General features: G+C 40.3%; 3 protein-coding genes and 4 long non-coding RNA genes across 7 annotated transcripts; 4 read left to right on the plus strand and 3 right to left on the minus strand.

Moving 5' to 3' along the window:
• Positions 1-2,121: 2,121 nt before the first annotated feature.
• LOC148656794 (uncharacterized) lies at positions 2,122-15,447 on the minus strand. Its single transcript, XR_015940822.1, has 3 exons — positions 15,296-15,447; positions 3,233-3,294; positions 2,122-2,872 (listed from the first exon to the last, which is right to left on the minus strand). It is a non-coding gene; the product is annotated as an uncharacterized LOC148656794 (long non-coding RNA).
• Positions 8,140-16,536, plus strand: LOC148656795 (uncharacterized). The gene is made up of 3 exons (XR_015940821.1): positions 8,140-8,535; positions 13,015-13,088; positions 16,359-16,536. It is a non-coding gene; the product is annotated as an uncharacterized LOC148656795 (long non-coding RNA).
• Positions 8,727-12,104, minus strand: LOC148656796 (uncharacterized). The gene is made up of 3 exons (XR_015940823.1): positions 12,018-12,104; positions 11,525-11,646; positions 8,727-9,477 (listed from the first exon to the last, which is right to left on the minus strand). It is a non-coding gene; the product is annotated as an uncharacterized LOC148656796 (long non-coding RNA).
• A 6,405-nt stretch (positions 16,537-22,941) lies between the features above and the next one.
• LOC148656797 (desmoglein-2.1-like) lies at positions 22,942-46,308 on the plus strand. The gene is made up of 14 exons (XM_088642655.1): positions 22,942-23,097; positions 28,460-28,585; positions 31,242-31,397; positions 31,532-31,673; positions 33,804-33,970; positions 34,330-34,464; positions 35,084-35,269; positions 35,675-36,060; positions 37,571-37,713; positions 38,148-38,369; positions 39,257-39,490; positions 41,252-41,388; positions 41,935-42,231; positions 43,383-46,308. Exons 1-14 carry the CDS (start codon positions 23,050-23,052, stop codon positions 44,856-44,858), a joined length of 3,855 nt encoding a protein of 1,284 aa, XP_088498781.1. The 5' UTR covers positions 22,942-23,049; the 3' UTR covers positions 44,859-46,308.
• LOC148656798 (uncharacterized) lies at positions 45,864-47,838 on the minus strand. Its single transcript, XR_015940824.1, has 2 exons — positions 47,445-47,838; positions 45,864-47,112 (listed from the first exon to the last, which is right to left on the minus strand). It is a non-coding gene; the product is annotated as an uncharacterized LOC148656798 (long non-coding RNA).
• LOC148656799 (desmoglein-2-like protein) lies at positions 46,728-73,421 on the plus strand. The gene is made up of 14 exons (XM_088642656.1): positions 46,728-46,988; positions 53,249-53,374; positions 57,151-57,309; positions 57,569-57,710; positions 58,517-58,683; positions 59,421-59,555; positions 60,642-60,827; positions 61,621-61,895; positions 64,114-64,256; positions 64,800-65,021; positions 65,916-66,149; positions 66,940-67,076; positions 68,234-68,605; positions 69,389-73,421. Exons 1-14 carry the CDS (start codon positions 46,935-46,937, stop codon positions 70,571-70,573), a joined length of 3,537 nt encoding a protein of 1,178 aa, XP_088498782.1. The 5' UTR covers positions 46,728-46,934; the 3' UTR covers positions 70,574-73,421.
• Positions 73,422-86,832: 13,411 nt separating this feature from the next.
• Positions 86,833-113,110, plus strand: LOC148656800 (desmoglein-2.1-like). Its single transcript, XM_088642657.1, has 14 exons — positions 86,833-86,971; positions 95,360-95,485; positions 96,203-96,358; positions 97,544-97,685; positions 100,046-100,212; positions 101,527-101,661; positions 102,723-102,908; positions 103,168-103,445; positions 104,021-104,163; positions 104,642-104,863; positions 107,031-107,264; positions 109,191-109,327; positions 110,839-111,132; positions 111,863-113,110. Exons 1-14 carry the CDS (start codon positions 86,918-86,920, stop codon positions 112,823-112,825), a joined length of 3,237 nt encoding a protein of 1,078 aa, XP_088498783.1. The 5' UTR covers positions 86,833-86,917; the 3' UTR covers positions 112,826-113,110.
• The last annotated feature ends 9,746 nt before the right edge of the window (positions 113,111-122,856 follow it).

The raw sequence follows: 122,856 nt of genomic DNA on the forward strand, positions 1-122,856 counted from the left end.
CAGAAGTAACTACCCTTGAAAGTATGAATTCTCTTTACTTTTGTTTTTCTGTTCCTTTGCCATTACTTTTTATCTGTTGGTTATGGGCAATGCTCCATAAACTAAATCGTGGAGGTTTACTTGCAGTTCTGTATCTCGTGAAAATGAACAGAAACACAATCATGTTATTTCATCTTTCTTGGAAGAAGTGTTACTCACTTACTGTAAGCGCGGATCTAGGCAGTAACAGTTTATAACAGGATTGTTGTTCTGATGTACATAAAAGACCCACAAGCGCACTGAGAGTTCAGTGTCCTTGGGATGATACTATTGCTGAGAATATACAGCAAACAAAACATTTCCGACTTTGAAACGTATGCTTTGCTGTCTCGAACAGGCTCATCTTACATTTGATAGAGGGTGGGTCTGACAGCAAAATGAAAAAAAGAAAACTGCATCCTTCTTAAACACATAAGTATCTTTTTTGTGACAGTGTGCCTGATTACAATCAGGCCAGGGTAGGCGGACAACAAAGGTTAACAGTAAAATTCCAGCCAAACAAGTGCTGCATTACATTCTCTTTTAACATTAGTGTAGGTCCACCTACTGTATATCTTCAATTCATGCATATGTTCCCTTCCCTAGTTCAATTACAGCAAGAATCTTCAGTTCTTCCCATAATCTTCACACCAAATTAATGTTTTTTTTTTGTCAATTCACTTAAATAATAGCTGGTGTGTTTGAAAGTAAGATGTTCTCCTGTAAGATGTTCTCATGCGAGTGAATAGCGTTAGGCACATGGAAATGTTATGTTGCCAAAGGATGACAAAGCTCTTTACATACGGTAGAGGAGGAAACCCACCTCACTCACAGCTGAGGAGCAGCACTGTGGGAGGACACATGGCAGACAAAGCTGGACAGGTGAGAAACTACTTCAGCAGTTGAATGAAGAGGTGCTTTAAGTAACTGGATTGGGAACCCACAGAGTGGAATCGGACATGACGGTTAACACCCCTGTTCTTACGAAGAGGGGGCTGGAATCCACAAACTAAGCTGGAAAGACCTTGGCTTGTCCATACTGGGGTATTAGATTTGGAAATTCTGGACCAGACGGAAGACTGACACCTAATGGTCCAGCAGCAGCACGTACAGCAGCCAGATATGGTGGGAGTATGTGTGTCTGTGTCTGTGATGCACTGGTGTTCAATCTGGGGGGCACTCCGCCTTGCGCCTGGTGCTTGGCCCCCCTGTGACCCCGCATTGGATAAAGCCGTTGGCAAATGATGGATGGATGCCCCATCCCAATATTGACAAAGCCCATCCCTGTTTAGATTCTGAGATATGATGAGATCGGGCTAGAAGTTGCTAATTCTACAGCCGTCTGTTTTGACGACTCTGATAATTGTTGCTAGAAACTAGAAAACTACTGTAGCTTCTCTCGTAAATGCTTGATCCCCACCGTGATGATTCGGAATTATCAAGCTATGGTTTTAGCTATTCCCACTCATCTGAAGATTTTAGGAGATAACGCGAGACATCGGGAATATAATCAGCAGAAACAGACATGAGTAAGAAACCACAACTGCTGTTTTTATTATTCATCAGCTTAAGATGAACAGTGCATTTTCTCTTGGGAATGCAGATAAAACCCACCCCTTCACCACTACAATTAAAATGGAAAATGCTGTGATCTTTTAAAAACAATCTTGAACTGTTGGATCTATATGTGTGTTGTCTCTTTTGAAGGAGGAAAAACTTGGGTATTTTGCAGTGGGAAGAAAAGTGCTTCATAAGCAGTCTTGCGAGTTTTTCATCATGAAGACCTTTTTCTGTTTCAAGGTTTAGAGGTCTAGTGTTTATCTAACCGTACCATACACAAGCAGTGACCTCTGTGTCCTGGCTTCAGGAATTTCGACAATTTAAAGCTGTTTAGGGTAGTGGAGGAGGAGGTGGACAAATCGTGATGAGTTCCTGCAATCGGTTCACAGGCAGATAGGAGTGAGAACCTTTGTCAAGTGTCTTGAGTGTGAAAGCTTTTTGTGTGAGTCATTGGTACAATAATAATCCATCTAAAATGCAATACTAAATTAATCCCACTCTGCTATCAATAGGAAATGACAGAACAATAGGTTACTGGTGAAAACATATTTTATAGATGCGATTGTGTACAATACAAACTTACAGAGAGTTTGCACATGAACATAGAAAGTTTTGGCGCAGCACAACAATTTGAGGCAATGTAGTGGATTTTGTCAGCACTCAAAAGGACGACTAAATAAGGATGCAAGGCTCGCTTGTAGTTTCAAATGGTAGCTTTGTTCATTAGCTTTTACAGATGCTTTGACAGCTATTTATAAACAATATAACCCCCTTTTCCCCCATCAATTTGTCTAAATCAGAACAAAAATTTTTACAGCAACGCCCTCTTATATGACTATTTTCACTAAACTCTTATGTAGCTTCATTCTACCTTTCTGACTAGTCAGAAATAATTAAAACCACAATGCACTGAATAGGGGCTTGCTATGTTAATAACAAGAATTTTTTAACTAGTTAGCTTGTTTTATGCTAACATTGTAAATGATTTTTTAAATAATTTATAGCCTAACAAAGCAACAAAAGCTCACTAACATTCATTTTTCTTTTCCCACTTAAACATAATTAGTACTAGTCATTTACAAACAGATGTCAAATGTCTTCAAGAGTGAGATGTGGAAGGTAAGTGCTTAGATACAAGCAACAAAATAGCAGGTCGAGTGAGAAATCACAAGCAAACAAAGAATTGAACCACAGCTGTTTTCTTCATTTTCGTAAACAGTGCCAAGGGCCTGGACTGGATGATGTCAGTATAGGAAGGTGACAATTAATCCTAGGACTAGTCTGGGAAATTAATCTGTGGAAACAAATGAAATGTATTTGCACTCGTCAGCAAGCAGCGTGGATGTTATGAAATGCCTGCAGACAAAAATTTGGCAAGAGCCTGTTAAGAGACGTGTTAAAACAGCCCTGCTCAGCTAAGGGTCTGTAGGATTTTTCTAGCTTTGGAGGAAGCACAACTCTCAATTGAAAGAGGAAATGGCTCTTCTGAAGTGTCTCAGTTAACGTTTCCGTTACACTGCTATTCTAACATAAAATGATGAAGATCTTTGTAGGAATTTTGCTATGAGTTGTGTTATTATTAGGCTTATGTTCATTTTACTTACAAATGTTATCTTGGAAAAAGTATTATGCATCGAAACTACTGCTTACTTACCTTAGAGAAATACCCGGCTCGAAAGAGAGAGAATCACAAGGCTAATGTTTTCCATAGTTCACCTGGAATGACAGGTTAACAACATTCAAAACCCTGCATTTAATCTGTCTTGTTGGGGCCGCCCTTGTAAAGGAGCAACTTTTCTACACCGTGGGAATTTGCCTTCTCTTTGTAGGAACCATGAGAAATCTAATGCTATGCCTTTAATTTAATCTCCTTACATTTCACCTCACCTGCAAAGAAACGTGACTGTTACTCACGTTGATCGCAAACCCTTTCATTCACACCCACATCACCCAGACACTGTCACTGTTCTTGCATGCTATGTGGTAAATTCTGATTTCCCTTGAAGATCTTTATTGTACATTTATTTATTGTATATTTATGTAACAGTCATTAAATTAATCTGGTTCTTATCTGAAAGCATCAGATTTTACGCCATTAAATCTCCAAAGTGGCTGCCAGACCCAAACTGGGCTGGCAAAAGGGATGTAGAAAATTAAATGAATCCAAAAACAGCGTTGTCCAATTTTCCTTATTTCAAAAGCTCACATTAATGTAGGGAGCAGCAGACTTTTGAATTCTCATTTCATATTAAAGTACCAAATACGAAAGTGAAACCAAAAACAACTTTCTTGAAGTGTAAGAAATAAGATGCAAAGTAAATGAGCAGTAAAATAAGAGTGGCCAGAACCTTGTAACATTTTCCAATATGAAATAAAATATTAAAATCAATTAGATACTATTGTATAATAGACTCTATGTACGGTAGTAATTTAGTGCTTTGGAGGTGTACAAGCAAAGTTAGAATCTTTAATACAATTTTATTCATACAGTATTAGATTTCACTGCAATTTTTGTTGTTGCTCTATGATTTGTTGCTATAATTTATACATTATATAAATTTCTATGTTTTTTCATATGCTTATTTAAATCCTATTTTAAATGGTTTTGACTTTTATATTATATAGAAAGGTAGTGCAAAATTTTTGCCTGAGTCTATGCTAATGTGGCCATATCACCCTGCAACTCACCCCTGGCTACCCACTGAAGCTCAGCAGGTGTGAGCCTGGTCTGTACCTGGATGGGAGACCTCCTGGGAAAAACTTAGGTTGCTGCTGGAAGAGGTGTTAGTGGGCCCAGCAGGGGGCAATCACCCTGCAGTCCAAGTGGGTCCTAATGCCCCAGTATAGTGACGGGGACACTATACTATAAAACAGCCGCTGTCCTTTGGATGAGACGTAAAAACCGAGGTCCGAGGTCCTTTAATGACCACAGAGAGTCACTCTGTGGTCATTAAAAATCCCAGGGCGTTTCTCTAAAAGAGTAGGGGTTTAACCCCGGGTTCCTGGCCAAATTTCCCATTGGCCCTTACCAATCATGGCCTCCTAATAATCCACCTCTATGGATTGGCTACATTACTCTGCTCTCCTCCCCACTGATATCTGATGTGAGGTGAGCGTTCTGGCGCACTATGGCTGCCGTCGCATCATCCAGGTGGATGCTGCACATTGGTGGTGGTGGAGGGAGTCCCCATTACCTGTACAGAGCTTTGAGTGGAGTGTCCAGAAAAGGGCTATATACTGTAAGTGTAAGCAATTATTATTATTAATGTCTAATTTTTCAAAATAAGAAAAGAACATTAGAATAAGAATAAATTCTTACACTTACAGTATATAGCTCTTCTGTGGACACTCCACTCAAAGCGCTTCACAGGGAATGGGGACTCCCCTCCACCTGGATGATGATGATTTCGAATTATTGCATAAGTTGTGATAGCCAGATTCAAGCCTGGTCATATTAACTACTGATAATATGGCATGAAAATTTCATGTTATATCAGACACAGGTGAGAGAACATACAGTAGGAGAGGATACACATGAGAGAAGGTAATTCAGTCCATTTTATTTCTTGGGGTGCTAGTAGCTAATTGATCAAAGGCTCTCTTTCATCTATTTTGTGAAAGAAACAGTTTTAGCGATATGGCTGGGAAGCCTGTACCATACACTTAAAATATTCCTAACATATTTTCTCTTTGGATATATGCCAGGACTGATTGTATCAGCATAACAGTGATCAAACTGTAGGCGCAGAATTTTGAAATGTGACACATTTACGACTATGACAAATGTGTCAAATGTTTGAGAAAAAACACTGAGATCAAATAGTTTAGAATGAACTTTTGCTTCCTGTCATTTTATTTTGACTTACTTTATAAAAAGGCGGATGCATTTTATTAACAGATTTCAAACAAGAAAACAAAACTAGTTGTTGGATTTGTTACTAAAGTAACAAATACAGTATGCTCCTAAATATTTTATAATCCCATAAGATATTAAAGCACAAGTATTTCCAGTTTAAATGCTTTTTCTTTGCACTTCCAGATCCATCTGGAATTCAATCTCCACCTGGTTAATCTATCGATAGTGCATTGACAGTAAGTGCTCCTAGCAGGGATCTCATCCTGGGTGACATGGCCTTGTGCACTAGTAACCCCACTGCAGAGCAGATGAGGTAGAGACATGAGAAACCGTTTCAGCTTTATGAAAGTCAGACAGCACAAGTCAACAGTAGGACACCTACTGGAAAAGTGCCATGAAAGCTGTGATGATTAACTAATGTTACCCGCTGCAGCATCACATCCATATTTACTACTAATAGTGCTTTCATTGAGTTTTTTGACCCACAGGGCTCCTAAAGCATATGGAGATATACTATATCCATAATTGAAGTGCTGCACCACCTGGGTAAGGTGCAGTTATCATCATGTGCCAACAGACAAACCATCCAGGAGATCGGGTAGAGCAATGAGAAATTGCTTAACCTGTTGAAATAAGGGACACAGCGGAGGAGTGCTGGAAGGGACTTTGTGGCCCTGTACAGCAGAAACCTGTTCCCTGAGCTCCAGCGCAGGACTGGACAACCGCAGTTTCAGAGCCAGGACAGGGGAAAGAGACATGGACAACAGCAAGCGGTAGGGCTTGGAGGGACTCTTTAATTGTGCAAATCTGGCCCCCAAATCCACTTGTTCTGATGAATAATGGACAAACACCTGATTGAGAAAGTTCTAATTCAAGGTACCTCTGATAATTTGTTAGAGTGTGTACTTATTGCGAAATGTTTTTTTTGTGAAATTAAGTTTATTTTGATAGGGGAATAAAATGTTTGGACTGTGGGAGGCAGCCAGAGCACCTGCAGGAAACCTATGTGAACACGCGGAGAACATACAAACTCCAGATGGATAGCACCCAGATCCAGGATTGAGCGCAGGGCCCCTGTGCTGTAAGCCAGCAATGCTAACCTCCTTGTCACCATACCACCCCTTCACAAAGCACCATAGGATCTTAATGGTGGTGTAGTCAGGATCTTGGTTAAAGTCCCCTCCAGAGGACAGAACATCCTACAGGACAGTGTCCCCAGTGACCACACTGGGGCAGTGGAGAGGTGGTCATGAAAGAGAGGGAAGACCTACAGTACAGTACCTGTTGGTCCACCAGCCCCACCTCTAGTCCATTAGGGAAGTGGTATGGGCTTGCTGAGCTTCGAAGACCTGATTGATCAGGTTGCATGATGTTAGCACTTTTGTGGGAAGTTTTATTAAGAACAACTATGCTGAAAACAATACTGTGTATTGCTGCACGCACATGCAAACTAAAATCCAGAAAGCTTATAAACAAATACAGGTGAGTCATAGAGCTAAATCTTAGGTGTGTGCTTTGGCCGGCTTCCAGTGGAGTCAAACCCATCTACTGTACATCTGCTGCATTAATGGGACTGCGTTCTCTGGCATTATTTCGCATCCTGTTTGATGAGAATGAAATGAGACTGGCTAAATCACTGCTTAGTAAAAGGGTGAGGTGCCTCCTCCTAATCAAAGCGTATTATTATCACTGAGATGAATAATGCATCATACAATAGATAAACCTGGCAAAGCAGCTAAAAGTGACAATGCCGCAAATTGTTTCAGACTGTCCTGTGTTAGCACTCTCATTAATTAAAGCAATATACTGTAGCAATAAAACACACAAAGTTGTAATATAGATTAATTCTCACAATTATATCATGATAAGGACTATCATGAGAGGTTATTATTCATGCCTACTGCTTTGAACAGTGAAATGAGAGATCACAGCACACATTGTAGTAAAGGTGGAATATGAACCAAGCCTGGACAGTAAAACATTAACCCACCAAAGGACTGGTACATGTTTCACTGTCTTTCTGCATTAGTTAAAATTAAACCAGAGAGAAGCAGAGGGAAGAGTAGCTTTAGAACACTAACAAATAGGTTTTCGGTACTCTAGTCACAAAACATTTTTGAAGAATTTAAGATTTTAACTTGACTTCAATTTCCAGTATTTAATTGCATTTCTCTGTATTTCCAAATTTGTGATCCTCCTCAGTGTCTGCTTAAATTGCTCCTTCCATACTATCCTCCTAAAAAAACAGGAGGTACAGTGTTTGATAAGACTTCAAAAAAACCAAATAGAAGTAATGACTACTTCTCTCCTGCAGAGCATAACTATTAAGCCCTCAGTGAGATTTTGATATCTAATTTTCCTCCTGTCTGCACAGCCTCGGGCCTTTCACACTAATCCGTATTTTTACCCTGTTTGGAACAGAGGGAGTTCACCATGTTGCACCCTTTGCTGAAAAAACAGACTGCTTTGCTAAAAGCCCAGAGAGAAGTGCGGTGTTAATAAATAATTTGACAAAACGAGAACTGTGTGCTTCCCCACCATTTTGGCCCTTATTTGTATTATCTGCAAATTTGCATTTTATACAAATTAAAACAAGCTCCCAGCATGTTAAAAATAAGAGAACATAGTTTGTTTTGGTGCCCTACAGTTTCAATGCTTCATATATTCTATATTCTACTGCTGGAAGCTTTAAAACTAAACCACTCCAAACGTCCACAAATCTCTGTATTAACAGATACATTTTGTAGGTTGTATCATTCTTATTGTTTTTTTCCCCACTGCATGTACAAAAATGTTATGTTCCTCATCTGTCATTGAGTAATTCGCACAGTCTAGAGCCTTTTTTACGTTATCTTCTTTCAGGAACCCTTGGTGTACATTTCGGTTGTGGGGGTTGCCATGGCGATGTTATCTGTGGCGCTTAAAGACTTTGTGCTCTTGACGGGCGGAGCAGAAGGCAGAGAGGAATGCGAGTGAAACCTGCTCAGGGGCAGCCCTGGGTGTGTCTGCGGAACTACAGACAGACCAGAAAGAACAGGACTGCGCCGCCACGCCCTGTTCCACCTTTTCGATTCGCTTTAAACCCAAACCAGCGGAGCAGAGTGAGTCACATTGTTTCAAGGCTTTCTCTGTGTTGGCTTTTTTAAAAAGGGAAAATATAGCCGTGGTAATTTAAAGAGGTCATGCCATTTAATGCAATTTACTTAAACCAAAACGCACCTTTCAGTTTGTTTGAGGAATCACGGAAAACATTAAAACTGACATAGGACACTTATATTGATAATGTACTGTATATTGTTTGCATATATTTTTAAAATGCACTACATTTGTTTAGACTGTTCTAAAAAACAGTCATGAGACATACATTCAGCTGTCAAACAGAAGCTTTATTTCAATTGAATTCTTCTAACCAGACTCAAATGAGATGAACCCACAAGATATATATTTATATTCCAAGTGCATCCCTGAACTACCCCAGACACATTCATCGAGATAAGGTTCAGCCCAATCTTCAAGCTTTACTCTCTCAGCTTCAGTTTGTGGCATTGTTGTGTCTTAAATTATTGGCATCGAGATTCAACACATCTTTTACCTGAAATTCCCCCCCCAAAAAGCATTCCTTTTCTTCAGAAGAAACATTACTGCAACGTCTGCCAATAAGAAGAAATACAGCTGCAAACAGCAAGGACCAGGGACAAAGCTCCCTCATGACCACCCTGTTCAAGTGTGTTTACCAGTTTTCACATTCATTGGTTGACAGATTTTAGCTGTGAATGCATACCGTATGTGTGCTTCTACCTAATCCAATAGTCCTGCTGAATGATAAATTCTCAAGATCCATCAATCCTGAAATTCCAGAGTATTACTCCGTATAAATGCAGTGCAAGATCGTGCCTGCTATGCAAAACGACAATACAAAAACATGCCGCACAGTGGCCTGGCAGTCAGTGCTGTGATTCCAGCCTGGGGTGCCTCCTGTGTGGAGTGTGCGTGTTCTCCCGTGTTTGTCTGGGTTTTCTGCAGGTGTCCCACCTTCCTTCCACCTGCGAAAGACATGCTGGTCAGGAATAATGAGCTATTGTAAAAGATCTTTCTCCACATGCCTGCAATGCCCCAGTGTCTCATCCAGAATGATGACTCTTACCCAAACTCTGACCTTAGCCTCTGCACCCTGTGCTTCTGGGATATCCTCCATGTTTTTACGCTCACCAAGAACATGCAGCTTTCTTGAAAATGGATGAATAGAAACAAACTTCGAAAGGAAAAACACAAACTCAAAATTAATTGCTCCCTACACTCAAACTTTATAGCTCCCTACTGTTCTGGACTTCAATGGACAATATTGTAAGTTACAAGTCCCAAAACTCCTTGAAAATGAGTTTCACAGAAGAAACATTAGAACGTATAGTAATGTCCTTATGTATTTTAAAAGTTCAGCATGGGCCCCAAATTGTGTTGATCATTTAGACTGGCTATTCCACACAAAGAACTTCAGACAGTTTTGTACCGGTTTGTAATGCTTTGTGAGTTTTTCTGCAGAGTTATCAATTTTACATGACCTCAGTATTAGACATAAAACAACAGGTGTAATACTGAGGTAATGTCTAATACTGAGAACAGTACTAGACATAAGAAGAATGAGAATCATGTTGTAGTTGTGACAATGACTCATGACTTGTCATGCTTTGAAAACAGAGACATGGGCAGGTTATTTGCACAAGAGGACACAGTGACCCTCTGCTGGGCGTAGACAGAGCTTGGAGACCTGTTCACGTCCTGTAATGTTTGCAAGGGCACTGTGCTGATGTTGTATTGATTTGCTCTGGCCTGTGAGTTGCAGGAGCCATGGTAGTTGAGTCGGCAGGGGCATCTGGCTCCTGCATGGAAGGCCCTGGGTTCGATCCCAGGTAGGGGCAAGCAATGGAGCTTGGTCTAATTCCTTCCAGATGTCTCCCAGGTCCACTCAGCCTGCTTTCCAAATGAGTACTGGGGGTCAATCCTTCTGGAGGTAAGAGGCTGGCCAGAGAGTGATGCTGACCACATCATGATCATCATCCCTCCTCTAGAGGGCGCTCCCAGCTCTTGTGTTTTAGTTTCAATATCACGTACACCTCTCCCTGGACTCACCGGTATTCTTTAAACCTGGTGCTCCGGAAGCTCGGGGCTCTGCATTGGAAGACGGATGCCCGGAAGCCCACCGATCATCAAGTCGCCCTGCGTCCGCAGCTTGAAGGCATAGGCTTCCGATTGGCGTCCTGACCCAGCTGAGTCCGGGGCTCGGAGCGCCTGGCCTCGTCACTCCGTTTTTAATTTCCTAGTCCCATGCCCCTGTTTTTTAATCGTCTTGTCTTGAATGGATCACCTGGTTTGGGATTTTGGACCGCGCTCCGGATTTCCCCACTTGAACTGTTTTTGGACTTGTTTGCCTGCTCCCCCCTTGCACCTGATCAGTGTCGGCACCGGCTCCTGTTCACTATCCCTTCCATTCCTGACCCTGTTTTCCCTGTAGCCCTTCTCCAGTCACTTCCGGATTATGCCAGCTGCATAGGGTCCTAAACTACGGACTTCACTGGAGTCAGGACCGGCTCCCGTTACGCACTTCTAGTGTTGAATGGTTGAGAAAAATGGTGGCCCTTGCCCCCCATTCCTCCAGGGGCCTTTATGACCTGAAAAGGGGACCTGACCTCCCTGTCTGTGGGTTGCATGATGGTGGGAAAGGCTGCAGGCTCTTTGCAGTTGACTGAGTCTCAGAGCACTGTGGTTTTTTTGGGCAGACATAAGGTAAAGGTGAGGAGCTTTGCAATCAAAGGGCGCTTTGTGAGCAGAGATCCCAAGAGAATCCTTCCGTCTAGGACAAAAAAAAAAAAACAGCTCCACATAATATAGCGCAAGGTCACTAGCCCCTTCTGTCATTAATATAATAACACAAGTAATAATCCAGAAGAAAATAATTCCAGAATCATAACTGGAGTGATACATTTGCAGACTTGAAATTACAGACTCTTGCCATTGCCTCTCATGCCGGAAGGACAAATGTATGTTCAAACATTTTTACTGTTTTTAGAAAAAGAAGAGTGGTGAGACACTTACTGTAGCTCTCTCATGTTAGCAAACTGCAGCTTTCTCTTAAAATCCACAGGAATGAGCTCTTCAGCAATATTGTTCACTAAACCTCAATAGCAGATATGTCCTCTGTGACCTCTCTATAATACCTGAAGTAACAGACAATAAGCAACACCCAGACTAATCAAGAAATAGTTGCACTAAGACGTAACCTAATAATAGAAACTTCTATTATTTGGGAACTGAATCTGATTCTGTAAATAACTGGTAATGAGAAAGATAATACAAGTATAGAACAGTGATTGCTCTTAGGGTTACAGCAAGATTCCAGTCTCCTGGTTCTGGGGGAGTTTGCAAAAACAAGAGCAAGCAATGTCACTTAATTTAATTGCAGTTATTCTGATGTTAGATTATATTAAATTTAAGCTACAGTAATGTAATGCAAGAGTTTTCCTACTTGTAATACCAGAATGTTTAATGTTCTTATTCCGTGCGTGTTTTTATCTGGTAAAAGGCTCACCCATCCTCATTACTGAAGAAACCACGATGAGCTCTCCAGTGGACAAGAGAGTACACGACTCTGAATGGCCCGTCAGCTATGAGTCCAAAAGCTTACCCTCTATGCTGTACCACCCCCTATTCACTTGCACTTGATAGTTACGTCTATTTTTAAAGATATTAAATGTTAAAATAACCCTCCCCCTACCTCATGACGCAGCAGGCCAGTGTTATCTGTCGGTATAGGAATGCACGGCCTCAGACATTCATTCTGGAGTGCAGATACGACACGCTGCTATGCAAAAGTATTCTGGCCCTTACAACAGGCCCCCATTTTATGAAAATACAAAACATTGCATCCACATTTAAAAATATTTTGTTCAAAACCCGAATGCTCCAATTGAAGAATTTCAGGGTCAAGATAATTTACAGTTACTGTAAGCAAAAACAAAAGATAACAAACTGAAACAGACCTAGAAACTCAACGTTTGGCAGCAATTACAACTGCGAGTCTATTTGACCAAGTCTCTACTAACGCTGCCTATCAGTTTGGTGTGATATTTGCCCATTCATTTTAAGTAATACTAAACTTTGGGTTTTTGCATTATTGAAACATGCCAGTGCTCAAGATCAAGCTCTAATTATACAAACAACTTCGTCGTGAAAAGGTGGGACACTGTGTGCATTTGTTCATTTCTTTTAAATTGAACATGGCATTCGAGAATGCAATTTTTTTCAGAAGGGAGACATATTAAAGAGAGAACCTTACGCAGATATTATGGTATGCTTGTATGATAGGTAACATAAGCATAAGCCTCAAATAAACCATTTCTGAATGCATGGATGGATTATATTATATGGATACATATATGGATTACTGAATGTTGCTGGTATGAGTGTCGCATCTTCTGTAGTTAGATGTGAAAACATGAACGCGTTTCAAAACAAGTACTGCATGCTCTTGGAATGCGGGACGTACTCCTGTTCTCTGCATGTAACAAAATGTTCTCTTCTCACAGTATATAATTTCCAATGGATGCCACTCTCGAGTGCAATGACAAGTAATTCATACCGATGATGAAATAAGCCCAGAGTAAGTAAACGTTAAACAAGGTCATGTACTGTAGAATTCAAAGCCCACATGGTCTGTTTCATTTACTGTGATATTTACTTGTAAAACCTTGATATCACAGAGGATTGTTTCCAGCTAAAGTATATAAGTATTTCTTTCTGTGATTCCTTTTTTAGAAATCTACCAATGTAACATCTTTGATGGAAAAATACATCCCAGAAATAGGTTAATACTGTAATTTTAAAATTATTTTCTTAACATAAATTTGTCTGTTGGAGAGGTTGTGTGAATAAATCAGGCTGCAAAGTGACATGTTAGAAATGTTACATTTTGGGGAGGAAGGAAGAAAGAAAGATGTTATTAAGTACTAGAAATAGGTCTTTTCCTATTTGTCCAATTATTCTATACTCCCTGTTTACATTTATTTCTCTTGCTAGACAATCACTCTGGTACCTGCTGAAATATGTTTTAAAAAGTAAAAAAGTAACAGGAGAAAAAAAAAAACAGGCACTCAAGACATTTCCACAACATAATATTTAGCTGTAGTACAGAATTAGAGAAGTGGAATATCTCATAAACAAGTTAGTTAGGTGATCTAAATTAGGAATTGTTGAGCACTCATTGGCAGGTCTCTTTAAACATGTTCTCAGTTATGTTGTTAGTGTTGATTCTAGTGTACTTCAAGCCATGACCTGCAGTTTTCCCATCATTTTTAGGCATCTCTAATTATAGGATTCCTATTAAAATTGTCAATCTTTATTCCCACAAGAAGAACACAAGGTTAGTAAATGGTTGTCAGTAAACACCCATTCTCTCTTGAACTGTAGTCTTTCAAATCCATCAGGAGAAACCATTGTAATATGAGCAGAACTTCGAATTAGTACAGGAATGTTTTTTTAATCCTTAATTACTGAAGTATACAATAAATACGTTTCCAGCATATTCACAATAAGGACAAAAAAATTAACTACTATCTCCTACACAAATACTGATAGTAATTTGTGCTCAGACTGAAGCATCAAACATTTTTGTTTATAATTTATAAATAGGAGAAAAAAGTGCTGTTTTTAGTTTTTTTTCTGCTTATTAACAACAGGTGGCACCAAAGCAATTTCACTGGTATGCTATTCCCTGAAAAAACAGCCTTTCCAAATTCTCATTGCAGTAAGGCCTTGTTTACTCTTGTGAGGAAGTGATAAAAGACACAGGAGACATTTATCTTTCTCCGAGTGTGATGTCAAAAGAGTGCCAATTGTTTCCTGTTGATTCCAGTTAAACCTGTACAGCTACAAGTGGTTGTGGTGAAGTAGTCATACACATTTTCTAAGATGCACGCAAGAAATACTGACTCTTGATTTTATTTCTCATTGTAGGAAATAAACACACAATACTGCTTTGTAATGTCATTGTACATGTTGGGGGAAAAAAGTGACAAGGCAACCATAATAATAAAACACACATAAATAAAGTACAGCACAATACAATCAAAAGTAATGATAGGAAATGATTTACAGTACTGTATGTACTGTATATAGTACAAGTAGAGAGCAATTCCATGAGGAAAAGTAAAACGTTGCAACCATGGAGCTTTCTTCAGCTGTGCTTTGACTCTGAAAATGGCTCCATAGCCAAGATGTAATGTTTATCTTTTTATCTTTGCATTACCCAACATAGGATTCACCTTTACTCCTTCCCCTTCTGAAACACACTGTATATACCGTATACATTGTTCAAAGTACAGTCTACGATATCCATGCAAGGTGCAATCAAAAGCATTGAACAGATGAGCCTGGTCTTAGCTCTTTGCTTTTGTTCAATTTTGCCCTAAGATTATTATTGCGATGGTGTCAATATGCGTACTTGGATATGGCTTCGACCTGTCCTTTGTAGAGCGGCTCAGGTACAGCTGCCTTGAAAGCAGCTCTTGTCAGCTAAATGTTTCCCACTGGGTGTCTGCTGTTCACAATCAGGAATGACTCGTTTACTGGGCTGCGTACCTAAAGCGGATTTGATTTCACAGCCGACTTCAGTCCCTGGCGGGGCGTGCAAGGCGGTGACTAATGGCGCCACACCCGTGTTGGGAAATGCGGCTGCCAAGGGCTGTCAAGAAGGACGATGTGACGCCCCCCTTGGCACTTAACGTCCATGCCAGTTTAATTCGGAAACCACTGCTGTGGTTAAAGGCTAAATTCTAAACGTGAGCTCATATGGAAAACACACCTGCTTACCTTCTTCTCCACAATGTTGAGTGCTGGCTCCCTGCACAGCGCGACCCTCGCCAGGCTCTTGCAGTCACGAAACGCGTGCGGGGGAAGGCTCTCATTGTGTGCAGGGAAAAATCACTCTGGCCTGCGAGAGGCCTCCTGCAGCACACTCTCATCCCCCCCAAGAGGCCTCAAGGTGACAGCGAAAGAGATTTCCGGACATGGAAAATATTTTCTAACTTTCTTTTCACTGTTGAGTAAATTTGAGAAGTATGTCTCTGTACTGTCCAATTTTGTTCCTCTGAATACCCTCAGACTATATGTATATTTTTAAAATTTCAAAACACCAAAACGTGAGATCAGCACATTGCCGAGTTGGCTCCTCAGCTCACCTGGCGCAACCGTGCAAGTAAAAACACGCCGTCTGGAAAGACACCCTGAAACGCAGACCACACCCTGCAGCCCATTGTGTGTCTGGGGTGACGCAAGGGGTTGTGGTCCTGCTCGGACCGGGGGTAACAGCCTGGCGACATGAGGCCAGATCCCGTGCTAGTGAAAGAGAGGGCCGTTGTTGAGGGTGGAGAAGGGTGTGAGCTGTACTCTTACAGAGGCAAGGGGATTTATCAGAGGCGCGGGCCGAGACTTGCCTTCTTTTCCAGCTAGCTTTTGTGAATTTCACGAGAAGTCTTATGTGGATTACAGCTGTAAAAATGCCAAAACATTACTTAAGCTCTTGCTCATACTTGAAAAATTAATGAAAAGTACAACAAACAATTTTAATTATTATTATTATTATTATTAAAAGCAGTAAGAAGAACATAGGAGACAAAAAAGGTTTGTTTCCTTTCCCAAAAATGTTCTCCTGTTTTTTTCCTAAAACACAACAATGCAATTCAAGAGAAAGAGATATTAATGACATATTCAGCATGCAATCTTCCTGAGTAATACTGCCTGTTCTAGCCAGTCATCCTACAGTTCCTGCGTAATTGCATGCTTTTTAACACTGAGGACAAACAACCGCTCTGGAAGCATTTACATGTGGAAAATCAGTTGATCTGATCTGATTCTCGTTTCACGGTTAATTTAGGATTTCCACAAATGGTGAGACGGTGTCAAAATGAAAACACCACAGCTGCAGCACTGGAAATGACCTGTCAATGACAGCCCTGGCACTATGGACATACTGTAGAGACCAAAGCCAGGTGACTCCTGTGCATCTGTAAAATAAAGTAAAATAAATATTCATACCCTGCAATGTATAAAAAGATTTATAGCTGAGTGGTTGGTATAGTAAGAGATCCAAGGAATTCCTTATTCTCTGGCACAGTTTTGGGTGAAGGGAGTAATAATTCAGGCACAGTATAGTTTACTGTGTGTATTGTATTAATAGCGACAACACGAACTAAACTACACACAATTTAAACATACAACGCACAAGTTATCCTATGTACAAATTCACAATAAAGTACTCTATGGACTTACAGTACATCCTAACCACCCAGAAAACCACAGCAGTTAAATATCTCTGTAAGCCCAGATGCCACTAAATGAATGGGAGCCTATCTCCCTATTCTAACAATGCACCCACAAACCAGGAGAGGCTGTTTTTACCAAGGGATCCCTTAACAACGTTCAAATACCTAGGCTGAGGTATTGACACCTGAAGAAGGCTCCACAGCTGAAACGCTGTGTTTCTTTTCTTCTCTTTTCAGAGTGGAATAAACCTTTTCTTGTTCCTCTGCTACCTAGCTACAATCTGGTCTTTCCAGGTGATCTGGAACAAAGAGCTCTTGCCTCTGATATTTTCCTGTCCTGTATCTGCCTGATACAGAGTCATATACTGTCTTCCCAGACACTTAATCATTTACACAAAACGTAATAAGCTGAGGTAAACATTACGATTGCTTTGATCACTGTATCTGACCTTCTACATCTTTGTCAAACATCCCTTTGATTTGAAGCTGGAGATGTTGACAGATTTGTAGAGACACTTCCTAGTCACCTATAGCTGTAATAACATTATAGAGTTCTGTCTGACTTTTACTGTATGTAAAGTTTTAACTTCTAGCATGCAGGATAGAAATAAAATAAATCCTTAAGTTTAATTCTTAAATTACGTGGTCTGAGAACTGGAGTAAAATTTGCAACAGTATTGCAAACTACTGAACAGATAATGCCTTTTAAAATTTCAATCAATTTCAGAGATTGCAACATGTCACTCAAAAGATTTGCTTGCAGCACTTACAGTAAGTGAGCATTTTTGCTTTATGAATATCCTTAACTATAGAAGAATCATATAAATCATTTGCCTTTTTCTACCACAATCATGTTTTATGACTTTCAAATGACTTTTAAATGAACTAATTTCTGTTCCAATTCAGACAATAAAGATATTTTTATGAAATGCTTGGTGGGAGACATGGTGGCACAATGGTTAACATTGTTGCCTCTCTGTGCTGGGGTCTTGGGGTCAATTCTGGACCTGGGGTGCTCTCTGTATGGAGTTTGTATGTTCTCCCCGTGTGCACATGGATTTCCTCTGGGCAGTCAGTCTACTCCCAAAGTCCAAAGACAAACTGCTTTGTTATTTGGCTCCTGGGAAAATGACCCTATTGTGACTGTGTTTGTGTCAGTCCACCCTGAGATGGACTGGCATGCTGTCCAGGGTGTATCCTGCCATGTGCTCATGGCTCGCTGGGATAGACTTTGGCTCCGCTGCGACCCTGAATTGGATGAAACAATTAGAAAATGGATGAAGGAATTAAAAACTGGTGAACTTTGTATTTGCAACAAGAGACTGCAAGGCTGAAGTGAAACTGTCCTTGAATTGTTCACACTGCACTTTCCAATGATCATAGCCGTCATGCATGAGTCAGCTCATACATCTGTTTTCAGAGATTAGTCTGTGTTCCATTATTTATACTGTATCTGAAAAGAAGATTTTCATGTCCAATACTCTATTTGTTTTTAAATGATATGCACATGCACTCACTATAAATACTGTACATACACACGCACACATGCACATTGTTTAAATGCATGATTAATGTTTCTCAGCCCTACCCTCTTGGAAACAGATGAAAATAAAAGAATGTCTTTGCTCTTAGCAAATGTTCCGCACATAGGTTTCAGTATCATTCACCAACTAATCGCATGACAGACATTTCAGGCAGCTTTCACTAATTAAAGCCATTAAATAACTTCTCATAAGAGGTAGGGCATAACAGATTTTTAAGTAACCAGAAAATATAAGAGCAACAACACATCAACACATCTTTAAGCACTGAGGACATTCATATTTTTAACTAAAAAAAACTGTATTTTAATATTTAGAATAAGAATTATGCTCAGAACAATATGAACTAAACCTGCCTAAGGAGACCAAAAGCATTCATGGGCATTGATTAAACTGATGATGAGAATGTCTTTTAACAGAAGAAGTCTCCACAGATGTTTTACTTGGGATTTATTTTGGAATAGTTATTGTAGATGAGGTAGATAGTTATTTTAAAACACTTAAGAAAATTCAGTGTATCATTTTACCATTTAGAAACAGAACTTACAAATGGCAAAGACAATTTAGATTTGATGTAATGTCTGTAGAACAAAGCTGAAATATCTTTATATAAGTGCATATGGTACATCTTTGCATTGTTGAGAGTCTCTATGAGCTTTGTACACACTTTCTGCTGAAGCTGCAATATTGTATTATAAGATGGACATAAGATGGCAGCTATGTGATTCTATACTGTTATATAGGAATGCGTGCCACCAACCTAACCAACTGTGTTAAAAGAAGTCATCTTTAGCCAATAGGGAATCAAGAAGACATGCGTGATTCTGGAACTCTGCCAATCTGATCAGCACAGGGAAGCGAGATAGATAACAGAAAAAATACTTAAGGACTGTTTTAGTTTAAGTACTTTAAGAAAAATACACCGTGTGTTTTGCTCCAATGCGCGTGAAATAAAAACTTCCTTAAACTCCCGAGACGGACTCCTCACTGTCTTTGACGGGGAAGCGGGAAAAATCTCTCCAGCCGCATGGATTTTATTTGTGCTGTAATCAACATTCTCACTTTATTCGAAAAATTGTTTAGTTGTGAAAAAAGACCCCGTGCACGTTACAAGGTTTAGGTCTTCGACCTGCACAACATATTCAGCGTCTTATTTTTGACGAGTGTGAACGCCCTGTGTGTTGAATGACCCTAGAGCAAAAATTCCATTTGTACTTGTTGTGCCTGCTGCAGACTCAGCTTCGTCCTTGCGATACCTACTGTACAGCAAGTTCTCAACAGTATTAACACTCAACTGTATTGTTCTTAGATACCTAGAGTGTAACCTGACGTACTGTACAATCAGATGTGCTTTGCAATGACTCTACACACCTTAAACCCTTTTTGTTTTGGAGTTGCCCGGGCAACAACACGAGTCTTAACCATCGGCACAGAGGTCAGTTTCACCCCTTACAACGTACAACAATATCGTTCAAGGCTTTAGTCTCGTTTCCTTTTGCTAATCCGCTCTAAAAAAAAAACTATTTTTAATGTATTATCGGCTATCAAAAAATGTATGAAAAAAACCATTAGCCTTAATTCACTTGCAAAGTACCAAAGCTCTTCACTGTCTTTATTTTCCACATCAGTTTTCCGATAATGAAATCGTAGATCCGCCGAGCCTGCTTTCACGTATAGTAGTTTTCAGTACCAAAACTAGATGGCATTGGTTCACAAATGTGGAACATGTGGGCTCTATGGATTTAAAATGATATTTTAAGCTTAAAGTATGCTAGAAAGCAGTATTTAAAATTTGTAAATCACTGACTTTTACGCACCCCGTATCTGTTTAGCACCTACAGTACACTCCATGCACATTAACCTGGCTTTTACTCCTTTTCCCTGACTCAGCCTATTTCACATGATAGTGACTCATTTGAAAGGCCCAGACAGGGGCTAAAATAATAAACACAGTTTAAAACAAAAACACCCAGTCTGACCTTATACGAAACATTGAGTTTATATGGATGGAGAATGTAAAATGATACTTTGATTGTCGTTAACATGACATTTTCAAAGCATGGCCTGTTTAAAATGAATCATATAGTGGCACTGGGGCTAAGGATCTGCACCTGTGGCTGGAAAGTTGCTGGTTCAAATCCTGTGACCGACAAAGGAATCCTGCGTTGAGCCCCTGAGCAAGGCCCTTAACCCCAGCTGCTCTGGGGGTGCTGTAAAAATGTCTGACCCTGTGCTCTGACCCCAAGCTTCTCTCTCCCTGTCTGTGTGTCTCATGGAGAGCAAGTTAGGGTATGTGGAAAGACAAATTCCTAATCCAAGAAACTGTAATTGGCCAATAAAGTGGTCTTATCTTATATTGGCCAAATACAGGAGTCCTATGATCTCAGACCAGATGGCATACTAAACCAGACTACTGCTGTAGAGAGATGTACAGCAACAGTCTAGAGACAGTTGCTCGCTCTATATCCCTGAGAACTATGGCAGCAGCTGGTTTTCATTCCAACAGCACTCCTAATGACTATTTTCCTAATTTGAGTTTTTAACTCTTTTCTCTTCGCAGTCCTGGGTTTCAGAAGTACCTTAATTTTACTGTTTTTTTTTTTACCAGGACACTGAGAAAAAAAAAAGAAATGTGTCTTAACTTAACTTACTGTAATTTAAAAAAACAAATGTTGTCAACTTTTTATCCACCCAAACAATTCCCAACAGGTTTGGAAACCGAAGATTTCCAAACACAGGTGCAAAACACTGTCGAGCTCGCCTATGGTCTATAAGGACAGCTAGCTCCGTTTGCATTCAATTTCTTAAATTCCAAAAACCTAACAACATGAGAAGGGTTACAAACAGTAGAAGACCTTTGGCCATCTAGGTAAATGATCTCATCTAGCTGTTCCTTGAAGAGAGCTGGGATTTAAGCTTCAACGACACGGCTAACTTGTTCTAGTCTTCTACTGCTCTTACATGTATGTCACGAAATGCCTCTGAGTCTTGAATGCTCTTCCCAAAGATGTTCACTCAGGCTTGTGTCCTCAGGCTTACAGTAAACCGGGTCTTTAAAACAAATCTCATTTATTAGGGACATTTTCTAATAGCAGTTGACTTAAGGGTTTGATTAGTCTTCGTCATTTTGAACTCAGGCGTATCACCTGGAACTCAGGAGTACCAGCAGTGAGGAACTCAGGGCCAAACGTGACTCGGTTCCCTGACTCGATTCCCGTATTTGTCATACATTATAACCAGGCAGCTCAAAGAAATTAATAATCACGTCAGGCAATGAGTAATCAAATGTAATGGGGTCAAATGCTCCGTTTCATTCACATTGTTATATAATATCCTTAATATTATTTTATTTATTTTTATAGGTGCATTTCAATTATTGTTTCACACTTTGTGTTGAATCTCCCACCCTTTTTTTATAGTTTCTCCTAATGGTACATTGTGCAATGAGGATGGCTATCTGCCGTGTGTTTGTGCAGGAGAAGGCAGTTATCGGAATTTAGAAAGGCAGAAACAGTGTAAAATGGATGTGAGGTGAAGATGAAGTGAAATGAGCGTGTTGTGAATACATGCGCCGATGTGGTTTCCAAGAAGGGTGAAGTCACAAAGTCGAACAGTCCCCTTAGTACTTTGATTTTTGATTGATTGTACTTTGATTGCGAGCACAATCCTTCCTTGCACAGAATCTATGCTTTTGCTTGATCTAAACGGATGGAAAACGTCTTTTTCGTCTTTTTACTTTTTCCTCCAAACATAAAACACTCGACTTTCCAAAAAGAGGTGTCGTGCCAATGGGAATATCCAGAACATTGTAAAAACAGTTTCTGCCCTGCCAGGTTCCACGGGGCTGTTGGGAACAAAAACACGTCGTGCCATAAGGAGAAAAACAAGAAGGGTAGGAGGATCTGCATTTTCCTAACCGAAAGCAAGTGCAGGAATTATAAGGTGACATTGTTTCCATTTGGAGTGAGGGAAGCGAAGCTCCGTCCACCTCTTCCTCAATACCCTCCTAGCAGGGCCTGAGCCCGGTTGTAGAGCTATGTATCGTTCTGAATAATTATCACTATTTCCAAATTCAGCTGCAATCATGAAATGTGTCACGTCATCTTCAGTTCACATTTGAAGAACTAAAACGTGAAGTTTAAGAAATAATATTTGATAAATTCCAGCATAACTTTGTTTAGAAACAGGAGGCTGCTACTTAGACCTGAAATGTGTATGGTGGGGGGAGTAATTATTTGTATAACTGCGCGAAAAGTGAAATATTCTACGAATACACCTCACGACAGTGCAGCCTCGCACATTTGTATAGTTTCGCCACCGCTTCACAATGTTATTACGATATCGACCGGTCCCTAACATTCTCCTTTGCCGGCTCGACTTCACTGACATCACCCCGCCGCACAAACGTATGCCATGAATACTTTAAAGAAATGAAAAATAGACTTCTAATGTGTGGTTCTACCGACTCTATATACGTGAGGAAAACAGACATTTCCTATAATTATGTATCAGGAATGACAGCGTTAGGTAATTAAATGTTTAAAAAAAACTTAAAGGAAAAACTTAGGTTACCGGCCCTGCCTTTTGGGGTGTGAACATGGGGAAACTCCCTTAAGCACCACCTTGCTGCTTATTATACTTAACAAAGAACCACCTTAGAATAAAGTGTTGTTCTAACGTGACACCGCGTTATCAACTCAGAAATCGTACCCTGCTGGATTTTCACTCAGCAAGACAGTTTCCCACGGAAGACTGACCAGCCATGGCCTCTCTTACAGGTGTCGGCTTGTGGCTACTTGTAATGCTACCGGTGAGTGAAGAAAAGGATGTTTCGTTTTATTCATCCATTTTTACCACACTATAAAATTTCTTTATTTTTTGCTTAAGTTTTAATTGTTATCTTAAAACGTTAGGTAACAAGTGTACAGTATTGTGTTACAGTTTGGTAGATATATCTAGAACACTTTTCATGCTCCTTTGTTTCTGAGTTACAGTACTTTCAAAACAGGAAAGTGATCATAAGATCGGTGCAAAGCATCATATGCTACTAATACGAGGACAGTTTTGTGAGGAATTCGGTTGTCAGCTTTTGTTACAAATGACATTTCTGTCATTGCATTTATGATCTGAATATACAGTAAGACAGCAGACGTACTGTAGCATAGATTCAATCGTTAAATAATGGTTTTCAATTTACATATATTTAAAATATAGCCGTTCTAAGTTTCTGAGCATTTAAAACCCAAGTACAGTAGGCTGCTTTACTCTAAAAGGTGGTCTTTCAGGACTACGAGAGCGATATTTCTTTTGAAAGGCTAAATGAAGTAGGGATCGATTATCTGGCATCAATTAATCTTTGTAGTTACAGTACTGGCAAGCCACACCAGTGGAAACTCCGATGTCCCCTTTGCTCTGGGAAACGATTGCCTTGATAGAGTTTATTTCCAGACTAAGTACCTGTAGAGTTAGACCACAGAAGCACATACAACTGCAGTTTATGTGATTGTATATCGGTGGAAAATAAACACGTTTATTTTTCAGCGGGAGCACTTTAATCTTGGATAGCTCCTTAATTAATGAGCGTGAGGGTGTAACACCCAAATCTACCAAAACCTGCACAACGAGCAATGACTTGCTCAGAGAAAAATACCGGGAACAGCCAAGTCTGAACAAAGATTTCTTTAAATCTCTTATAAAAAAATAACATAACAATGTACAGTACAGTGCATGTGTGATATATTTTGCCAGTTGGTTGCAAGTGGGGTTACACACACGTCGCCTATAGAGTAAATTTATTTTGCATTGAGACACTGAGAGATGGGAAACTTAACAACACAAAAGATCTGTAATTTAATGAAGCGGTATACAGTGTTATAATAACAGATACAGAACAAATGACCGAGGTGAATATTTAATTTCAGGGTCTGAATCTCCATATCAGGAGTGTCATTTGAAATCCAAGATTGAAAAGTAGTCTTTCATAGGAGCAGGACATCAGAATACCCTGTTAGCCCTGTTAAGTGTTCTGGAGGTGATTATACATTAAATATACAACTTTCTTCACCTCCCTGTCACACTATGATAACCTTAGTGGTGCAGATTTTCTTTGCCGAAAGGGCCAGACTGATAATCCAAATTATTCTGAGGGTCTCGAACATAGTAGGTTTTGTTGTTTTTTTAAATAACGCAACCAGAGAGTGCCATTTTAATATATTAAAATACAAAACACATGTATATTACACAAAGGTTAATGTTTTTTTCTGCAAATGCAGGGTTTTATGATTAATGTATTACAGTACCTGTAAAGCACTTTGAATGGAGTGTCCAGAAAAGCGCTATATAAGTGTAAGCTATTATTATTATTATCCAGCTGTCACAGTATTGATTTAAACATACAAGTGTAAGAATAATATAAGAAGTGATCATTCATCTTGTCTAGCCCGCTTGGTAGTGATCTCATCCAGCCATTTCTTGACAGAAACCAGGGTACCACTTTCTGTAACATGGCTTGTTCCACACTCCCACCACCCTTTGTGTAAATAAGTAACTTCAGTTCTTGGTTTTAAACATCATTCCACATTGTTTCAACTTGCGCACTCTGGTTCAATTTTCCCTGTTAATACAAAAGATGTCCGCTGGACTGACTTTGTCAATGCCTTTGAGAAATGTGGATACTTGTATCAGGTCCCCTCTTAGTCTTTAAACTTTTAAAAAGTTTTTTTGATTTAGGCTTCAAAGCAATCTTGTTTTGGGACCTAATGTAGTGGAAGGGAAATACCAGCCAACAGTGATTTTCTCTGAACACTTTTGCAAAGGAATAGAAAAAAAAACCTTCAGCATGAACTTGGAAACAATACCAAAATAAACGTCCTATTTACCAAAGGATGCTGTTTGAGATTATTGAGAAATGATATATTGCTTATGGAATACCAATTTCATTAGGGCAGGCTTCATTTTCTGCGTTGCCAAATGTGTGACAGATTCAACGATATCATGTGAAAAACTATTACTCTGTTCTACTTTGCAAATATTCTACAGAGAACAGACGCACTTGCAAATGAATACACCGTTGAAAGCTTAGTAAGCCGCAGGGCTCCTCGTTACATCTTACGTTTCAGAATCAATGCATAGGTAGAAAGAAAGATGGCCTTTTTGTTCAAATTAAGTCACTGCTTCCACTGGAGTCCTACAGCAATGATTTCACTGTTTCTGGGGAGAAAATAGGAAAAAGTAAGCCAAGAACCTCAGTTTGTTTTAGCATCTGATTGAAAGTGTGAGTACTGCTGCTTGAATTAGTCTTCGAGCTTCCCAGCACCTTGACAATAGAGACCCAAGTCACAGCTGCGATTGGAAAACGCCTGCAGGAAGCCAGTAAAGGAAGAGAGCTCACCTCACTGCAGGTACAGTATATCAACCTGTTTGGCATGTCATCATACGATTTGTTCGGCACAATCAGACACAAGTCGCTTCTTCTTCGGAAGGCAGACATCAAGATCTTTCCCCATACCGCTTTTTTCAAATCTATATTTATTAAGCATGTTCTCACAAAAACAAAACAATTAAGGAAAGACAATGCCGTTCACAAGGATGACAAACAGGACCTCCCTCCCCTCCCTGGTATCCACCGCAGTCAATACATCACAGACTCCCCAGACAGACTTCTCTCAAGTGAAAATACCGCAGTACTGCGTGAGTGAGCTCCATGAGCTACTGCCTGCCTGTCAGGTGAGACGGGCTGACTGGTCTCTTATGAGTTTGGGTTGTCATAGATAATTATTCCATTACGCTGTCTTCATGACAGGGCTGTTGTTTTCTCATTGAAATCCAAGTCGAAGAATAATTCGCTGCCAGAGATGGTTAAACAGGTCCAAGTCTGTGGTTCACACTTCAGGTGATGCCAGCCCCACTAGTTCTTAATAAACCACAGATGTATTCGCCGTTTCATCTGTTGCCAAGGACAAACACAAACATTTCTGACACATCTTTCCACTCACATATGATGACCTTAACCCAATCTGATACACTTCCCTGTACCAGCATATGATTCAAACTGATTTTTTTAGATCAGTAGCATATACAGTATGTAGATTTTTTTACATGCCGTTAACAAGCAGTCCTTCACAAAGTCTATATGAGTGAAGGCTTGAATTGCCTTGAGAATGGAGGCATTTTTAGTAGCTTTCGTCCCTCTTATGATGTTTTTTGCACATTTTCAAACTATTGTTCTTCTCGGATAACCGTCATTCACGATTCGCTATTTATGGCTAGCTCTAAGAGAAGTGGGACAGAATCTACAACCGTGTGAAAGGCATGCATTGCAAAATTCACAGCTTGCATTGCTTCTAGTAATGTCCAGAATTCCCAGGAGACCCCATGTCAACTAACCATGTTGACGTCAAATGTTAGTTATTATAATATGAATTTACCTATGTCTAGTCTCTTCAATAAAATGTTAGTCTACCTGCTACCCAAAAAAAGATCGAGTCATTTTTCTTAGAATAACTATGAATTTGATAAAATTATTTTATATTCTATATATATATACACACACATACTGTACAGCTCAGTGCAATTTGATGAACTTGAAATCATCCTGGATAGAAAATCAGCCTTTTACTTTATTGGAACTGTGTCGGGGGGTTCGGTGTGGTTTGGATCTGGGAGGTTCTTGAATGACGGGGTTCAAGCAGATTCAAAGAGAAGGAAAGAGGAAGGAGGGGAAGGAAAGTGGAGCACCTGAAGACATTTTGTGCAGACACAAGGAGCACAACCGCAGAGCTGTGTGGCAGTAACCGGAATTATAGCCAATGCAACAGCAAGCTCTCCTATTATTGAACAACTGTACTGTAAATTAAAAGTGAATACATTATGTTTGCAAAAGTTACTGTATACCGGGTGCAAGGCAGGAGAACTACTGTACCTGGATGGCATTTTTCTAAATGGTCCGCTTTGTTTTGATCTACGTACATGGATTTTATAACTAACCGTTGATCAAACCTAGCAGCTTCTTATGGCTGTGGAGTGTTGCCACCTTCTTGTTACGTACAATAGACCTTGATTCCCCCAGATGTATTACTGTCGATTGTGTTGCTCTGACACAGGACGTTCATACATGCGGCAAACAAAACATGGTTTTCTTTTGGCGATAACGGCAACGGTTGACTAATGCATGTTCCTCTGCGAAATCTCTGAATTGTTAGAGCAGTTGACTATATTGTTATACAATCAAAGAGTAATTGACTGTAGTTGATTTCCAAATCTCACCTTATACAATATTGTATATTGATATATTTTCATTCTTTGGTTTGTATATTTTTTATTATACCATGTTTTGAGATTTTGTTTTCCCTAAAAGGCACCTTCTAGAACACAGATTATTATTAACTATAACACATTTGTCTTCCTAATATGTTGGATATTTATGTACAGTACATGCTCCAAATATTTTGCCTAGCAGAAAAAAACCCTGAAAAAAACCCAGATAGAAGTGAAAATTTTACAACTGTTAGTAAATCAATATAAATTAATACTGTACAGAAGAAAACAAGCTGTTGAAGAGCTAGTGAAATGCCATTAATAATGCCCTATAAGGAAAGGCATCCATCCATCGTAAGCAGTAGATGATTGAAACCATTGACAATATTTATTTCTTGTCTCAATACGTTCGGGTGGTGCAGTGGGTAGCACTGCTACTTCTCAGCTCTGGGGCCTGGGTTCCATTTGTATGTTCTCTCCATGTTCACGTGGGTTTCCTCCCACAGTCCACAGACATACTGGTAGGTTAATTGGCTTCTGAGAAAACTCGCTGTGGTGTGTGCCCTGCAATTGACTAGCCTCCTGTCCAGGGTGTGTCCTGCCCTGTGCCTGATGCTTGCTGGGATAGGCTCCGGCTCTCCTGCGACTCCGAACTGGAAGAAGTGTGGTTAGAAAATGGAAGGATGAATAAGAGCACAAATCAGTCTGTAAAATGATAAACGTGATCATTAAATACCTTTATTTGGTCAACCAGCAGAGGATGTCTACATGCTTTAGAAAATGAGCATATCACTTAACATATGTGTGATACATGACTATTCAATCCACTACTGATGCTTTTCCAGAACCTGATCTGACTGGTATGTGATTGAGATGAAATACATATTCAAGTTATGTACTGTGTTTTATATTTAAAGGTTTTCCAAAAACAAGTGGAAGCGAGGGAAAATGTGCAACTAATGAGGCAAAAAAGAGAGTGGGTTATTCCCCCAGTAAAAGTACCAGAGAACGAGGACTACACAAAGAAGGAATATATTGCCAAAGTAAGTGTTTTGTTTTCATTTTGAAAATTCACAACAAGACAGCTTGTGCAAGTACTGCAAATACATACAACAAAGTTTTTACTTCAGATAAATAGTTTGGGGTCTGCGGATCCTTAAAAAAAATACATTAAAAAGAAGGTCTCATAGATGTAGAAGTAGGAAAGCAATTTAAAACTTGTCTCATTTTCATCGTTAAACTTTTTCAGTAACAGACCTTTGCCATCCTTTCATTTACGAGAGGTGGTGGAGACTACGATCTATAGCACAGAAGGTTTGCATTGTCTCTCAACTGAACAACCCACTGAGATTTGCATGATTTTCAGCTGTAATTACAAGTGTATATTTCACACTGTGAGAACTGCGTGCTGCCTCCATACTCTTTCCTCTTCGAGCAATTAGAGCCTATTCCTGGCACAGACTTTGACTCCCTGGTAGAATCCAACAAGAACAGCAAACAAGACAGCACTTGTTTCAGTTCGCTTGCCAGGGATTCTCATTCCACAGGATCAGTTCCAAATGCCTCAATCTCTCACTTGCTTGTTTTTTTCATGCCAAAGCTTGGGATATCACGTTGTTCCTTCTCATAAATTTCCTCTCATAGCATATCCCTGAGTAGTTGAAGTAGTTCAAGTAAGGAGCTGCGTCAGCATCCATAGGCTGTGAAGGAAAACAAGTAATAGGTTTATTCCCTGTTGAAAAGACAAGGAAGGAAACGTTTCAGCTGTGGAGCCTTCTTCAGGTGTGATCACCGCCAAAACCTCCAAAAGGATCCACAGCCAAAACGTTGTTTCCTTTCTTCTCTTTTCAGAATGAAATAAACCTTTTACTTGTCCCTGAGTAGTTGTTCATACTCATTCTCAGACGCAGACATCTTTCCAACCTTACCTTACTGCAAGTTGTGTCATTGATTCCCAAGCTTCTTTTGAGGAAAACAGCAATCAGTTTTTCCCCCCCACACACTGCACTTATGTTTACAGAAGTGATGAAGTTCCCCAATTTAAGGCATTCATACGAATAAATGCTTTTACATGTTTTATGTCCATCCATCAAAAGACCCCAGGCGAAAGCGGAGGAACACGGGCAGGCTAAACATGGGAAACAGGCAAAACAGAGTCCAGGGCTGAGGTCTAGAAAAGCAAGAATATAAGGAAAATCCAGAAGACCAGGTCTGGATGAAGCCGAGTAAACAAGTGTAACAGACATGGAGCGATCCAGGAATGAGCTCAAGACAAGCCAGGACATTTATCCAAGCAAAGCCCAAGCTAGGGAACACATGATCTAGGGATTTGCGAGTCGAAACTGCAACAGAGCCCAGAGCATTGACAGGGCAAACCTTAAATAACCCGATTCACCTGAGACAAACAAGACAGTAAACTGTACACAGGTGAATCAAGCTTCCCGTCTGATTAGGTAGCCATGGCAACCAGCTGACAGACAGGTGCATTGAGGTGTGATCGACGTCTGTTAGCTTGCTGGATGGGCAGAACAGCAACATCACCCAGTCAGCACTATCCCTACTGTCAAACATGGTGTTGGTAGTATGTTATGGGGCTGTTTCTCACCATCAGCGACTTCAGTAGTACTTCCCTCTAAGTTTCTATCTAAGGATCTCCAAAGTCAAACAGCAGCAATGCAACCCCCCAAGCAAAACAAGTTCTTAAGCAAAACACACCAGTATACAGTAACATACTGTAGGAAGTTAAAAATGGGAGTTTCCTAATAAAGTGACAGCAACATTTTAATATAAATCACAGGAATATCACATTCCTTAGAAATTCATGCATGTCCTATGATAAAATCTACAATAAATATAATATAAAATAAAAATGACAGAGGCCATTCAAGCCATCAAGTTCATTTAGTAGTTACATTTCATCCAGCCATTTCTTGAGTGCTCATGCTAACCATGTGTGTGGTTATCTGGCTGCCCACTCTTTAAATACACAATCAAGCACACTGATAAGGCTCATGGTAGTTATCTCCAACCTTGTCATTCTGTCTTGGGGTTCCAATTACTGTACACTTACTCTATGACACACCTGCAGGCATATCAGAACAGGGATCTTTGAAAATAAGCAGGCCCAGGACAACAAACACACAACAACAGAGCTGTAAGGTTAAAAAATATCCTAGTGCCATTCTCTCAGTAGTGCAGGGAATTAAAAACAGCACAACCAAACCAAAACAGAAGCCTTAGCTTTTCTTCAAGCTTCTAACTAAACATCTTCCTGAAGTTCCTTCAGTTTCATGACTGAGCAGCAACACTGCTTACCAGACTCTATTCAAACTTCCCCAAAAAACAAATCCCTCCCTTCAAGACTCTTCCCAAAAACTTCCCAAAAGCCCCAAAGCTCAGAGTTCCTTCAGTCCTTGGTCAGTTATTCTGCTCTGGTAAGTGGTGCACATAGGGGTTCCACCTTCTACCCCCTGCAACAACAGGCATCCAATCCAACACTTCCTGGTTTTTAAAGAGTCACCTGACCAATTACCTTCCTGCATCTGGTCAGGTGATAGAGCAGAAGCTCATGCCCCAGAGGAATCTGGGGAATGAAGTCCCTACTGGGGCTGTGCTCTCACACCGCTAATATAATTGATCATGTGGAATATTGTCATTTTTTCTATGTCATTGACTATTTTCACTTTTTTTTCTTTTTAGATTCGTTCTGACCATGAGTCTGCAAAAAAAGTGTTCTACGAACTAAGAGGAAAAGGAGCTGATCAAGAACCATTTCACATATTTGTTGTTGATAGGAACACTGGCAATATTAGAGTCACAGACATCCTGGATAGAGAGGACATTGCTTTTTACAATGTAAGTATGTTTTTTTACAGTTGATCAGCTCATGGTACGTCAATTATTACCCTCAATGTGCACACATTCTTCTTTGCGATAGCTATTGCACAGTTTTGTAATATATTGAAATCACAGATTCCTCTCTGTTACAGCTTACAGGTGTTGCAACGGATACGTTCGGAAATATTGTGGAGAAGGATATTGAACTCCGCATTGCAGTTGAAGACAAAAATGATTGTTTCCCTGTGTTTAAAGAGAATCAGATGGGAAAAATTGAAGAACTCAGCAAAGCAGGCAATTCTTTTTCTGTTTTTCCTTCAAAAGTAGTATTCTAAATTCCAAGCACTGCCTCTGCATAGTTTCTTACACCATAACAGTCTGTTGACTGTTAAACTTAGTCTTCAGCACTCTGTTCACTACAAACTTGTTTCTGTTGTTAGTGTGTGTGTGTGTGTTAAAAGTGCTGAAGAGACTCTTTCAATATGCTGCAGAAAGATGATGCACAATGATGTAAAAAATACCCACAGGGTTTCCAAGATCAGTAAAGGAGCTCACTCTGAGTGCAAATTGATCCCACTAATTCCACCAATATCACCAGGGTTCCCCGATATCACCCAACTAGCTGAGTGCTATCACTTGGGTAGGACTGCTCCGGTGAGATAGAAACAGACGTGACATCCTGTTGAAATCTTGTGAAATCAGGATGAGCCTGCAGGAAGGGCAGCAAATGCCGTCTCAGTTGAGCAGCCATATCACCCTGCAACTCACAACTGGCAGCCCACTAAAGCTCAGTAGGTGTGAGCCTGGTCAGTACCTGGATGGGAGACCTCCTGGGAAAAACTAAGGTTGCTGCTGGAAGAGATGTTAGCGGGGGCAGCAGGGGGCACTCACCCTGTGGTCTATGTGGGTCCTAATGCCCCAGTATAGTGGCAGGGGCACTATACTCTAAAGAGGCGCCGTGCTGCAGATGAGATGTAAAACCGAGGTCCTGACTCTCTGTGGTCATTAAAAATCCCAGGGCGTTTCTCGAAAAGAGTAGGGGTGTAACCCCGGCATCCTGGCCAAATGTCCCATTGGCCCTTAACAATCATGGCCTCCTAATAATCCCCATCTCTGAACTGGCTTCATCGCTCTGCTCTCCTCCCCACTGAGAGCTGGTGTGTGGTGAGATAACTGGCGCACTATGGCTGCCGTCACATCATCCAGGTGGGGCTGCACACTGGTGGTGGTGGAGGGGAGTCCCCTTTACTTGTAAAGCACTTTAAGTGGAGTGTCTAGAAAAGCGCTATGTACTTACTGTAAGTGTAAGCAATTATTATTATTAGTAGTAGTAGTGTTGTGCAGTATTCCTATATGTTGATTCTTGTAGTGACCAGACCATTCTTGGCCCAAGTGTCATACCAGGCAGTCAGTCTTCTTGAGGTGTCATGACTCGTGATGTCCAAAATGACCTGTGTTTTACAAACTGCTTTTGGCTCTTAGGTCTGGTTAGAAATTGACTGACTGTGAACAGGGACAGCATTAATACATGACCAATGGCCAGCAAGTGACAGTGCGCTGGCTTAGGCCAGAATCCAACCTGCTGCTGTTGTCTGGATAAATGTAGCATATTGGTTTATCTATGGTCAATCTATGTTTTTCCTTCTTGATTTTCATGACTTAACATGCAGAAGGTCGACTCACCTTATCGCATGTGCTCAATCAACTCTCTCACTGATGAATTGCTTCTGTGCTCCACAGCAGTTAAAATCACTCAGGTGCATCATGGTCAGTGTCATGAATGATCAAGTGTTCATGAGACTGACCGCGAGGCCAAATATTTAATGGATATTCAAAATGATTCGAACTCAATAAAAAAAAAACACATATTGTACATAGAGCATTCCATGTTACTCAGACCACTGCCCAGTCCATTGTGAGCACTACAAGCCTCAATCTCCACACCACGCCATTACCTTTAGATAGGTAAGATATTAAGAAGCACAGACAAAGACTGTTTCAATGGACAGCAGTGAGGAAAACAGTGCAAGACTAATAGCTATTTAATATTACAGAAAAATCTGTTGCTCTACATTCACAAGCTGTTTGACTAATTCACCTATTTTTTGTCTATATTCTCAAAAACGGAGGCTTTTAAAGTCAAACCCATGTCCCATACATAACACACCCTTCATTTATTCTGTGTTGAAGATATATTTAAACTTCCTTTGGTGGTAGAACATTTTCCAGATTAATATTTTACAAATCCAGAATTGATTAGTTATTCATGCAGTAGTAAAAGAAGCAACTGAAAATGGCTACTGAAAGGAATAGTGGTCATTGTGATAGTGCAACTTTTCTGTTGTTAATATGATGTGTTTATATGGAATAGTGACATTACAAAAAGGTTTGATTTATAAGATTTCTTATTATCTTATATTCTAGGCACCTTTGTCATGCAAGCAATTGCTACAGATGATGACGACCCCGCTACAGACCACGCTAAAATTAAATACAGCATCGTGAGCCAGTCCCCACCAGAGCCACAGATGTTTTATATAGACGAAGACACAGGCATGGTTTACGTTAAAACAAATACCCTTGACAGGGAAGTAAGTGTTTTTTGTTGTTTTTTATTGTTCAAGTGATGTGCAATTCAGCGTACTTTCTGAAATCATTCTTTCAAAATGACTAGCATGAAGAGATTATCCTAATAACAGTACTAATACCCTATGACAGGTGGTTTCAATTGGAAATGGCTACGCAGATTCATTCAGTCTTTGAGTTCTATATACTTGATTTCATTATATACTATTAAAACAATGTAGTTGACTACAATTATAGTTTGACAGCTTCATATAAAAGTGCCCTTTAAATATAAATGTGAGAGCGCATTTTAGTATTTGTACATAATGTATACCAGTGCTGATGTATGTTTTCTCTTGACTGAAGTTTTGTTTCTTTTTTGCAGACAGTAGACACGTACACTTTAGTTGTACAAGGCAGAGATTTGAATGGAAAGATCACTGGCAATGTCGGTCAGGGGACAGTTAAGATTCAAGTCTTAGATGTCAATGATAATGTTCCTACACTGGAGAAAGATGAAGTAAGAACATTTTCAGTTTCATATTTGTGATTAAATGTCAATTTTATTTTGTTCTGTATATTTCACAGATATTTACATATGATACATGTATATTTCCAATAATTCTTTCCACTTTTCTGGACATGCTAATGTGTAGATTATTGAGTTCTAAAGATTCAATCTATCTTTTGAAAAATGCAGAAACTATTCTTTAATTGTTTATTTCTGTGTTCTGTATCTTGGAAAATGAAAAGAAGACTTTCAGAATATTCTGCCTATACTGCCAACACCCAATTTATTTGCTGTAAATTCATTTTTAATATTTATTAATTTATGCTCAATATCAATAACTATTAATTTATAATCACAGAGTTATAATTTATAATTTTATTTTAAAAGCATATTATAATTTGCCAGGCTGCCATGATTAGATTTATAAATGACAAGCATTATTAAAATTATATATTTATTTCTCAAATTAACTTGCAGGCAATGAAAATGAATCATCATTATATCCTATATGAGTGGCCTGAATGGATTTGCTTTTTTGGATTTATGCTAAAATAAAACAACAACAACAAATACATGTGAAAAAGATGTTTTGACTTAATTCTACTGCTCTTTTGATTTTTTCTCTCAGTATTCTGCCAGTGTGGAAGAAAACACAGCTAATGTTGAAGTCATGAGACTGAAGGCCTTGGATAAAGATCTCGAATTTACAGACAACTGGGAGACAGAGTTTGACATTGTGTCAGGAAATGAAGCAGGCTACTTCAGTATCGTGAAGGACTCTCACACTAATGAAGGCGTCTTAATGCTGAATAAGGTATATATTGCAAATTGATAGCTGCGTCTCATGTAATTGCATGTTAAATACCAGCCTTTAGTATTTTCCACAGCCGAAACATTGTGTTTCCTTTCTTTTCCTTTCAGCATGGAATAAACCTGTTCTTTTAGTATAAATCATTTTATGCCTTTTATGCCTTTGCTGCCCATGCTGTATTTAAACTCTTGTAACTGCATGTTAAATGTTTAGCATTGTACAGATATTATTATACATATACGGGTATATTTTGATATTTGCTCTTTAAACTTTGCTATAATAGATGTTGAACATATAAAGGATATGTTGCCGCCTTCTTGTACAGCATATGGGACTACTACAGCTGGTGCGTATCCTATAGAAGGGAATCAGGGTCTCCATCATGATTTCTTTCTTCTTCCTTTAAAGGAACTAGATTACGAAACGATGCAGAACCTCAACCTTGCTGTGGCTGTCAGAAACAAGGCAGAGTATTCTGGTGCAGGTGCAGTAGGATTTGGCTCTGGATCGGGCTCTGGATCGGGCTCTGGATCAGGCTCTGGATCAGGCTCTGGATCGGGCTCCGGATCGGGCTCCGGATCGGGCTCTGGATCGGGCTCCGGATCGGGATTTGGGTCAGGGAAGACCTATCCTATTAAAATTCAAGTCAAGAACCAGCCTGAAGGTCCCAGGTTTAGTCCAAAGGTAAAGGCGATCTCTGTTTCTGAGGGGAAAAAAACCCTCAACATCAGCAATGTGATTGCAAAATATCCAGCCATCAATGGGGACACTGGGAAGCCCGCTGAGAGAGTCAGGTGAGTTTTCACTGATTTACCAGGTTTCACTTGGATGATTGTGAAATTGAAAGTGCTAAAACATTTGTCATGAGCAAAATCCAGACAGTTTCAGGACATTTTGACCCCTGCCTGTATTGTCCTGAACCAAGCTGTCCTCCATGACACAGACAGAACATCCAACTGTTGTGGTGTTTTTTTCACGAAAATTCACAAAAACTCAACATGTGCGCTCCACTCAGTGCTGCCCTGTCACCTTACAACAGATGACATGTCTGTTGTGAGAACCTATTTCTGTTTTGAACACATCTTTGTGTACCCATTTGTGTTCATGTTGTGTAGGTTTTTTGTGCAATCTTTTTTGTGTGCTCGCATTTTTGTTTGTGTTGTGTCCTTTTCTTTGGTTTGTGCTCTGATTTTTGTTTGTGTTGTGTCAGTTTTTTGTTTGTGAACTCAGTTTTGATTTTTGTGTTTTGAACTTCTGGGCATTCAGATGTACAGTATGTACAGATCTTTATATCTATAGCTGAAAATCAGATGTACTTTGTTATGAACTGTGTGACAGCTAACGATACAGAAAATGATGTAACCATTCAGGTGGAATTATCTTTGCTTGCATGCCATCTGATGATTTCAGTGTCTGCTTTAGAATTTGGCCACATCATAAAAAGATATGCTTTGGCATGAGAGAAATTAGAAACTACAAGAATAAATTATTTTATTATCCATTCTGCACTATTAAAGTGTAACTGAAATGTTGGATAGAATATAGTGATATTCTTCAGTCATGTGCACACTTTGGTAATTTTATGCATTGAGCTTTTAATATTACACAGGAGAGTTCTATGTGTACTGTAGATTCTAAACTTTTCCATGGTTAACACTGATGTTTTTCTGTTATTGATCCTTTATAAGCCACAAGTTTTTTGAGGGCATTCAACCCTCCCAGTTTGCATTTGTATTTCCGAGTACTTAAATATAATCATTTAAAAATATCGTTGAAACATAAATTTACTTACTCCCAAACTGCCTAGATGGTTTAAATGATGTCCTCCCATTTGACAAATTGATCATTCATTATATATTTCTTTAAGCTCCAATTATATCATACTTGATAATAAAATTGTGAGAACCACTGTACACTTCTAAAAACCCCACTGATAAAGAAACTCTGCAAATAAACTAATGTTATATGTGGAAGTCGATTTTCAAATTGAAAAGGAAATGCAAGTCTCTCTATAAAGGCGATTTTGACATAATGTAGGAAAGGCAGCAATAAACGCATTCAGAAAAATCGATAATAGGCCAATTAAAAGAGCCTGATGAAAACACTGGACACTGCTGAGAGAAAAGGCAGTGTGATCAAACGTTTGTGTGTGACATGAGGTGAAGTGCAGTACTCAGGGTTAAATGAATGACTCGCTACTATCACCTCTAACAGACCTGCACTATTAGTGATGCAGAAATTCACTTCATTTGTTCATGTGCATAGGTGGCATTCATCATCACTGTGTTTTCTGGGTTATTACAGATATGCAAAGGCATATGATCCTGACAACTGGCTGTCAATTGATGAAAAGACGGCAGAGATCAAACTGAACAAGCTGCCAGACCGGGAGTCCAAACACTTAACTAATGGCACATACTACGCAAAAATATTGGTCATGACTGATGGTAAGTAAAAATCAATTGCTAAAAGGCACAGAAAAACAGTATTCTGTGTTTTGAAATGTGATGTTAGTAAATCCATCGTTGTATCTGCTCGAGTGCTGTGCCCATTAAGTCATTTCTCTAGGTCAGCCTCATGAATTGCTACTTCACAGTAGCTTAACAGGGAATAGATGTAGTGCTGTTGTTGTGCATTTCTCATAATGAAGTAGCTTTTCAACACAACAGCTGGGCTCTAGTCAGTCTGTCACTCAATGTTCTTGCTCCACTTTCTCCATTTACTACGTAGGAGAAAATCCCCCATGAACATCTTTGAATGGTTAAAATTAGATTGTCTTTATTGTCATAAAACTGACCTTTCCATTGCAGATGGCCGCTCAATTGTAACAAGTGATACATCTTCACTTGTTTAAAAATATTTCAACCAATGTGTTTTCCAGATATGCCTTCCAAGACCGCCACCGGTACGATTGCTCTCCAGGTGGAGGACCACAATGACCACTGTCCAGTTCTGACCAGTACCTCCCAGGTTCTGTGTACCAAGAGCAAAGCTGTGTTTGTCACAGCTGAGGATGGAGATGCTGATCCCAATGGGCCTCCCTTTGATTTCAAAATCATTCCTGAAGGTACCAAGGGCACGTGGAGAGTTGAAAAACTGAATGGTAAGGACTGGTTCTGAGAGTAATTTCAACTTTTTTTAAGCGTGTGCGTTCTGTGCTTACACAATCAAGAGAATTATTGTATTTGTGACTCTAGGTATTATTCATACCAACTCCAGCAACCTCACTCATCAATTTAAAGTGTAGAGACTGTTGTTTGATGATATACTTTCTTCTATTTTAATTAATCCTAGAAATGGTACTTCTAGTGAATTAGCTGTGCTAAATATAGATTTGAATACTTTTAAACAATACTGTAGAAATACTGTAACATGGTGTTGTGGAAGTAGACTTTTCTAGTAATGAACGGTTACGAATGAGAGGCCATCTACCCATGGTGAGGAAAGGGAACACAGAGGTGTTGACCATGACATATTTAGAGATTCATGAATTCTGATGTCCTTGTGGTCAGTTGTGTTACATTTTACAACGTGCTACACAACACCGTGGATGCCATCCAGCAGTCTTTGCTGTGACCAGTACATCTTAAATGACCTCTGTGGAGTCCGTCAGAGGCATTTCCAGTTTCCAGTTTCTTGGAATCAGGGCTATAAGCTCCATCCCATAGTTGTTTTTATACACTTAATAAAAGTGTACATTTTCTGTCAAATGTAAACAGTGTAGAATTACTACTGTATATATATAAATTTAATCAGTGAAAACTATTGACAGCCATCTAAATACGTAACGCTCAATTATTTATACTCCGTTAATTTTTGTTTCTTTCGGCCTTGATAACCTTGGGCATGTGCTTCCTGTAATATTCAGTCAACTGTTTTTTTTTTAGTTTTTTGCAATCAAACTAGTAAATAAAAATCATAAGGAAAAAATTCAGAATTTATTGTTGTCCTCGTGCACGATGGAGTATCTGTATATTTCTCTCTTTTAAGGCACCACTGCAATCCTGCGAGCCCAGGAAAACCTGTGGCCTGGCTCATATGAAGTCGCTGTGGAGGTGAAAGACCAACAAGGACTATCCTGTCCTGATAAGCAGGTTTTCAAAGTTGACGTCTGCACTTGTAAAAATAATGAGGACAACTGTGCAAGTGTAAGAAAAACTACTGGTGCTGAATTTGGTCCTGCAGGCATTGGTCTGCTGCTTCTTGGACTTCTGATGCTGTTGCGTAAGTACATGCCAACAAAGTTTCCATACCTGTGTTTCACTAATCATCCTAACTCCTTCAAGCCGGTCCCATGAATTCTGGAGAGCCAGTGCCCTGAATCATAAATTCATATAATTCAGGCACTGTAAAAGAGAGCTATACGGCTCAGGACATCCTTGAAAATACAGAACATAGCTTTGTGCAGTGACATCCATTGCGATGACATTCTCCACAGAACCTCTCAAGAGGGTGATTGCTCCATTGTGTGGCAGAGTTTGTATGTCCATTACTTCATCACTGCATTGACCATTTTGTATCAGATGGCATAGCTTGACAACTTAGAAAATCTTCATTAGTAGTATGATTGGCAGTATCAAATGTTCCCATCTGCGAAATTACTAGAGAAAACTACTGCTTCCACAATGCAGCTGTTCAGTTCTCTAAGATGCGTCAGATCTGGAGATGTTACCTCAGTTTGTATTGCACAAACTGCTCAGCCTTTACACACAATAAATCAAAACAGCATGAAAGAGGTGGAAATAGGGCTGAGTGCGCTAACCTAAGAAAGTTTGTTTTTTACAGGTATCCAACTGATTTGGACACACTTTCCTGATTTGAACAGAACTCATCAGAAACTTAATAACTGCACTATGCATTAGTTTAACCAGTCTCATGTGACTTTCTTCAGCCATTTATATATTTCTGCATGCCTATATAACAATGCAGTAGAGTTAAATATCTAATTAATAATAAGATAAAAATGATAATAAGATAATAATGCAGAAATGTTTGTCACCACAAAGAATGTGCAATAAACAAACTCACAGTACAATTACAGTTCAATTTCATTAGTATTACATTAAATAGTGCATTTACACTTGCATTAAATAGTGCATCTACTATTCGAAATCATTCATATTTAATTACAGTTCAATATGGCTATTCTCTAATAGTAAATGCACTAAAGTAAAGTACTACTGAGTACAGACACTTACTCTATATACAGTAGCTGGCTTTTGTACTTCCTGCTTTTATGCCTTTCCTTTGTTACTTACAATGGCCAATAGGTGAATTACTCAGTCTCTTTTGTTACCACACCCACTACATTTTGGCACAAAGCTGTCTCATCATACAGCTCAAACGATCATGGAAACAGGCCTATTTTAATCATTTTTTGTACAGCCACCAGTGTGGGAAATCACACAAAACCCATTAGAATATTAGGGTGTTTACCAGCCAGAGGAAGCCATGAGGCTCATCAAAACCATATAGCTCACTGATCTGAGGCGCTGCTCCTCCAGCTGTTTCTTGAAAGAAGCCAGGGTTTCAGCATCAACACCACGGCTGGGTAGAACAGTGTGTTCAAGACCTCTCCACTACCCTTTGTGTAAAAAGTGCTTCTTGCTCATGTATGTGGCAAATACAGTTCCATGTAGTTTCCACTCGTGTCCTCTGGCTCGTGTTGAACCGTTGTGTCTGAAGACACACATTGGGTTGACTGTGTAGTGTTTAAGATATTTTTCAACTTGTCTGTATGAGGGGAATTCACCCTGCTGAGTTAGCTGGGCAGAAGTACTTCGAGTTATTGAAGTCAAATATGAGAGCCTGGAATACTCCCTACTTGGATGTTGTAAGATTTTTAAGCAACGGCTGAAAACGTGCTTTGTGGGTTCTCTTCGGAGGTTTAGTTTCTTTTAGGTGTCATTCAGACTTGCGCTTTTTCAGTACAATTGACGATTGTATGGCCACACATATTAAGGAATGGCTTCTTCTTCTCAACAGTGGTGCCTCTGCTGCTGCTGTTCTGCTCGTGTGGCGGGCTTGGGGTTGGAGGAAAAGGAGGGGCTTTTCTTGACATGCCTTTTGACACCAAAGAGCATTTGATTTCATATCACACAGAAGGACAAGGCGAAGACAAGGTAAGCTGAGCTATCTTAAGCTTCAAAGTTATTATCAGCCATGACGTGCAGATTTAATATATATATATTATATTATATAGGTATATTTTCAACATATTTCCTTTTGAATTTCTTTTGAAAGACACGATACTTCGAATCATGCTACAAACTATTTGAAATTGTTAACAACTAAAACAAAACCGATTGAAATACGTTTCTCAAGTCCTGAATTATGTTTTCAAATACTGTCTATAAACCGAAGGAAATATTATGCCCACAGTGAGAGAATTTCAATTGGAGCGGAGCTTGGAAAAGTAAGAACCGAAAAAGCAATGAGAAGTTGTCACTCATTTACCAGTACTAATGTGTGTGTGTGTGTGTTTTAATTAGAGAGGGGGCGGATCCTGATGACCTCAATCAGTAAATCCCCTCATTCAGAATGCGGAAAAGTTTGCTCTGCGGGAAATGGCGCTAAACAATATTTCATCAATGGTGTGTTGGGATTTCACGTAGCGATCCAGCGCAGGTCATTTTTGTCTTTTTCACTTTTCCTCTCCGCGCTCGCAGGCGGTCCCGCCTCTGGAAGCTTACCAAGGAGGGTTCGTGCCTGGCGTGGGGACGCTTGCTGCAGGTTCGAGAGGGTCGCAGACGGCGATTGCAGGTGAAGGTGTCTTCGGCAATGGACAGAGGACAATTAGAAAGACGGCCGGGTTCGGCGTCAATGCAGAGACTGATGGCCGAGCTCTGGGAGACATGAGTTACCGGCGGAACTCGAGCATTCGCAACTCCAGGTCTGAAGTCCGGGAAAGTTACTATGATGGAATTGCACTCCCTGACGCTTATTTGGAAGAGTACTACATGCAGGTAACTGGCTTGACTTATAGCTCATTTGCATGGCATTAGTACCGCATAAGGTGCTTTTAAAATAAACGCCGGATACAAACGTTCGCTCTTAAAACGTCGCTGCGTGAGGTACTGTACTGGCTTTGAAGTAATCATACGCTATGGTGATCATTAATTAATTACAGCTAATATTTGCAGCTTAACTTAAATTCATACGTCAGGGAGAAGTAAAAAGCATCCATTATTAAAAACGTACAACATTGTTCGGAATTTACTGAAATCTGGGCATTTAAGCAGGCTATACAGTATTTTTGTACCTAAACATTATTAGTTAAGAAATGTATTTCACAGTCTGTTTCTAACAAGCCTGTGGCTCCACCTGAGTGTTGAATAGGGACATTTGTCGTGTTTACTGCCAAAACATGGATAAAACAAGTTACCTTAATACACAGTACAAAAGAAACATCAATTTGAGACTCAAGTAATAGCATAGAGTCCTAGTGCTGCAGAAAGAAAAGCACTGAGTGATAAGTTGTAGTCTTTTTTCCTTCCTTCCCTGTGATGCCACTGTGTTAGGTACAGCAGGTGCTGTGAGAAAGCAGTGACTTGCAGGCACAACAGAGATTCTTGTCTGGACCACATTCCACAGAAGGCTGTGCTCCTCTTCCAGAATCCACTGTTCTCCAGCATCTTATAAGACTAGTTTCTCTCAATGTGGTACTGCTGTCTGTGGGTAGACTGGATTAATGGGTTCATGATTTTGTAATTGGCCCCGATCCAGCAATCTGTACATGTCAGGGTGACACAGTGGTGCTGTCACTGCTATCACACCTCACAGCTCTGGAGACCTGGACCTTGGGCACCTGTCTCTGGGGAGTTCACTTGTTCTCCAGGTGGTTCTCTTGGGTTTTCTGCAGGTACTGTAGTTTCCTCCCATCTCATGGGGACATTAAGGATGGGTGCGATTGGCTGATTTAAATGCTCTCTTCAAAGGTTCAATCCCCCACCCCGATGGGGAAGGAAACTGGGCTCTCTGCCTTGCATTTGTCATTGAGTAGGAATCATGCACATATAGGTACTTGAATGTTTTTCCTTGTCTGTACGTGATTATATTTATACTGAAGCCATCATCGCTCACTGACCTCTTATTGTTGTCTCCTTGTATGCTGCAGAAGTCCATGTGCGTGGCCGAGGAAGACCAGATTCAGAAAGATGGCTTACTGATTTATGACTTTGAAGGACGAGAATCCCCTGTGGGTTCAGTGGGATGCTGCAGTTTCATTGAAGGAGATGATGATTTGGAGTTCCTGAATGACCTGGGACCCAAGTTTAAGACCCTTGCTGAGATCTGCACGAGTAAAGAAATGAAATCGGAGGTTTTGGTCCCTTCTGCCATGCCTACTGTCCAGGATGTGGCTGTAACTCGCACAGAGATCAAGAGAGAAAACACTGTGACAACTGATGCTGTGAGACCTCAGCCCAGCCCAGTTCCTCAGCCCCAGATCCAGAAAAACGTCGTCGCTGAGCAGTATTCTTCCGCCACTCTCCCACCCATGCACCTCAGAGAAAATGTCGTTGTTCCCAGTCCTGCATATGTCATCCAACAGCCTGTCTATTACACTACCACCCCAGCGGTTCAACCCACTCGGTACATTGTGGAGCCGCAGGTCCACAACACCGTGCTCTTCTCAGAAAGGCCAGCTGCTCCTAATGTGCAGGGTGTGCTGCTGCTGAATGAAGGCCCAGGCTCTGAGAAGGTCCTGGTACAGGAGAACAGAGTTGTGTCTGGATCTGCTGTGCAGGGCGGAGTGCTGGGTTACCTCCATGGCACCTTGAACAGGAGTGAAATCCCAGGCTCTCAGAATGTGGTGTTTGTGGAGAAGAAGGCTGGATCAGGGCAGTATATGCAGGAGGGGATTACTGGATCTAATCAAGGAACCTTGCACAGGGTTGGACTGCCAGGGTCACAGAATGTAATGTTAGTGGAGAGGAAGGCTGGATCAGGGCAGTATATGCAGGAGGGGATTACTGGATCTAATCAAGGAACCTTGCACAGGGTTGGACTGCCAGGGTCACAGAATGTAATGTTAGTGGAGAAGAAGGCTGGATCAGGGCAGTATATGCAGGAGGGGATTACTGGATCTAATCAAGGAACCGTGCACAGGGTTGGACTGCCAGGGTCACAGAATGTAATGTTAGTGGAGAGGAAGGCTGGATCAGGGCAGTATATGCAGGAGGGGATTACTGGATCTAATCAAGGAGCCGTGCACAGGGTTGGACTGCCAGGGTCACAGAATGTAATGTTAGTGGAGAGGAAGGCTGGATCAGGGCAGTTTGTACAGGAGGGGATCGCTGGGCTTAATCAAGGAGCCATGCACAGTGTTGGACTGCCAGGGTCACAGAATATGGTGTTTGTGGAGAGGAAGGCTGGATCAGGGCAGTTTGTGCAGGAGGGGATTTCTGGGGCTAATCAAGGATCCATGCACAGTGTTGGACTGCCTGGCTCGCAGAATTTAGTATATAGAGAAAAAACAGTATCGTCTAGCTCAGGTGCACAAGGTGGAATGATGAATGGAGGTTCCTTTTACATGAGTGATCTGCCTGGCTCTCAAAAAGTAATTATGAAAGAGAAAATTGATTCTCGGTAATGTGTGCAGAGTATCAACTCTGGGTAAGAGAATAATACCTTCTGAATGTAACCAACACGCTTTCTGTAAGCTATTTCAGTTCTTTATTTTCATTAATTGTAAATTAATGGTCTGACTTTTATAAAACACTTTCAGATCCATTTAATTTTACAACTACAAAGTTCCGTTAACAATCAATTATTACTGGAATCATGTGCATTCCACATTTAACGCTAAAAGGGCTGTTTGATATTTTAGTGTATGAAAAAATCAGAGAAGATAACTATATACTCCAATGAATGTCTGTTTGTGAAGGGATGCGTTTCTGAGTTTTATCAATGTTAAGAATACAATGTACTTTTCTCAGAATGCCAGACTAATAGTCATAGGAAGTAACTATATATGTCTTTCTTCAAAATATTTTCATATGGGGATGTTGTGTTGCATAAGAAAAGTAATATGTCACTTTATTTCTGAGTGTTCTTTGCGAATGCTTATTGATGGGAAAAACTGATATTTTAGAAAATGCTAATGTAAATAGTGTGCAATGTTTCTAAGAGGCTTAACATATTTTTTTCTAAAACATATACTATAATCAGTCAGTGATGAAAATCCACAATAAGATATGTCACTTACTTTGTCATTTAAAAAAAACCATGAATTAGACCAGATTTCACTGAGTAGATATACTGCTGGAAACCTGTCTCTGCATTATGTTAGAAGACATTTTTATTAAGATCAAGTACTGTAGGTAGCTGCATCAGAATTCGTAGGCTGCAAAGGAACAAGTAAAGGTTTATTCCCTGCTGAAAAGAGAAGAAAGGAAACAATATTTTGGCTGTGGGGACACCCAAGGAAGGCTTCGCAGCTGAAACGTTGTTTCCTTTCTTCTTTTTAGCATGGAATAAACCTATATTTTTAATAAATTGTGTTACAATTGTATATCATATATATATATACAAGTGGATAACTAAACTAAGACTTTAATAAATCCCAAAAGAAAAAAACAAGCCAGTTATAATGTCCTGTATTTAGAGAAAATGCAATTGTATTTAAATGTTCTATTTTCTAATTACATATGTAAATACAGACACACACTTTTATTAGTTTTTGCTTAGGGGAAATTGTACATTCTGTTTTTTTTTTCCTTTGTGATATCAATAGTCGTGTTGGAATACATAGTGTACTGTGTAAATGGTGGGACATTTCCTACATTTTGATATTTCATACTTCAGAGCTGAATAAAGTTGCATTATTATATGCATTATTATTTTATACCGTTTTATACAAAGACGTATAGTTTAAAAAAACACATTTGGTGTATGTTGCTGGTATGACTACATTATTGTGATCACTGCTATGTTTGTTTTTGCAAGAAATAATTTTTAAAAAAGACGCATAACAGCTGTACCTTTTCACCAGATCCTGTCTTACTTGGACTTACTGCTCAATAAAAACAGTTTGAACATTATATTCGTTTTGTGGCGTCTATGCCCCCCACGTCTATTCCTCTATCAGATGTTGTATTTTGTTTAAAATTCTACGCACAAAAAAAACCCAAAACGCATACTATATTTTCGCCCCTGATAATATACTGTTTCGTACTTTACAGATCTTTAGTCAACTTTGAGTAAATAGCGAATATTAGTTTCTAAGATCTCGGTAACGTTCCCACAGGAGTTCGTGTACCTAGAAGCAGTCGAAAGGCTGACTCTATTAAGTGGGAAAAATTGTATTTTACAGATTTACTGTGCAATGTAATTCGGGGCTCTAGCCGCGCCGGTGCCGACCCGGGTAGCAGACCGCAATCCGCGGACACACGTCAGGGAGGGGAGCGCTGGTTCTTACAGTCAAAGCCCGTTGTCGGAGAGGGGGGGATGTCCTGCCCTGTCCGGCCCAGCAGGTTTGGGTGGGGTCTGGCGCTCCGTGACGCACCACCACCTCCCTCTTCGCTGGAACTCGCGGTAAAGGTTAGGCTTTCGAGAAAAGCGCGACCTAGGTGGTGTTTTCAAAATTCGACAAAGCGGCCAAGTCACAGTTTGGGCCCCGCTGGACTTTTAATCGGAGAAAGGCCCTTTCAAAGAAGACTGACCTGCCATGGCTCGGGTTCCGCAGGCAGGCATCGGCTTGCTGCTGCTCGTAATGTTCCTGGTGAGTTGAGAACGCACCGGCGGGGCTGTTGTTGGTGGGCTTCGTTTCCCGGCTTCCCTCTTCGTGTTCTTTGAAGTGTTTCGGTCAGGGAAACGCTCTGACTGCACCGTTTGAAATGTGTGAACTAAAAAAAAAAGAGACGGTGATATTCATGAAAGGGCTGAAGAACTCCTGAAGTACAGTACAAACAGTAAGCCAGCGTTCGCCATGACCAAGGGCTACCGTGAGACTTTTGTCAGGACCGCTTAGGTGTTCAGAATTGCTGAAACGATTAGTTTCTTTTGAGGTTATTGTAGGTGTAAAAATGTTTTTTTTATTACATTTCACTGTGAAAGAGCACCTATTTTTAAAAAAATTAAAGCGTAATTCTATTTCAAGTGGAAAATGTTAAGTTTTAGAAAGTGACCTTCTTAATAAGTTACAGTTTGTTTTGCTTCAGAGCATTCTGGTAGTTACCTTTCTTTCAAGGGCCTTGAATGATAAGTTGATTGAGTGGTTGGTTTATTTATAATTATTACAGCCGTAGGAACGGGTAATAACCCCGCGGTCTTCCCGCAGTACGGAAGTACTGTAAGGTAAAGTGTGTTTTTGTTTCGCTCGCTGTTGCACAGAGTCCTCGCGTTTTGACCCCAGGAAAGCGTAAAGCTGTACATCTCTCGTTTTTCTACTCTTTTTGAATAGTACATAATAATAGTAATGAATAAATATTAATTGTAATGTGTCCTACTATCAAAGCCCCCACCTGGACGTGGATAGAGAACTGTCCTAAGCTGTCTGGGTTTGACGACTGGGCGTGACGCACAATTACCGAAACCACTGTTCAAGGACTAGTTTTTGGAGAAAGCAACGTACTTGGAATTGTTAAGTTAAAAGTGAAAACCCTGATGTTAATAGTAGTGCAGGATTTATAGTAATAATTATAAAACCTTACACTTTTGAGAAATTGGAAGAAGCGCAGAGACATACAATAAGAACTACAAGGAGTGTAAAATGGGAGAAGCAGGTGATTTAATTTAGCTTTTGTTAATGGGGCCGAAGACGAGGAGGAATTTTGAAATTTAATTAATTATATAAAACCGTTAAAAATATATTTTTATTTCAAAACATTCTGTTGATACAGATACTAGGGGCCGTTTAATTTTACACTGATAATTGTCCAGTTTTGTCTGAAAATAGAAAAAATAACTGTTTAAGTGATCAATTGACTGCTAAGTGTCATTTGAAACTTGAAAATTATGATCATTTTCTTTTACATTGCTCTTTTACTGAACCTTTGAAATATGATGGTTTTTATGTTTTGCACATCCATCCAGTTTATTTAGTCAAATATATCAAGTGCTTTGTTCACAGCTTTCCTACTGTGATGGTGTGTTTGTCTCTGGTTTGTAGTTGAACGAGTCATCCAGAAGAACAGCATTTTGTTAATCCTTTGCTTAAAAAACAGCAAACTGAAAGAAGTGGCAATGGACAAAAAAAACAAGATGTTGTTTCTGTCAGGACATGTAGTTGCAAGATAAGATGATGGCATGCATCTCTGAGGTGTCTGAGTTTCAGTGCAGCCTTTCAAAAGAAACCTACCCAAACTCAGATCAGCATGCTAAAATCTTCAATACAAGGGAAATGTGAAGAAATTATATAACATTTACGTGGCATATATACTGCAGTGAAAAAATATTTGCTGTTTTTTGAAATGTCAAAAAATGACTATTTTTGTGCTTGTGCTTCTGCCTCAGTAAGATCAGTCAAGAAAACTGCAGGATCTCAACTATAAAACCATCTTAGATGAGCTATTGTATTTAACAGTATTATTTTCATACAATAAGGAAATTGGAACTAGTTGTTATTGCTTTAAATATATATATATACTGTATAAATGGTTCTTCCTTCTGTAGATCCAGGTCTGTCTTGACTTTGTAAGTAGCTGTGACTCTAGTTTCAGGGAAAATAAAATAATAATTGGTTTTCCTAAATTACCATTTATCTTCTCATAGCATCCGAAAATGTTTGTAAACAATGTCGACATGCTAAATATGATGGATTTCGGTGTTACCTGGCCATTCTAAGCCCTGGGAAAATTTGATTGGGAAGTTCTTAATCATCGAGCAGTAATGCAGTGCACTTGTTGGCTGTGCCGTAGATTAAAAGACAGCGTCTGCAAAATGTTTTTTCTAACCTTTTTTTTTGACAAGAGTTTAAAAGCGGTAAGGCCTGACATGAATTCCCCTTTTGTGCTTGCCTGCCCTGGTTTCCAAAGCTATGATGCCATGAGTGTTAATCACTTGATAAGCAACTTGATAAGGGAGTGTGTGTGCACATGTGTGTGATTGCTGAGGGCGCAGGCTGAGTACACTGATTAAGGTGTGTCCCTCTCACGGGTTGGATTGAAGACTGTAGGGGGTGATAGCAGCCACAACTTGTATAAGAATTATGTCTGTATACATTTGTTACTTTTGTGGAGCAAACAGTCTAGCTGTTCCAGTTTAGTGTACAACATTGGGGCTCAATGATAGTTGGTTATAGACAGTTTACAGTATTATATACTAAAAGGTAATAAAAGCCAAAAATGTGTTGTTGTTTCCAGTACTTGTACATGTCTTAAATGCCTTTCAGGGAAGAAAATATACTCTAAATATTACGTTTTAAGTCTACTGATTTCTTATGTTACCCAGGAAAATAAATTCAAGGCCTCCCTAAACCTTTGTATTATTCACCACCGTTAGGCTTCCAGGCTTCGAAACCTAACAGTGATTGTAAGCATATCTTAGATATCTATCTTATATCTTAAAAGCATATTAACTATTATTTCTTGACCACAACCAGGAATATTTCATACAGTCAGTTCTTATCAAGTGCCCTGAACCACACACCTGTCTTGCACAGTACAACTACATGATCACCAGCACACCAGTGATGAATGGGGCTGAGTAAAGAAAAAGACTGCAGTCGTTTATGGTGTTTTAGTTGTAGACGAAAAACGTCTTCCTGGACTTAAACTTGATAAGTGGAGCGGTACAGTGGTGCCATTGTGAGCAGCGCTGTGGCCCTGGGTTCAAGTCTGGACCCGGGGTGCTGTCTGTGTGGAGTTTGTGTGTTCTCCCCATGATTGTGTGGGTTTCCTCCAGGTGAAACTGTGTGTGAGTGTGTGAGTGTGTCTGTCGTCTCTGCGATGGACTGGCATCCTGTCCAGGGTGTACCCTGCCTTGTTCCCATTGCTTGCTGGCATAGGCTCCAGCCCCCCAGCGACCCTGAGAGAGAAGAGAGAGGTGGCGGTGCGTCATGGAGCGCCAGACCCCACCCAAACCCAAACCCGCACAAGTCTAGCTTTTACCGAGAGTTCCAGAGAAGAGAGAGGTTGTGGCGGTGCGTCATGGAGCGCCAGACCCCACCCAAACCTGCACACACCCACACCAGGGCCAGATTACCCAGAAGCCAGTTAACCTACCAGTATGTCTTTGGACTGTGGGAGGAAACAGGAGCACCTGAAGGTGGTGGGGGGGGACACATGCAAACTCCACACAGATAACACCCCCGGTCCATAATTGCAACCGGGACCCCAGGGCTGTGAGGTAGAAATGCCAACCACTCGGCCACTTTGCCACATCCAGTCATCCATCCATTTTCTGACAGTTTCTTCTAAACCAGATACGGCGAAATTCATCATTTTAACGAGAGAGCTAAAAATTGTTTTGTTCCAAAAGAATTATAACAATTTGCCGAATGGTCTACGTCCTAACCTGCTTCCAGCCCCTGGTGCTATCCTCCCCAGACTGTTGTAACTTCCGGGCTGGTTTCCCTGCCTCACTGTCCACTCCAGTTTATCCAGAGTTCAGCTGCTTGCCCTTTGTCCCCCAGGAATAACTCCACCACTCCAGTCCCTCCAATGACTCTTTATCCCTTATCTGATCTGATTCAGAGTGCTGGTTACTCCCTGAGCGCTGTCTCATCCACCCTGCTCCTACACAGGCAGTCTCTTATCTTCCTCCTGCACCATCCCCCCCTCTCTCTGCTCATCCTCTGCGTCCCTGTGTCCTGTCTCCAGAGCCTGCTCACTCTCCACCCTTGACCTTCAGGTTTGAAGGGTTTGTTGACCTTTCGGATGTCCTGAGAATGTTGGATCCTACTAGCTCTTACTGTTTCGTTTTGTTTTGTGCAGCTCCTGTGTTGCTTTTACAGCTTTATGCTGGCATTTCTGTCAGTTTACTGATTTTCTTGGGTGGCTGTTCTTTTGTACTTACTCATAATATAAGCGTGGTATATATTAAGTCTTCCCGAATCAGTGTGTCTGCTCAGCACATAGATCATTTCTCAGCAGTGACTTCTGATTATGTCATATCATTTCCATATCCACTGTACGGAGGTGCAGACAATTGTTATACATCATTTATAACTACCATCCACCCAGAAACGTATTGCCACATAGCTGTACTGTAGTATTTCATGGAAATTTCCTGGAGTCCATCACAAAGCCCACAGCTAAATACTTCGCAACACTTATGCTTTCATTTTCTGTGAAGAATTATTAATCATATGAAATGGCCCAGAAAAATGACGACGTTTTATGGCAACGTTTCCAGAAATCAACATCCTTCTCGTAATACTGTGTACCTTTGATTTCTATTTACAAAATGTCTTAGTAAATAATTAGGAGTGCAACATTCAGTTAAGTATTCAAAATGTTTTTTTCCTAACATAATAGAAAAATATATGTTTTATAAGTATGGGTAATGCAGTCCCTTGGTTTCTTTAAATTTAAAATGTTTGATGATGTATGTAAACTGGAATTTCCCAATTGTGTAATCGTTGTTTCTTTTGTGTATTTCATATGATTTCTAAACAGTACAATGCAAGTTGGTTTTAGTTTGAAAAATTAATAGACTTTTGTTACATGACAAATATTGGCACACAACAGAAATTGACACAAAAAGACAAAGACTTTGGTTATACTGTTGCCTTTTCACAGTTTATACTAAAAGGGAAACGCATAATGTATATATTTTCAATTTCAGAACTCAGTAAAATATTCAAATGTTATCCTAGGTTTCATGAAAAAGGTGTAGTCTTTGCAGATCTGCACTGACAGTGTTTCTTGGCAACTGACTTCACACTAATAACCAAATTATCTTGTGAAAGAGCAGTGAGTTACACAGATCAGTGACAACTCCATTTCTAATTAATTTGAGAACTTGTTTGGTTTGTGTATCAAAATGATGGAGGCTACCTGCTGATGAGATGCTGGGGGTGATGTCAGGATAGATCACTTGGCCAGGGGTTCCAGAACATGTCAGTGGAGACACACTGCCTTTGTTCCACTAATGTGAGAGTGGGCATCATCATCTAGGTCAAGCTCCTGGGCCTGAATGTTTCTGATGTAGAATACTCTATCTCCTCCTCTTAGATCTCTCCTGACTCTCGGAATGCTGTGTGTCCACTAATACTCTCTTCATCTCCATCGCTCTGCGTTAGTTCAAGCAGGGAGCTGCGTCGGCATGCGTAGGCTGCAAAGGAACAAGTAAAGGTTCATTCCACGCTGAAAAGAGAAGAAAGGAGACAACGTTTCGACTGTGGAGTCTTCTTCGGGTGTGAAGAAGGCTCCTCACACCCCCTCCTCCCCCCTCACACCTGAAGAAGGCTCCACATCCGAAACATTGTGTTTCCTTTCTTCTCTTTCAGTGTGGAATAAACCTATATTTTTATAAATTGTGTTACAATTGTATATCATATACATGTATATAAGTGGATAACTAAACTAAGACTTTAATAAATCCCAAAAGAAAAAAAACAAGCCAGTTATAATGTCCTGTATTTAGAGAAAATGCAATTGTATTTACATGTTCTATTTTCTAATAACATATGTAAATACAGACACGCACTTTCATTAGTTTTTGGTTAGAGGAAATTGTAAATACTGTGTTGGCTGTGTTCATGTGATTGCAGTTACATCAGTAGCTCATGACAGTGCAGTGTCTTTTACTTAAATTGTTTCTCATTTTCCTAACATTTAGGTGCAAGCAATTAATTACATGGTCCTTTGATGCTTTCGTTTTCTTTTCAGTTCTGTTTCGGACTTTCCTCCAATTCGAGTTCAGATCTTTTTGAATTCCTCGGCAGAATTTCTGTTGGAAATTGGGTGTGGGATAACTAAAATCTAGTCACCGTCCAGTGTTTATCCGCCGTGATGTGATCTATTACTGACTGCAATGCGAAGACCTGGTAGTGGTTTGTATGAATATTTCTGTAATGGACTTCTTTTACATTTCAAGGTTTTCAAAAATCCAGTGGAATCAAAAGAGGAAGTGCAACTGCAGAGGCGAAAAAGAGAGTGGATCATTCCTCCTGTCAAAATCCCAGAGAACGAGGACTACACAAAGAGAGAATATATTGCCAAAGTGAGTCTCTGTTTATTTTCATTGATAAACTTACAACGTTTTTCTTTCATTTGACCTGATTTAAGAGTAACAAGTAAGAATGGGAGCACTGTCAATATAGACTACTCGATAATGGCCCCTGCCCCCTTCAATATTTTGTCTAGCGGTTATCAGTCGCGACCATACTTTATCTACCCCTAGCCTGTGCCTTCTGCATTTTTTCAAATTATGATTGAAACATTTAGTTCAAGAAGGGAGCTGCGTCAGCATCCGTAGGCCACAAAGGAACAAGTAAAGGTTTATTCCCTGCCTGAAAAAGAAACAAAATGTATTTGTGGACATCTGAAGAAGGCTCCACAGCCGGAATGGGGCCTATCTCAGCAAGCAGCGAGCACAAGGCAGGCAAAACCCTGGACAGAACGCCAGTCCATCACAGGACACACACAGACACAAAGAAAGACATGCACATACACTCCCACCAGGGCCAGTTTTCCTATAGGCAAATTAACCTACCAAGCATGTCTTTGGACTGTTGGATTAAACCGGATCTCTCAGAAGATACCCATTTGAACACAAGGAGAACATACAGACTCCACACAGATAGTCCCCCCAGGTCTAGGATTGAACCTAGGGTACCAGCGCTCTAAGGCAGCAATGCGAACAGCTGCATCTGTTCAGTACCATGAGTGGTAGGTCTGTATAAGCCTTGCATACTCCAGGGAGTGGGTCGACTTTTATACAAATGCACTGTAAAAAATAACAGAACTGCTTTTATAGTTTACTCTTAGTTTTCCCACAGCACAAAGTCATTTCTTTAAAAGACTGATTTCTAAAATTACTTATTCATATAATTATATATTTTTTCAGTTATTTTAAGGGCAGCAAACATAAAAGTAACATTCATTACATTTCTGTTTCTTATAAAATAAAGGAATACAGTGTTACTTTCATGATGAAATCCTTTATTATGATAGAGAAAATTTAGTTTTTATTACATTTTGTATTTTCAGTGGCCCTTTGGTTCAGGTAAAAGTGCTAAAAAACGAATTTTGCCCTGTAATCCTCGGTTTTGATTTGTGCAGTTGCAGATTCTCAAAGTTTGTGGATTTCTCTTAGCAGGGAGAAAAAATATTTTCTCTAACCGACACAAAGCCCTCGGGTTAACTAGCATGTGTTAATGACATAATAACAAGGCCAAACTTGGATAATGTGCTGTGGTCAAAAATATAAAATAGATCTTCAGCAAGAATGTGTACACTTCAATTCCAAAATACAGATCTGGAGACTAGTTTCTCCAGTGACTCCTATTGCTCCAGTGACGTTCAGCAATAATTAAAGAGTTAATTATTAATTCGGAAAAAATTAAAAAATGTAAGTTTGCAACCACGGCAGTCTTTGTTTTTTAAAATGTGTTTTATGGATAGCCATAGTGAGACAGTGGTGCCCTTCTCTCTGCTTTTTTAATATTCTAATTTAAGATCAATTACAGAGGTCATCTAACATGAATGACGTATTGGAGCCTCATTACTTGAAAAGTAACTCTGGCAGTACGGAGAGCAACATATCTGAAGAAGCTATTCATTTCACGACACCTGAGAGCTTTCAATAAAAACTACGCAGGGCTCATTTCATGGTGCTAAGAGCCAGATGGTAGCTCTAACTGAATGGAGAGATCTTGCAAGGTGGTGGAAGAAAGCAGATGGTATTTGAATAGCATATAATTGAAAGTAGTTTATGGACTAGAGGAGTGGAAAGCTGGATTACGCAGACATGAGTCATCAAATACAGACTCTGGCGTGCTTGACAAACGCGCAAGCAACTCCAAAGGCTTCAGTGCTTATTCCACATTTTGAGAACCTGTGGTCTCAGCTGATTGGATCTTAAAACCACAGCCTACTTTACTAGTCTTAGTTGGGTTACTTTTGAGCAATTTGTGATATTGCCTGAACTTGAATTTGGATGAGTCTCATCACAAAACACACTCGTTGGGTTTGTAAAAGCCGTCACGCAAGTAATAATTAAGTTGCCTAAGTACTAAAACAAGTTGGTTTAAATCAAATGGTAATTGAGTGCTAAACTAAACCACTATAAAACGTAGACTGGAGTCTTAATTCTGTATTCTATATTGGAGACCTTCTGGTTTATAAAGAGATTTCCGAAGATGTTTTTGATCCATTTAACAAACTATTTTTATATATGTAGTGGACACCTCTGTTGCTGATAGACTGCAGAGTGTTGATGACTTTATTCCAAAGGAATCTTTGGCTACTTTTAACAGACCTCTTGCTTAAGTGAGACATTTTTCAGGGTGACCTATTGCGCCTGATGGACTGTGCTTCCCCAGAAACAAACTGGCCCCCTCTTGACTGTGTAGTATCATGCAAGCAGTCATTTGAAATAAGATGATGAACCAGCAACCGTTCAGGGTAAATGTGTAGCATTGACCCCAGAAAAGCTGTTAGTTGGTAGTGTGACCATAAAAGGGGATATTGCTTAATGTAGCTATTCCTGTTGGATTTTTTAAAATTGTATTAAATTTGTACAAAAAACAAATCTGCTTAACATCTAAAAGCTCAACAAAATTTTTTTTCTGTTTTTTTTTTAATAATATATTCAAACACTGTAATAGGTGTATGTTAGCTAGATACAATGATTTAGCCTAGGCACAGTTCTGTGGCATCCTCGGGTATTATTGCAAAAATCTAAACATTGTGCTTGAATTGAAAGGAAACATGACTGTGTTCAAAATGGTAGATCAGCAGGTACAGCAGCATATGCAGAATGCACTGTTTCTTTAAAAATCCAGTTCAGTCTGAGCTGAGCCCCATCACTTTTAAAGCAAATCATACGCAAATAAAGTAAACAGAACTTAATCGTAAAAAATGCATGGGAGTAGGCACTCTCTGGCACACCTGACATTTGGTTAGGAAGTTTGCATTCGCTCACAGGTGTGTCAGGATTCCTGGACTCTGCTTTTGTGGGCTGGTGTTGGACACTGACTCTCAGGAGCTGGAGTCACATCAGGAGATGTCTGAATTTTTTGCCATTTGGGAAACACTGTTTTCATGCATGTCATTCCTTAGAAAGATTTTTAACAAGGTTGGGGCTGATGCATCAAATGTGATATTACCCATTGGTTGTAAATTCACTGTAACCACCAGTGTCAGATAAAAAGTTTCACTAAGTTGAAAATAAAAATACTGGCCTTTTGGGACAAGTGATCAAGCTGCATTTTAGCTCTGACATTTGTGTTGATCCTTTTCCATGGGGAATCAGTTAAATAGTTGAGGGAAAATTTTTTTAAGCTAAAACGGCAAACGATTAGTTATATAAGCAGAGTAGAAAACTGATTCTGTGGAATTCCCAGGGTGCTGATGTGTCCGTCACACCCAGGGTTGATCATGGCCCAACAGCATTTTGTTTCTCACATTACCATGTCTCATCACTCTGCCATTTTATTGTGGGCAACGAAATGCAGATGCAAAGTGTGGAAGTTCGTTTTAATAAATGACATTTATCCATCTTTAATTCATGATTTGAATTGGGATCTTGCCATCCAAGCTGTGGCAGACCCACAGAATATCCTTCCTTGTGCTTGTTGTGTGCCAGGTTAGGCTTCAGCTCTCCCGAGACCCTGAGGGGGATAAAGGGTTTTGAAAATGGATGGATAGATCTTACCAGTGTTCGTAGAAGATATTATAGTAGACGACAACAGTACAAGCTCTGAGTGAATTACTGGTGATCTTTGTAACATGTTGTAACCCTTAACTGAATCTATAAATATTCTTTTTTTTTAGATTCGTTCTGACCACGAGACTCCTACACGCCGAGTGACGTATGAAATTAAAGGGAAAGGAGCTGATCAAGAACCTTTCAATGTCTTTATTGTTGATAGGAACAATGGCAATATTAGAGTCACAGCCATCCTGGACAGAGAGCAAATTGCAGTTTACAATGTAAGTGTGCTTTTGCAGGTAAAAACGGTATATTCCTTACTTTACATGGACATTCATCGTCATGTAAGCTATTGCCAGCTCAGTAACATAGCAGATGTTTATACAGTAAGTGTAATGTAGCTATCGCACAGCTTTGTAATGTAATGAACAGAACATTTTCACCGCTTTGTAATGAACAGACGTTTCTAGTGTTTTACTGCTTTATAACGTGATGAATGTAGCATTTTCAATATGTTCATGTTGGTGTTGTCCTTTTCAGCTCACCGGAATTGCAAAAGACATGTCCGGAAATGAAGTGGAAAAGGACATTGAACTTCGTATTTCCGTTGAAGACAAAAATGATTGTCCCCCTGTGTTTAAAATGAATCAGATCGGAGAAATTTATGAACTCAGTCCAAAAGGCAAATCTTTAGTCTTCTTTCTTTTACTTTTGTTTCTCTTTTACTTTTGTTTACTCTTGTTTCTCAATCCAGGATCTAATCTTTACTCCAGCACAGTTCCTTGCACACTTCAGACATGTACAGGAATTCACTGTCCACAGTCTATCCCTGCTGTCACCTTATATGTGAGCAGCACTAGAGACGTTAATTCAGAAATGGTGTCACAGATCTCATTGATATGTATTAGTGAATAAAAATAAATTGAATAGTTATTTTAATAGTAGATTAAACTAGTATAGGGTCTCATTCAGAGTGTAAGTTTTAAAACAGTAATTCTGTACATCAGTAGTGCTAGTCTGGACTATTTCATTAGCCCACCCGACGCCCTATCTTAGAGAAATGAATAAGAGCGCGAGAAAGATTACAAACAAGTGGCGCCCATTAATTATCTGTTTCGTTGGGTTGGTAGTCTGCTGATCTGAGGCTGTCGTTCGGTCATTTTGCGATTGTGGCACAGCAGCCAGATGCCAATGCATTTGCCATGTGACACACTCATTCATCCCTCACGTCTACATAATACATGTTTTGAGTATCGAAAACTGCGCCCTCAGTTTGGTACAGGCAGGCACCTGCCTTTGGAATGCGTTATTGACACACGAAAGGATAACCGTTTTGAATTGCTGAAGGCTTGAAAAAGTTGAAAAATCAAAATTGCCTACTGTATGCTTTTGGAAAACATGCTTGCGCTACCTACATAGATAAAACATGTGCCTGATTTTCATTTAGTTTTGGTGAAACACTATTTGCTCATAATATGTTTGTTTTAGGTGCCAGTGTCATGCAAGTAATTGCTACAGATAACGATGACCCTGCTACTATCAATGTGGTGATTAAATACAGCATCTTGAGCCAGTCCCCACCAGATCAACTGATGTTTGAAATAAATGAAACAACAGGCATGATTTATGTTAAAAAACCTACCCTTGATAGAGAAGTAAGTGTTGTCTTCTTATTCCTTAAGTTGTTTGTGGATTCATGTTTTAATTTGTTTAAATCCTTAATGTTATAATTTAATTATCCACATACTAGTCCCAGTAACACAGCCCTCAACACGGAACACTAAGAAAAAAGAATGTGCACAAGGATAAACACAAAATGCTTTGTTGCCTATCAAACTACTGTATGTACAGCATTTGGACTTTTCTGCTCATATTAGTAGAGATATATACAAGCAATATAAAAGCACTTTAGTGTTAGGACTTACTGGTAATTAATGCACATTTTAGTTTGGTGTCTTTTCAATACCTGATGCTCTGATGATTTAAAGCATGTTTAATACACATTGATGGCTTTGTCTGTAGAACATGTGTTATGCTTGACAGAACCCTGTACAGTGTGTACAGTGCAGTATCCTAACAGAATGAACTGAACACCCCAGGCATAAATGCTCAACTTTTTGAGTGAGTGAGATACAAATTGATTATTAATAATTTCACATGGCGTTGACAGTAGAAGTGGTTGTAATATAAAATATGAATATAAAATTAGATTGGAAAGTAAGTGGTGTCAGGTTTGGCAGGTTGTAAATTGGATGATAAGAACGCCCCCACCCACACCCTCCTCACCTCCAGATTTTCTCCACAGTGAAAATTAGGAAGTGGATGAAGTGAGTGATGGGGACACGTATGCGACAAATATATATTGGTATGATTTTTGTTTTATGCTTTATAGGTCCAAGATAGCTATACTTTAATTGTACAAGGTACCGACATGAATGGAGCCATCAATGGCAACGCTGGAACGGGAAGTGTTGAAATTAAAATCCTAGATGTCAACGATAATGTTCCTACGCTGGAGAAAGAAGAGGTAAAATACATTTTAAGACGTAGTTTGTTATTGAGTAAACTATGTAGCTTGTATGCGGTAACTGTGTCTGAATGTTAACATTTTGCAATTATAGTTCAAGCAGGGAGCTGCATCAGCATGCATAGGCTGCAAAGGAACAAGTAAAAATTTACTCCATGCTGAAAATAGAAGAAAGAAAAGACAACATTTCGGCTGTGGAGCCTTCTTCACCCAAAAATGTCCGAAGAAGGCTCCACAGCCGATTTGTTGTGTCTCTTTTCTTCTCTTTTCAGCATGGAATGAACCTTTACGTGTTCATTTTGCAATTGTTTGATTTGTTTTTCAAAACGTTTTTGACCACGGTTGAATGAAATGCTTAATATTACGGTTTTACACTTTTGAAGAGATCCCATGTTCTTCATTGATGGATAAACAGCGCCCTCTAGAGCACAGTATTTCATCACTGTGGCATCCTACTAGACAAGTGTATGGGAACTTCTAACATGAGACAGTATTGCCATCTACTGGTTCACTCCCTGTGTGTAATTCTGCAGTGGTAGATTTTGTGTAGTTCTGTATCTGTTATTTTTCCAAACATCAGGTATAACAATGATACAGTATACAATAGGAAATTTTAGCATGCAAGTTTCAAAATGTGATATTCTGAAAATTAAAAACTACCTAATTTTACAATTCTGTAAATGCATGCATAATTTGCATTCTTCCTCTTAATTTTACGGTTTCAATAATTATGAGTATATGTAATTAATGCTTTTTTTAATTAAGTTTCTTTCTTGATTTCATGAGTGTGAGCTATTTAATTAATAATTTCATATAACTGAGGTAGGACTAAACGTTACCTTTAGTAATTGTTTTTAATTGTCATATTTGGAGATAATTTCAGGAGTTTATCTTCATCCTGTGACTTTTTAGTAGCTGTAGTGGGAACATTCTGTGTAGATTCAGAAAGGAAAAGAGAATTTTCCATAGTCAGAAATACACAGTAAAGTTATTCCTTTACCTTGCATTCTGTTCTGGTGGTTTGCTGTCACTACCAGTAACTACTTATTTAAAGGCTAATGTCGCACTCCTGTTTTTTTCTTTCAGTATGTTGGCAGTGTGGAAGAAAATACAGAAAATGTTGAAATCATGAGGATAAAGGCCTTGGATAAAGATCTAGAATTCACAGAAAACTGGGAGGCAGTGTTTGACATTGTGTCAGGAAATGAAGGAGGTTACTTCAGTATCGTGACCAACTCTAAAACTAATGAAGGAATCTTAATGCTGCATAAGGTATAGATGATCATTTCAGATACACCATTTTTATTTTCTGATTGTAAGCGAAGGACAAATTAACTTCGCGTTCTTCTTGTGCTCGTTTGCAGTTCTTCTTCAGGAAGGTTCTTGACCGGTGTCTGCGTCTGCTCCTTCCATCTTCTGTTTCTAATCCGCTTCATTTCTTTGTATTCATTTTATCTCCTGTCTTTTGTTTGAAGTGTTGTTGTTTTTTACTTTCCCTTTAACGTTCTTTAAGAAGATGCTTTTAAATTTAAAGGTACTAGATACAACAAGGGGCTTTTGTTATTGTTTTTTCCTGTTCTGATTTCCCGACCTGGGCTCTTGCTTATAGCTCCAGTTGCTGGCTGTGGTCTGCGCGGGGGAGGGGAGTTTGACTGGGGTAGTACTCTAGTCAAATGGCAATGCAGGAATCCATAAGCCAGCTCAGAGATAACAGAAACCTCCCATGAGGTACAAGGGCAATAATCATGTCTGACTCCATGTGAATACAGACTGTGTTCTGCCTTTCTCACTTTTAAAACGGAGAGTGTTCAAAACATTATCATTGGAATATTTGGCTATTTGTAGTTATTTATAATAGATATTTAATATCTGATTAAGATATTAGATATTAAGATATTAGGTTTTATAAGATTAAGATTTTTGCTTTCCATAACTGACAGGTTCTGCTTTATGCAGAAATCTCTTTTATGTATTTCACAAAATTGTCACTTATGTAACTGGTTCTGTATTTCACATGTATATAAGATTTATTCTTGTTTGTTTCTCCCCTGCTTTGAATCTGTAGGCACTAGATTATGAAGAAATGCAAAATCTCGAGCTTGGAGTGGCTGTGAGGAACAAGGCAGCTTTTTATGGCTCTGCTGCATCAGCATTTAGTTCATCGATGAAAACCTATCCCATTAAAATTCAAGTGAAAAACCAGCCCGAGGGGCCCAGGTTTAATCCAAAGGTGAAGGCTATCTCCATTTCCGAGGAGAGCAAAAAAGTGATGATCAATACTGTGATCGCGAAATATCCAGCTGTTGATGGAGATACCGGAAAACCAGCTGAAAAAGTCAGGTTGGTAGAGATCCCTTGCTTTAAAGTAACGATTTCCTTTTGAGTACTGTGAAATGAGAAGGATTATAATATTTATCACGGAAAAAGACGACTTATTCTTGTTTTAAAATACTTAGAAAATCGAGACATCTGTTTAATAGGAACAGTTATTCCATGCTGAAAGGGGAGAAGAGAGACAGTGTTTCAGCCTTTTCTTTTCCTTTCAGCCTGGAATAAACCTCTACCTGCTTCCTTGCATGCTGACTGACGCAGCCACCTGCTTGAACTGCTTTACTTTATATCCGCTTTAACCCCTGTTTATACCCTTGGACGTGTCTCCCTGTAAACCTTGATTCCCGTATGTTGGCTCAAGGCTTACAATTTGCATGCTGTTGTCCAGCTGCAGGAAAAAAGTATTGGAACTGTTCACAGGCTACAAAAAGGAGGAAGCATGGGGGTTTTGATGGTGTAGGTTGCATGGGCATCAGTGTGCCATTAACAATAGCCTGCTTTGTACGGCTGAACAGTATCAGAGGATTCACCTGGAGAAAAATCATCAATCATCCAGGCTGAAATAACCCAAGGGTCTGCTTTAGAATTGTGCCATATTTCAAATAGTAGTCAGAATAAGAAATTGTAAAACATATTATAGCCGTAGCACAAAGTATGCGACTGGATATTTGTAAATGTCCAGATACCTGCCAAACACGCGTGTGTACAGTATGTCAAGTGTCACATTCTTATCACATCAGAATACAGGGTGAACTCCAGTCTGGTTTCCCAGCCGTCAGACCGTGTGAAAGCAGTTGCCAAAGGAGAGAAACTAGACTGGTTCCAAGTTTTACCCAGATTTTTTATACTGAATAAGACCAAGTGAACAGAATGCAAGTCAATTATTATTGTTTCCTTAGCAGAAAAAAAAACAATGAAAAATATAAGAAATATACAAAGTCCAGTTCAAAATGAATATATTTCTCTCAGGTAGCATGCAAAAAATGCTAGGTTGTATTAAATCTGACATTAGCCTGGAAGTCATGACTAAAACTTGTGATAATGGGTGATGGTAAACATTTGCATTCCTTAGTTGACACGCCTTGCATCTAAACAGTGACAATCAAAATGAGTAATATGACCAGACTGCATGTTCACGTGCAGCACTGTTTTGAGTCAGTACAGCAGTGAAAACAAACTTGACCTACTCATGGTGTTCAGTAAGTGGATAGGCAGATTAGAGCTTTTGGAACTGTAGTATTTTTCCTAAGCTCAGGCAGTGAGAAAATATTGGTATCACTTTCTTATTATTACTACTTGTTTCTGACCAATTCCACAGCAACTTCAAGCACTGTCTATGTCTCTTATTCACAATAGAATTTTTGGCAGGTTTTTACAGTAGGTGCCATAGTAATAACATCACCAGAAAGACTCATTAACAAGAATGTTGACTTTTAAAACCTTTGGAACAAAGCCATCAGAGTGGCACAAATCTATCATTTGAAACTATCGTAGTTAATATATATTAAAACATTTACAGCTCTAAAACTTACTTGGTTTACAGTGACCTTTTATAATTCTGTAGAAGTACAGCACAGCACCAGTTGATTTTTTAGATTGGCCATTTAGTTCATTTATAGAATAACTTTTATTTATAGATTTTCCATTCTTTCACTTTAAGCCAAACATATAACATAGAATATTTGCAAGTTAGGTGTCACGAAGCAGTTCTTTCCGGGCCCTATGCAGACGACGCGATCCGGAATTGTGAAGACACACTAGGGAGAAAGTCATGCAGGAAAGGGTCTGGATACAGGGGGGCATGTCCGAGGTGAGCTGGTGTCCTGGGGAAGTGAGTCCGGGTGAACAAACAAAGCCAAAGTCCAAACGGGGAATCCAAACGGAAGAGTAGAGTCCAAGGCCAGGAGATCCATCCAAGGGTTAAGAGCACGAGCTGGGTCGGGACCAGCGGGGCAGGGGATCAGGAACAGAAAGTTAAAACCATAATGGAGCCAGACGCAGCAGGACCCTGGGCTCTCACGAAGCAGAGTTCAATGAGGAACGCGAAGTAAGGTCTGCATCTGGCTTTTAAGGGGGAGAGGGAATAGGGAACAGGTGCAGACAATGGGAGAAAACAAGGGAGGGCTGGAGCGCCCTTAAGAGGAGGGGTTAGCGATCGTGACATTAGGGAAGCACTATGGTTCACACTGTATAGAAAATGTGACTAATCAAGATGTTGTTGTTACAGATATGCTAAAGGACTTGATCCCGACAACTGGCTGACAATTGATGAAAAGACGGCAGAGATCAAACTGAACAAGCTGCCGGACCGGGAGTCTAAATACTTGACTAATGGCACATACTATGCAAAAATCTTGGTTATGACTGAAGGTAACTAAAAATTCATGGTCGAGTAAAAACAGTAATGTACTCATTTTGAAATATACCTTATAAAATAAGTAAATCAGTTTCTGGAGCTGATTGTGTGGTGTGCACCATTTGTTTTTCTTCTGGCCTGACTCTTAAATGGCAAATTCAAGGTGAAGAAGGGACGTTTTTCATTCACAGTAGTACCATTGTTGTAGTAAATTCATCATAATTAAAAAGGAGATTACTTTTACTCAAAAATTCCAAAATTGAACTTTTTGACATTTGCATAAGAAACCATTGAAAATTATAAGTTTACAAACATGTAGAGTCTAGACACATTTTCCTTGTTTGGTTGCTTAAAGATCTAAAAATCCAGTGACATTGTTTCTAAAACGATCTGATAAAAGGATAACAATTTTATGGCATTTCTTCTGACGTTTCTAATGATGGGGAGTTACATTACTTTAAGCACGGGGAGTTGCAGGATTTACAAACCACTACAAATTATGAATTTTAGTGCATTATTCCTTTAAAAAATAGTTAAACCATCATTTTGTTTTCTAGATATGCCTTCCAAAACCGCCACTGGTACGATTGCTCTCCAGGTGGAAGACTCCAATGACCACTGTCCAGTTCTGACCAGTACCTCCCAGGTTCTGTGTACTGAGAGCAGAGCTGTGTTTGTCACAGCTGAGGATGGAGATGCTGATCCCAATGGGCCTCCCTTTGAGTTTGAAATCATTCCTGAAGGTACCAAGGGCACATGGAGAGCTGAAAAACTCAACGGTGAGGATTGGTTTTGCAAGGAGTCCTGTTTTGCTTCAAAAGCATATCCAAAGGGAAAAGGGTGTAATCTAAAAAGCAGTTGTATTTCTTCATCATCTTCAGACACAGATGCCCTGGTGTCCTCCATCAGTTATTTACCAGTTTGTTACATGTAATAAATATAATTAAAGTGTACTGAATTTCACTGTCTCTTGTGACTTATATTGAATTTAGAATAAGTAGTTAAGATTTGTTGGGAATTAAATAAAGTGAGATTCAAAGTATGAATAGTACTTCTGCTTTTACAGTAAAACCTTGATCTCCGCAAGTTCCATACTTGAGATTTCACCTGTTGGCGCAAAATTATTAGTGACCACTATTTCTACATGTGCAGTAGGAGAGTAAGTGTGGATGCACTGCTTCACTCAGCCTGCATTGTTCTCTGGTAAAGGCATAACGTAATGATTTTTGAAAGAAAGAGATTCAGGAAAATTGCATGAACAGCAGAGTGAATTCATTGGCTGGGAAGGGAGTAAATATGCTTAATTTATTTTCTTGTCAGTTATTACCATGCTGTCATCAACTTAATTAAAGTATAGCAGTGCTGCATTTATAATAACAAAAACAAGATGTCAAAAGTAAAGATGTACTGTACTAAAAATGTAAAACTGTAGCTTTCACTCAAGCATTCCCTTTGTCCCAACCAAGCTGATGTTTGGATCCCTAATTGTTCAGACATGAACAAAAGGGTTACAGCACTTCACTGCTTAACCCCTAATTAAGTCTTCACTGAGCGAATAGAGGGAATGTATCTGCCCTTCTGTTCTAGGGCAAATAATCATCATCAGATTATTTTCTGATCAGGACAGGTGTGTGTGTGTAAAATTAACAGAATTTTATTTTTCCTCTTTTAAGACACCACTGCAATCCTGCGAGCACAGGACAACCTGTGGCCTGGCTCATATGAAGTTGCTGTGGAGGTGAAAGACCAACAAGGACTATCCTGTCCTGATAAGCAGGTTGTAAAGGTAGATGTCTGCACCTGTGACAAGGAACAGACTGCCTGTGTCAGTGCAAGGAAAACAACAGGGGCTGAACTTGGAGCAGCAGGCTTTGGACTGCTAATCCTCGGATTCTTGATGATGCTGTGTAAGTGCACCTCAGTGCTCTTGTACACTATTCCCAGCAGACAGAAGTTTGCCTACACTTCTACACTTCCTCAAGTATCAGCACTGCACAGTGCATGTAGATTTAAAAGAGTGTAACCCCCCACCCATCCAGGGTTGAACCTGGATTTAATTTGGGAGACCTGGACAAGCAGTTTTTTGGAAGAGCTATGCAAATCAGTTAGCACTGCAGATTAATCAGTCAGATGCAACTGTCCCACACCACATATATGTATGAAAGCTGTTAGCTTTTTTTTCCCATATACTGTAGAAGTATTTAAAACCTAAAACATAAAATGGTCCAGATGTTTTGGTCTGTGTCTCAAAGCTGCTTTCAGGCCATTAGAACAAACTCTAAAAGGATTGTAAGGTTTGGATGGAGGGGGCATTCCATGGTAACTTTGGTGTGTTCATATTACTTGATTTCTCTGGTCTTTCACTTCAGTTCTTGTGTAGTGAACTAAGTTGTGTTGGAGTAAACAATGTTTTGTGTAAAGCAAGAATGTAGAATAAAGTGAAATCTAATTATATATTATTTTAACATTAAATTAAGTCTAAATTTACATATTGCTGAACATATGCATCTGCTCTCTGGAAGATGAGCTCAAATCTAGGGCTGTTTGACTGAAAGCTTTATAGAATATCTTTCATGTTGTAATACGTTCATAACATTTTAAAATACATTGTTAAGTTGCCTGTCTAAACAGTTAAGATTCTTTAGAATTTTGCCTACATTTTTAGTAGTAATTTTTAATAATATGGCTTCTCAACAGTGGTGCCTCTCCTGCTGCTGTTCTGCTCTTGTGGCGGGCTTGGGGTCGGAGGAAAAGGAGGGGCTTTTCTTGACATGCCTTTTGACACCAAAGAGCATTTGATTGCTTATCACACAGAGGGACAAGGCGAAGACAAGGTAAGCTGTTATCTATTAATAATGTATTGATGCTAATTTAGTAAAATAACACAATGGCAATAAAGCCCAGTTTTAACTGAACCCGTATTTATAGTTTTAGGCATATTTGCACTATGCTGTTCTTTTCCAAATTACTGGAATTATAGGTGACATTTCATGGTCACTCTATTAACTCATTTGAACTTCATGCTTTTAGTATAGTTTTGCCTGTTAGATTTTTGATTGGATATCAAAATTTTGTTTTTAAAAAGATACCAATTTAATCATATGGGAAAATTTAAATCGTAAAATATAAAAGTCATTACAGTTAATTTTTTTTTGTACTGCACTGTTTTTTCTCCTTCACCAAATTAAGTAATTAACCTCAATGAACAATTTATCAATTGTTGAGAAATTGAGTAATTTACCTCGATTTCTCCTGAACATTGCTGTTTTTGTTCCCGTTATCAATTAGCAGATGTAAACTTTTATATTTTCCACCAGAGTTGACAGTTAAAAGATTCATTGAGATTCGTGTCAAGTACAATATCATTAAACACTTGCAGGACTAGAGAGCGGCACGTCCAGTGATCAAGCAGTTAAACCAGTTAGGATGAGGTGGAACAGATGCTGGAGGTCATCTAGTCTTCTGTGAATGGAGTAAAATGCTCCAGAGGCAGGCATACAAATTACATAAATAATACCTGTAAAACAAACCCATTATACATGCATGTCAGTGAATTGGCTTTGCAATTAATATAATCATATGCAAATATAATTCAATTTTTAACCTAATGCAGGACACGCAGTTTGCCATGTTTTGCCAGCTATAGGTCAGTTTACTTCAATCAGGACTTTTTCAGAGAGTCCTTGATGTCTGAGAGGAGTGTTTGTCAGCAAGAGCTGCACCTCTTCTGATCAGTACTGACACGCCCGAAGGCCCCATGTGTCAGTACTGTGATCAGGCAGGTGGCTCTGAAAGTGTGTTTCACAGGATTGGATGCCTGGTCTTTCTCTCTTCTCCTGCTGGAGATCAGTGCCATCTCTCGATTGTAGGTTGACCGAAGAATAATTGATCTAGAATCAATGTAACAGATGTAGCCTTGATTAATTCTGAAATGCGCAGTAACACCACAGTCCAATTCTTATTTTCATTTTTCTCTGTTTGGCCCACTTAGGCAGTTCCCCTTCTTACTGCCCCTGTACAGATTAAGACTGGAGGATATCAAGTCGGCAGTGGACTGATGACGACAGGGGCGGGGGCAATGACAGGGGCAGGGGCAGGGGCAATGGCAATGACAGGGGCAGGAGCAGGAGGAATGGCAATGGCTGGGGCAGGAGCAGCCATTTCTGCAAAGGAGTACATAATGGCGGTTAACAATGCCCAGGAGTCTCGGTACGGCTTCTACGCTAGAGGCGGTAGCCGGCACGAAGGAGACATGATGTACAGGGGAAGTTCACATGCCTTCGCCTCGGGGTTTGAGTCTCGCGAGAGTGCCTACGACAGCATGGCACTTCCGGAAGGTTATCTGGAGGACTACTACATGAAGGTAATTGACATACTGTCCTTAATATCTGTGGGGCAACAATGCTGTTTTTGTAAGTGTGTGTGTTTGTGGGGGGGCTTTTACATTTACAACAGTGGGAAGACTTGAGATTCAAGGGGAACTTGGAGTCTCTGCTGCGCATCACTAACATTGGGACCCTGATGTTCCAAATCTCCATCTTCTTCTCTATAGCACTGTAGATCAGTCCTGCCAGCAAATACAGGGAGTATTATTTATATATTTGCTGTGTGCTGCGTAGCACAACCTCCGAAGACCTCAGAAAAACTTACTGATGGTCATCAGTTTGGAGAGAATTATAAAACCATTTCTAAGGCTTTGGTGCTCCATACAGTATGTCCACTGACAGATAGTCTACCGAGGAGCACTCGTTCTACCTAAATCTATCAAAGAACAAACACGGAGCATATCAATGAAGTTGTAAAGAACCCAATAAAGTGATGGCTCGTTAGAGAGTTTCCTTCTGTGCATAAAAATGGGATGACCAGGACTACCTCAAGATACACAGTGGAATGACCAGGCTGGCATTGGTCATCCAGATATGGTGATGGACATGAAATCAGGCGGATTTTCTTACCATATACGAGGTTTTCTATAATGAATATGAACCAGCCAGCAATCAGGGGTATGTGAGCTGTAAAATATTTTAAATGCCACTTGTGTGCATGCATGATGTGTATAGTGGAACATGTACAGTATGTACTGCATATATTGAAAACCATTGATGATATCCAACCATTGATCATATCTCTCCTTTTTGTACCGTAGAAGGTAATGTACATGGCCGAGGAAGACCAGATTCAGAAAGATGGCTTACTGATTTATGACTTTGAAGGACGAGAATCCCCTGTGGGTTCAGTGGGATGCTGCAGTTTCATTGAAGGAGACGATGATTTGGAGTTCCTGAACGACCTGGGACCCAAGTTTAAGACCCTTGCTGAGATCTGCACGGGTGACAAAATGAAATCAGAAGTTTTGGTCACTCCACCCATGCCTACGGTCCAGGATGTGGCTGTAACTCGCACAGAGATCAAGAGAGAAAACACTGTGACAACTGATGCTGTGAGACCTCAGCCCAGCCCAGTTCCTCAGCCCCAGATCCAGAAAAACGTAGTCACTGAGCAGTATTCTTCCACCACTCTCCCAGCCATGCACCTCAGAGAAAATGTCGTAGTTCCCAGTCCCGCATATGTCATTCAACAGCCTGTCTATTACACTACCACCCCAGTAGTTCAACCCACTCGGTACATTGTGGAGCCGCAGGTCCACAACACCATGCTCTTCTCAGAAAGGCCAGCTGCTCCTAATGTGCAGGGTGTGCTGCTGCTGAATGAAGGCTCAGGCTCTGAGAAGGTCCTGTTTCAGGAGAAGAGAGTGGTGTCTGGATCTGCTGTCCAGGGCGGAGCACTGGGTGTCCTCCATGGCACCTTGAACAGGAGTGAAATCCCTGGCTCTCAGAATGTGGTGTTAGTGGAGACTAGGGCTGGATCGGGGCAGTTTGTGCAGGAGGGCATTGCTGGGTCTAATCAAGGAGCCGTGCACAGGGTTGGACTGCCAGGGTCACAGAATGTGGTGTTAGTGGAGAGGAAGGCAGGATCAGGGCAGTTTGTGCAGGAGGGGGTTGCTGGGCTTAATCAAGGGGCTGTACACAGGGTTGGACTGCCAGGGTCACAGAATGTGGTGTTTGTGGAGAGGAAGGCAGAATCAGGACAGCTTATGCAAGACGGGATGGTAGGATTCAGTCAAGGTACCGCACACAGAGGTGGCCTGTCTGGAGCACAAAGCATGATGATCAAAGAGAAAACAGTATTGTCTAGTGCAGGATCACAAGATGGAATGATGGGGCTGAATGGACGATCTGTTCAACTGGGTGATGTAACTGGCTCTCAAAAAGTCTATGTGAAGGAGAAGATTGTCTCCTGTGAAAGCGTGCAAGGAACTAGTTCTGGGTAAAACAGTTATCCACCTTGAAGATAATTCAGGTTTTCCATTTCGCCTTTACAAACTGTAAGGTTCTTTTTCCTCTGTTGGTGCAAAAGCAAACCTAATTTTTCTTAGAAGCGACATTGCTGCTTGCTGCATAGCTGCGTTAATGTTCAGTGCCTGTGGTTGAAAGTTAAAAGGGCTGTTGTGTTTTAGAGCACATATTTTAAACATGCTGTAAATGTAAATTGCAGGTACTTGTATAAACTGTTGGTTTAAAGGATTTAAAAGGATAGAAAATAAGAGTATTATCAAGTTGATAAAGTAATGCATGTGTGCAGTATACGTTGGGTAGTGTGTTTTTGTCAGTTATGATTTGCTTTCTGGCCAGTCAGTGACTAGTGTCTCGCCAGGAAAGAGCAGTCCTGGTGTTCTCAGTCCCTGCTTGTGGTCTGGACTTCCAGGACAGACTCGGACAAGCTGCAGCCCTAACTAGCAAAAGAGGTTTTCTGATAGCAGGTGGCTTTGCTTTGAGATCTTTTGAATGTTCCTTATAATTGCTCCTGGTGTATTTGTACTGTATTTGGCGGAGGCTTCCAGGAGGCTTGAAGTACAATTTTAGACACTTGTGTATGGTGAAACGTGCCAAGAGACATTGTTCTTTATTTTTTAAAATGTTTATAATCAAATCATTTGGAATTATGATTTTTATATCGTGACACGTGAATACCATCATGTCAGGCAATAAAGCTGAAGAGCTGAAGTAAGGATTTTTGTTTTCACATCATATATAGGAAGGGACCTACTTTATTCACCAATGAAGAGCAGCATCTGCCTGGGTGACGTGTGGTAACCCTTTGTGATGCTGATTAATTACTTCTTGCATTTATGTAGCACTCTCCATCTCAAAAAAACCTTGGAGCATTTTACATATGGGAAAGGACCTACAACATCCACCTCAGTTGCAGTGCACCCAGCTGAGTGGTATTGCAGGAGCATTGCGCCAGCAGCCCCACCTTTTGACACAGCAGGTAAAGAAGTGAGAAGCTGTTTTAGTGGGTGAATGAAGGGGAAACATTAGGAAGACTGCATTTCACAAGCCCCCAGTGATCTTTTTCTCGGATCCTGGCTCACACCTCAGTTCACACTTTTAGTTCGCACCTGTAGTGATCAGTGGGTTCATTGGGTCATTCAAAGGACAGAAGATATAGAAGCAGCTGCTCCACAAGTTAGACTTGTTTTGGTTGGCAGAGAAAGTCTCTACCTGAAATCACATCCCCCTTTCAGGATCCCCACTACGCCTATCAAGTAGAACAGTGAGAAATTACATCGCCCTTTGAGATAAAGATGATATGTAGTTAGCCTATTCTATTCAATTCAATTTATTTTTATATAGCGCCTTTCACAACAAGGTTGCCCCAAGGCGCTTAACAATGCAAGTGATCATACATGTTGTGAATACAGAACAGGAAAGACTAGAAGACAACGGAGGAGAGGAGAAAAAAAACCTCTAGGGGTCCAAGGTCAACTGGCTGCCCAACCCCTTTGGGCATGCTAATTAAAAAAAAAGGAATAAATAAATAATGGTATTAATCCATCCATCATGTCTTCTGTATGTCAGTACTCCGTACAGATCTCTGTAGACCAGCAAAATCCTCCTAAACGATAGCTACATCCACGATGTCCCTCTTGGATCCATGGCAGTGATGCAGCATCCAACTCAGATGGTGCCCAGCCCGGGCGGCATCTGGACATGTGGGGAGAAGAATAGGATAGTCTGGTCAGAAAAGATGTATCTTACCTGGTGGGCCAACACAGAGACACACAATGGCATGTACAATAGCACCAGCAGCCATGGTTGCAGCAGGCTATGATGTAAGGTGTGAGTAGGCTAGGCTGAAGTAATAGGTCTTCAGTCTGGACTTGAATACTGAGATTGACTCGAATATGGGGTGGAAGACTGTTCCATAAGCTAGGAGCCCCGTAACTAAAGGCTTTACCGCTAACTGTTTTTATTAAAGATCGTGCAAAAATCAAAGTGAGATTCAGCCATAATACCCAGGATAAAACACCTACATTTTTAAACATTGATATGGTGATTTCAGTGAACAAGTAATCAGGAACTTGGCTACTTAAAGAATAAATTAATAATTTAATGTTCCATCCAGAGTCCCCTCTCTCTCTCAACTAGGAATTTCTTTTGAGAAATTCTGTTCCAGAGGCAAGAATGCCCCCACTGATTCTCCAACTCCACTTACACAAATGTCTTGCTTAGCAGCTGAGATCTCGGAGATCAGTTTAGAATGTAGAAATACTGTTGTCGTTTTGTAGAATTACCTCTGTGGTTTCATCTTTTGTTCTATTAAACTGGCTTAAGAATTATTTGATTATATATTTTTATATTTTCAATTGTACGTGGGATCAGGGTTTGTACATACTCGTGATTCATACTATTAATGGACAAAGTTGAATGCACAATTATCTGTAAGCAGTGGTTAAGATTTTTCTCATAAACAGCATTGAATGTTCTTGTACGTCATAGAATTCTCTTGACAAACTGATGGCAAGGATTATTTTTCTAGTTTTGCTACATTTACAGTAAATTTCAATTTTTAAAGACAAAAGGTAATACAAATAGTGCTGAATATTCTTGTATGACAAATAATACAAAACTGATTGCATGCATGTTTTTATAGGTTGACTACTGTACATTTCTATTTTTTAAATTAGAAAGGTTAAATATTTTAAGCATCTGTAACCTGTCACATGCACTTCGAGTACAAAAGCTCTGTTGTAATTATTTCCTTTTCTATATCTGTGTTCTCTAATCTGTTGATTTATCTTTGGAAAGAGTATCAATAAAAGTTACCATCACAAATTTACTTTTGTACCTTTTTTTAACTAAGCCATATTTTTTTGCCTGAGTGAAGTTAAACCCCGGGAACACCACAAGAGACCTTACAGAACTCTTGTCGGACTCTTGCTTGTTTGGTTGCTTGCAGTTTAATGATTCCAGGCTCTCATCCATCTGTTCAGTGAAGGGAACCTGCTTCAGTGTGCTGGAGTAGGTTGTTGCATAAAGAGCAACCTATGTGTGTAAAGAACCCCTCCTGCAACCAGTCCTCAGTGCACAATCTCTTAATTTCTGTTTATGTCCTTGGGTGCCTGCTTCACATTTCGTCCTGAAACGGTCCTCTGGGTTAACGATATTACTTCTCAAGACATTTTTCTTAACTCAAGGCATAAGACGCTTGGTTTCTATAGAACGTGTGTGTGTGTGTGTGTGTGTGTGTGTGTGTGTGTGTGTGTGTGTGTGTGTGTGTGTGTGTGTGTGTGTGTGTGTGTGTGTGTGTGTGGGACCTTCCTATAAGACCAGACATTAATCTGTCTGCTCTTCTTTGAGTTTACTCCAGTGAAGCGATTCCCTCTATACTCGGTGATCCAAGTGAGGTCACACAAGTGCACTGGAAATCTCTAGCAAACCGACAGCCCTGTTGACCGGACCAGTTGCCTGCTGGATGTTGTGGGGCCAGGACTCTGCTGCCTGGGGGGGATACGCACCCTGTCACTGCCGCAGCGGCTCGTGAGCAAGTGCTCGCCTCATGCAGCAGGCAGATGTCCAATACGATGGCAGCTGTGACTTGCCAATGGCAAGAATGTGGGTCCCTTCATACAGCACCAGCCCTTAGCGGGAGAAAATTGCCAAGACCCTCATCATCACGTCACGTACAGCATCTTATTGGTTAGTATTTTAAACTCCAAGTCTTTAAATTCCTTATTTGAGACCTTTCAGTCAGGCTTCCGGGCTGTCCAGTGTACCGAAACTGCCTTGGTGAAAGTTGTTCATCTCTGCAGATACTGGCTTTTGCTTGATTTTCATACTATTAGACCTTTCAGCAGCCTTTGATACTGTAAACCACAATCTGATTCTGATTGATCGGCATTCTGATTAATGGACTGGAGCTTTTTCGAGATCTTAGTGGCAGCGTACTGCAGTGGTTTAAGTCTTGCCTTCCTGACAGCATTTTTTTTTAGCCTTGTTGACTTTAAATCAGATCCTGCCCCTGTCATCTCTGGAGTCCCACAGGGCTCAGTTATTGGCCCTTATTTATATTTATGTGCTGCCATTAGGCCAGGTTCTCAGAATAACAATGTGACAGTATTCAGAACTGCCTGCATACATCACTGAATCCTCAAATTCCTCATTCAACACTAATCAAATGTCTTGAAGATGCACTGTTGTGGGTGGTTCAAAATTATCTCCAATTAAACATGAATAAGACCGAGAGGATTTTTAATTGACTCTTGGTGGTACAGAAGTGGTCCCCTCAAATTCTGTTAAACATTTAGGAGCAATTAACTCCTCTGATTTTAACTCTGTGGTCATCATCTTTATGGAAATAAGATTCTAGAGCATATATGTGAACAAGTAACAGCAGTACTGAATACACACAACACATGATAAAGTATGTATTTTTCTGAAAGATTTTGACTGCTCAAACTGCAGGTGGAGGACAAAAAAAGTGAATGGATGTATGTGAAAATAGAGAAAATACAGGGTCAATGTCCAAACTTTGCTAGTTGGTGGAGTACCACAGGGATCTGTATTAGGGCAGTGCTTTTCCTCATTTATATCAATGATCTACAGTAGGTTCTGGTAGTTAACTAGTGATATTGCCAGATGATACTGAAATAGAAGAATTAGCAAACATTGTAAAACATTAGAAAAGACTTGGTCAAAATTCAAGACTGGACAAATACATGGCATATGGTATTTAATGCAGACATGTATCACATGGTAAGCAAGCACAGGTGTTGAAAAGTACAAGATGGGTTTAACCGATCTTGAAACTACAAGATTCAATCATGGGTGTTCATGGGCCCAGAGTGTTCACAGCTCCACTCCCTAGATAATGGCCAAAGTTTGCTAAAGCCAAAGAACAGGTTGTCTGCCACAGGAGAATTCTTTACTGTGCAGTTCGTATTTGTCCAATGTCACTTTCTGCAACATGCTCAGTGCCACTGAAGGCCTTGTCACATAGATCTCTAGTCCAGATTTACTGAAGACTTAGGTGTTTATGTCCATCTTGTAGCTGGACCTTTTCACTGGATGTAAAATTCGTTCATATGTACAGTATTATCTACAATGAATGTTGAGTACATTTTGCCATTTAACAAAATTCCACTAGTTAGAGTTTCACACGGTTTAGAATAGTTTAAACGTCTTTAACCTAAAGCTTTATATTTTAACTAAAATCTCATTAATTCATTCTGTCAGTTTATTTCATTTATAAATCTGAATTTCTGTAAATGTCCTTAAAGCTGTACAGGCATTCTGCAAAAAAATTAGAATCACTCTTGTTTCCAGTACAGAGTCACTGAACAGCAAAACAAAGCTGGCAAGTGCTACCCACAATTGAGCAGTTTCTCTGTCTACAAATTAATTTAATTAAAATCTCTGCAAAGCAGGTGAACCTCTTTCAAAAAACAATAACTTGACAGCAAAATTGATTATTATCTAAAACTGTCTGTTCCCTCACTTGATTATATATACATTTAGTACAGAGCCCCAAGGGATTTAACAGGACACACACCCAGAAAAACACCATGCTGTAATGTGAAATTCTATGCTAGGATCCAGTGCCATATAGCAGTTAGCTTTGAACTTGGTTTTGATGACGTTATATTCAATAAAAGCAAGCTCTGACAGGATTTAGCTGTACAGTGCTCTATTTAGGCCTTTGCAAGAACAATTTGTATCAAAGATATTGATTTACATGAATCTTCTCTTAAGTTGGAGAACACTACACTATAGCCTTGCTAAGCTAAAGACGTGGAGATAGTATGCATGACCTCAAGTATTTTAATAATAATTCCTTACCTTTACATTGCCTTTCTTGACACTCTTCTCAAAGTGCTTTACAGGTAATGGGGACTCCCCTCCACCACCAGTACACTCCCCACACACCAGCTCTCAGTGGGGAGGAGAACAGAGTGCTGAAGCCAGTTCAGAGATGGGGGTTATTAGGAGGCCATGAGTGGTAAGGACCAATGGGACATTTGTCCAGGGTACTGGGGTTAACTCCCCTGATCTTTTTAAGAAACACCCTGTGACATTTAATGATCACAGAGAGTCAGGACCTTGATTTTACGTCTCATCCAAAGGACAGCGCCCAGTTTAAGAGAAGACACTGAACAGAAAGAATATAAATACTGTTATTGGAGATGTCCAGCCATCTCCAGGATTTACTGAGTGTATTCTTAAGCAAACAGGGGGTGGGTAACATATTGACTCCCATTTGACTTTTACACTAAGCAGTGTTTTCCTCTTTCGTCTCTGCAGTTCTCTTTCACCTTTACTTGTGTCTTCTGGTTTGTATTTTTCTGCTTATTAATAAGTATAATGGGTTGATACTGCATTTCAATTGCTTCCCAGAAGAGTCTGTACTGTAGGTGCAAAATTAACATAAACAACTAGACTTTTATCACCTTTATGAGGTAGTTTCTCATAACATGTCAAGACAGGACAAAAACCACTGTGACTCATCAACCTCCATAAAACCTTTACCAGCACAAAAACCCCCTTTCACATGTCTGATAGATGTGGGGGAGAGCCTCTGCCTCAGGCGAGCTGCTAGTCAACTTTGAACACGTTACGCCAAAGCAATTAAAAGCAAAACCTGTCTTGTGTAACGAATCAGGTAAAACAATAAGGTAACAGTGAGCACAATGAAAACAGCCACACTGTGAATAAAGAGTACAAGAATAAAACATATCAGATATTTAAAATACACAGACAAAATCTGATGATATTTACAGTACCAATGCACCTGCCTATGGATTTTGCTTGGGACTGTTATACCTCAAGTATGTCAAGTCTATGTATTCAATTCAATAGTTCACATAGTCATTTTAATAAAACCATATATTATTTCCCTCATGCTTGGAATAGAAAGTAACAGCAATATGATTTGATTGTTTGGCAGAAAGGTACAGTATCTTCACATCTCATTAGTCTTTGTTTGCCTTTGATGAAATGCTGACTTTAAAATCCTTTAAAATCCAATTTCTTGAGACTGCGTGCAAAAATAATTGCTTATCCGTATCTAAGATCTGGAGGTTGCCTTAATTGCTGTGAACTTAAAGACCCAGGAACTGAATGACTTTTGTGACATGCAGTACAGACCTGTACAGTTAGCAGCAGTGCAGAGTCGTGCTTCAGACTCTGGAGAGACTCATTCATGCCTCTGATGAACAGTAAATAAAAAGATATCATTTAAGATCCCTTTAAATAAAACCTCTACCACCAAAGATAACTCTGAAGATCTGGGGGGCAACTAGAAAACCACCTTCCGCTGACCTCTCTGCTCTCTGCTTGGTGTGTATGTTGTTAGCAGGTCATTTCATATGTGGGAGCTAAACCTTTCTGTGCTTTCTGTGTAGTTTGTAGTTATGTGCTTTTACAGTTTTTATAGTCCATCCTAGAGTGAACCGGGAGCCAATATAAAAATCCTAACATTGAATAAACTCTATATCCTGTATTTTGAGCAAGCTGAAGTCTGGATATAGTACAGGCGAGTACATGAGACAAAAAAGCTGTTACAATAGTCTTGTCCAGATGTATCAAATGGATGTGACACACCCTAGAGCAGGTTTCATAAACAGGAACAGCTGTAAACTAAAGAGACAGCGTGTGGCAAGTAACACGCTCTTTCAGCTTTCAGTTTCTAACTCAACTTGTTCTCAGCCCTTCCTATAGAAGAAAGAAACTGACTGACCGAGCAGGCGACTGGTGAATGTTTGTGTTTTGACACATGAGTTTTGTGAAGAGTCTCGGAGGCAAGCGGCATTTATAACTCTATAGTTTTCTAGAGAGGGCTGTGAAGAAGTCTAGCTCAAATAGTCTTACACCAATTGGTTAAGATACTGAGGATGGCATTTCCCACAGCTTCCTGAGGACTGTAGTTCAGTCAAGTGTAGATCTTGTCTGCAATTATCACCCTCTGGCAGTACGTATCAGTTTTTCTGTGTCCTGTGTTAGAAATCACATTATTTAGGAAATATTTCTGTAAAGGATGAAAGTTACCATACACATATTTTAATGAGGGAAGGAAACAATAGTTCTTCAAATTACAAATTGAAGCACTTGGGTAGAGCCTATAGCCACCCATGTTTACATCAGACATTCATACCTGGGTGTAGGTTTGGTGTAGAACATTCCAGACCTGGGTTTAGTATGTGAGTATATTTCAGAACTAATTGAGAAGTGAGGATAGCCTTATCAGAAACAGTCATTGTACCATGTGTGGAAGTATTTTGTTGTACAATTCTAATGTTCAGTATATGTAATGTAAACTATGTAAACACCCATTCGTAGTAATGACAGAGGGTGACCAGAGCTGTACTCAGACTACAAGATTTCAAATCTTTGCTGAACTGCACTGTAACTTACATCCTTTAGGTTTTGGTGTAGTCAGTAGGATACATCTGTGTGATAGTGGTTCTGGCTATCCTGATTCTGATTTCCAAGAGAATGTAGGCAGACAGTCTTATCATAGACAAAATACTAACCTCTCATAGGCCTAGTGGACAGTGGAATTAATACTAAGAACTGGTGAGGTGTGCCTAAGAACTATACAGGTAACAGACCAGGAGGAAGACAATACAGGCAATTTAATGGTCTGTATTTAGGGTATGTAATTATAGACAGGGCACAACAGGCACAGCAGCAGAGAAATCTTAGAAAAGACTGTACAGGCCATGGGCTGAAACAGGCAAGAACAGAGTTATTAGTGGGAGAGCTAGGGATTTGAAAGCAGAGTTAGGGACTACATGGAAATGTGAACAGAATACAGTAGATAGAACAATATGAATGTGAAAATAGGATTAAAGGTTAAACGGTCATTCTTTCCTAATAGTAAAACTTCCATTTTTTTGTTTAAAATAAATTTATTAGTCATCCATATTTATTTTTCAGAAAGTAAGGAGGATAGGTGACGACTATTTAAGGTTGAGGAGTCATGGGGTTTATAAGTCCAATGTAGTTGTGCCTCAGCAGAATAACAGTGAAAGTTGACATTTTGGTTTGTGATGATGATGTCCCCCCACTGGAAGAAAATGGTGTAGATCTGAGCACAAAACCTTCTGGAACTGTAACTTAATAAACTTAAATACTGTTACAAATGGGGGTAACTAAATTAGAGAAAATCAGGATTGGACAGAGCAGATTAATAAATAAGTTAAATATCTAATCATAACCCCCAAACTGTAAAGATTTTACAAGTCAGACATCCCAGGGGGCTAACGTCCTAACTACCCAGAAAAACCTGGCTGTTACCAAGTCTTTAACTCTTAAATAATGCCTACAAAGGCCAAAAGAAGATGAACTGCCTTTCAAACTCAATAGAACACAGCCTGCAGTTAAATGTCTCTCTCTGTACACCCAGATGCCACCAGGTTAATGGGAACCTGTCTCCCTGTTCTAACAATGCAACCAGTAACCAGGAGAGGCTGTTTTTAACCAAGAGATTCTTCACACAGGAAATCAGACTTCCCTAAAATAAGTTTGACAAATACTAATAAATACTAAGCTCCAATCTGGTCTTTCCGGGTGATCTCCCCAACAATATCTTTCATTTTTTGTCTTCCTCTCCATCTTGCTCCTTCTGCTTTGCCATCCTCTTACTGTGTGTGGTGTCTTTTCTGGAGAATAACACTTAATCATTTACCCAAACACAATTAACTAAGGTAAACCATAATAATCTTTACAGTTGCTTTGATCACTGTATCTGGAACCCCTACATCTCAGCCAAACATCCCTGTGCTTTGGAGATGGAAATGTTGACAATTGCCAGGGGTTATTCATTGTATCTACGTTCTTAGACACACTTCCATAGTCACCTGTAGCTGTAACAATATGGACACACATCAGGTATCAGGCAGCACTGGGATTTGTTGATGAGGTATGATTTGAACCAGGTTTTGACAGAGCAAGGTTTGGCAGTCGATGGTGTCAAAGTGTACACTTCGATCTAGAAGGACAAGCAGTGTATGAAGGCAGAATCACAGGTCAATCAGTCTTCTGGTTAACACGGTTTCAGTATAGTTTGATGAAGGAAATAATATTGCTGGTTTGTAACTACTTTCTTTAAGATTTTAGAAAAGAATCTGTGATTTCTATAATGTTTTAGAAAAATAAAGTCCCAATTTTTCTTGAAAGGTCTGTTTAGCACTCCAGCCTTAATTGCAGCTAGAAAAATCTAGGAAGGAGAGCAGTGTTCATTTTATTTAATACGGGAAGCTCAAGTGTATGAAGTAATCTACATGTTGTTGTGTTGCTTATGGCAATAAATACAGTTATTGCTGTGTGACAAAGCATATGGATATATTCAAGGATAGGCAGCCAGCAGGGACAAGGTAACATTTCTCATGTTAGGTATAGTACTTTCTGTTACTATTTGCTTCCTAACATTTTTTTTCATTCAAGCTGTGTGGTTAGTCAAGAAATATTTGAAGGGATAGGTGCTTAGTGCACCCAACCATTTGCCTGTAAGATTAACTATATTAGGAAGATTGTTTGCAAATCTATCAAGTTCAAGTAGTAAGCTGAGTACACTGAAAATAAGGACTGTTAAAACATCACGATGCTGTCACTCTTAGCAATTTTAAAAGCTTCCATTTTGGTAACTCTGCATTTATGTTCAAGTCTACGACATTCTAATATGAGTGAGTTTGTTGTGTCATTAAACCATGGAGTGACTTTCTGGATGGACTGTAGGTTTTCTTATTTTCTATCGCATGTGCCCAGGAGCTGATCTGACGAACCTGTGTTAATAACTGTGTTAATAACTGATGGTGAGCGTGTTAGAACACATAGGAACAGTATCAAGAACAAGATGGTGTTCTAACATATTTTACTTGATTGTTAAAAGGCTGTTGCAATTCAAAGCTATTATGATAATAGTCTGAAATAATTGGATCTCCAGACAAAACAGGTAGTTGGTGAATAATAATACATGCAATGACTCGATCGAGTGTATGATTAAGACCTAAGACATGCTGAGGGAAACCTACAGGAAACTCTCGCAAGGGGCTCGTTCTGCATTAACATGTATATGAAATCACTCAGTACATATCTTCATAACTAATTTACAAACTTTGAAATTCACTTAACTCTATCAGATTGAGTTTGACCATGCGGTGCTACAGTCAGATAATTACGTGAAGGCAATACTAATTTTCACTTTAATAGAATATACTATTGAAAATGTTGTCAAATTAATCATGTCATACTGTAAATGCATAGCTTCTATTGTTGTTTATACAACTACATTTCTTAAATTTATCTCACAATATTAGAGGATGGACTAGACCATTTGTGTTATTTTCCTGGGCTCATTGCCTTTACATCATTCCTACTTCTTGACTAACAGCTTATTCCTTACATGACTGCAGGGAGCTGGATTGGGGCACAAGGTAGATTACACCCTGGAGACACAGGGCCAAGACACTCACTCATTCATACACAGCAACACCGACACACCATACACAACAGCAATTCAGAATCACCAGTTCACCGAGCAGCCCAGGAGTGTGGGAGGAAACAAGCACCTGGAGAAAATGTAGACTAACACAGCAAAAGCAAAGTTCACAACAGACGGGCTGGTTTCAAACACAGGGCCCAGAGCAGGTGAGAGTGGCAGCATATCCAGAGATCTGCTGGAGAGGACAACAGTCTCCTCTCATCTCTAAATTATGTCAGAGATTATAATTTAAAGGGTCTGTCTTAGTTTCTCAGATGAGGCTCATGACCTCTGTGGATCAACAGAAGATGATGCGACAAAAGCATTTCCTTTCAAACCAACGAGTCTTGACGTTTCCCTTAGTGTTTCATCAGTTGTGTAATATGAATGCAACATACCCATTTTAATTTCATGGTGGCCATGCTTTTAAAGAAAATACCTGGCAATGAACAATGTTGACAGATAGCATGGCCTGTTTCATATTTTATAAGTTCTATAAGGTTTTTTTTTGCTTTGTTTAGGACAATTGTAACTAATCAACTTAGGTACAAGACAAGGTAGAAGAGATTGGAGGTTAAGAAATTGCCGTATAGTTAAGTACTGGCTTTTTTCACTATTTGTGATCAAAGCGACAACTCTGAGAAATCATGTAACCAGTCTACTGCTAATGTAGCTCAACCAACAAAAGGTCTCTCCATTGAACTGTCTCCAGCCCGGAGTCTTTTTTTTAGGGTGGACTCGTGTTTAAGGTCCTGTTGCTGTTGTTTGGGGTGGGATTAAGGGGGGGGTATTGTTGCTAAAAAGCAAAAAAGTAACAATATGGAGCAGTTTTAGCTCTTTACTTTCATTTAGCAGTTGCTATGTACACTTTATTTATTAGACTTGACTTCTCCCTTGACAATGGATCTGGTTTCTGATAAGAATGACTAATGTTCCTGTTTAGTCTTGGCATATATATGCACACTATATACTCATGCCTAACATTCAGTTTAGATTTGCTCCAGAAGAGAAATACAAATGTTGTCCTGAGTCACATTTAAAACAACAAGATGTTTCTGAATTCTCTAATAAAGTTTACTACAGTATGTGGTAGCCTATTCATCTGCAGAGAAAAAAAAACAAAGGAGACAAATTCATTATCTGTACTGCACAGGACATTGTGAATTTCTATATTGGGATTGCTTTTTAGATTGATACATACAGTATACCATATTTTTTTATTGATGTATATATTATTTCATTGTGAGAAAAATAAAACCTGATGCTGGGTTATAAACACTGAAGTTCATTACCTAAAATATGTACAATGTATTTAATTTACATATTTTATTAAATAAGGGTGTGATGAGTATTTTGTCATCATAGATCATTTTGACTGATCTATAACAAAATACTCATGTTGGCACTTGCAGAAATATTCTCCTGTTTGTACTTGCCTTATAGTGAATTTATGCCTTATGTCTTATGTGGAGTCCTTTGCCATATCTGAAGCAAGTTCTTACAAACTTACAAAAGCCATGGAGAAAAAAAAATGCATTTATATGAGATAGTGTTGTGTTTATACAAGAAAATTATTGTGTTTAAATGGGAAAATTAGTGCATTTATGCAAGATAGTTGAGCAAGAAATTTATTGTGTTTATATGAGACAATTATTGTGTTTAAACACAATAGTTCATTTCTAAACGATGTTGCCTACTATTTTAATATCTTGCATTATATATGCAGTGATACTGTTCCAATTCGAAGTAGCATCGACTTTAACAACAGAAGAATATCGTCACACACTTTTAAAAAAATTCTAAAGGAGTACGTGTTCTGTCTTTTGCATACATGAAGAACAATGCCATGTCTGTAAGCGTTCCCAGGTTAAATGCGTATGTGTGTCACTGCTTCTGTGACAAGTAGAAATGACACGGCTTTCCTAACGCATGTTCTTGATGTGAAACTGCAGAAACGTATGGGTGGGAAGAGCCAATGTGCTTCTAATCAGGGGATGAGGAGTGTGAAGATATGATCGGGACAGGTGTGTTAGAAACCTGGTGGATGTACTTACAGTAGGTTTTTGCCTACTCTTTAAACATTGAGCGGAATACATTCACGATGACTTGATAGTAAGCCTTATACCAACTGTTATTGCTGGTAACAGTAAACGGTAAGACAGCAATGTACGAACTGTATAACGGGCTGTGTGCTGTCCTGGGATTCTTCTTTTTGTTTGGCATTGGCCTATCTCTTTCCATTCATGTCTGTGTAATACCATCTCATATAAATGAGATCATGTTCTCACCGTCTTTGCATGAGTTTCCTCCCACAGTCCAGAGACATACTGGTAGGTTAACTGTCTTCTGGGAAAATGGGCCCTGGTGTGAGTGTGTTTGTCTGTGTGTGCTCTGTAAATATGTATGTGTCTGTAAGTGTCCTTGTGCCTGTGTGTACCTCTGTGTTTGTGTCTGTGTGTGCTCTGTGAGTGTGTTTGTGTGTGTCTGTAAGTGTTTGTGTCCATAAGTGTGTTTGTGTCTGTGTGTGCTCTGTGAGTGTGTTTGTGTCTGTGTGTGCTCTGTGAGTGTGTGTGTGTCTGTTAGTGTGTTTGTGTGTGTGTGCCTGTGTGTGTGTGCCTGTGTGTTTGTGTCTGTGTGTTTGTGTGTGTGTGCCTGTAAGTGTGTTTGTGTCTGTGTGTGCTCCGTGAGTGTGTGTTTGTGTCTGTAAGTATGTTTGTGTGTGTTCCTGTAAGTGTGTTTGTGTCTGTGTGTGCTCCTTGGGTGTGTGTGTGTCTGTTTGTGTCTGTGTGTGTCTGTGCGTGCTCTGTGAGTGTGTGTGTGTCTGTTTGTGTGTGTGTCTGTGCGTGCTCTGTGAGTGTGTGTGTGTCTGTTTGTGTGTGTGTGTCTGTGCGTGCTCTGTGAGTGTGTTTGTGTGTGTGTGTGTCTGTTTGTGTGTGTGTGTCTGTGTGTGCTCTGTGAGTGTATGTGTGTGTCTGTGTGTACTCTGTGAGTGTGTGTGTCTGTGTGTGCTCTGTGAGTGTGTGTGTGTCTGTTTGTGTGTGTGTGTCTGTGTGTCCTCTGTGAGTGTGTGTGTGTTTGTGTGTGTCTGTGCGTGTCTGTTTGTGTGTGTGTGTCTGTGTGTGCTCTGTGAGTGTGTGTGTGTCTGTTTGTGTGTGTTTCTGTGCGTGCTCTGTGAGTGTGTGTGTGTTTGTGTGTGTGTGTCTGTGCGTGCTCTGTGAGTGTGTGTGTGTTTGTGTGTGTGTGTCTGTGCGTGCTCTGTGAGTGTGTGTGTCTGTTTGTGTGTGTGTCTGTGTGTGCTCTGTGAGTGTGTGTGTTTGTGTGTGTGTCTGTGCATGCTCTGTGAGTGTGTGTGTGTGTGTCTGTTTATTTGTGTGTCTGTGCGTGCTCTGTGAGTGTGTGTCTGTTTGTGTGTGTGTGTCTGTGTGTGCTCTGTGAGTGTGTGTGTCGGTGTGTGTGTGTGTGTGTGTGTGTGTGTGTGTCTGTGCGTGCTCTGTGAGTGTGTGTGTGAGTGTGTGTGTGTGTGTCTGTCTGTGTGTGCTCTGTGAGTGTGTGCGTCTGTGTGTGTGTGTGTGTCTGTGCATGCTCTGTGAGTGTCTGTGCGTGCTCTGTGAGTGTGTGTCTGTTTGTGTGTGTGTGTCTGTGCATGCTCTGTGAGTGTGTGTGTGTGTGTCTGTGTGTGCTCTGTGAGTGTGTGTGTCTGTGTGTGTGTGTCTGTGCGTGCTCTGTGAGTGTGTGTGTGAGTGTGTGTGTGTCTGTCTGTGTGTGCTCTGTGAGTGTGTGTGTCTGTGTGTGTGTGTGTGTCTGTGTGTGCTCTGTGAGTGTGTGTGTGTGTGTGTGTCTGTGCGTGCTCTGTGAGTGTGTGTGTGTCTGTGCGTGCTCTGTGAGTGTGTGTGTGTCTGTGTGTGCTCTGTGAGTGTGTGTGTGTGTGTGTGTCTGTGCGTGCTCTGTGAGTGTGTGTGTGTCTGTGTGTGCTCTGTGTTGGACTGGCAGTCTGACAGATGAGCTCCCCCTGTGGCCTGTCGCTTGCTGCAGTAGATTCCAGCCCCCTACCACAGCCCTGAACTGGATGAAGCAGTTAGAAGATGGGTAGATAAACTACTGAACACACCTTTAAACTGTTCTTTTGTGGTTGAATTTGTGATGCAAGAGTGTTGCCATTGGGGTTATTTCACCCCATCATCACGTATTTATGCTGTCTTGGAAGGGACTAGGTAAGAGATGTTAGAGTAGATGAAGAATAAAACAGATTTGTATGCCCTTGCTTTTAGATAGTCTTTTTAAAAAAAAAAAACATTGCTATTGCTTTGTTTTAATTCTTTATCAGAAAATTCTAACCCCTTGAATAAACCTGCATAAAACCAAATTTCTTCAGCAATCTGTTTCTCCATCTCTTCATAAAGTGAACATTCATGATTGCTCAGACACACACCATTGTTTTCTATACAAAACTCAGACAGTTCAGTTCAAGGGCTTAATTAGCAGTAATTCAGAACCCAGAGGGAGCAAACTCAAGAGAAGTGCTGAGAAAGGGTCTTAACAAATGATGTTGCTTTAAGAAATAGTGATCAGGAAATACCAAATGGGATTATTACATTCGAATGGAGGGGTTTGGACCCCAGAAAAACCATCAGAAGTCCAGCCCTTTTGGGTGTGGATGAGCTTGCCGTGTGGAATTCAAGTAAAGGCAACCGATCTCCTCAGGTCAATTGGATGCCTATTGGACAAGTGGAAACAAGTACCAACTTTCACTGCTTGTTGTACTCTAAAACAACACAGCCTTTCCAGCTCTCTCACTGTGAGCCTTGATCTGTCGGTGAGGGGAACAGCTTCTGACCAGACGCAGGTACCTGCCATGGCCGGGACCTCTCTCGCAGGCGTCGGACTGCAACTGCTTGTGATGCTGCTGGTGAGTAGAGAGCACGGGTGCCATTTATTTCGATTTGAGATTTTATTTAGAATATTAGAGTTTTACATGCCGTGATAGGCATCGCTATATACAGTAGTGGCAGTTTGGTAGGTGATGCTTAAACAACAAGACTGATTTCATGTGATCTCTGTTTTCTTTGAAAAGGGAGCACATTATCAGATTATAACTGTGCAAATCATCCCGATGACAGGCTGCCAGCGTTCTACAATGTTCAGGACAACTGTCAGACTTATTGAAGCAGCATGATCTTTCCTGATCACAGATTACAGATGCTTTGTGATGCTTTTTGCTTTCTGTATTTTATACTGCATGAACAGTAAATACTTGTCTCTTATGGATACACAGTTGTGCCCACAAATTCTTTTAGATCTGAGACATAAATCTGCAGAATTCTGCATACCATACATTTGGGATTTTGCCTCACAGCTCTTGGGTTCTAAGCTTTACCATCTGTGTGGAGTTTGCATGTTCTTCCCAGTTCTGCCTAGGATTACTCCATGTACTTTCCTGGGTTTTCCTATATCTGCAGAAAAAATATATCGGTCAGGTTAATGGGCATGTGGAAAATGATTGCAATTTGTGCACCCTGAGATGGGCCAGTGTCCTGTCTGAGATGTAGTCCTACATTGCACTGTGTGCTTTGGGACTGTGCTCTGGGTTATTGCAAGCCTTACCATGATGTAATGGATGGGATAACACACATAAATGTTTTTGACTTTTACTGTGCTACTTAAGCTCCTCTTCGCATTGACTGGACAGAGAAATTGATGGGTTGTTTGACATAGAATTGATCTTCTAATTCTGATTTCTGGTTAACTAATTTCACATTTTAAAGCTAGGCACTATTTAATAGAACAAATAGATGAAATCAGTTGAATGTTTTTATATATACATTAATCAAGAACAAAACAAACTTTTCAGGTAGGGTTTTACTCAGGGAAAATGCTTACAGATTACAGATCTTGACTTTTAAATATTACTTGGCTACAAAAAAAATAACCCATATTTAAAAATTACCCATAAAAATGCCCCATATTTACACCTGTTATTTCCAAATAGGCTTGGTCTGAAAATACAGTAAAAATTAAATATAACTAATTCAAGGTTTTTAGAACGATCTACTGTGTTTTCACTGGCTGTTGTACAAAACAATAGCTTACTAAACTAATTAGTTAGCTATCCCCAGTGTCTCTAGCCTCTGAATCACAGACTGTGTTTGCATTGATTCACGTACAGGCTTCTGCCTTTTCAGGTGCGTTGTGGGCTTTAACACACTTTAGTGAAGAAATAAGCAAGGGAGAAGTTCAGGAAAACCAGAAAATCAGAATGATGTTTTACTCATTTCCAAGCCACGGGCGGTTTGCTTGAGTGGCAGCTGGTGCTGCGCTCTCACGGCTCTTGCGTGATTGTGGCCCCTGGGGTGCTCTCAATGTGGGTTGTACATGTCATCCATTCGTTCCCCAAGGGTCTTGTTACGGGTGCTGCAGTCCCCTCTCACCACTCCGAAGCTGCTGGCAGGGTGAGCTGCTGTCGCTGAGCTCTCCCCGCGGGCTGGTGCGTACGGTAGAGTGTCATGGGGATCCGGTGGGCTTGATACGGCCCCCTTCCACGATCAGGTGTCTTTCTGATACAGGATAATGGGTTTACAAACCACCTTGTTTCTCCTTTTGGAAGCAGTTACATCATTTCAGCTGTATTTTCAATAATAATAATAATAATAATTGCTTACACTTATATAGCGCTTTTCTGGACACTCCACTCAAAGCGCTTTACAGGTAATGGGGATCCCCTCCACCACCACCAGAGTGCAGCCCCACCTGGATGATGCGACGGCAGCCATAGTGCGCCAGAACGCTCACCTCACATCAGCTATCAGTGGGGAGGAGAGCAGAGTGATGAAGCCAGTTCATAGAGGGGGATTATTAGGAAGCCATGATTGGTAAGGGGCAATTGGAAATTTGGCCAGGACACCGGGGTTACACCCCTACTCTTTTCGAGAAGCGCCCTGGGATTTTTAATGACCACAGAGAGTCAGGACCTCGGTTTTACGTCTCATCCGAAGGACGGCGCCTGTTTACAGTATAGTGTCCCCATCACTATACTGGGGCATTAGGACCCACATGGACCGCAGGGTGAGTGCCCCCTGCTGGCCCCACCAAGTTTCTGTAGTGTTTGACATCTGTAGCACGTACAGCTGTACATTTCACCACTTGGGGACAATGAAAGAAAGTATGGAGACCGCCCAGTGGGGCAGTAGTTAGCATCGCTGTCTTGCAGTACTGCGGCCCTGGGTTCAATTCCAGAGGTGCTGTCTGTGTGGAGCTTGTATGTTCTCCCTGTGTTTGGTGGAGATTCCTCCCACAGCCCAAAGTTATTTGGCTTCTGGGAAGACTTGGCCTGGTGTGTGTGTGTGTGTGTGTGTGTGTGTGTGTGTGTGTGTGTGTGTCGGTCTGCCCTGCGGTGGACTGCCATCATGTCCAGGGAGCGCCCTGCCTTGCACCAACTGCTTGCAGGGAAGGGCTCCAGCTTCCCTGTGACCCTGAATTAAAACAAGTGGTTAGGAAACAGACGTGTGGTATTTTGGGGGTTATGCAATGTAGAATTGGGGCACATTAAATACCTGTATGGACGGCGTTAGACACGATGGGTCAACGAACATTCACATTTAGCGCGCCGCTGAGTACTAAATTGCTGACTAGTTAATACAGTACTCTCTTAAGATCATCTTCAGCACGGAGCTCCATTGCAAACGAAAACAAAGCTGGAGACCAGCTGAACTTACGCTTAGTGAGGTGCTGAAAGGTCAGCGTTGTTCTCATTAGCACGAACCGCACGGGGCTCTGAATAAGAACAGTTCCATGAATCTGAGCCGTAAACGAATATGTTGCCAACGTTAACGTGGAATTATTACTTTGTCTCTTGTTTAGATGTAACTGAATGGCCCCGATAGTTTAATGCCAGTTTTTGATTTAAGAACTGCGTTTATGCTCAAATATACCAGATGAGCGCACGAAAATACTGATGTGATACTCAATTGCAATGAGTCACAAAACAAAAAGAGTACAGTAGCCGCAGGTTTAAATTTGAATAGGTATTATAGCGGCTTTTATTTCCATTCATAAATAAAAACGATTTGTACAGAGGTTCTTCATATATAAGCGAACGGTTATTTCGGTTTTATGTACAGTATAAGCTACAGTACATTTGGCTGCACGGGTCTTAAGCGCTTTTAGGAACTTCTCCTTTTGAAGTTGAGTTATTTACGGGCATGTCGAACAATGACTGACAAAAGAGCATTCACTGCAGATTCCTTACTTCGGAGTTCGGAATAAATAGGTTTTAAAAAGCACCGGCTAATGTCCAATACCGTTAGCAAATTGATTTTTACACAGAAATTACAATATAAGTTGGTGGTACATTGGAGAAGATTTCATCTACAAGTTATACAGTATATACCTTGTATATATTTGCAGTTCTAGGAGGTAAACTTAAGTTTAATTAGGCGACTACTGTAAAAGATCGTTCCGGATCATTTCAGTTCAGTGTTGTTCCTCTGACCAAGTGAGCCTTTGAAATTTTAAGAGTTTTTCTTGCCTCTCATCTGGTCTGCGTACCAATCCATCAAGAGCCAGCAGCACCACACCACCTTGATATTGACTGGATGAGTCTCCTGTCCCGTCCTCAAGACTTTCACACTCCGGCTGTTTCACCACCGTTATTACTGGACCTCAGTCACAGGACAGAGGAGGGACACAGTTCCGAAGAATTGTCATAAATAATCTCTAACTAAAAGAGGTTTTATTTTTCTTTAACGCACAACACCATTGTATTTGCCTACACAAATTCTTCACTGTACAACCCAAATCCCCAATATTTCTTCTTCCCCTGAGAGCTACAAGTGCAGAGACAGTTTACAATAAAAATACTATAAATCTATTCAACGGACAGCCAGATGCGACAGAACACATTTAATAAGACTTACACCGCATTTAAATACGTAGTTCCCTAATTTCAGTTGTCCTCACTAACGCATACTAAAGGCTCTACATACAGCTACTAACGATGACAGACATTAAACTTCATGATTGATAAATTACGCTTTTATTAATAAACACGTATTAATAACCATCATTATTAATACATGTGTTGTTACTGGAGAGCCAATTTAGTTTAATATTACAACAATATACAAGCGACGGATGTATAACTTCATTACGTAGTGACGACATTATTTCTATTATATTATATGATATTCTATTATTATATATTGTAACGCAACGGGGGCTCAGGCGGGCGCCCTTGCCGCATCTGGTCGGCCCCTGCACCCTCCGGGGCTCGAACCCGGGACTTCCGCGTCTCTCTGCAGCGACCTAGCCCCGTGAGCTAAAGAGAGATCTCTCTTTAGCTCACGGGGCTAGGTCGCTGCAGAGAGACGCGGGAGTCCCGGGTTCGAGCCCCGGACGGTGCAGGGGCCGACCAGATGCGGCAAGGGCGCCCGCCTGAGCCCCCGTTGCGTTACATTGGTGTCAGAAGTGGGATGGGATAGCCCTTCGCCGGGGACGGCGATTTAAGCGGGGGAGAGTGTAACGCTTACGGCCGACAGGCGCTGTGTAAGAGCCGGCGTACCAGAGCGGGTGACGTCACCGCCCTTCCCTGTGATAGCAGGACCACAGCTACTGGGCTGTGGAGAGATCTCTCTTTGGCTCACGGGGCTAGGTCGCTGTAGAGAGACGCGGAAGTCCCGGGTTCGAGCCACCAGTCGGGATGGGGCCGACCAGATGCGGCAAGGGCGCCCGCCTGAGCCCCCGTTGCGTTACATTGGTGTCAGAAGCGGGGCGGGATAGCCCTTCGCCGGGGACGGCGATTTAAGCCGGAGGGTGCAGGGGCCGACCAGATGCGGCAAGGGCGCCCGCCTGAGCCCCCGTTGCGTTACAATATGATTTCATAGTTCACCATATTCCATATTCCCGTGTTCCGTTAGCCCGCTGCTAAGTTGCTGAAACCTTGTGAAGAGGTGGTGTAAGTTAGTCCCCTATTCCAGAGGGCAGTTGGGTCTGTTGCTTTGGGTCTGTTGCAACTGAGAACAGGTTTAGTGCGGAGCTGCGGACTGATCTCAGGGGCCAAGTTCTTTGCAATCGGTCTTAAACTGGCGCACTAGTTCAACACGGAGCTGTGCGCTAAAACACGGGTTGAACTCCAGTTAGTTCGCTGCTTTCATGTCGTTGCAATTGACCCATAGTGTGTATAGACGCAGTGTTTGGAATAGTAATCCAGAGTACTGAAGAGTGAAATAATAAAACTTAACTATGTAAAAGCCTGTTTTCTCTAACATTAATTTTGGCTAAACATTTCAGTAAGGACAGAATGGTTTTACCGTATGTAATAGAAAGAAAGCAGCGTGCTTCAATAATAATGTAACGAATGCGCCCCGGCGCACAACAAGCCTTAGAACCCGAATCCGGTACAATACTTTTTACTTGTTAGATTTTTCTATTCTACGTTTATGACAAGGCATGGTTGATCGATGATAACGTGCTACTTGGACTATGATTATATACAAATAATCTCAAAAACCAGCACGCCCAACAAAAAAGCCGCGGCAAATAAAACCATGTATGGAAATTCTATGTAAGACTTCACGTTTTCGGCGCCTCCAGCCTGCCCAAATTCAAATCGGAATACCCAAAAGCTCTGAGAGAAAGAAACGGAATATTTCAGTCATGTGTGGCTTGGGAGGTGTCCATTTTCAGCACTTCACTGTGCCACAGGGTACCCAGAGATCTACTGTACTCTCCCTGCGGTCTGTGTGGCTCCTGATGCCCCAGTATAGTGACGGGGACACTATGTTGTAAAAAGGCGCCGTCCTTCGGAAGACAGGTAAAATTGAGGTCCTGACTCACTGTGGTTATCAAAAAAATCCCAGGGCGTTCCTCGTAAAGAGTAGGGGCGTAACCCCGGCGTCCTGGCCAAATCTCCGATTGACCTTTACCAATCATGAAGAAGGCTCAGCAGCGCCTTTATTTCTTGAGGTGCCTCAAGCGATGGGGGATGCCAATACATGTGTTGGTGAACTTTTACTGCTGCACCATCGAGAGCGTCCTCACCAACGGGATCACCGTGTGGTATGGCAACACCTCTTCGCGAGAAAGAAAGGCACTGCAGAGAATGGTCAATATGGCCCAGAAGATCATCGGCTGCGGTCTCACCGAGATTAAACAGCTCTATGAGGACCGCTGCTGTGGTAGAATTCTGGCCATCGCAGAGGACAGTCACCACCCCGGGCATGAGCTCTTCACCCCACTGCCCTCAGGCAAGAGATATAAGAGCATACGGACACTTACCACTAGATTCTTCAATAGCTTCTACCCACAAGCAGTGTGATTGGTGAACACATTTAGCCATCCCCCTCGGACCACACCTACACCATCACGATCTACCTTGTTATGATTTCTTATTTATTGCACATCTCCAGTCATTGTTTACACGTCTGTATTGTTTACATTCAAACTGTCTACATGTTTGTATATTGTCTTGATGCACTGTTTGCACTTTGTTTTGTTTTTTACACTTGTTTTACAATCGAGAGACTTTCTGTAAGTAAGCATTCCATTGTACCAGTACCGGTTACATATGGCAATAAAGTTCAAGTTCAAGTTCATGGTAACATACTGTACAGTATAAAGACAACCAGACACCAGATTATACTGTACATTTCCAAGTCCCTTTTAAACAAATGGAAGAAAAGGAGCAAAAAAGGTCAATTTTGTCAGTAACTAAAAGAATAACAAAACGACGTTTTCTAATCTTACAAAAATATTTTACAAAGCTGGGCCGTGAAACACACTGGTTGTCTGCAATATACAGTAGGAACAGGCCGCAATGCAGTACCGTGAGAAACCACCAGAGGGCACCTGGTATCCGTGGGAAGAAACCGGGACCCTCCCCTACAAGCCTTCCCTGGCAACATTTTTACTTTATTGCACTTGCTTTGCACCGATCAGTACCCTAATGTAGCCTGCTTTCACGGTGTAAAGAAGTATCATTGAACACTGGCACAATCACGTATTTAACAGCCATACCCAGGAAATACAGGCTATCTGGTTATGTAAGTAAACATTTAAATTCAGGAATCAACAAACTAATTAAACTCATACGACCTACTACACTTTCACTCTCCAGTTTCACTACTTAGGGTTTGTCGGCATCCTGTTCTGTCCCCTGTGAGCAGAAGAGACCGGTATCGAGGTGCTGTAGGTTTTAACCAGCCGGCGTCTGCGATCAGCACTGTCGCCTGCTGCTCTCGCACACACCCAGAGCTCCCTGTTCTTCCCAGCCTTGCCTGCTGACCCAGAGACTGCGTGACTGTGTGAGGGGCTTAAGCGTTTTAATTAGCCTGGATGGAGAAACGGAATTTAGGTAACACAGCAACACAAATCTTAATAGATAAGGGGACAAAAATATTTATACAGTGTGGTGGGCAGCGGAAGTTCTAACAATGAGCTACAGTATAAACCCTCCTGACATACAGTACTCGTCCCATGTTCTCCAACGGAGGGGTTTAGTTTCGAAAAAAATGTTATAGAATGTGTAAAACTATGTAAAATGGACGTATCACTTGGATAGATTGTAAAATGCCACTGTTAATGTCCTCAATCGTTCTGTCCATCCTAAACAGTGGAAGAACGTAGCGACTGCTTTATTTTTCTAAATAAAAAGTGCCTGTATGTCATTAACACTTAAACGAACTAAAATCAGGAAGTACTTGTGTTGTGCAAATTGTGCAGTAATGATAATTCCAGGGACATACCTGGTGAGATTTGGGCATGTTGTCATATGCTACTGTATACAGACAGGTATGTGACACAGCGGCGAAATTTCACTTTTTATCGTGATACCGCTGTTCACCACCAGAGGATCTTGATATTCTGACAGTCGCGTTGGAAAGCATTTTCTTATTAACGATATGGGTGTCCTTAATTGAGAAACCTATATGAAATGCTCACGCGGCTGGTGTGTCGTTCGTGCCAGAACCACGCCGAAAGTCTTACCGCTTAGGCCCGGTATCTTTCTCAGTAAGGAGAATTGTTCTCCTTGGTGTCGAGATGGTTTTATTTCTCTGTCAGCTCTTGCATGTTCTCCACTCTGCTTCCAGCGGGAGTTAAGAAAATGTACGCCGGTGGATACAAAACGCGGTCAAACATCACATATACAGCATTACTGTCCCTCTGACGGTGATTGGTACACGTAGTGCGACATGATGATCTCGCACAGTTACTTTCTTGTCTAATGCTCCTTCATGTTGATTCCCGAGCCTGACTGGCATGCAATGATATGTAATTGTTTATGTACTGTGTCTTAAATCTAAAGGTTTTCCAAAAACAACTGGAAGCAAACGAAAACGTGCAACTAAAGAGGCAAAAAAGAACATGGATTATTCCACCATTAAGAATACCAGAGAACGAGGACTACACAAAGAGGGAATATATCGGCAAAGCAAGTATTTTTTCTAATTTATTTGCTCAACCTTGTCCTGGATTCACGTTTAGTAACATAACACGGTCATTAACGATAAATACTGTAAAGGTCTCTGCATTTGTGTTTTACTATGATCTGTACTGCCATCAATGAGATAATCAAAGCCTGCCTAGTTCACAGCACATTACACATGGTTGGGGTTGAAAGGATATCCTGGAAAAGGGGTGTTCCACGATTCTTAATGCTGAGCTCAAGGAAAGGCATATGTTTTTTTAAATATTCTATACAGACACCCATGAAGATTCTGTAAATATCACACTGAATGTATTTTTGATTCTTTCATTCACGGAAATTCTTCAGCTCTATCCTTAAAAATATTATACAAAACATCAAGTAGCACCCAAAAGGTATTTAGAAAGTTTTATTTTTGGCCTATTCAGTATGTACAGGGACTCACAGAGTATGCTGAAAAGGTTTGGTTTCTAGGTGCTTTGCGCCACCTTTTCAATTTTGATGGATAGATGAAATCTTTCATTTAAAGATAACTTAATTCTCTTGGGGAAAAAATGCATGTCCTTTGACAAAATAAAAACTATGATACTCATGTGTGTTGTTTCTACATACTGTGTCCCCGGCTTTGCGACTCTGTCCTAGAGACCCCTAGGCAGTGCACAGCCTGTGGTATAGTTCATCATGTGTAATGTTAATTTACAATATTTGCCTTTTCTTTTCCAGATTCGCTCCGACTTTGAGAATAAACAGACAATTTTCTATGAGATAAAGGGGAAAGGAGCTGATGAAGAGCCTATGAACGTATTTGTTGTAGACAGAGCTCATGGCACAATTAGGGTCAATGACATCCTGGATAGGGAGGAAATTGCTGTTTACAATGTGAGTCTGCCTTTATCTTTTCAAATTCAACAGTTCCTGGCAGAATAATTCTTACCAACAATGTGCAGGTGTTTCTCTTCATTGAAGCCATCACACAAGGTAGTGAATTACACTGTCTGCTCTATTCATGACTGTGCATTCACACAGATGATAGGGATTCATGCATCTATAAAGCCCGAAAAAAGTAAAACTGGTTTTGCATGTATGCCCATAAAGTGCCATCCAGAAGTATTCCATCCCACCCAAAGATGGCACATTTTGTTGGATTACGAAGGATGTATACATATTTTCAAGTCGGAACGTTTTAGTCAAATCTTGAATGCTCATTCTGAATGCTTATATGGGTGAAAGAAGTCAAATGTCAGCAAACAAAGAAAAAACCCCAATAAAAGTTAAGAACACAAGAGCAGTTGTACAGCAGACAAAAGGAGCCAATCAGCCTATCAAGTCCATTTGGTAGTTAGTAGCTTATTGATCTCAAGATCTCCCCCAGCTGTGTCTTGAAAGAAGCCAGCTATCCGCTTCAACAACATGGTTGGGCAGCTTGTTCCACACTCCCACCACCTTTTGTGTAAAGAAGTGCCTCCTAATCTCCTAATCTTTACTGTTATAAATACGCCTAAATCTGGGCGATAAATCACATTTTTCATTGAGCTGTTTTAAGTCATGTGCAGGGCATGGTGGCACAGTAGTTGGCATTACTTCCTCACAACGCTGGGGTCCTGTGCTCAACTCCAGACCTGGGGTGCCATCTGTGTGGAAGTTGTACAGTTCCCCTGTGTTCACATGGGCTCACAAAGACTTGCTGGTACTGCAGGTTCATTGGCTTCTGGGAAAATTGGCCCTTTCAGGGGGGTACCCCGCCTTGTGCCTGGTGCTTGCTGGGATAGGATCTGGTTTCCCTGTGACCCTGTTGTGAAAGAAGTGGTTAGGAAATGTATGGGTGGAGGTCAAGTTGATCAGAATCTTGAAAAATGGGACCTAAATATCATGAGGTAAACCATTCATGTGTAGCCACCAGGAGGTATTGTTACTTTTATCAGTCATTATTGACATCTTTACTACGTCACATACAGTATACCGTATGCCATGGGCACTGAATTACAAAATTGTTTTAACTGTCAAGCTTTTGAATAATATCATCAATTAATTTCAATATGTTTATGTTGTTTTTGTCCTTTGCAGCTCACGGGAATTGCATTTGACCAGTCATACAAAGCAGTGGAGGAAAACATTAATCTCACGATTGTTGTGGTAGACAAAAATGATTGTCCTCCAGTGTTTAAAATCAACCAGGTTGGAGAAATCAAAGAACTAAGTGCAAAAGGCAAGTTTTCCTGCTTTTCTTCCAGAGTAGCATAGCAGATTTCAAATAGTGGCGGTGCACAGCTTCATTCCGCGACAGTCTTCAGTCTTCTCCCTCCCCCTGGGTGATGTATTGCTCAATCGGACCCGCTGTGCCTCGTTCTGCAAGTTTTTCCAGTGAACAGACGGGACTCTCAGAAAGCCACGTCTCGGTGCTTCACAGGGGGCAGTGACCGTAAAATGCTTTGACTGGCAGTCGTTGACTCAACATCGTAACAGAACAAGACAGCAGGTGGTCGTTTAAATTGTAGACAAAATTGCATCCGAGTTGGAAACACTCTTACTTAAAACGAAGAAACTCAGAGTAACGTTATTTTGTCTTGAAAAGAAAGATTGCCCTGCAAAAGGATTCAGACCCTTCTTATAATGTCCTGTTTTGTGAATTTACAAAATGATGATACACATTCTTTAAACGTAATATTTCATTCAAGACCTGAGCGCTCAGACTGAAGACTTCTAAGGTTAAGATAGGTTACAGTAAATGGCAGCAACAACTAAAAATTAGCCACTGAAATATGTTGAATGTATAAGTGTTCAGACTTGCTACCATAATACTTGATGGAAGCATTTTTTTTCCACACCAGCAACCCATATCTAAATCGCTTGAAATGGAAATTTTCTTAATTTTGCTTAAAGAGAGGCATGCTTCTTTCAAGCTGGATAGAGCAAAGGCCTGTGCAGACAGTTGGTGTTATGGAGACATGTAGCAACCAACAAGCAATGCAAATGAGTATAAAACTCTACGCAAGTAGTTTTTTTTGTACACAACCTGTAGCTCTTTTTCAGACTCTTGTAAACTGTCCTTCGTAACTGTTTCTGAATTAAAGCTGACTATTTATTCTTCTTCATTCACCCAAATCGTGGGAGAAAAGCCTCTGTGAACTTTGCACTCTGACTTGGCACACGTTTGCCTTTCTCCTTGGCTCATTAGCTTCACCTCTCTCAAGGTGTTTGGGTGTGAGATTCTCAATGGGATTCAGGTCAGCTCTTTGCCTGGGCCAGTCTGGGACACCTTGACTGTACTGTACCTTTCTTATTCTGGAGCCATTCTAGTTGTAGCTTTGTTCCTGAACTTTGGAACATTGTCCCGCTGAAAGAAAATTTTGTCTCACTGTTTAGGGCGTTAGCAGGACGAGGCAGGTTTTCTTTCAAGATCTGCTTTTATTTTCCTCCCATACCTTTGCCAGATGTTCGCATCTCACTTAAACACTTCCTTGCAAGCACCATGCAGAATTTAAGATGCATGTGCCACTCTGCTATACAAGTCATCTTTGCTGAGTGCATGTGATACTGTTGATTCATGGCCATTTTTCCATTGACCTCTGTAGTTGATTCAAGGTGTCCTCATGGTGTCATCCTGCTTGACTGGTGGCGCAGTTTGGAGAGACGGCCTGATCTAAGCAGCGTCTGGGTGCTGCAATGCACCTTCCATTTCTAAATAACTGCACTCACAGGAACAGAGACTTTGAGATTTGTGCCTTTCTGGTAATCTGTGCTTTTCAAAGATTTTAAATTACATTTCTTTGAAATCTACTTAGTTGTCATTGGTTGTGTCTTTGCTTACATTTTACTACCTGACCAAGGAACCTCACAGAGGTAGGGCAGGTGTCTTTATTCTCCTGACATCCTCTTTTATCGCACAGCGATAGATGCCCCTCACCTAGTTGTGTGGCTTGTTAAGGTCATTTTCTGCACCTAAATTAAGTTGTGCCACAGCAATGCATATGTATACTTATCCAATTTTACCTTTCTTTCATATTAATTATCTATTTACTTTTTTCTTTTGTTTTTGCTGAATACTTGTGCAAGACACTGCTGAAGTAAATGCGGCTCTTGATGAAGCTCACAATACTGTATCTTTTTTTAACTGTTTATGGTAGAAAACTCTCATTTTTCTAACCTAATTTTTGCCAACTTTACAAGCCAGTAGATTTTAATATGAGCAAATACATATTTGAAATTAACGGCGGTGCTTCAGATACAACAACAATATTGAGGTGATCATTTCACTAACATTGTAAAAGATCTTTTCTCTGAACTAGTTCCTGAGAGGCAATATCTTTCTTGGAATGTGGTGATTAAAATTGTTCACAAAATCCTAAGTGAGGGCTCATTAGTGCATTGTAAAGATTTGGAAATACAGTAAGATCCATTCCTTTAAGTTTTTACATTCTTTAATTCTTTCCCAAATTACCTAAACCCCTCTTTTCTTATGTTCTTATTTTTTTTTGCATGTGTTGATACTGTTTCTTTTTTATGTGTAGAGCTTGCATGAAATTTTGATTAAATTTGATTTTACTCATAGAATTACTTTCATTTTAGGCACCCCTGTCATGCAAGTAATTGCTACAGATGATGACGACCCCGCTACAGACCATGCTAAAATTAAATACAGCATCGTGAGCCAGTCCCCACCAGAGCCACAGATGTTTTATATAGACGAAGACACAGGCATGGTTTACGTTCAAAAAGCTACCCTTGACAGGGAAGTAAGTTCTGTTTTTATTCTTTTCATTATATCTTTAAAGATTTACTTCTTAAGTAATTCATTTAAACCTACAACACAGGCCTATGCCAAAATCAAAGGTACAGTCTATAAACAAACGATTTGCAAGATTTTCCCCAAACACAACATGCATTTTTACTCATAGTCCGTTCATGATTCACATTTGAAATAGCTAAGCTTTAGTCCACAGACTGCCGAGTCTCAGATTGAATGCAGTTCAAAACAGCTGGCAGTTAACCATCTTTATTTCATGCAGTAATGTAATGTTAAAACACTATTAAACGTTTGTTTCCCTTCAAGGACGTAATGCAGTCACTAGTGGAAGAGTGGGATGCCACTATCCTTTGCTAAACGTTGGGCTGGACCTTTTAATTTTGACTGGCCTGGCCTGGATGACTCACAGGAGTCCTGGACTTGCTCAGTGCTCATGCCTGGCAATCTGTGGAGCGTTCCTCCAAAATCTTTGTTTTTTCTTGACTCAAGAACTGATATGTCAGCATTTCGAAAGCAACATTACTAAAAGAGTCCACTGAAGGAGTCAGGGGCCAAATCATTCAAATCCTTAAAGGCAAGCAGCAGTATTGCATTGGGCCCTTCAACATTGATGTTGACTGTTGTCCCATTCTGAAGAGATCTCTTGGCACAGTCCCTCAGGGCTAAGGAGAAATTCTTAATTCCTAGATGATCTGCATGTCAGTGCTATGGGCTCTCCCCTGTATATTTGCCAAGCTCTGTAAGCTCGAGATGATGCTTGCTCTGCCCTGGTAGATGACGCCTGAGGTCTGTAGGATGCTTTAGACTGCTGTGACGAGACACTCTATAGGGTAACCTTGTTCACAGTCAATTGTTGATGAAAAATGTCTGACCCCAGTGGTGATAACTGCTTGCTCTTTTTGGAAAAAAAGAGCACTAAGAGCAATGTTGGGCTTTCAGCCAGCCTTTAGCTCCAGCTAAAAAAAAACAGGCAGGTTAAACCACATCATCCCGAATTCCAGACAAGGAAGATCAGGCAGGATTGATTAGGCAGGGTACCATTGGAAGGTTTTGGGCCAGTTTGGGCTGTAGTACTGACTACATTCTTTTTTGGGGAACCAGGATTGTGAAGACAGAAAAGTGTTACTGTCATTGCATACTGTACTGCATGTGCTGCATTTGTATTTGTCAATGCTTTTCATAAACTGATGTTTTTAACATACATTGTGAGCACTATTATGTTTGTGTACAATTGTATTTATGTAGATATATACAGTATTTGTATGCTCTCCTGACTGATGTTTGTTTTTTTAATTTTTTGCAGATGATCGACTCCTATACTTTGGTGGTACAAGGCAGGGATATGGACGGAGCAATCACAGGCAACACTGGAGAGGGGGACATTCAAATTAAAATCTTAGATGTCAATGATAATGTTCCTACGCTGGAGAAAGAAGAAGTAAACCATACTTTTAGCTTTGTTTTGTCTAAAATAACTACGGTGTACGCTTTAAATGTGTTTAGGTGTTAATCTCTTCAAGATTTTGATGCTTCTATAGCTACTGTATGATCTTTTAAAAATTTAACTTAGATTGGAGCATTTTCTGGCTTGCGTGGTGGTAGAGGTTATAATCTCCATCTATTGATTTTCTAACCACTTTACCCAGTACAAGGTCTCAGGGTAACCTGAGTCTATCCCATTAACCAACGGGTGCTGGGCAGGATAAACCCTGGTCAGGACACCAGTCCATCACAGGACAGAGACAGACACACCAGGGCCAGTTTTCCATACGGTATGTCAGTTAGTTCCAGTATGTCTTTGGGCTGTGGGTGGAAACAAGAGCACCCAGAGGAAACCCAGTTGTACATGGGGAGAGTATACAGACTCCACAGACAGAGCCCAAGAAATGACAGACAGAACTGAACCCAGGGCCCCAGCGCTGCAAGGCAGCAATGCAAACCCCTGTGCCACCATGCCACCCAGTTCAGATTCTTCTTCTTCATAATACACTAAAACAAGGATCCAACAACAATACAGCACAAGCACAAAATGATAAAGGTCAATCGTTATGCCACACCAGTGCCTAATATATGGAGCTCAGAACAGTAGAAAATAGAGTATATTGTAGCCTATAAGCCCAGGCCAGCACATCTGGGATGCAGAGAAACTGGACCTGAACAGGCTTGTTGAGTATCTGTATGGAAATAACTACTTGCTCTTGGTTGGCAGGAGACTTATCATCTGGGTCTGGTGAGAAGGTACCCTTCACTTCATCTTTCTGTGAACTACAGCATTTCCCAAACTCTGTTTCTGCACAAAAAAACAACAACATTTGATTTTATCAATTATTTTCCTTATAAATATTAAAAATGAAATGTTCTACGTATCAAGCTGCTGAAGTATTTGAATAGCATTTAGATTTTGGATATGTTTTTATTTATAACGTTCATAATAGAACAGTTATTATGCAACTTTTGCTGAAACAATTCATAGTTCAAATACAGATCTTTCTTTTTCAGTTTTCTGCCATTGTGGAAGAAAACACAGCTAATATTGAAGTCATGAGACTGAAGGCCTTGGATAAAGATCTAGAATTTACAGACAACTGGGAGACAGAGTTTGACATTGTGTCAGGAAATGAAGCAGGCTACTTCACTATTGTGAAGGGCTCCCAGGCTAATGAAGCAATCGTAATGCTGAACAAGGTATATGTAAAAAATGCATAAGTGCTCTTCATTATGTTGTATTCATTATAAGTTAAATACATGTTTTTAATTATGGACATTTATGTTCTATAAATAATGATATATACTGTATATTTAATATATATTAATAATATTGTATATAATATTGTGTGGTAGGACTAGTTAGTGTATCACGAGGAAAGCAGTAAATTAGGAAATGTATTTGTAACTAAGCAATTGTTTTCTTTCTTCTTCCTTTTTATTTTTCTGAACTTTTCAGGCACTTGATTATGAAGAAATGCAAAATGTTGACATTGCTGTGGCTTTAAGGAACAAGGCGGCTTATTACAGTGAAGCTGGAATGGTATTTGGTTCAGGGTTAAGGAAATCCTATCCTATCAAAATTCAAGTTAAAAACCAGCCTGAGGGGCCCAGGTTTAGTCCTAAGGTAAAGGCTATTTCCATCTCTGAGGACAAGAAAAAGCTCAACATCAGCAGGGTGATTGCAAAATATCCAGCCATCAATGGGGACACTGGGAAGCCAGCTGAGAGAGTCAGGTCAGTGAAATCTTCTTGGTTTGATTGGCGGATTCCTGGTTTATGAAATAATTACTAGAAATTTTGGTAAAAAAAAGTTTTCTCTTATTACATCTTTTTTAGCCATATGGTGACTGTGTCACTTCCACTGCTGAGGCCAGCAATAAAAGACGCACTTTATAGGACTGGCTCTGTGCAGATCTGGGTGGACACTGTTGCGGTTCCACCATCCAGCCACTAGAGGGCACCCTGCTCGTGGTTCAAACTGTGCTCAGTATTGTTGCCACTACCCTGAGTGCTAATTTGAGACTTTGCAATATTCTTCCCTGGTTCCTGTTTTGTCTCCTACTCCTGTTTACCTTCCTGTTCATTGTTCACTTTTTATTTATCCTGTTGTGCATGATGGTTTTTAATTTTTTAAAGTCTCATTATGTCTATATGAAGTTTTGTGTGGCGTACATGATTAATCAGCCCTCTAGACAACCATAATATATTAGGGCATTTAATATGCATAGCTAAGACATGTCAATAATGTATGGTCAGACTGCAAAATGCAAACACACTTCATCATAGCCGTTTCGTTCATGTTATAACAGATATGCAAAGGCATTTGATCCTGACAACTGGCTGTCAATTGATGAAAAGACGGCAGAGATCAAACTGAACAAGCTGCCAGACCGGGAATCCAAACAATTGATTAATGGCACATACTACGCAAAAATATTGGTCATGACTGAAGGTATGTAAAAGTAGATTAATGAGAGATAGTGAAAAATATTATTCTATATTTTATTTAAAAAGTACAGTATTTGAATCGGTTACTGAAGCTATTAGTGAGATATAGTAAATTATCTTGGTCGACCTCAGTTATTTCTCATTTAAAGAATGAAGAAACGGTCTTAAATTACTTAATGGCAAAAGGAAGACCCATGTTAAGTGACATTGATCTGATGTCTTTTTCATATGCGTAACAAAGCACTATTCCACCATATGACTAATAAAAGCTTTTGTCAGTTTTTCTCGGGATGTTCTTACTCTAAATGTATTATATATTTAGTGGGAAAATCCGTTTCAGTATGAACATCTTTAGATGATAATTAAAATTAAATCATTTTAATTGTATTGTAGAATCGACCATTTTAGCACAACATGAATTAACCACATTTAGGTCTTTTTAGATTAAAAAAAATATTTTAAGCAAGCTTTTGATCTTTCAGATTTCCCTGCAAAAACCACCACCGGTACGATTGCTATCCAGGTGGAGGACCACAATGACCACTGTCCAGTTCTGACCAGTACCTCCCAGGTTCTGTGTACCGAGAGCAAAGCTGTGTTTGTCACAGCTGAGGATGGAGATATCGATCCCAATGGGCCTCCCTTTGATTTCAAAATCATTCCTGAAGGTACCAAGGGCACATGGAGAGTTGAAAAACTGAATGGTAAGGTTGACAGTTAATTTGCTCTGAATGGAATGTAAACCTTTTTCAGTGTGTTCTGATTTTATATATCTAGAAAAGTTATTATTGTTCTCCAGTTATCTACAGTACGGAGAGCTATGACCATACTGTATAATCTAACAATGTCGTTCACTAATTGAATAACTACCAGTCTGAAATATTGTTTTTCAGACACTTATTATTTGCTATTTTGTCATTTAGGGTTCTTGAACATTTTTAGCAAGTTGAAGGGTGTTCATAAATATCAATTGCAGAAGGTTGAAAACCTTCCATCACCCAACACCATGTTCCAGGAGAGTCATGTCATAAGTCTGGCACTGAGGTGCTGTTGGACCATGAACAATTCCTGGTGTTGGTGTCAACGCCAGTTGTTGAAAATGTCCAACAGGTGCAAGGCAAGAAACACCAGTTAATAGCAGGGCAGAGAGACACGGGCATACTCACACCAGGGTCAGTTTTCCCAGAAGCAAATTAAACTTCCAATATGTTTTTGGACTGTGGGAGGAAACCCCTTTAAACACAGGGAGAACATGCTGTACAAACTCCATGCAGACTGTGTCACGGTTGTAGTCCCCCCTCCTTATGGGCGCTCCAGCTCTTTCACTTCGGACCTGATTTTGTGTACCTGCCCCTTGTTCCAGCCTCCTTCCTATCCCCCTTAAAAGCCAGACACCCACTCAGTTTGGGGCTCTGAATTGATTCCCATATCGTGTGAGCTCGGGACCTGTAATCGCCTGGCTCCGTTATGTTTTTAAGTTTCTGTTCCTGTTCTCCCTGCCGGTTCCGAACCGGTTCGTGTTTTTAACCTGTCTGTTCTCGGATGGACCACCCGGCTTTGGACTTTGCCCGTTTTTGGATTCCCCGTTTGGCTTACCTCTAGATTGTTTGCCCCGGACTCACCCCCCTTAACACCTGCGCACTTTGGACACACCCCCCCCTCCCGTATTCATTCCCGATTCCTGCATGACTTTTTCCTAGTGTTTCCTCACTCCACCCTGGATTGTGTCGTCTACATGGGGTCTGGAAAGAACTGTTCCGTTACAGACTGTACCCCAGAGCTGGGAGATAGCAACGCTAACCACTGCCCCACCATACCACCCTGTTTGATACCCTTTACCTGATATGTGCCTTTCGATGAGGTTATCCCTGAGTCATTTTGAAACTCCTTGGTCTTCATGATTGAATTTGACTTTGGTCCAGTATCTGAGTGAGATACCTTATAGAGACAGGCGGATTTGTTCTAAAAGCATGTGAACTATTATTACAGAGACAGAGGCTATTCAACTAATTGCCTGACTTGCCAAAGTAATTTTGTCCAGCTAAACAAATTTAGGACTGCTATTGCCAAAGGGGAGGATACTTAGACATTGTATTTAATTTGCAGTGTGAAAGCGCAGATGTCACTGTTGCTCGTCAGGTAGCACAGAGCAGTTACACCTATGAATGTGTTTTCCTAGTTCCTTGGGGCAGTGAGGGACCAGTAATACACAAAGTAGCCAACCTGAAAAGGCAAACTATTGACTTACAAGTCTGCATTTACGAACACAAACACAGCATTATCAAATATAACACACCTGAAGAAGGTTCCACGGCCGAAACGTGTTCTCTTTCTTCTTTTTTTCAGCATGGAATAAACCTATTACTTGTTCCTTTACAGCCTACGCATGCTGACGCAGCTACCCACCTGAACCATTATCAAATATTACCTACAAGGATCTGGTTATATATAACCAGCAATATACAACTCACCCCTGCAGCAAAGACATGGATATCATGAAGGAGAAAATAAAAAAGCATGACCTTTTATCTAAATTACCTGTTACCAATCCATAAAGGGATGCCAATCAAATAGGAAAATGTTCACTTTTCTGAATTGTGCTCACTAATCTAGCAAGTTATTTCTTTAGTCACCTGGATATCATAAAGAAGACTATGTTGACTAGGTTGGGCTAGACTTTATTCTTTATACTATTTGGGAATATCTTTCTACTTTCTTGTTCTTTCTTGGTTATTTTTCCTGAAACTGAGACAAATTCAGAGAAACCTTCACTTTCTTCAATGGAAAATATTTTATTTATCTAAACTAGTATGTGAATTACTAAGAAACAATAAGAGACGTTCATGCATGCATATACATTCTCTCTTTAAGACACCACTGCAATCCTGCGAGCCCAGGACAACCTGTGGCCTGGCTCATATGAAGTCACTGTGGAGGTGAAAGACCAACAAGGACTATCCTGTCCTGATAAGCAGGTTGTCAAGATAGATGTCTGCACCTGTGGAGGTGATGAAAAAAACTGTGGACGCACTGAGAAAATAAGTGGTGCTACATTTGGATCTGCAGGCATTGGTCTGCTCATCCTTGGATTATTGATGCTGCTACGTAAGTAAACTTCATCAAACACTCTGTCCATATTGTACTATCTACAGTCCTCTAATAAAGGTCATTGTGTTTCCATTTACTGCAGAAGTGGTTTACCCTCTCTTCACATGAGACACCAGAGAGCGTTTAAAGATAAAGATAGAAAATATTCCTTCTTTTAAAATGTCTATAAGTCCCATTTGGTTCATTGAAATCCAAGTGCTGCGAACTACAGGCTGATTCAAAAGCATGTTTATGATGCCATTCATTCCAAAGTCATATTAGGGAGTTTCTGTGAGAACACCTTTCAAAACAACTCTGTGGAATGAAACAATGTGAAACCCGGTTTTAATGTTATTTTAATTTGTAGAGAATTGAGGTTCTTCCTTCATTTGAACATAATTCATCAGATTTTGTAAAACTGATTTAACTTTGGAAGAGATGTGATGAACAGCTTATAATATAGTGTGTTTTAATCAGTTATATGTGCATTTCTCAGGTCATCTATCATTTCTGTGCATACAAGTAACTACAGAGGTGGAAGAAATTGTATTAATAAATTAACCTTTTATTAATAAAAGTTAAAAAATAAAATACAAAATGAAATATATAAATATAAATACAGTATTTTTGTCTTGTTCTCTAGCTTTCACTATTATTGTATGTTTCAGTCCTTAAGCTACAATTCTTAGGACTGTATTCCAAGTTTCATTTCTATTCCTGAATGACAGCATATTTGTGTTTCTTGATTTAATGTAACATGTTGCGTTGGTGGTAGAGTACTAACCTAATGAATACTGCAGTGTAAGAATTCTCATGTAAAACTTAAACAATGTTACAGCAGATTTTGTGTACCAGATTAACTTGCATCAAGTTTTAAGAAAAGTTTATTTTGAAGTGCAGCTCTACTGAGAGAAGGCATTGTTGGCGCTGGCTTCTGTACTTCCTACTTTTGTGTGTTTCCTTTGATGATCTAAGCAGCCAAACACTGGAAAACTCAGTATTCACTCTTTAATTATCTATCTACATTTTCATTCAACACCTTCAAATTCCAATCAAATGAATATGCAAACCATCCTGCTTTCAGATATGTTTTGTACAGCTATCTGTAACGATCCCACTGCTTGGAGGGACTAGTGGTGGATTGGGTGCTGTGTGGGAGAACCCTCTTGCTCGGCAAGAGGTGAGGGAAACCTAGTGTGCTGAAAGTGCCTGCAGTGCAGTGCAGTGCTGTGCAGTGGTTCAAAGCAGCAGGCAGGGTCTCCAAGCTGCACAGCCAGGCACCCATGCCGCTGAGGAGGAGACAAGTAGAAACACTGTGTGGGGGCAAACTGAGTGGGATGTTTAGGCAGGTGTGAAGTTGGCTAGAGATTCAGGAGTTCAGATTAATTGGAGGTTCAGGGGTCGGCTGATCTGGGTCATATATGGGGAGGCGCAAGAACAGCCAAGGGGAGGTCAGGAATTAAAGCAAGACAAAGGAGGCAAAACAAAGGTAGCGACTAGGGAGTACGAAGTGTGAGAGACTCAGAGATTGAACTCAATAATGGAGCCCAGAGCAGTAAATATTCCTGAATCACCTGGAATGGCGGGATAGTAAATAGCCTCCAGGTGATCCAGGTCTCTTGTCAGGTGGTGTCCGTGGCAATTGGAGCTGACTGACAGGGTGGCGCAGAGGCCAGTTGCTATGCAATGTTAGGTTGTTCCTCCCAGAAGCAATGTGGGAAATAACACTAATGGCTGAAATACACATGAAGAGTTGGGTTAGGTTTTTAGATATGCTGTATTGTTTTGGTTGTACATTTTTGTCAAAGTCTATGGGAAATACACCTGGATCTTGTGGTATTGTTAAGGTAATACTGTAGCTTCTCTTAAATGTTTACTAGTTTGTGAGATCATATAGGATGACACGTTGTGTGCATTAATGAATGGCTTTTTTCTGCTCAACAGTGGTGCCTCTCCTACTGCTGTTCTGCTCGTGTGGAGGGCTTGGTGTCGGAGGCAGAGGGGGGTATTTTCTTGACATGCCTTTTGATACAAAAGAGCATTTGATTTCATATCACACAGAAGGACAAGGCGAAGACAAGGTAAGCTGAGCTATCCCAGTGCTTGAATGTAATTAACTGTAATGACAAAGTTAGTTATTGAAGTAAATAAAATAAATTTAATCTTAAAAGATTAAAAGAAGCCCTATTTACTGTAGTAGTTGTTAATTATAAAAAGACACAAGCATATTGGACGAGATACCACCAAATCAGAGAAATGTAAGTGAAATTAATTATAGTCTATTTATGGCTTATTATGGTTTATGTTTAATACTTAAAAACCTGAAATTAAATTTGTTTCCTGGTTAAGTTTTTACCTATTATAAGTATTACAATGCTGTTGTTTTAAAGTACCAATAAGAGATCATTTAAATCATATTAGAAATTACAGTAACAGTAAAATTTATAGTAACATACAATTGAAAATGAAACCCCAAATGCAATAATAAAAATCTAGGGTATTTGAGATTTTCCATACACCATGAATGACTACCACAAATGAAAATCATTTTTCCTTCAATTTTTTGGGGGGTTGGTGCTATTGAATTGCATGATGAGACTGGAGTTCTTGTTGGGCCTTTCTAGAGATTTTTGTCTCCACAATCCTGATATATTGTAAGTTTATGGACTGAGAAAACATTGGTTTGTTAATCCAATCACATGTCTCTAGTCCTGGGTGATGCACATGCAGGAAGGGAATGAATTTCAGCCACACAGCTTCACGTCAAGTTGAACATGGTCCTTTTAGAAAAAGAATGGGTCCTACTGTATATTATGTTGTGTCAAACAAATGACAGTAATTGTCCATGTAGCAGGAAGTCTTCTTTATTACATATGCATATGGGAGCCTAGCTCTTGCAGGCCAGACTCAAAGAAGTATTACAAAGAGTGGTCTTTTTATACAGTAAAATCTGTAAAACTTGTCTATAAAAGGGATTTGACATTAGCTGTACACGTGAAGAGCAGTGAAGCAAGTTCCTCATTGTTTTTATAACTCTGCCAGGAACATATGGCAGTTATGCCATGCAACATAACATACTGTACGTTGACATTTCAGCATATATAGACAAAAGCAGAGTGGAAAAACCATTGGAGTGGAAAGTTACAAGATACAAGTGTTTAAAATATAAAAGACTTAAACCTGAATTAAGAATAATTCCCTCAATTATTTTGAATGAGCGAAAACTTTTGAAAAAGTGCTTTCAAAAAGGAAATTACTCTTGACAAACGCACAACGTGAGGAAAATGTAATTAACTTTAATATCAAAAGACACACATTTTGTTAGAGTTATGAAGTGCCAGGAGTTATTGTTTCGGGGCTATGAACATCATGCGTGGAGTTTCACTTACACGTATCTTAGTGAATAGAAAAGCAACAGGAAGCCTCTGGAATATTGGAGAATTGGCTCAATCAGTCAGTACAGTAAATCCACTCATTCAGAGTGAGGATTGAGGATTAGTTAGATATAATCCATATTTCATCAAAGGTGTTTTGGGATTGCACATAGCAATCCAGCGCAGGTGTTTTTCACTTTTCCTCTCTGCGCTCACAGGCGGTCCCGCCTCTGGAAGCTTACTTAGGAGGGTTCGTGCCTGGCGTGGGGACGCTTGCTGCAGGTTCGAGAGGGTCGCAGAGGGTGACTGGAGAAGGCGGCCTCGTCAATGGACAGAGGACAATTAAAAAGACGTCCGGGTTCGGCGTCAATGCAGAGTCTAATGGCCGAGCTCTGGGAGACATGAATTACCAGCAGAACTCGAGTATTCGCAACTCCAAGTCTGAAGTCCGGGAAAGTTACTATGATGGAATTGCACTCCCTGACACTTATTTGAAAGAGTACTACATGCAGGTAACTGGCTTGAATTACAACTAATTTGCAGGTCATTAATACCATATGGGGTGCTTAAAAAGAAATGTTGCTAGGAGGCCAAGACTGGTAAAGGCCAATGGGAAATTGGGCCAGGATGCCGGGGTAACACCCCTACTCTTTTTGAGAAACGCCATGGGGTTTTTAATGACCACAGAGAGTCAGGAGCTTGGTTTTACATCTCATCCAAAGGGCAGTGCCTTTTTTACGGTATAGTGTCCCCATCACTATACTGGGGAATTAAGATCTACAGAGACCGCAGGGCAGGGTGAGCACGAAACTTCTGGGCCCACTAACCCCTCTTCTAGCTGCAACCTTAGCTTTCTCAGGAGAGAAAGAGGCCTCCCATGCAGATTCTGGTCAGGCTCACACCTGCTGAGCTTCTGTGGGCTGCCAGTTGTGAATTAAATTCCAGTTGAAATTATGTAATCATCATCTCATGGCACAGTAACCTGTTCTGTGTGTTGTGTTTATGGACACTCAAATATTCTTAAAGGTTTAATAATGTACAGCAGGTCCTTTCTGCCTTACTAAATCATGAAAGATAAGAAACTATTCCTCTGAAGATTCAGTCCTTTTCAATGGTGCCCTTTCTGCCCTGTGTAATTGAGCATGCTGTATGTGTGTATATACAGTATATTGTACATAGCTTATATATAGGTGAAATCTAATGAGGACTTCTTTCATGATTGTCTTGTCTTTTTTGCCGTAGAAGTCAATGTATGTTACAGAGGAAGACCAGATTCAGAAAGATGGCTTACTGATTTATGACTTTGAAGGACGAGAATCCCCTGTGGGTTCAGTGGGATGCTGCAGTTTCATTGAAGGAGATGATGATTTGGAGTTCCTGAATGACCTGGGACCCAAGTTTAAGACCCTTGCTGAGATCTGCACGAGTAAAGAAATGAAATCGGAGGTTTTGGTCCCTCCTGCCATGCCTACTGTCCAGGATGTGGCTGAAACTCGCACAGAGATCAAGAGAGAAAACGTGACAACTGATGCTGTGAGACCTCAGCCCAGCCCAGTTCCTCAGCCCCAGATCCAGAAAAACATCGTCACTGAGCAGTATTCTTCCACCACTCTCCCAGCCATGCACCTCAGAGAAAATGTCATAGTTCCCAGTCCTGCATATGTCATCCAACAGCCTGTCTATTACACTACCACCCCAGCGGTTCAACCCACTCGGTACATTGTGGAGCCGCAGGTCCACAGCACCGTGCTCTTCTCAGAAAGGCCAGCTGCTCCTAATGTGCAGGGTGTGCTGCTGATGAATGAAGGCCCAGGCTCTGAGAAGGTCCTGGTTCAGGAGAACAGAGTGGTGTCTGGCTCTGCTGTGCAGGGTGGAGCGCTGGGTGTCCTCCATGGCACCTTGAACAGGAGTGAAATCCCAGGCTCTCAGAATGTGGTGTTAGTGGAGAGGAAGGCTGGGTCAGGGCAGTTTGTGCAGGAGGGGATTGCTGGGCTTAATCAAGGGGCTGTACACAGGGTTGGACTGCCAGGGTCACAGAATGTGGTGTTTGTGGAGAGGAAGGCAGGATCAGGCCAACTCGTGCAGGAAGGGATTGCTGGGCTTTATCAAGGAACTGTATGTAGCGTAGACCTATCTGGAAAACAGAATATGATGTTTAGAGAAAAAAGAGTATCATCTAGCTCAGTTTCAAGTAGGGTGGAATGATAGGGGGTCTGTTTTCATGAGTGATGTGGACGATTTGTCACCTGATTTGGCTAAAACCGTGATGTCCTTTGAATGTAAGCGACGGATAATTTATTTGTTTGAATTATTCAATTCACCTGATGCTTTGACCTTAGGTGATGCATAGAAATTAAAAAGACTATTTGAGCCAAATTATATAGTGGGGTGTGCCAGAGCTCTATGGGTAAAAGGGAAACTGCAGTCCCAATTTTTCTGACCAGTTATTAAACCTTGGTAACAAAATTAATTAATTGGTGGGGAAAAAAAATTGCATTCAAGTTCCCACTAATTGCCATATGATGCAGCCCTTCCTGCTCACTAGTCACTGTAATGACTAGTGTAATGTGATATATGAGCAAATAAGTACAGGTTGTGCAACAGACATTTCACTCCAGGAATGTCACAACATGACCTGCATGCACAGTTAACAAGTAATTAGTACTTGTCTGCAAAACTCGGTCTCAAAAATCTCAAAGGCGAGAGCAATAGTTCTATTGGATTGAAAGAGATGTATTCACAAGCCCGCTTCTTTACAATGTCACAGGGCCTCATCACGTCACTGGAAGTTTAGTTGCCTTCTTCTGTATCACATACCTGGAAATTTAGTCTGTTTTGTGATGTAAAGTGGAGGTTTTACAAGTTACTGTGTACGTTTTACTTTTATTGTGGTTTGAAATGCACTCATCAATCTGATTCTTTCTAACCCAAAAATGTAAAAATAGCCTTGCAATTCCCCTTGAAGTGCTTTGCTCTGGGGCCAAAAATCTCAGTCATAATCCAGAGAGACCAGTGTGTCTGGTTATTTTCATTCTAACTGGACCTTTATTCATGAGTGTAAATTGCATGTACTGTAATCAATCCGCTTCCTTGCTTAATTTATTTCCCAGTCTATGCTTTCGAAAATATCCTCATCACATTATAACACCATCAACATACAGAATTTCATGGAGTCTCTCCACAACTTGCAAATAATGAGTTTTCTCCCTTATTTTAGACCAAAACATCTTGTTAAAGGCATCCATACAGGCAAACACTGCAGGAAGTGAGTTTGTTTATCCATTCTGTTTCAGTTATGTTGTCTCCATTGTAACACACCATGAAAAGAGTTAAACCAGTGGATTACAGTGCCGTGAAAAAGTATTTGTTTTTCCTGATTTCCTCTATTATTCCATATTTGTTTTCAGATCTTTAGACTAAATCTAATATTAGATAAAGGGAACCTGAGTGAACAAAACACTTTTTTATCATTTCATTTGTTTAATAAACAGTTATCCAACACCCATATCCCCTGTGTGAAACAGTTATTGCCCCCTTACACTTAATAACTGGTTGCCCCACCTTTAGCTGCAGTGACTGCAACCACACACTTCCTATAATTCAATATCAGTCTTTCACATCGCTGTGGAGGAATTTTAGCCCACTCTTCCTCACAGAACTGCTTTAATTAGACTCACTGGTAGGTTTGGACTACTTATTTCAGGTCCTGCCACAGCATCTCTTGGGTTTAGGTCTGGGCATTGACTAGGTCTTTTCAGCCATTCTGATGTGGACTTACTTTTGTGTTTTGGATAATTGTCTTGCTACATGACCCAACTACGCTTCAGCTTCAGCTCACAGACAGATGACCACACGTCTCCTTAAGAATTTTCTGATACAGAGCAGAACTCATGGTTCCTTCAATTATGACAAGTCGCCCAGGTCCTGAGGCAGCAAAGCATCCCCACACCATCACACTCTCACCACCATGTGTGACTGGTGGTATGATGTTCATACTGTGGAATGCTGTGTTTGCTTTACACCAGACTTAATGGGACCAATGTTGTTCAAAAATTCCAGAAAAATAGTAGAACATTCTCCCCCAAGGCTTGGGGATCATCCAGGGGCTTCTTGGCAAATGAGAGACGAGCATTTATGTTCTTCTTGGTTAGCAGTGGTTTCCGCCTTGCTACTCTCCCATGAAGCCCATTTTTGCCCAGTCTCTTTCTGATTGTGGAGTCATAAACACGGACCTTAGCCAGGGCAAGAGAAGCCTGCAGTTCTTTGGACGTTTTTCTAGGATCCTTTGTGATTTCCTGGATGATTTTACACTGCACTCTTGGAGAAGTTTTGGCAGGACGGCCACTCCTGGGAAGATTCACTACTGTTCCAAGTGTTCTCTCAGGTTCCCTTTATCTAATATTAGATTTTGGTTGAAGACTTGAAAACATTCAGTGTCAAAAATCTGCAATCATAGAGGAAATCAGGACAAATACTTTTTCACAACACTGTAGTTATCTTAAAACGACCCCTGCCTTAGTAATCTGACATCTCAAAAGCATTTAACCCTTACTGTAATAATCTGTATTAGACATTGGCTGTTAAATAGTAGATTTGTGTTATGTACAATATAACAAATTCCAATAAGAAGATGTAAAAGAATGTAATCAAATGTTATCTCTTTTGTGAAGGGATTATTTTTAAACGTTTTGCACTTTAATGGTATTTTTACCTCTTTGCAATATTTTTTTATCTCTCTGCAATTCTATTTTTTAGATGCACTTTTAGGTTAGCGTACTCTTTTTCTGTGTTTTGATTTTGGGATCTGTTGTAAAAGATCTATAGAGTACACTCTTCCTTTCATTTTTTTTCTTATTTTCTTTTGATTCTGGTACTGTGTGTTCTCAGAGCTGAAACAAAGCACCTTTGAACAACAGTTAGTCAGGGTCATACACTACAGCATGTATACACCAAGCTGTATGATGTTGTTAGAAATGTATATGTTTAATCTTTTATAATGCATGTTAGTATACAGTAAATGGTATTATAAGGGTTGCAAAGGACACATAAAATACTGATTGTTTTAAAAGCAATACTCATTGTGCATGGATGGTAGTAATGTTACCCTTTCAGTTGGGATACACAAAACCATTTACAGTTGACTCATAAATAGATATAACTATTCAGTATATTGTATATGTGTATGTTAAGGGGGTAGTGATGTTAATACCACATATTAGCCAGTTCCAAAACCAGCTTGAATATAAATGTATTCTGAAAATTAAATAAGAAAACACCCACCTCAGAGGTTCTTCAACAACAACACATGACTTCTTTACTTTTTTGGGAACAGTGTAGTGGTAGAGAAATAAGCAAGTTTTAAAACTACAATACTTTGTGTACTGCATGACTTTGTTGAGCAAGCTTGGTTTGGTGGAAGAGTGATAGTGTGGATTTGAGTTAATATTGAGCTCTGCTCTGAACCTATGGCACAGGGTAGTCTCATTGCCTATAAACAGCCCACAGTTTGCTTGGTCGGACCCTCAGTATCTGGGGGATACAGACAGCTCATTTGCCAGCATGACAATGGTAAAAGTACACAGGGAGTCCTTCATGCACATACTGTAGTAGCAAGTGCTGAACTGTCCTGAATGACTGCCTGATATGAACCCAATCAAGCACTTGAGGAATAAGTTGGCCATTGAATTCCACAACACCATTCTTAACTCGTTCTCAAGCTGTTACAAACTTGTTGTAGGCCTTTAAGCTTCATTGGATTGGTCTCCCATGAACACGTCTGAGATATAAACATGTAGGCTTCAGGCTTGTGTCAAGTGTATGTTGGTCAGAACAATTATCAGACATCAGTGACCCCTGTATGCTCCGCATGCCGTCTGTGATGTAACAGCCAATGCAGACAAGTGAAATGTGCACTGTTCTTTAGTTTATCGTATAACCATGTTGAAAAACAAATTGAACCAGGAAGTCATAAAATTATTTCACTCTTTGAATTTCCTCTCAGGAGAATATACAAATAAACTTAGAAAAGGAGATTTCATCTCAGTGTCATCTTTATCAGAATGTTTACGTACTGTACCTGGCAGTAACATGTGGCAGAACGTATTCAGCCTTTCTCTGCAGAGGAAGGTTTCTTGCATAGCTAATCAGGTTTTGTTTAGATCTTCCTGTCGATCTCGAACAAGGGTTCGCACGTTATCCCACAGCAGTTGAATGTAAAACAAAACCCATTCCTTTTCCCTTTCAGAAAGCCTGCAGGGGGATGCTTTTTATATTCCTCCAGGTGCAACACCCAACAGATCACTAATAATCGTCTTATGCCAATGTTTCCTTTTTCTACTAGCAATCAGCAAAATGCACAGAGATGAATAACCATATGCGTCCCCCACCACGGTCATACAGGGGTGTGCATATTTGCTTCTGTTTTTTCTTTGTTTTTTATATGGAAAAGCTGCCAGCCACTGATCTCAGTCTATTGTGCCGAAACCTGCCCCCTCACTGATGGGTTTCTACATATTCATCTCCATTGCAGTTAGCTAGGAGAATACTCACACCCTCCCATACTTGCAGTATACGCACAGTAATCAGTAATCTAGAGTGCTTGTCGTGACATGCCCAGGCCCTGAAACTGTATTTTGTGTGGAAGAACACTGTTTTTTTTTTTAATGGACTCTTTTGCACCTTTTATATATTGCAACATGAGCCTGGTGGCACCTATTCATGTTCCAACCTTGGCGGCGGCCTTGTGTTTCAAGTTGTGTCACTTCCAGTTACGGTACCTCCCCCACATCAGTCATTTTCCTACTGTTGCTCTTCTCATCAGGGTGGGTGGCTGCGCCTCTTTTGCAAATGTGGCATGTTAGGGCGCCAACATAGCATGAGGAAGAATGGGCACGATATGTTGTGGCAAGAACACGGAACAAAAGAAAAACAAAGGGAAAAAATGGTTCTGTTTTCTAGTGCTAAAGAAAACCCTGTTTCAAAATGTTGAGTGAAAAGAATAGAATTTCAGTAGCCTATTAAATAAAATCCTGTACAGTGCGTACGCTTAAATGCTTTATATATATTTCAGTTTTTCCAATCCATCATTCACAATTCTTCTACCTTGTTTGGCTGTATTCAGCATGCGGGTTCTTGCTTTTACATCAACCTTTTGATCTGTCTATTTTTTATTGCAATATCTGATAAGGTTCTTTTCCTGGTTTGTTATCTTCAATTTTGTTTTTCATTGAACTGTGGGGTAATCATTACTTATTTCCCCCTGAACTGCGAGTCAGTGAACAGATGGCTGCACTAGACGCCAGATGCAGCAGTGGGACCACCTAGCTTGGATGGGAGCTCTGTGGCGGGCAGAGGAAGACGCTACAGCACAGGAGCAGGGAAAGATCTACCGGTTAGCAAGTAGCGGTAATGGGTAGTTTGGGATAGAACTCAGTTGTGGGAAGCGGAAATGCTGCGGTGGTCCAGGAAAGTAGCCTGATGCAGAAAACAGAAGTGAGTTGTTGCTTTCTGAAGTTTGCTAGATGTAATGGGTAAGACTTTAGTCCAAGCTGGATGAGTGGGAATCATCTTGTATGTGGCGGCACCTTTTCATGGCAACGTCTCACGTGGCTCTGCTGTTTAGGGTGTTTATTTTCGTGTAATGTCTGTGTAATACAAAAACAATATGTACTGTATGCAACCATCACCTGGGACCAAGAAACACGCTTGGACCTGAGATTTAGAGCTTCGGATCTGACTTCGTTGGAGTCGAAAGAGGACAGCTTTGGGTCTGGGACACAAACGCAAGAGGAAGCGGGGTAAGAGGAGAGGAGTGTTAATGCCGTTCTGGCAGCGTGCCCACCGACCTTGGCTCCCCAATATCTCTGGACAGTAAGACTGACGAACTTCACTGTCGACTCAACACTCAGCCCGACTTTAGAGACTGCTGCGTCTTCTGTTTCACTGATCCCTGGCTGAAACCCAGCGTTCTCGATACCGCTGGATTTACGCTGTATAGAATAGACTGGGCATCTTATTCTCCCAGCAAGGAGAATGGAGGTGGAGTGTTTTTCATGGTTAATAATCTTTGGCACAATGACGTAGAAATTCTCTCAGATATAAGCAGGGCCAGTAGGTGAATTGGGTTGGACGCTTGACCAAAAATGGAGAGAAGGGGGTGAGGAAGTAGTGGGAGAGATTAAGAAGACAGAGGGAAGGCGGATAATTTGCATTCATTAACATTTTCTAAACACTCTAAATCGGAAGACTGAAATGCTAAATGATTACAGTATAAAACCTGGAGACTGTTGTGAAATGACTGATATTCAAAGATTCTTCCACTGATCTAAATGAGTATACAGGGTGGTCAAATCTACATCAGTTCGTTTGTGGACAGATGTCTTCCCACCAGGAAGATATGGATATACCCCAATTGGAAATACTGGATGAACAAAGACATTAACTATAAACCTAAAGCATGGCGTGTTGCCTCTCAATCAGGCAACATATACTGTATAGAAAATCAAAGTATAACCTGGACAAAAGCTATCAAACTGGCAAAACAGGAATACAAGGACAAATTAGAAAAACAGCCTGGGGGCAGCTCAAGGCAAAAGGTTTACAGGCTATCATAAGCTATAAAGGCAACACCAGTGGTACTGTATGTCCTCTGCTGATGCATCTCTGGTTTGAGGCTCAGAAGACTGAGACTGCTATCAAGGCTCCCAGTGAACCAGGGGAGTTTGTGTTAGCGCTCTCTAAACACGAGGTGTGCAGAGCCTTTCAGAGAGTGAAAACCCATTAAGCATCTGGCCCAGATGGTGTCTCCCCATGTGTCCTTAAAACCTGTGCAGACCAGCTATCTCCTGTACTGTATATACTGTACAGACGTTTTTAGTCTCTCTCCATGCTTTAACACAATTGTTCCCACCAAGTCCTTGAAAAAAGGGTGAAAACAAGATTCGCAGGGGAGAGGGGAAGAGAAGAAACAGTATACAGGACCAGTAGGTCAAGTGGGTTGGACGCTTGACCAAAAATGGAGAGAGAAGGAGTGGGAGAGATTAGGAAGAGAGAGGAAAGGCAAATTGGAAGGGGGGCAATTTGCATTCATAAACAGCCCCGCTCTCTAAATCGGAAGAGCGAAATGCTAAACGATTTCATCACTGATAGATGTGTTGATGTTCTGTGCGGAACTGAGACCTGGTAATGACCAAAGGAGTTTATTTGATCAAAATAATGTATTCCTTCAGGCTTGACTCATGTAGGGAAATCAAGCACTGTTGTTCGCAGTGGTGGTTTGGCAGGAGTCTACAAGTAGCATATAATTATCCAGCAGCTATCTTTTCCCTCTCTCGCCTCTTTCCAAGAATGAAATTCTTGGGCTCTTCGATTTAGCGTTAAAACGCACCTTTTTACCCCGGCCAGTGTCTAACTGACCTACATTCTATCTGTATAAACTTGAATGTTCGTGTTTATTATTTGTTTTATCGTATGTTTTTAGTACTTTTCTTTATCTACATGTTTGTCTTTCTTTATCTTGTACGGAGTCCTTTGGTTTCTGAAATGATGATGATGATGATTATTCAAACTGTCAAAGTTGCTGAGAGTTTCCGGCAGGTTTGCCAACATCAGGAACCCTGAAAGAAAAGCACTTGAGGTGTGGTGGGCACACAGCACAGCTACGTGTTTACAGTGGAGGGCTGAGGCTGCAGAGCCGCAGCAGCAGCCTCTGTCCTGGATGGATGTGATGAAGGTATGGCACAGGCACTGCCAAACGCAGCATCCTTCTGCAATGAAACAAAATGCAGAGCGCTACAAAAGATGTGAGGCTCCATGTTCATCCTTTAATTCGTACAAAAGGCCAAACTGATTACGAAGGGCACACACAACTATACATGACCTTGTTACTACAGCAAGTGTGTGTGTGTATTTTGAGAAAATGAAACTAAAGAGAGAGGTATCAGGATGAGTCATGAAGCATACACACAGTGCCCACAAAAAGAAACTGGAATTTCTTATTGTTCTTCAAAACAAAGTAGCCAGAAGAATTCAGGCCATCGCAGCCAACTTAAAGGGACAGGCAACACAAATACTGTAGCACAACCGTCTGGTTTTTACTGTATGGTAACTGTATTGGAGCATGACCATCAGCACAATGGAGGCTCCACAGCTTTATTGTTTCACGGTGCGGCCGATGATAATTTGACATCACGGGCTGTAAATGTAAACAGTAAATGTGTTACAAAATGGGTTCAAGAATAAAGGCATCTGTTGTGAGATTTTGTCTCTGAAACAAAACAGGGAGCACAAGGCCCTCGAAGGATGGTTTTTCCCACTTAAGATATTGCTGGGTTCATGAACAAAAACATATAGGTATTAGTGTATATAATACCAATAATTATTTGATCTGCAGATGCTTTCAGGATTTCCAAGTGATGGGAAAACGATTTTAAAGGGGAACTGCACCGCTATTTTTATAACTTGGGTTTACAAAGAATCAGCATTGATGATTTCAAACCACTATAAAAGTAAGATGTTAACAATAACTTGTAAATTCATCCCCTTTGCCTCACAAAATAGACACGTTTTCCAGGTATGCACAGTGCCATGTTCTACGACTCCAAATGAGGCAACAAAATTTCTGGTGTGTTGAAGCTGCCCTGGTACATTAAACAAGCAGGCTTGTGAGTACTTTTAATCCAATAAAACTATTGCTCTCAACTTCGAGATGGTTTTTCCAAAAAATACTGCCTACTTGTTGACTCTGTATGGAGATCACTTTAGGACATTTTGATTGTAAAATATCTGCTGCACAAGCTGTACTTATTCACTTGTATATCGCATTACATTAGTCATTACAGTGACTAGTGAGCAGGAAGGGCCGCTTCACATCACAATTTGTGGGAACTCTCGGTCTTGTCCGTGGCAAGACCAGCAGTTTGTGACAACATACAGTACTTTCATTAGGTTCACGATTTTGTGCTTAATTCGTAATTTGTAAAATGTTTCTATAGTATCATCAAATTTAGTTACCGAGATTTAATAACCAGTCTGAAAAATTGGGACTGCGGTTCCCCTTGAAGACAAACTTGTGCCTTTTCACCTTGACCATTGATTTTCACTGAGAATTCAGTTCAGGTGGAGCTAATTCAAATGCTTCGGAATAATATGTTACGTAACTCCCCCCAAGAGCTCCAGCTTCCAGATTGTTATCATGGAAGTATCCTAATTTCCCCAGAGGAGACACCACACAAAAAGGGTGGGACAGTCTGCAGTGTCTGGGATAGTGTGCAAGCTAACATTCCATTAGAGCAACTTTTAAAGACTTTAGCTTATATTTTGTTGAGACAATAAAAGAGTCATCCACCTTTGTGATGTGCTGTGAATCAGACCCAACTTACAAAAACTGACAGAACACAGGCATTGCAGTCTTCGAGAGTGTCTCTCACCTGGCTGAATACATTGTAGAAATTGCCGTACAGTTGATGCTAATAGCCCTCCTCAATTCAGACACACTTTTACCTTTTATTTAATTAAATATATTCACAGTGTTGCATGTATGTTACAAAAACACCAAATTGTTAATGTAGCTATCCATTTAAGATATTTTCAGATATTTGCATTTGTTAACTTTAGTTTTCCTTCAAAACTTTCATAAAATAAAAATTGCTGCATGCTGTAGTTCTTGACAATATCAGTTACTTGAACCCAAATTATTTTAGGTGTCCCATGTGTATAAAAGGTGTTCATACAGTAGGTTTTCCTACTCCTCTTGCTTCTTAACCACTTTCCACTCACCACAAAAAGCCCTACACCTGTGAGAACATATGCAGTACAATGTACTAACACTGTGCATAGGTTTCTGTGATTGGCCTGTGTTTTTACAATTCGTCACATCCATAGCAAATTTAAATTATGGAAATAAATCAATATCAGAATATTTATTTGTATGCGTTTAAAGGCTGTTTCCTGGATTTCCTGGAAATCAGGCATTTCACTATGCTGTAAATTTCTTGTGTTGGTGCTGGGCAAACCTAAAGAGAAATGTAACTGGCACTGATCATCAACATGAGTTGATACACATGTTAACAAATTCAAATAATTTCCTCATGGCTTCAGTCCACATTAATATGCAAATATGATGCGTAATTTCTAACCAGTTTAGCTTTGTGTTTTCAGCAATGATGCAACTGAACCTTTTCAGAGGAACGAAATAATTAATTCCTTTGAAACTGACAAAACATTCTGAGTTTAATTTT

Source organism: Lepisosteus platostomus, chromosome 8, assembly GCF_059453375.1.
Source record: "Lepisosteus platostomus isolate fLepPlt1 chromosome 8, fLepPlt1.hap1, whole genome shotgun sequence".
In the NCBI taxonomy this organism is placed as follows: Eukaryota; Metazoa; Chordata; class Actinopteri; order Semionotiformes; family Lepisosteidae; genus Lepisosteus; species Lepisosteus platostomus.

Excerpts from the sequence above, each read along its gene's own strand:
- LOC148656797 (XM_088642655.1), top strand. The coding sequence starts at position 23,050 with ATGGCCTCTCTTACAGGTGTCGGCTTGTGGCTACTTGTAATGCTACCG. Across the intron at positions 34,465-35,083 it reads CTACACTGGAGAAAGATGAA|TATTCTGCCAGTGTGGAAGA; the intron begins GTAAGAACATTT and ends TTTTTCTCTCAG. Across the intron at positions 39,491-41,251 it reads TGGACTTCTGATGCTGTTGC|TGGTGCCTCTGCTGCTGCTG; the intron begins GTAAGTACATGC and ends TCTTCTCAACAG.
- LOC148656799 (XM_088642656.1), top strand. The coding sequence starts at position 46,935 with ATGGCTCGGGTTCCGCAGGCAGGCATCGGCTTGCTGCTGCTCGTAATG. Across the intron at positions 57,310-57,568 it reads AGCAAATTGCAGTTTACAAT|CTCACCGGAATTGCAAAAGA; the intron begins GTAAGTGTGCTT and ends TGTCCTTTTCAG. Across the intron at positions 66,150-66,939 it reads CGGATTCTTGATGATGCTGT|TGGTGCCTCTCCTGCTGCTG; the intron begins GTAAGTGCACCT and ends GCTTCTCAACAG.
- LOC148656800 (XM_088642657.1), top strand. The coding sequence starts at position 86,918 with ATGGCCGGGACCTCTCTCGCAGGCGTCGGACTGCAACTGCTTGTGATG. Across the intron at positions 95,486-96,202 it reads AGAGGGAATATATCGGCAAA|ATTCGCTCCGACTTTGAGAA; the intron begins GCAAGTATTTTT and ends TTTCTTTTCCAG. Across the intron at positions 97,686-100,045 it reads CAAAGAACTAAGTGCAAAAG|GCACCCCTGTCATGCAAGTA; the intron begins GCAAGTTTTCCT and ends CTTTCATTTTAG.